The sequence below is a fragment of the Bidens hawaiensis genome, unplaced genomic scaffold (genome assembly GCF_021521415.1).
Source record: "Bidens hawaiensis isolate Kalapana, Puna unplaced genomic scaffold, B.hawaiensis_p1.1 tig00007028_1, whole genome shotgun sequence".
NCBI classification, from domain to species: Eukaryota; Viridiplantae; Streptophyta; class Magnoliopsida; order Asterales; family Asteraceae; genus Bidens; species Bidens hawaiensis.
The window spans coordinates 291301-435479 of record NW_027491480.1 but is presented as its reverse complement, the minus strand read 5'-3'; the positions used below and the strand labels follow the sequence as shown (position 1 = coordinate 435479).

The 144179-nt window shown below is 34.8% G+C and overlaps 7 protein-coding genes across 7 annotated transcripts; 4 read left to right on the top strand and 3 right to left on the bottom strand.

The window, feature by feature from the left end:
* Positions 1-36879: 36879 nt before the first annotated feature.
* LOC143634130 (uncharacterized) lies at positions 36880-44348 on the top strand. Its single transcript, XM_077102291.1, has 9 exons — positions 36880-37378; positions 39091-39231; positions 39979-40371; positions 41950-42058; positions 42133-42269; positions 42431-42634; positions 43758-43850; positions 43943-44054; positions 44155-44348. Exons 1-9 carry the CDS (start codon positions 36914-36916, stop codon positions 44196-44198), a joined length of 1698 nt encoding a protein of 565 aa, XP_076958406.1. The 5' UTR covers positions 36880-36913; the 3' UTR covers positions 44199-44348.
* Positions 44349-56561: 12213 nt separating this feature from the next.
* Positions 56562-61860, bottom strand: LOC143634188 (protein PHR1-LIKE 1-like). The gene is made up of 7 exons (XM_077102344.1): positions 61450-61860; positions 61005-61161; positions 60850-60926; positions 60715-60754; positions 56991-57045; positions 56820-56889; positions 56562-56732 (listed from the first exon to the last, which is right to left on the bottom strand). Exons 1-7 carry the CDS (start codon positions 61858-61860, stop codon positions 56562-56564), a joined length of 981 nt encoding a protein of 326 aa, XP_076958459.1.
* Positions 61861-83289: 21429 nt separating this feature from the next.
* Positions 83290-84003, top strand: LOC143634187 (uncharacterized). The gene has a single exon (XM_077102343.1). It carries the CDS (start codon positions 83290-83292, stop codon positions 84001-84003), a length of 714 nt encoding a protein of 237 aa, XP_076958458.1.
* Positions 84004-87290: 3287 nt separating this feature from the next.
* On the top strand, positions 87291-87776 carry LOC143634186 (uncharacterized). The gene has a single exon (XM_077102342.1). It carries the CDS (start codon positions 87291-87293, stop codon positions 87774-87776), a length of 486 nt encoding a protein of 161 aa, XP_076958457.1.
* A 7999-nt stretch (positions 87777-95775) lies between these two features.
* LOC143634185 (uncharacterized) lies at positions 95776-98820 on the bottom strand. Its single transcript, XM_077102340.1, has 3 exons — positions 98465-98820; positions 97880-98372; positions 95776-96744 (listed from the first exon to the last, which is right to left on the bottom strand). The coding sequence occupies exons 1-3, from the start codon at positions 98818-98820 to the stop codon at positions 96010-96012; spliced, it is 1584 nt and encodes a 527-aa protein (XP_076958455.1). The 3' UTR covers positions 95776-96009.
* Positions 98821-104816: 5996 nt separating this feature from the next.
* On the bottom strand, positions 104817-106438 carry LOC143634184 (uncharacterized). Its single transcript, XM_077102339.1, has 5 exons — positions 106249-106438; positions 106072-106147; positions 105740-105996; positions 105440-105659; positions 104817-105372 (listed from the first exon to the last, which is right to left on the bottom strand). Exons 1-5 carry the CDS (start codon positions 106436-106438, stop codon positions 104817-104819), a joined length of 1299 nt encoding a protein of 432 aa, XP_076958454.1.
* A 3874-nt stretch (positions 106439-110312) lies between these two features.
* LOC143634129 (uncharacterized) lies at positions 110313-112905 on the top strand. The gene is made up of 2 exons (XM_077102290.1): positions 110313-110750; positions 112230-112905. The coding sequence occupies exons 1-2, from the start codon at positions 110462-110464 to the stop codon at positions 112895-112897; spliced, it is 957 nt and encodes a 318-aa protein (XP_076958405.1). The 5' UTR covers positions 110313-110461; the 3' UTR covers positions 112898-112905.
* Positions 112906-144179: the final 31274 nt, after the last annotated feature.

Genomic DNA, 144179 nt, shown 5'->3' with positions numbered 1-144179 from the left:
AAGGTGTACACGTTCGGCCTAACTCAAGGTAATGAGCCAAACATAACGAGTTCAAACTGGATCTTATTGTATGACAAAACTATGTACTGGACTTAATATTCAAGGCCCAGAAAAGATAGGTTGAATTCATAAAGCCTTACCGCAGTTATTCCACAACCTTCAGTAAGTGGAATCAATAACCTAAATGACATGATTCAACTGCCAGTGAGATTGCGAGTTTTTTGAGAATAGTAAGTTGAATCATGTAAATAGCATGCTTCTATGAGCTTTATGAGAAGAGTAAGTTGAATCATGTAAATAGTATAATTCTAGGAGCTTCCTGAGAAAAGTAAGTTGAATCATGTAAATAGCATGATTCATCAACTAGTAAAGGGAGTTGTTTATCGAAAACCATTCCTCTTGGGAAAGCGAAGCTAACCGCTGTTAAGATGCTTTCGAAACATTCTTCATCGACAAGGAGCAGGCTCAGTCATTACAACTTGGGCAAAGCCGATTGCTTTCTTCCGAGGAATCTATAGCAATGTGAGAAGCTAAGTTTCTAATTTAATCACAAAAAATAGGTAGCTCAAGGCGCCAACCCTTCCTCTTAGGCACTACTGATAACATGACTTTCTTTCTTAAATAAGGTAAGGGGTACGGAAACGTTCTTTTATCACAGCTTGAACGGGATTCATTGTTGGAAAAAAGACAAAGTCAATTCAATCCAACTCCAACCGACCGACTAGAGATATATTTACTCACGAAATAAATAAGATATTAATCCCTAAGAGTGTAGGGTACCTTATTAGTATTGGTATGTTTAGATTACATACATATCATATGCCATAGCACCACACAAGAAACATCTATGTGAGTACATGAATGCGCAAACAAAAAGCTTGAAAAAAAGTTGAAAACTTGCCTTTTGATACACCAATTTGATAAAATAAAAAAAATGAAAAGAAAAAAACTACTCTTGACTGACGAGTGACTCGAGGGAATCAGTTAAGCGAGTTAAAAGATATAAATGCATTGGCTTAACCAACTTAATTTCATGGAATTAGTTGACTATGGTTACTCATATGTTTACAGGTAGGAGGAGGTAGAGGATGAAATTACGAGAACGTGGGAGAAAACGGCGAAGAAAACGAAGTTGAAACGAGAAAGATATGAAGAAAACAAGAAAATGAGCAAAAGCTCCACCGTGGCCCACGGGCAACCCAGCTCCAATCAGACAGTTTTCATCGTAACGTGGTCATTCTAAACACCGTGGATGGACCGTCGCCCACGTTCTGGACCGTGGACCACGGTCCGACTCGTAATTGCCAAGTTTGGGCCACTTTTTAGGCCGTTTTTGGTTGTCTTTTGACATACTTTTTGATTGGAAATGATTGGGGGCGATTTCTAGAGTCCAAGTCATTGTTTTTGGTGATTGTAATTATTAGATTGGGTGTTTAATTCTTATGAACAAGACAATTGAAGCAAAAAAAAAAAAATTTTAAATATTTTAAATTTAACATTCACTTAAGGAGGATTTTAAGATTTGATGTAAATTTTCGTTATTAGCATACCATGATTTGTCTCATCATTATCCATTTGATTCTTGCTTGCGCACGCTGACCAGGCCTGGCTTTGAAAATCGGAAAAAATTTTGGACCGAAGGCAAAAAAATATTTTTGGCCTTAAGTAAAAGAATTATTTTGTTAGGTTTAAACAATTTTAAATTGGTTTACTTGTTATGATTTGAGTTGTGCAAAAACTTTTATATAAAAATAGGCTAAAACATGTCTCAAATGAGGCTAGAAGCCTAGAACCTACAACCTTTTGGTTGGAAGTCATATTCTTTTGCCATTAGATCAAGCTAATTGCTATGAAATTGAGTTTAAGCATTATATATATATATATATATATATATATATATATATATATATATATATATATATATATATATATATATATATATATATATATATATCGTTTTTCATAAAAATACATATAATTTTTTAAAAAAATTCGGGCCTAACGGAGTATCCGACCTGAGGCCCCCAGCCCCCCTATAGGCCGGCCCTGACGCCGACCGAATGGGAGAGAGATGATTGATGGTTTGGGTGGTGTGCGGTGATAAGACTTGTGACTTGACAATAGGAAGTACAAATTGATATCCCATTCAAAACAATCTTCTTTAACTTGTTACCTAATTCTAACTTAGGTATATTGGTATTTGGTAGGTTGTAAACGTTGATAGTTTGCAAAGGCTCCAAACAAATAGAAAAAATAAAAGTCGTGGTTGTAATGTTCATAAAGTTAATTGAATGGTTATTTCATCCGGCATGTTGAATATAACGGATTTCCTACTAAAATTTTATAACATTTTCTTATTTTAAAGAAACATATATCTTCAAATTCAAATAAACTTTAAAAGACCACTGTATAAATAATAAATTACCTAATTATCTTAAAACATATTGATTATATTTCTTTATTTTTATTCTTAAACATCATAAAGTACACTTTGAAATAATATCCAAACACATTATACATGCTACATTATATTCTCACTTAATAGACAATTCTTGTACCTTACTACCATCTAAGACTATAATTCTATAACACGACTAAAAGTACAAATGCCTTGGAAACGAATCATGTCACAATGTAACATCATAATCACGTGATCAATAGTTGAAACAACCTCGCAAATAGCATTAGGTTTTTGAAAGTGACATTGACTCGATATTTTGAGTGCGCCTGATTTAAGTAGACGACAATGATTGTTGGATTACACTCTTGATTCATGATTCATCTTTTCTATTTTCATTTTCAAAAGTTTTCATCATCCATACTTCTAACATAGGATGCTCTTTGCCATGTGTTATATAATCAAAACAAATATTCTCACACGAGGGCAAAAAAATTTAACATGTTTGCAGAAGTTGTTAAAAGTGTTCATGGTATAATGAATCGTTATCTTATTCCATTGATGAACCCAGGAAAAAAAATTCAAGTGATGACTTTCCGTGGTAAGCTAGTTGATTTATAATCTAAAATATATTGGTAATCATTGTCTTGACTAAACATATGGACAACAGTAACAGGATGGACACACAAAAACGAATTTGTGTAAGTTCATTACGTAGTACATGTCAAACAGTTGTTCGATCCGAAACCCTTTAAAGTAACAAAAAGGATACCTTTGATGAAAGAGACATGAAGCGCAGCGAGACATTGGTAGAGGTATTGGCAGAAGACAGTAAGTTTTTAGATGTCCAAATCATAAATGTCGAAAACTGATTGCACATAGGCCTTTAGGAGGTTAGAGGATGTCTTTCACCGATTTGAATACACAAGAATTCGAATCCTCTATCATAAACTACCTTGCTAAACGAAATGCAGAACCAAGCCCTACATTACAAACCATATGTCAAAGCACCACACAAAAAGACATATGTAAGTACATAAATGCACAAACAAAAGGCTTGAGAAAGGTTGAAAACTTACTTTCTAATACATTATGCGGCATGATTGGTACACAAATCTGATAAAAAAAAACTCTTGACCCAAATGTATTACCATTGGTTCCCTCATAGCAGCCCCCATGAATTTTTAAATTTAACATTCACTTCAAGAGAATTTAAAGATTTGATGTAAATTCCCGTTATTAGCACAGCACGCCATGATTTGCCTCATCCTTATCCATTTATTCTTTGGCTTAGGTTTTTGAACAAATGGAATGTATCGGAATGTTTCTTCTGTCGTAATTGTCAAATCTTGAGAAAAGAAATCATCCATATTGCAAGCCCAATTACTGAGGATGGCATATCCCCACAAAAATATATTATGAGGGATTTTAGAATAATGTATTCATTATCATACATGTTTAGTCTTTCAATCAGATACTTTTTTTCTTCTCTCTCTTGATCTCTTTCGCAACCTTAGATTCGGCTCATATTCTATGCTACGCATACCATAACTTTTATCTTTTAGGTATTTTAAAATTAATGACATCTCTTGGCAGCCTAAATCTATCAACGGTTTCGATGATATCACTTGGTTATTTTACTCCTCAGGCTTCCATATACGGCATATAATTGTTTCTTTATGTGATGCTGCATATGACAAGGAGTGTGATGTGTCCATTTTGTTTCATACTTCATCAAATATATCTCCAAGGTCGATCATAAAAGTTAACTCTTGTAAGCATTGGTAAAGCCTTTGGGCTTGGGTTTATTTTAGATTACATGAAGGAGCTATTGGGCTGGATTATTATCAAGTTAATTAGGCCTGTATTCAAGTTTAGTGTTGGCTAATGAAACCTTAATCCTAGTCTATTTATATCATTTGTTGTAATTGTAATCTTTGCACCTTATCGATGATATAACCCAGTTACCGTCCATGGATGTAGGTCCCTCGTCGGAAGCAAACCACACAAGATTCTTGTGTCGTTTATCTTTATTACTTTATGTTTACTGCGTGTTTTATCATTTATGCTAGTGTGCTATTCTGCTACGTGCCGCTTTGTTCCTAACAAGTGTCCTGTAAGGGAAAGCCTAAGTTGTTAACAGACAGCAATGTTGTTAAGATCGAATTGGATCGGCCAGTCAAACCAGTTCAGCGGAAGTTCGGTCCACCGACTGGTCTGGTTCTATATATATAATTCGTACGGTTCCTAGAAAATCAGCCGGTCCAAACTGGTTCACCGGTCCAACCGGAAAACCGAACCAATTGAACCGGTTTAATATGAAAAAAAAAATTTTTTTTTTGGAAAAACTTATTTTCAATCCAAACCGCCATTTTTGAGAAAAAATTGCTCGTCCAGTCTGACCGGTTGAACCGGTGAACCGGTTGCTCGTCATATTCACTATCCGATCCGGTTATGAAAGTATTGCATAAACATGATGAATGCTAAAATAATAATAAAACATTAAAATTATCAAAACAAGTTTCCTAAGAGCCACATGATAAAACAATTGCTATTGTTTAGTAAACATAAATTGTACTTACAGGTTCTTTAAATCTTCTGCCTCCATAACACTACATGATAAAAAAAATGCTATTGTTTAGTGGATGCAAGATTAAACGTAGATCAATATTACAATGGCACTATATACAAATAATAACTATATCTCTCCAAGTCGTGATTTCCGTTAAAATGAATCGGGTTGGGTTGAATCGCTTTACGCCATTTTTATTATACTTTTATAAAAGATCGGTAATGCAATAACTATATCATGTTAGCAACAATATAATATAAACCTTCATTACCCGTTTGTCTCTTACACATAAAACATAGCCTCGATATAACTTTTATTGAAAATGAAATTACATTTGAATTTTGTATCATAAACTATCATAATTATATGAATAATAGTCCACAAATTAGTTTAGGATTTTCTCTAACTTTAATTCAATGTAAAGTAATCTCCGGTTTTTTGTTTTTGTTTCAACAGCCGGTTTCTTTTTTGTTCTTTTCAAACATTCGGTGTAAAGTAATCTCCGGCTTTTCTGTTTTTGTTTTAAAGTAATCTCACATTTATCCTTAACATACCATAAGAGCATGTTTGGGATTAGTTTGAAAAATACTTATTGGCTTATTGGCTTTTTCAAAAACCCATTTTGAAAAGTCAGAATTTGAGGCTTTTTAAAAACTGTTTTTAACACTTTCAAAAGGCTAAAATAAAAAAGATTTTTTTAATTGCAAACACATTTTAACTTATTAAAAAGCCCAGTAAACCAATAAACATATTTCAAACTCAATCCCAAACATGCCCGTTCAAAAATGCAAATCGACTTATTACGCTTGTTAACACTTAGATCTTCAAAGCTTACTTCTTTGTTTTGTTTGGTGTTAAGTTACCGTGTGTAATGTTAGATTTTACTACTTTGTTAGTTTCTTTTGAGCTGATTTGTAATGGACTTACTTTGTTTTAAGTTGCTTTGTTTTGAGTTAATCTACAAATTAAGATGTTGAGGTTATTTATGTTTTTGCATACATGTTATCTAAATTATTTGTTATACTTCCAAAGTTTAGAACTCAAAATTATACTGGTATTAAAATCAACTATCAACAAAATATAAACAACTCAAAATATCAACATATTCAACATATTTAGTGTTTTAACCACCATGGGTGTTGCAATCAGTTTTCTTTGATTAGAATAAGTTTACCTTTAGAACACCAAATCAACAAATCAGTGAACACTTTTTTAATTAGTTCATTGCTTATCGATATTTCAAACCATGATTTGATATATGATAGAGTTGATGAAATGGAGAAAGAAGAGAGAGACAACGGTGACAATGTTTAGAGGTTGTGACAAACCCTAACTTAGGTTGTGTTATATATATACACATGTATGCGTGTGGACTTGGTTAACTTATATTGGGCCATTAACAAAGCCCATCTAAATTCAATACTCGACCTTACCCCACCGGAAACCTCAAAAAAAAAAATTGAAAACCCCGGTCAAATCCTAACTATACCTAGCACCGGTTCATATCCGACCTGGTTTTGACTTTTGTTGATCATACTCGGAACCAGTTCCTACCCGGTTCCGGTTCTTGAAAATACCTAGTTTATGCACCTCTAATTCGGTATAAACCTTGCTTTGCTGCTCATCAGTTGACATGGCAAGCGATGCTGATGGCAAAAAGATGGTTGTAGAGATTCCACTTCTCAAAATGCCACTGTTGAATTGGTTATATTAATATTTAATTTATTTTTATTTGATTTTTAGTTTTTTTTCTTTGAACAACCAAATTATTATTTCCAATCACCTTAAGCGGGCATGGTGAGTTAGTTATATTAATATTTAATTTATTTTTATTTAATTTTTAGTTTTTTTTAAACAACCAAATTATTATTTACAACCATCTTAAGTGGTTATGGAACTCCCGACCTCCGTTTAATTTTATAGTTTTAGTTCAATATCAAATTATTAAATTGATATAATTTTAGTTTAAACAAACGCAAGTTTATTTTTATTCAATTCTTAACTTTAGTTATATTAAAGTAGGTTTGTACCTGTCTGGTTGCGACAACACATAACGTACGTTCTGTAGGTAAAAGTTTGTTATACAGTGGCGGTACATTAACATGTATTTGGTTGGTAAAAGTTCATTATGATGTTGACACTTAACTGAAAACATTAATCTGTCAATGTAGAAAACGATAGTGACAATAGTATAACTTATAATATAAAAAATAACATAGTGAAGAAAAACAAATACAACTTATGATCAAAGAGACACAAATTTGGTTGGTATCGGTTAGCTTCGTTATGTAGCCAGCACTAAGCCCAAAGTTAAATTAGCATACGTCTAGAATACTCACTTAACTTATTATACCAAAAAAAATAACTTATTTAAAACGATGTTTATTGGGCCAGTAAAACTCGGGCATTACTGCGGCAAGTAGACGCGAATTGGGTCGATTTCGGTTACGTTCGTTACAACACATGAGCTAAAAACAAAACAAACATTGGTCGGTGCCGGGGCACTACGGCGGCGAGTAGACTCGAATTTGGTTGGTTTTGGTTACACTCATTACAATACTAAACTAAAAAAATAATCAAAATATTGTATGACGCGTCACAAGTTGGTGCCGCCCACATGGACCAATGATGTTCATTACGGTTGTAGAACAAAAAAAAAACAACAGCTAGTAAAACCTGGATTACAGTGTCGATCCAAATTGGGTTGGTTTTGGTTACGTTTGTTACGATATTGGAACTGAAATTGAAAAAAAAACAAAAACAAAAAGAAATTTTGAATGATTGTCAGAAGCTGGTACCGCCACATGAACTAGTTACGGTCTTGCGAACCAAGCTTCTCTAATGTCATATATAATAATTAGATGAATGTAGTTTTGATTTATATTTAACTCTTAACTTTAGTTATATTAAATATATTTTATTATATAAATATTATTATATTATTTGGAAAAGAAAGATAGCGGTGAATAGGCGAATTGGTGACTAATTCTATGATATTATGAAAATTCGTGGAGTTAAGAAAGATGTGATGTGATGCTGATATGGCGTTGTAAATTAAAGAGCAAAACGGCATCAATATCCTTTAGTCTTATAAACTATTTATTTGCTCACAACAATTATATAATACCGCTATTGACTTATATGTTAAAATTTTATAAAAGTTATCTTGGAACTAAATAGCCTTGTCATTTTGTTATTTATGTTTTTAAAAGTTTAACTTAAAACACATTGAATGATACTTAAAAAAATTGCCTTCAATGTTATTATTGTGATATGTGATACGATGTTAGTTACCGTATTCAATTTATAATAGTACTTTCATATTTAAATGTTATAAGTTGCCCCATTATTATTATATGTATATGTGTCATATGTACACTGAAATATGTATATGTGTCATACGTATATAGGCCATACAAAATAGGAACATATGTCAATATATGTATAGGCCACTTTTGTGTAGTAGAATGCTTAAATCCTTACCTCTTCCGCTTATAATATACAATCAGGATTTATTAGTTCATTAGAGAAACCATCTAACTTGTACTAGGTGGCTTTGTAATGGAAGGTATTTTCGGAAATCAATCTACGCCAAGTGAATCTGAGATAGTCTCACCAACACCTTCTCAGATAACGTTTGCATTTGCTCGGGACGAAGGCCACACAAATAGGGGCCGTATAGGACGCCCTAGATTACTTGGTTGACCTCCTGCTTTGATTGACCACCAAAGTCAACACCGATTAGTCTCGGTACTCACTTGTACACGATGACCGAAATGGGGAATGACAGTTGATGATTTGGGGGGGGGATAGGATTTGTAACTTGTCAAAGGGATTAGAAATTGATATCCCATGCAATACAATCTTCTTTTACTTGTCGCCTAAGTAGCCTAATCTTACTCAAATATAAATTCTTCGGTTTTATTAGTTAAAATTAGTCACTAATAAGTGTTGGGTTTCAGTGGTGATCAATCAAAATTTTATTTATTAAACCCGGTTCAATAAGTGTGACAAATAATAATTAATCTCATTAATTAATAAATGCGCAGCGGAAAGTTAAACGAGTAATCAACACCAAAACTAAACCCGACAGGATCCGGTTAAAAACCATACGAGCACGGCAATAATAAACAATATATATTATTAACTACCGATGAGATAGACATACCTTTGTGGTTAATGAATAACCGTTCGAGACACCAAGGTACAACGAACTAATGCTAGGTGACGAACCGAACACAAATGGGTGAACAAGATGCGGTAGCGGCGGTGCCAATAGCAGCGGTGACAGCAGCTATTTGGTGGCAGCATGGCTGGTCCGGAATCGGTAGAGCATCAGCAGCGTCCGGTTCGAGCGGAGGCAGCATGCGATGGTGTACCGATGTCACCTTTGCAGGCTGATGGTTGCACGGTGCACTGCAGTGGCAACCGGTGGTGGTTGATTTGCATGTTGCCGTGGAACACAGAGTTGACAAGAATTGTTATGGAGGCTGGCTCCCACCTTTCTTCTCCAATATTGTTGGAGTCTTTTCTTTTGTGAACTTCATGTCTCACGAGGGCCGGCTCCAACTTTTCTTTAAAGTTGTTGCAGGGTTGATTTAATATTATGTTATATGAGATTATATATAGAGATAATCTCATAATCATTAGTATTAAATCCTAACCGGGCCTAAAGTCCAACTCTCTTTTAAAGCCCGACCAAGTTTATTTAATTAGTAAATAAACTTAATATATTTCTTATTTATATTTAGTATAAATAATAATATCAGTCTTATGTTCGTCATTACCGGTTAAGCAAGTTAAGTGGATTTAACGTTCATTGCCCAAGGTGTAACTCTTACGTCTTAAAACTTGGTCAGCCGCATTGACTTTACCGAACCGGTCCATAAAATCTAACAATAAGTACATCAATAGGTTGAAAATATTGATAGTTTGCAAATGCTATAGACAAATACGAAAATTAAGAGTAGCGGTCGGAATGCTCGTAAAGTTAGCAGTAAGGAAGGGTCAAGCAGCCGGTTAATCTACCTCACATTGACTAATTGTTAAACATACCATGAAAACATAAATAATGTGATAGAATTTGGACTTAATCACTTAATGTTATAAAGAAGAACAAATATGATTCACAACAAACTTCAAATCAAACTAGATCTTATTGTATGACAAAACCACGTATTGGGCTTAATATTCAAGGCCCAGAAAAGATGGGTTGAATGTATAAAGCCTTACCGCTCTTATTCTTTAGCCTTTAGTAAGTTGAATCAATCACATAAATGGCATGATTCAACTGCCAGTGAGATTAGGAGCTTCCAGAGAATAGTTAGTTGAATCATGTAAATAGCATGATTCATCAACTAGTAAAGAAAGTAGTTTATTAGAAACCATTCCTCTCAGGCAAGCGAAGCTAACTGCTTTTAGGCTACTTTCGAAACACTCTTCATCGAAAAGGAGCAAGCTCGATCATTACAACTTGGGCAAAACCGATTGCTTTCTTTCGTAGAATCTATGGCAACGTGAGAAACTAAGTTTCTAATTTATCACAAAAAATAGGTAGTTCAAAGCATCAACCCTTCCTCTTAGACACTACTACTAATCAGCATGACTATTGATAGCAAGTGTCATTTTCATACTTGTGGTTTGTTCAATTATGCAACTTTAGTATATTTTTTTTGAATTTATTACAACTGGATACTTTGATTAGTTTTAGATAGATTGGCAAACGAAAAGAGACATTACTACAATTAAAAGGTAACTTAAATACATGATAGAAGATGAAAAAACAACCATGAAATGTATAACATAGTTTTTAGCTTTGTTCTTGATTGTCAATTTACTTCCAGTAGCTCAAGATTCGAGTTCATCTTAGCCATTTTCTTGCATTTTCTTTATGTGCATTGATTTTTTGTCCCAAGAGTTCGGGTATGATAACAATAGCTCTTTAACACATCAGAGGATCAAGCCAAATAACAATCACACAACTTTGTACCTCTTAGTACAGCATCAATTGAACTTGTAGGTGAACAACGGTTGACAAATCACATGGGTAAAACACCATATCCTAACTCATTGAACTTGAAGATGAACAATGGTTAGGGTTTGAAGGATCAATGAAGGGGGGGGGGGGGGGTGATCTGTTATTTAGGGTTAGAGATGATCTTTTAATTGTAATATGTAATGTCTCTTTTGATTTTCCTATCCAAAACTAATCAAAATATCCAGTCGCAATAAATTAAAAAAAGGTGCTAAAGTTACGTAATTGAACAAACCATGTATATAAAAATGGCCCTTAGCTCAAAAGAGAAAATAAATAAAAAAATCAAAATTACTAATTTGCCCATGACTTAACGGACAATGTAGACGGGGTTAGAAAAAATACTGACATTGCAAGTTTTAGAAAGGTGAGGTAGCAATTTGCAATAAATTAAAAACGGTACTAAATTTACGTAATTGAACAAATCTTAGGTACCAAAATGACACTTAACTCTTTAGTATAAGTGTCTTTGTAAGATGTGGTGGTTTAAGCTCTTTAATATACCAACAAAGTGTATGAGGACAATATGACTAATCGATCCACAGTTATGTTATGCTTATAAGTTACAACTATGCTAAAGAGTGCTATGTTAAAACCTTATGTTGCCAAAGTTAATAACTAGAACTCACTTAGCTGACATGGATGGTTAAAGATGGTAGCTTGGCATGGATGGAAAGGCAACCCGGCGTGGTTCAAGATTGTTATGGTAAAGACAAATCATGTAATGACATTTATATTCTGCTATATTGGTTTCAATTGAAATTACTGTTTTAGAGCTATGTTTGTAATGTGTAAATACAACTGTTTTGGAAGAGGGCCTTGCATTGATGGAAAGAAAGATAATCTTGTTTAGAAACAATAGGAACGCAGTTTCAATTTGAATTTAGTTATGGGACGTGTAAATCAAATTCAAGCCCTTATATGAGAATGCGCGTTCATATCAATCCAAAACTTTTAAGGTAGAATTGAGTTTTGTTGCTTAAGTTAAATCCTAATGTAAGCAATTTCACAAGCTTTAAGAAGTCAGGCTGAAAACTCTCAAAAGCCTTAAGGGTGCCTGATATCAACTATATGCAACATGCAGCAGCCAAACAATAAGTTTTTCGTTAGTACCATCAATATATAAAATGCCGTTCACTTAGAAATATCATTAGTACCATGGTGAAACACTTAGAAACCAGTCGTTTCTTCACACTTTCATCAAACACACATCATCCTCCGTAGCAGCCTCTAAACGACGGTAATCAATACCAAATCAGGAACATAGTTTACAGTAGATGATATCTCATTCCAGCTCATTTTCCAAAATGTAGGCATCTTCCTTGAGTGCATAATTCCCATAACACCAACCATCTCTATTCGTGTTAGAAAGGTCCTCTGATCATTCTCATGCCTCACACGAAATATGTAAGGGGTGTAACCAGCCATAGAATATCTAGGCTTACATGTGGTGTCATAGCCGACAATAAGAAAGCTGGCCTTGCCCCAGTCGCTACAAATAAATAAATAAAGAGACATTGAGCATGAAAACTTAAAAAAATAAGGAATTTTTTTTAGAAGAAGAAAAGGCATACTGATCCCAGTCGGTTGGTAGATGAGAGGAGAAGTAGGTACAAAAAAAACGAGATTTTATCCTCAACCGTTGTCAAAGCTATCAGATCATTAGCATTGTTGTGACATTCATAACGCTTCATGATATCAACTGCTTCCTTAACCAAGAGATACAAATGATAAGAAATACGGTCAGGTGTAGTACCAGGAGAATAGGAACCGAAATCGATTGGCCCATCAAGTATCAGCCTGCAAAAACCAAGTTTCTCAGGCTGCCGGAACTATACAATCAAAGAAAAGGAAAAAATTAGTATAATAATAACATCCCTTAGCTTTGGCCGATCACCAAAGTCCAATGCCCTTCTAAATACAATAAGTGATTATCCACTTTAATATATAGCATTACCAGTCTGAATGACTCCTCCTCCTCCTCCGTCAATGGCGTTTGAGTGCACTTCATATGCTCTTCCTAAACAATCAAAGCAAATAAGTTAGAATATATAATAACTTCCTTTAGCTTGCTATCAGTCATGCAATTTTTTTTTAAAGTCAAATGGGTAATATGAAAAATAAAATGATCCAATTACAATAGAGAGGCAGGTAAGCGGGCAACAAGCTGCGCCGCTACCCCCTTTTGAATAGCAAAACCGATCCTACTGAAAACAAAGTTATCGTTCTTCGGCGTCGTTGAGTTACTGTGCACGACCTGCTAAACTTTTTTCAGAAACGTAGCAGCATCGGGGGCAAGATAACCAAATGTAACAAAAGCAAAAGGAATGAAGGTGTGTTGATTCTCGACACACGTCTTCTCATGCTTATCAATTTTTCCTATTTATGCCTTTAACACAGCCCACCTAGCAACAAACCCGGTGTTCCTAGCCCAACAAGAGGGGACACCCTGGTAAGTTCCCCTCATGCAAATGGATCAACAACTAATAGGTTTGTGTGTTTAAGAATCTTGATATACATACTTGCAGTTCTTTCAATGCGGTGGATTTGAGAGAAGAGGCTGCCTCTAAATGCTGATAATCAACACCAAAGCATGTACACATTTTAAGATAGAATGATACGGCATACTCACCCCACTTGTTATATTCCGCAGGAGTAGGCGTCCTCAATGAATCAACAATATGTATAATATCCCTAGTCGCTTCCAAAGAAAGATGAAAAGGCTCGTCGTTACAAGAAAGCTCCCTCATGTCCGTTAACTCTTTACATGATCTCGTCGTGCCCTCTAACTCAAGAGCCTAAACAAGCAAATAATAATTATTAAGTAAGTTAACATATGATCCATGTATAAAAGAAAATTAATTAATAAATACTATTAAGAGTAAACTGCGGTTTTCATCCCTGTGGTTTGTTCGAATATGCGGTTTTAGTCCAATAGTTTTAAATCTGTGATTTTCGTCCCTGTGGTTTCATTTCACTTGCAATTAAACCCAACCCCACTAACCTTGTTAAGTCTGGTCGTTAAATCCATCAGCATGCCCCTCACGTGAGGGTCAGTTTTGTCATTTTTTCTCCCCAAATAAACCCCAACCCTAATTCACAAGCCCCCTCGTGTGAGGGGCTGAGGTGTATTTGGGGAAAAAATGACAAAATTGCCCCTCCGTGAGAGGCACGATGATGGATTTGACGATCAGACTTCAGACTTAACAGGGTTAGTGGGGTCGGGTTTAATTGCAAGTGAAATGAAATCACAGGGACGAAAATCGCAGATTTGAAACTATTGGACTAAAACCGCATATTTAGACAAACCACAGGGACGAAAACCGCAGTTTACTCTAGTATTAATTATCCTTACATCGTGAGATATGATCCTCTTAGATCTCATCATCCTCTTAGATGATGATAATGCCTCCTTGTTAATGCAGATCGATAAACAATATTAACACAAATTCATTATCACAATAATAATAATAATAATAATAAATTAATAATAATAATAAGTGCAGTCAATCAATCAATCGAGAATTAACACACATATGTATACGTATATGAATTGAATTGAGTGAATAATATATAAATAATTAGTACCTCCTCCTCTTCTTCTTACTGTTCTTATTCATTGAAACTAAGAAACCCATTGGTGATGAATGGATGAATAAAACCCTAGGGCGTGCGTTCGTAAGAATTAATAAGATGAAACCAAACCCTTGGAGCCGTGTGGTGTAAGAAAGATAAAAAAAAGATGTTGAAAAATACGTGCGTGCAAGGATATTATTAGGTTTTATCCCCGTATTACGGGGAAGTTTTACATTTTTCGTTTTTTAATATTTATGTTTTGGATTTTAATTTTCTTTACTGCAAGAAAGTTAATAATATCTTTTCTATTTTAATTTTCAAAAGTTTTCATCATCGTCTATACTTCTAGCGTAGGATGCATTTTGTCATGTGTTATAATATTAGAGCGAATATTCTCATATGAGGACTAAGAGATAGAAAATGCTTGAAGAAGTTTTTCCTAAGTGTTTATGGTATAATGAATCAATGTGTTATTTCATTGATGAACCCTATATATACATATATGGTAATGAGCCTACACAATTACATTAAATACAGACTAATACAACGGCCTAAATATTCCTTAGCATGAGTGGGAGTCTTGCTAACACTCAAACCGGATATGAAATCTTAGAACAACTGTCAACAAGGCTTTTTGATGAAGATGCTTGCATATATATTACAACAACTAGGATAATAACCCGTGTGTAACACGGGTGGAAAACATATCAACAAACAATATAAAATATTAGCAACATATTCGATCAACACAAATATTTGGCATAAGTATTTTAGCTTCAAATATTACAAAAGATGTTAAACCATGTCTATAACATAAAAAGAAAATACTTTATAAATAAACAATGCAGTGAATAAGAAATAATATAACATAAATGAACCATTAGACCTGAAAAAAATAAAAAACACATATTAGTAACAAATTTTGTAAAATTAATTGAAAACTAAGCGTACAAATACATACCAGGTTCAAACTTTATCACATTAAGTTTCCGAAAATCTCCTTGTAAACAACGTTTGTAGTTTTAGTTGTAAGCTGTGATTCTTTGTCGAGTATGACTAACTTAATACCGGCTACATAAAATCTTGTAGCAGCCAATTATATTGTTAATATGTTTAATTATATAATAAAGTCCAAATTAAAAATCTTGTAGCAGCTAATTATATTGTTAATATGCTTTTGGTGAATTGAAAATTTTTAAATATCCAAATACATGAAACATCCCAATTATAGTTAAGTATATAATATTTATAGTCAATATATAACTAATTGAATAACTTAAATTGCAGTCAAACAATATGTGCTTTAATAAGTTAAATAGACTAAATGACAAGGAACGTCCAAGATCATTTGGGATTTAGAGTTTGTATGTCAAATTTGGGGACTTGATTAGAAGTTTGATATAAAATGGCTTTAAATTATATTTATACACTAACAATTATAAACAGACGACTGATTACGAATTATATTAATTTCAAACTTCGTAACTATTTTAAAATATAACGAAGCAATAAATAACTAATGATGCTGTTAATTTATGATTAACGGTTTCAAATAATTTTGACACTTAAAAGTTACACAACAACAATATTAAGTTATATGAACAGAATCAGCTTATAAACGTTTCACTTAATTTAAACGATAATTATAATAACGAGTTTTTTAAGACCTAAACGAAGGGTTTAGAATAAAGAAAAAAAATAAACAAATTTTTGGATTTTCAAACAAAACTGGATTTGTAAGTTTATCTAACATTTATTTAAGGATGATAATTGGTTTTATAATAACAACAAAGTGTTAAAATAATAATAATTATTATTATTATAATAATGTGTTAAAGTAAAAAAAAAACTAACAAACTGCTTTTTAAGAGACTCGAACCTGAGTCTAGATCGGTTTGGAACTTTGTATGTAACCCGCAAACGAATTAGACTACAATAAGATTTTTTTTTCAAGGATTGGTTTTGATTAATTATAAACACAACTTAAGTTTTATCCCCAAATCTATATAAACTCTAGAACTATAAATCACAAATTGATCAAGTAAATACCTCTGCCAATCTAAATTGACAGCGGCTTTGTACCTGCATATAAAACTGAACATGAATCACAATTAAATTACCCATGTGTTTGTTGGATTGAAGGAGATTAGCTTGGTCAGAGTACTGGAGTTAGAAGAGCTTGAGTCCGTTCGCAGAACGAAAGCTTAAAAGAAATTGAGAGGATATGCGAGTGCGAAAGGACCAAGAGATGGTTCTATGATTTTATACAGAGCTAAAAGCCACGTTACAATCAGTTTGGTCAACTCACAATTTTCGCTCCGTTAATTGGATGCTTAAAATACTGAATTGAATTTCAATTATGGTGGCGAAACGCTCGGTTTGAAGTTACGAGCCAAATGGTCTCATCAATTGGCCGTTTTAAGTCTTAAATCGGTGTTAAATACTTGTCAGAAAAGCGCCGATATGTGGCCGGACTTCTTGGTTGAGATGACAACGTAACAGGAGGTTTACTCCAAGTTTATTAAATTTTGCACAAAAGTCCTTCAACTTTATTAGCATTTAAAACTATTATTTACAAAATTGGTACTTTAACTTTCATAAAACTAAAATATAATAATAAAATATCAAACCTTTATAACTTTAATAAGTTATATGAACTAGGAAATAAAAATCCAAAATGGGCTGGGTTTCGGGTTTCGGGTTCGGATTTTGACGAATGTCACATTAGGGTTGAGAGGATGATAACAAATGGCTTCAGCTGGGTATCGGGTTATAGAAATAAAACAGGTCGTGTGGTTTTAGATTTTGTTTATTAAAATTTTATTATAATATGTGGAAATTAAATTTATAAAAGGTTGATGACATAGAAGTCTATGTAAACAACCTAGATGAAGAACATATAAACAAAATATTAATATATTAGTTAGATTTTAAGAGACTCTCTCATACACATGGCATCGGTTAGTTGACCTAAGTTGACCACTCTCTTTTAGGAGTTATTAGAGAATCTTTTAAACGAGATACTGTACAAAAACTTGTACGTACTCTCCTCATGATTCTTAGACACTAATAAATCAACAAAACTTCAACTTATTCAATTCATCCACTCATTTTCCATTCACTAAATTAGTGAACAACACACCCATGGATCCTTACCTAGGGTCAATTCTATAAAATGAGCCACATATTAGAAGCTCAGAATGTTTTATAGTCACATAAAAAAATCCTTAAAAAGTTAAAAAAATTAATATAAAAAACTATAACTTAAAATTTAATTTAAAAAAAACACAAAAATGTTTCTACAGTATTTCTTGTTCTCGAAAAAAAATAAATAATAATAATAAAATAAAATTAAGTGAAAAACTTCATTGTGTCTTTTTCACTACAAGAAAACTGCGTATTAGCGGCGACATAATAGTTACCAAAATCGCCGCTAATACGTCGCCGCTGATAATTTGTCACTAATAGTCACAAGTCGCCGCTGATAAGTGACAGTCGCCGCTGATAAGTTATAAAATCACCGCTAATAATTTATTTTCGCCGCTAATAAACAGGTTTTTAGTACATGTCGCCGCTAATAGTAGCAGGCATGCTGTCCAACACTGCTCTATTTTGGGTTCCTTTCCTGACCCGTTTTCCTGCATTTCATGATAATTTCCAGATTTCAAAACAACACAAATCCAAAAAATTTCATATGCATATATATCATAAACACAAAACATTGTCTAAGTAGTTAAGATATAAAACACAAAAACAACCGTATTAAACATAACAATCGTCTAGATAAAATATCGTCCAAAATACTCTCACTCTTCCTCATCCATGTTGTCTTGGTCGAATAGATCATCATGATTCCTTGATACCTTGTTCGATGAGGCCGAAGCATTATGCTGTGACATATGAGCTAGAAACTCCAGGTCGCTAAATATTCGATCTAGTTAAGCCTATAAGTAAAAAAGAATAATTAATTACTAACATGTATGAGTCAAAATTACCTAAACCAAATTACCAAGATATATATATATATATATATATATATATATATATATATATATATATATATATTTACCGGTGTAAAGAATGGTTGTAGTGTCGGCTCCTTATCACATTGATCCGCGACACTCAAAGATGCGGCTATAGAAGGTTTAGGCCCAATACCTCTTGTACACCCGCGTCGACGACCCAACACCTTTTCAAACATTCCGACCGCATTTGAAATAGGCTCATCAGTTTCTTCAAATTTGCCTTCGCTATTAGGCTCAGTTTGCTCCTCGATCTCTCTCTTTAATTCATTCCATATTTTACAACAACACAAAAGATGATTAATATATTTGAAAAATATACTTTAATAAATATATGTGAAAAATATACTTTAATAAATACATACGTATTGACGCTTCGCCACCTCACTATTAAAAGTGCCATCACGTCGACAATGAGCTTTCTTAAAAACTTGGAGCTCGTTCAGGCGCTGTATAACATTAAATATTAATATGCAGAAAATATATATATATATATATATATATATATATATATATATATATATATATATATATAATTTTTGTATGTGTGTGTAAAAATATAAATCATTACATTTTTGTAGCCATAGCTGCTATAGGATGCCGTCCCCGCCCCGCCCCCCCCCCCCCCCCCCCCCGGTTTGTGTATTGTTGCTTTTGTCGGTTTGCTGTGTTGACCGACGACCGGTTTTCATGTGACACGGTCTGGAAAAGGTCGACAGATTTCTTCCAGTTTTCTTCACTCATCTCCGTGGGGGGTTTGCTCTTTGTTAAGTCTATATTAGCCTTTTGACCCACAGCTTTATAATGGCCTTTTGCTTTGCTTTTTCGATCTCTATATCGCTTTGAGATCACAAAGTCAATGCCACCCTTTAACAGATTTTTTTGTGCATCTTGCTCTATCTCTTGTAAATTGAAGTATCGTTAGAAGCAATTAAAAGAAATTAGTTAATTAGGTAAAAGACAAATAATTAAATGAAGAATATTCGAATTAACAAATCACTTACACCAAGATGCTCGAACAAAGCATTTTTCTCCGCTTCAGACACATTCGCCCAACTTTCCTTGTCAAAGGAGATGTTCCTCCCTATGTATATTCCCACTTCGCGAATAAACATGTTGGCAACCTCACCAATCGGAATGAATGTAGCACTCCTGTCAAATATGAGAGACAAAGGCCCCCCATTTTTCTTGTATGCAGCTGCCAATTTCTTATTTTTGGCAGGACCTCATCCCTTACGTCGAGGAGGTAAGCTACAAATACAATTAAAATTTATTAGTCACAACATGTATAAATATAACAAAATATGTATTTATAATAAATGAATAAAATATAGTAAATAAATAAATTATAGTAACCCTTACCATCCTCCTCATGAACACCTCGCCGAAAACCACCTGTAGGCGGCGGATCCTCGGCGCCATCGCTGCCATGTCCTCGAGGCATGACGTTCGCCATGATCTGAAAAGTTATAAGATATGCAATACAAATATATAATACGATTCAAGTTTTCTATTGCTACATAAAAATACAAAGTTTTCTTATAACCACATACAAATACAAATTACAACTATTATTTTAATCAAACTCTTCCTCGGATTCTTCTGTGTCTGCCTCCGATCCCTCCATGTCGTACTCAAAATCATCCTCGTCATTATCACTCTCGTCATCAGACAATGTATTAGCGGTAAGGCGGATTAACTTCACTTGACTTCTCACCCACAGTGACATGAGAAGACGCGTTTAACAAGTATTGAGTAAAGTCAATGGAAAGTAAACAATTAGATGAAGAATTGTTATGAACAACGTCAAGATCTTCTACTAAGTCATTGTCAACATTTTGAGCATTTTCAACGCGGCCATCGTTTAATGTAAGTAGATCCCAAATTTTTCGATGATTAACATTCTTGACAACCCATCGGTGGTTATTATTTTGGTTTCCTCGACAAGGTTCTTGAATGTAAAACACTTGTTTGACTTGCGAAGCAAATATGAGTTGATCTTCTTTGTCCCATTCGTGCTCTGTGTTGATACTGGTGATATTATTATCATGTCTAACACCCCTTCGAGTATCAAACCACTTGCACCGAAATAGGACAGTTGAATACCCATTTCCATAACACAGCTTGTCACACCCCGACCAAAGGCGGCGGAACATGCTAAGGTGTAACGATTGTCCATAAGCACATGACACTAATTAAAGTGACAGTATTTAATAAACTCATTTCATTTCACAACATCGAAAATGTCACATAACAATTATCCATAAAATAACCATAAACATGATATCACAAAATATGGCAAATTTGATATTGTTCATTTTTACTAATATCCTAAGGTCTTTGATGTCGTTTTCTTCACAATCATAAATCAACCAAGATGCAAACCTGCAACATTTCATAAAATAAAGTTTGTCAACACAAAGGTCGGTGAGCAATTCATAAGTTTAATCATATTAGTATATAATAAAGATAGCCACAAAACTTGCATACGAAACGATAAATAAAAGTGGTAATTTGGATAAATAGATATCGCTAAACACATTAGCGACACCTAGCTATAAGGGGATGCCAAATAGTCTAGGATTTTATAGTTATCGTTAATTGCATTACGTTAACGACACATTGCTATAAGGGGATGCCAAATAGTCTAGGATTTTATAGTTCCACCAACCAAAAGCGATAAACACATAGGCATATAAGCATAGAACACCAAATCGAGCAATTATTTAGGTAAAGTATACAACTACGTTTGTGTTTAAGATTCAAATATAAAGCATTTTGTTGAATAAGTATGAAATGTCACCCCCCAAAATAAAAGATGGAAAATGGGGTATGAAGTACTCACCTTCAAGTAGTAAACTTGAAAGATGATAATTTGGAGATTTGTCGGAACGACGAGTTTAACGCACAATGCCTAAAAAGGAAAGAAGTCTTGAATTTAGAAAGGTTGTCTTGAAGGTCTTTAAACAAAATAAATGTTGAGAAATGTAAATAATTAAAATTCAAGGTTTAAAATGTAACTATTTAAGAATTTATAATAATAACCCTTTAAAAATGTAAGTTTGCTTGAAACCGGGTTAAAGTATCTAACCTTAATATTTACTCAACCTATGTTAGGTAATAAGGTGGGTAAAATGCAAGAATGCAAATCCCTTTGGAATAAAGATACTAAAACGGTTTTTTTTATCAAGTGTTCGGGTTGTCGGTTCGGGTCTTGATAATTGGTCAAACCCAAAGTCAACTTTCCAAAATATTGAATGTTATGAGATAACTCAATAAAATTTAATAAGACTTAACCAAGTATGTAGTTCCATTGTTTTAGAACTAACAACGCACGTTAAGCGAGTGTTCGGTTTTGTCGGTCCAAACTTTGTTATGAGATCAAGTTGGATCCAACATTTCCAAGTACTTAAGAAAATATTTAAAAATCAATTTGTAACTATTTTTAAAGAAATATGCAAGTCTTGATGGCTAAAAAAAACACACTTGTGTGTCTTAAGCGAGCAAGAATCGGTTTGGTTCAGTTTCCATCTCACAACAAGTTCATAGATGGTTTCCACATGTCCAAACACTAACGAACTTGTATAATAATGTACAAATAAAAAATACCAAAAGTTAACAATAAAGTCTTTAAACAAAAGTTCGGTTTTCGGTTCGGATCGTGTTTCGGGTTAAGACCGAGGTAAGATTCTACAAACCCATAACCATAGAATTTGTAAAAATGATTTTAGAAACTTAGATCTAACACTAAGTATGCTTAAACAAACAAAACTAGTAACAAAGTTCGGTTTACGGTTTAGAACTATTTACGGTTAAACCGAAGCATAGACTCTTAAAAACCCATAACCATGGAACTTGTAAACATGACCAATAAACTAAAATAAGCAAGATTAATATGTATGAACAAGTTATATAGATGTATATATATCAAGGACACGAAGTCCTCCATGAAGCCTTGCCTTATGGGGTCCGAAACCTCACCGACCGGAATCGGAGAAGTAACTACCAAAGGTAAACAAGGGGTGTATATTATATATATGTTGCACAACCATAAACAAGTATTAATAAGGCTACATAAACTAATTAAGATGAAAGGCCAAAAACCTTCAAGAACACTTAAGAAGATAACCTTGAATCTTTGGTGTTTAAGAGAGTTTTTTTTTTTTTTTTGGAATGGTAGCAAGGGAAAATGAAGAGGAAAGGTGGTGTATATATAGGGTAATGTTGGTGGTCAAATATGGGTGTGAGACACAAGAGTTTTCATGCAAAATGGATCAAGACAAAAACACAAAACAACAAAATAAATAAACAAATAAATAATAATTAAATAAATAAAAATAAAAATACAAATAAAAATAGGATGTTTTCAAGACCTAACAAGTGTGAAACAATATTGTAACATAAATCCATCATTTTGATTATAACATAAGCTTCGGTTTACAAATCGGGTCGGTTTACATAATAAACAAATACAAAAACGAATACAAACAAGACCCGAAATTGACGAATGTCACACAGCTCAGTGATCTCTTCTACTTGGCCATAGTATTTCTCATGGTTCACTCCTTCTGCTAGAACCCCGGAGTTTTGCGTTGTTCATTCCACGTCACGACCACGCACCATAAACCGAACACCGTTGACTATGCAAGCACTGTAAGTAAAGGCATTTATTTCCGCACCCATTGAAAGAGCATACAACTCTGGGTGGAATTCAGGAGAATTTTGTACTTTCGTCGAATATAACTAACGAATATAGAATAATGTATTACTTCATCCGGTAAATGTATAACTAAATGAAAAGGGAAATACCTAACAGATTATATGGATTGCCTTCTCGAGAAACCACTTCGGAAATTTAGTTTTAACGTCATCTTGGGGATGTTCATATTGAATTCACTAAGTCGACGACAAAAATATAGACCCAATAAGGAAAGAGAAAATACTTAACATATTATAAAAAGTTAAAGAGATGAGCACTTACTTCATATAGTCCCTAACTTCTTGGCAGCTATCGAGGACAAACCATTCGAAATTGAGCTTCTCGTTGATAGTAAGATATTTGATCTTCTTTGCGCTAGCTGGGCGACATTTAGACTCAAACACCCACAACTTAATTTTTTTGACAACGACATCTTTGTTTCTGTCGGGGCGATTGAACCGAGTTTGAACATCTCGAAGATACATCGAACAAAATGATAGAGCCTCTTCAGCAACATAACCTTCAGCTATAGAACCTTCTGGCCTTGCCTTGTTTCTGACATAATGTTTTAGTTTTTTCATATACCTTTCAAACGGATACATCTATCTCATACAGACTGGACCTCCACGAAGTGCTTCATCTGGTAAATGCAAAACTAAATGAACCATAATGTCAAAAAAAACGCTGGAGGATATATCTACTCTAACTTGCACAATATCAAAAGAATGGCTTTCTTTGCTTTCTTCATATCATCTACCAATAGTGTTCTTGAACAAAGCTGCTTAAAGAACGTGCAAAGGTCTACTATAGGCGTATAAATATCTTTAGTCAAAAACCCTCGAACACCAATCGGTAACAAGCGTTGCATGAGAATATGACAATCATGAGATTTCAACCCAGTAATATTAGAGTTGTTATATGTGACTCTCTTGCTGATATTAGATCCAAACCCATCCGGCAGTTTAACATCTTTTATAAATTGACAGAAAATCTTTCGATCACCGACCTTTAATGAGTATTTTGGGTGGGGCCTATAAAACTTGTTACCCTTTCGTTCCAACCATTGTGTTCTTCGAATATTTAGATTTTTCAAGTCGACTCGTGCATTTGCCGTGTCTTTGGTTTTGTCGTTCATTAGAAGAGTACCCAGTAAATTATCGCACACATTTTTTTCGATATGCATTACATCTAAGTTGTGCTTCAGCTGGAGAGAGGACCAATACTCAAGTTCAAAAAATATGCTTCGTTTTTTCCAGTTCAACTCGAAATCCTCTCGATTTCTCTTAACACCTCCAAAATCGGGATGCTTGCCTGGTACACGATAGAGTAGACGACTGAGTTGATCTTCTACGTCAGCAGCACTAAATTGTTTCGGAGGGAATCTTGTCTCGGGCTCGCTTCTAAAGTCCAAAATTTTTCTCCACGCATGGTTAGCATTTAAGAATAGGCGGTGACCGACATATACGATTTTATATATTACATGCATTGAAGGAGTGTCTTCATTACAAGTCGGGCATGCCTTGTAGCCCTGCCCGCTCCAACCAGATAGACTACTACGAGCTGGAAGGTCGTTTATGGTCCATAATAGCACTGCCTTCATTGTGAAGAATGTGTTTGTCGCCTCGTCTTTAGTACGCACGCCTTCTTGCCACAAATGCTTAAGCTCACACACCAAGGGCTTAAGGAAAACGTCCATGTCCTTTCCGGGTGATTTAGGGCCAGGAATTAGCAAGGATAACATGAATGAAGATTCTTTTATGCATAGCCATGGAGGAAAATTGTATGTGGTGAGTACAACTAGCCACGTGCTATGAGCCAAAGACATGTTACCAAACGGATTGAAACCGTCAGCTGTAAGCCCTAGGCGAACATTTCGGGGTTCCCTCAAGAAATTAAGGTACTTTTTTATCAAATTCTTTGCATGAAGATCCATCGATAGGATGACGCATCGTACCATCTTCTGATCGTCCGGTACTGTACCATATCATTTCTTTTGCCATATGCCTCGAACAATACAAACGTCTTAGTCTGGGGGTCAAAGGAAAGTATCGTAACACCTTGTGAGGTATTTTTTTGCCTTTTGTTTTTGTATCAACCCACCGACTCTCGTTACAAAAAGGACAATTCTGCAACGATTGGTGTTCTGCCCAGAAGAGAGCACAGTCATTTTTGCACACATCTATCGACTCATACCCCATGCCAATCTTCTTTAATGTCTTTTTCGCTTCATAATGCGAAGCGGGAATCTTGTTGCCTTCTGGATGTGAAAATTGCAACAGCTCGAAGAGCTCATCAAGCGAACTATTAGTCCATTTGTTTTTCACCTTTATATGCATAAGCTTTGCTAAAAAGTCGAGGGAAGAAAACTTGGTACAACCAGGATATAATTCTGATTGGGCTTCCTTTAACAACTCTTCAAAATCATCACGGACATCGCTACTGTCTCAACCCGAGTCCCTATCATCAACGTTGGTATCCTCTTCCCTATGCTCAATCATAACGTCTTCGATAACGTCGGCCATATTGTTAGTTGGCGTAATCTCGTCTATAATCACAACTAGAGGAATTAAACTTTCGCCATGATAGATCCACTCAGTGTACGTCCGACAAAATCCATATGCACACATATGACCTTTCATAGTTTTGTAAGGTATTACTAAAGAATTCTGATATTTTGAACACGCACATCTTACAAAGCCTCTGCTATCAACTTAGTTTTTGCACATCTCGATAAAACACTGGAATCTTTGCTGATACTCAGTTGATCTAATGCTTGGATTGGTAATCCAATATTTATCGGCGGACATGATCATACAACTGAAACATAATTTAGGGTTTCAAGCTATGGGAAAATATTAGAAGATTGTTTGGACGGCCGATTAAGTATTTACAAGGGTAGGCTGCTAAACCCACCTTTTGAATACTTTATCTCATATATGAATATGTATTACACGATTGTTTGTTTAAGAAAAATTCGACAACATTTCCCCTTACCTCCCAAGTATATATATATATATATATACCCGAGGAGCAAAAGGAAAATGACAACCGAATCTTTCTTAAATGAACAATCATGTAATACACATTCACATCCTAAATGAGATAAAGTATTCAAAAGGCAGTCCCAAAACGGGACAACCCAAAATTGATTTCTAAATCAATTTTGGGCGGGTATTCTAAGTTCGTGATGGTTAAAATGAGTCGGTTTAATCTTCTATTTTTTTTATAATAATTTCATTACACTAGTAATATTTGAATAATAAAATTATAAGTAAACTTTGAATACTTGAATAATAAGTAAACTTTAAATAATCGGCACCATTGTTTATAAAATAATATTTGAATAATAAAATAATAATATTTAAATAATAAGTAAACCGTGAACCAAACCGTTAATCACGGTTTTTTATTATAAAAACCAAAACCGAACCATTAAATTTCAAAACCGAACCAAACCAAACCAAACCAAACCAAACCATTAAATTTTAAAGCATTCTAACTAATTGTAGCTACAAAGCCATTTGGTGCACCAAAGCAAAAACCAAATATAAAACCCATTCTAAACCAAATCCATTTTGAGCAGTTACAAGCCAAAAAAAATGTATATATATAACCGACCGACCAAAAGTTAACAAAAAAAAAAACAACAGCAACCGTGAAACCAAACGGTGAACACCCTACTAATTAACACCACATATCAGTACTAATTAACGCCATTGTTCAAACACAAAAATAAGTCCTAATTAACATGTTAAAATAAACAGATCTGCTCACTTGGCTATTTATAAAATAAACAATCTCGAAAATTATAAATAAACAAAGATTAAACCATACATTTCCTGGTGTTGGAGTGGTGGCCAGAAGCGGTGGTAGCGTCGGAGTTGTGGCCGGCGGGGTGGTTGCTTTGGACTGGTGCACGGCGTGGTGGCCGACGTCCGAGGTGACCTCAATCACAAAACAAACAAGAAAAGTGAGATACAAAACATACCTAAGAGGTCGGAAAGTGAAATAAAACATACCGAAATGGAGACTACGAGTGGAGACGACGGCTAGGGTTTGGGTTTGGTGGCATTGCCGGAATGGAGACGACGGAGAGAAGAGAGGTGTGGAGGCCGGCTGCAAAAAGAGAGGGAAGAACCTTTTGTTTTCCCGCTAACACTATTAGCGGCGACGGTGGTAAAACAAAACCCCAGCCGCTAGATCAAATCATTTATCAACGGCCAAGATTAAAAAAAAACGCGGATCACCAAATGTCGCCGCTAATAGTCATTTTTCTTGTACTGTTTGGTTATCATTGTGTTTTGTGTTTATTTTCGTCATTGATTGTGTCTTTTTTTCTTGATATTGTGTTATATTTTGTTCGGAATTGTGCTATATTTTATGACTTATTGTGTCTGTTTTTAGTTATAATTGTGTCTTTTGTTCATTTTCGTCATTGTGTCTTTTTTTTTGAACAGGAATGATGGGGGAAACATTTTAGTTTTTAAAAATTTTCATTTATATTTTGAGTCATGATTTTCTTATTATTATTTTTTTGAATTTATTTTAAGGGGTTTTTGTGTGATCAAAAATCATTCTCATACTTCTCATTTTTGTTTCATTTTTGTTTATAACTTTACCCCCTTACCTAAACATCCCATTTTTTTGTTTTCACATATGCCTGTTTAAACACAGACGATATTACATGACCCAAAACAAGCATTGACAATTTATTGAATAGTCCGAATTGATCCATTTGTATAGTTGGGTCAAGATTGTGGGGGCATAATGTAACACCCCGGCTTTAAGCGGAATACGCCTGGGTGCAACGTATAGATCACTCATAAGCTCGTAACACTACTAATAGTGACAATATATTTATTTTATTCCATAATATCGCAAGTACACAAATAGTTTGATAATGAGACAAACAACACTACATCTAAATGAAACAAATATTATTCATTGAAATAATCCTAAGGTATAACCAGTTTTCTTATCCTGGCACTTCATCGTATCAACCTGCAGCACGTTAAAATAATATATTTTGTCAACAACACATGTTGGTGAGTTTTCATAAGTTTTTGCGTATATAGATATATATAAAATGCGCGATTCAACGATCGTCATGCAATAAATATTCAGACATAATGTAAATGAAATCAAATAGTGTCGTCCTCCAGTTCATTTAGCCGAAGCCGTAGAAGTCGGGGAAATGAGAACCACCTTACGTAAACAACCGAAGTCGTAACGTTAGACGGCGCAGGTACGTCCCATCGGACCCTCCCACTATATGAATGCGTTTGCGAAACTGCCACCAATAAAACAATAAACACGTTGCAAGCAAGTTCATGTATAATCATAAACAATATGCACGAATAATATTAACATGTACGATATAAGTGAATCGGTTTGTAAACAAGCGCATAACTAACGAAATAAAAACTTGTGACGTGCTACACCCCAAAACATTATAAAGCATTAAAAATGGGGTTATGAAGAACTCACATGTTAAATAAGCAAGAATGAGTAAATAAGCGAAGATGTCTTTAAGCGAGTAAACTGATAGGGTTCTGTTCAATAAGTGACCCTAAATAAATAGATAACTGTGATCAAAATAAGGTTGAAGAAAGATAAGAAATAGATGGCCGACATGTTCGGTTTATAATTCTTAAACGAAAAGTTTGTTAAAAATATATTTTTGTTCTATTTTTATAAGTTAAATGAAATAGGTTAGTTATTTGATTTTTAATCAATTTATTTTAGTTTTAGAAAAAAAAATAAAAATACAGGTTATAATAATTATTAGTTAATTTTAATGATTTCGGTTCGTTTCCGAGCCGAATATTATTTAATAAAACAAGTTTAACGAATGGTTCATGTTTTTTGGTTGGACGTGAACTCGGTTTGATTCGGGTTTGTATCTAACATACTTGAAATGATAAGATGGTGTGACATGTTGGAAATTCTTAGTCTTGTTTATTAGTTTTGCAAAAGTTACTTTTTAACTTAAAACTTATTTTTAACCGAACATTAACGTGCCGACGAGTGATAGTGAAAACACAACCACGGTTGTTAATTTAGAGTGACAACATGATGATGATTACATGATATGTTGTACATAAATTAGACAATAATTACCCGAGGATGGAATATCAAAAAGAAAGAATAACTTGAAACTTGGATTTTTGCACCATTTGAAAAGCAAGAACACAATTGAAAATGTAAAGTGTTGTGGTGAATGATTTGTAGAAGTATGAGAGCCTTTATATAGGCTTCAAATCGTTAATAACAAGGTTGAAGTGATTAATTGCATAAGCTAGTCATAAGGCTAGTCTTAAGCAATAGTAATCACCAAATTAATGAGTTTTGATCAAATTTGATGAAGGGGGAATTTAATTATCAATAAAAAAATAGTCTAGGTTCATCCAAGACTTGGAAAAACGAGTCAAATGGCGGGAATTTAGAGAGGATGAGAAGAAGGCAGTTGACCCGTCTTGAAGAATACCAATAATTATAAACAATTAAATAACACAATCAATACTCAATAAATGCGAAGATTTTATTAATAATCCGAAAAGTATCAAAATTTTAAAATGGTTCGGGTTTTCGGGTTTTTAAAAATAACGAATGTCACACATAATATGATCGATAACATGAATGCTTTGTTTTATGTTAATTAGTTCTTGATGACTTTTAAATCGTAAGGGATTTGATTAATTAACTAAAATGATACCTTAAGATGGGATTTATGGGCTACACAATTTCCATGTATCAGGACATAACATTATTGTAGCTTTGCTGGATTAATCAGGTTCGGGTCGAGTATGTTATGGGTTCAGTGAACAATTTGGGAGCTGTTGTATAATTGTGGGCCAACATATGTTAGCTTTGGAGTACCGGACCATCCTTAAATATCGGCTAAGGATCCCTTTGTTCTCGGCAGATGAGCCATGCCCAGTTTGCCGCAAGGTTGCTTGGATTCTTTTGGCAAGCATGCAGTTCATTGCAAAGAGTTACCTGGGTTTAAATACAGGCATGATTTGGTGAGGGATGTTCTATGCGACGCTCTTAAACAGGCCGGAATTTCAGTTAAAAAGGAGCCCCCGATAAACTTTCTCACGGATCCTCTTGAAAGAAAATCTACTTTATGACTGGCTGATATTCTTGTTGGGTGGGTAGGGGAAAACACGCTTGTGTGGACCTCACAGGAGTGTCCCTCTTGTTGGGCTTAGGGACAATGGGTTTGTAGCGGGTCAGGGCGGCAACGGGCAAGGTTGTTAAACATGAGAAGGCTTGTTTAGAGAATCAGCATGTGTTTTATCTCCTTTGCCTTTGACACTTTTGGTTTCTTAGCTCCGGATGCCATGGACATTTTGCACAGAGTTCAAAAACTCGTACATAGTAATTTATCGGCCATAAGAACCAAAACTTTGTTTTTAGGAGGATTGGGTTTGCTATTCAAAAGGGGTTGCGGCGCACCTTGTTGCCCATTTACATGCCACTTCATTGTAAATCGTTTGTTCTTCAATGAAGTTTAGTCTTGTCTTTTAAAACAAAAAATTTGTGGCCCTGAACCGACAAGGTTGAGGATTCATCTTTTTTAGACAAATCAAAATCAAAAACTGTTTTTTCAGACAATCAAGTGATCATAACAGTCACGTTTGATTTCATATCCAAACACCCCATTCATTATTAGTGCTTAATAGAAGACAATTTTTGGCCCATTTACAAGTAAAACATTCACACTGAAATCTCTCTTTATCTCTTATTTAACCCAACCCCCAACCCCACCCCCCAAAAGAAAAAAGATCCAGTTTTTCATTACATCAATAAATCATAGGGCAATGCCAATCACTTAGAAATACAATTAGTACCGTGGTGAAACACTTAGAAACTAGTCGTTTCTTCACACTTTCATCAAACACACATCATCCTCCGTAGCAGCCTCTAAACGACGGTAATCAATACCAAAGCAGGAACATAGTTTACAATAGAATGATATCTGTTTCCAGCTCATTTTCCAAAACTTAGGCATCTTCCTTGAGTGCATAATTCCCATAATATTAGCCATCGCTATTCGTGTTAGAAAGGTCCTCTGATCATTCTCAGGTCTCACATGAAATATGTAAGGGGTGTAACCGGCCATAGAATATCTAGGCTTACGTGTGGTGTCATAGCCGGCAATAAGAGAGCTGGCCTTGTCCCGGTCGCTGCAAAAAAAATAAAAAAACGAGACATTGAGCATGAAAACTTAGAAAAATAAGAAAAATTTTAGAGAAAAGAAAAGCCATACTAATCCCAGTCGGTTGGTAGATGAGAGGAGAAGTAGGTACAAAAAAACAAGATTTTTTCCTCAGCCGTTGTCAAAGCTATCAGATCATTCGGGTTGTTGTGACACTCATAACGCTTCATGACATCAACTGCTTCCTTTACCAGGAGATACAAATGATAAGGAATACGGTCAGGTGTAGTACCAGGAGAATAGGAACCGAATCCGATTGGCCCATCAAGTATCAGCCTGCAAAAACCAAGTTTCCCAGGCCGCCAGAACTATACAATCAAAGAAAAGGAAAAAATTAGAATAATAATAATATCCCTTAGCTTTGGCCGGTCCCTTCTAAATACAATAAGTGATTATCCACTTTATTGTTTCAAGTCTTGCGCCCCCTTAACCAACCAACTGAGCTACATGGCCGGGAAGATTATCCACTTTAATATATAACGTTACCTGTCTGAATGACTCCTCCTCCTCTGTCAATGGCGTCATTTGCTTTTCCTAAACAATCAAAGCAAATAAGTTAGAATATATAGTAACATCCTTTAGCTTGCTATCAGTCATGCAGTAAATGGATCAACAACTAATAGGTTTATGTGTTTAAAGATCTTGATGTATATACAAGAGCATGCATGCAGTACCTGCAGTTCTTTCAATGCGGTGGATTTGAGAGAAGCGGCCGCCTCTAAATGCTGATAATCAACACCAAAGCACGCACACATTTTAAGATAGAATGATATGGCATACTCATCCCACTTGTTATATTCCGTAGGAGTAGGCGTCCTCAGTGATCGAATAACATGTATAATATCCCTAGTCGCCTCCCATGAAAGATGAAAAGCCTCGTCGTTACAAGGAAGCTCCCGCATGTCCTTTAACTCTTTACATGATCTCGTGTCCTCTAACTCAAAAGGCTAAACAAGCAAATAATAATTATTTAGTAAATTAACATATGATGCATGCATGCATAAAAGTTAATCAAGAATAGTATTATCCATCCTTACATCGTGAGATATGATCCTCTTAGATCTCCTCATCCTCTTAGATGATGATGCCTCCATGTTACTACAGATCGATGAACAATAACACAAATTCATTATCACAACAACAACAACAACAACAACAACAACAACAACAACAACAACAATAATAATAACAATAATAAGTGCAGTCAATCAATCAATCGACAATTAAGAGCATTCTCAACCGATCCTCTATTCTTATGTCTATAATTACACTAAAAACATTATATTTCTCTTTTCTGTTTAATTAAATAATATTTTTGTGTATTTTAATCATTACAGTTTTCTCTTTTCATCCTATAATTTACAAAAAAAATCACCATATTTTCTTCAAATTTACAAAAAAATCATTACCTTTTTTCTCTCTACCTACACTCACAACCACTCAAAAGCCTACCCTCACAAAATTTTGGGGGATCGGATGAGAATGCTCTAACACATATGCATATGTGTATGAATTGAATTGAATTGAATTGATTGAATAATATATAAATAACTATTACCTCCTCCTCCTCTTCTTCTTCTTCTTCTTGATCATTGGAACTAAGAAACCCATTGGTGATGAATGAAACCCTAGGCAAGCGGGCGTTTGTAAGAATTAACAAGATGAAACCAAACCCTAGGAGCAGTGTGGTGTAAGAAAGATAAAAATAAGATGTTGAAAATACGTGCGTGCACGGTTTATATAAATATATATATGTGTATGGCTTTTCAAAACAAAGGTCGGTTACTCTTTCTTTCTTGGGAAATAAGTAACAAAAGTGGTAGAATATATTGAAGATTTTGGAAAGTTTGAAAAGTCACTTGTATATGAATCTATCATATCAAAATTCATGATAGAAAAATCATAAAATGTTTAGAAATAAATATCTTACAAATAGGATGAGATTGGTATCGTATCGTATTGTTTAATTTGCAAATAATTTTTTTTTGAATTCATCTATCACTCTAATTTCAAATTCTTCGCGAGTCTTGTTAGTAAATTCCTCACATGCGTAAGTTTTGATATGTTGAACCAAATATAACTAATTTTATACCCGTCTCGTGGACGGGAAGTTCAAAGTCAAAATGGCAAAACTGTTTTTCTTTGCACTATAAACAAAAAAAAAAAGGCATTTGTTTTAAACAAAAGTATAGTTTGTTTCGCTTGCACACTACAAAAATTTTAAGCATTAGCTATGACAAATGTCGCCATTAATGACCCCGTAAATCACCGCTAATACTAATAGCGGCGACATTGCTAATTCTTAGTCGCTAATGCCTTTTTGTCGCCGCTGATAGTAAGCTTGTCGCCGCTAATTCTTCGCCGGAGAGTTGGCCGGAAAGTTCACGGAGACTATTTCATTGCACACCACAAAACGAACTCGAAAATGGAATGAAACAAAATTAACAAGAAAATCAAACAAAACACATATAATTTTTCATTAATGTAAGTCTATTGTTACATGATTTCTACAAACAAACAGTACATGATTTCTACAAAAATTACACAAGATAGAAACGAGAGGCTGGAGCTATAAAACACGTTGGTGGTCTGTGGCGGAGCTTGAGTTCGACGGCGGCCGGATCTTGAAAACACGGTGGTGGTCGACGGTGCGGAGCTTGAGCTTGACGGTGGCCGGAGCTTGAAAACACGGTGGTGGTCCGACGGGGCGGAGCTTGAAGGTGGCGGAGCTTGAGCTTGACGGTTGCTGGATCTTGAAAGTAGTGACGGTGGTGGTCCGAAGATGGTGGAGCTTGAGCTTGACGGTGGCTGGATCTTGGAACCGGTGGTGGCATGAAAGTGATAGGTGTGCTTGAGAATAAAATGGTGAGGGTGTGGTTGATGGTGTGTGTGGTGGCTGGATGTGTTTGAGCATATATGATTGTAGCCCTTGGATCAATATTTAATCAACGTTCAGGAGGAGCTTTGGTAAGGAGCACACGGATCGCGCTATTAGCGGCGACACCTGCTATTAGCGACGACATGATTACGTGTCGCCGCTAATAGCAGGCGTCGCCGCCAATACGTTATTTTCTTGTAGTGTTGTGAGTTAAAAGATGGCACACTTCGTTAAAAGAAATACAAAACATTGGTCATTAAAATAATCGTAATAGTTTTAATATTATAATAATAAGAATGTACACAAAAAAAATAGTCAAAAGGGTCCGATAGGTTAGTTTGATTCTATAATAGAATGGGTCGAATGACATTTAACAACGTGATTCAACCATATCACTCTAAGTAAACACTTTATGAGAATCTCAACCTTGCAAGCGCACCAATTGATTTTGCTTCTTCTTGTCTGATGCTTGGCTGTTTTGAGCACGCACTAGCTATATATATATATATACACTCCAGCTCTTTTGACACAGATGGAGATAACTATCCACGATAATGAAATGTATACCCTAACAGCAAACAAAATGAAATTAGATACCAATAATCCTTATAATTTATGGCTACATGGTATATTTACCAAAAAAAAAAATGGAGAAATAAAAAACACCAACGAACAGAAGCTTCAAGAGGTGCAAACCCAAAATTAAGGTAGTCTTTTTGTCGGTGAACATAAACACGTCAGTGGAATTCTTCTCATATCATATATTCCCCTTTCAAACAAAATAAGATAACTAAATTAGCAATATATGAGAGATAGAAATAATGTTTTGCATGTTTACCACGTGGGATTACTTGCTTGACTCATCATCAAACACATCAATTGCACATATGCCCACATCTGCGAGAACCTATTGGATGGTATGTGCAAAAAGAGTGAGAATCAAATTGGTGTAAAAATATCACAAATTTTTTGATACTAGACTGTCGCTATCTAGTAAAAAACAATTAAATTAATGTCCTAATCACCTTAAGCTAGTCAGGGTAAGTAGGGTGTCAAACCACGAGGAGTATGTGGTCAGTGTAATGTGAAACCGGTTCCTAACATTATGAAGTAGTTCAATTAAAAGTGCTAATCACACTAGCAAATGAATTTGTTTTATGATAAACGAACAAGTAAACAATTATCAAGCAATTACTAAGAGCAAATCACACCCGGGGTTCAAGTAAGTAAATAAACAGCCCTCTCATGTTCACTTAACATATTAACTATCAATGATTAACTCAGATTGACTAACTAGATAAACCTTAGGCATCCACGCTCGCTAACACACGGCACTGGTTATCAAACGGTCCCTGCCAGTGTGACTCAACTAAGGGCAAACGTATGCTTCATCATATTCAAACTAGTCAAAACAATCCCATACTGACACACTAATCGTTCTGATCGAAATAGACCTAAACCAACTGTGTGCATAATAATACTAGACATCAATACTCATAGATTAACCAAAGATGGTTACTAATAATTCGTTCTTAATACATGAGAAAGACTGTTAAATACAATACTCTACATCCCGGGCATGACTCGAAGGATCTAGCCGCGTCTCGGCATCTCTCGGGCTCCGGTTATGATGTTATAGAACATATATGAGGCCTCGAGATGATGGAAAGTGATGGAATGCTGCTCTCCTTCTCTAAAAATGCTCTCGAAACTGAATGATAGCGTCTAGGGTCGTCAAAACAAGATATAAATGAAAACCCTAACTTTCATGACCACCCCTGGTCCATTGCGCTACGTGATGGACCAAAAGTCAACGAAATATTATAAATTAAAGAGCATCGCGTAGCGCGATGGGTGTGGAAGATGCCCAGCCTTCCACACCCGCCTTCCACACCCATCGCGCTACGCGATGGGTGGCTTCACTCAACATGTCCACAAATGTGTCTCGGTTTGCATGCTGGACATCCCAGGTCTTTATCCCGTGCTCATACAGGTCCAAATTAAGCACGTTAAGTACCTGTGACCTGAAATACAATAAATACGTATGAAGCACCAAAGTTCCTACTATAAACGAATAAAACAACTACATTAACAATCTAAAATATGTACAAATAAACCGAATATCATTTATCGCACCAGTGCTCCTCCTTCTAGACCACGCTTGACACTGGGTCCACTGCTACGGTTGCCAGTTGTATACACACCTCTAGGTGCAACATTAATTATGTGCCTTAAAAGTTGACTTTTAGCAACTCCAGAATTACCTTATTTCAATTTAATTTTATCAAAGACGGTTACTAATAATTCAATTTAGTATTATGTGCCTCAAATACCTTATTTCAATTTAATTTTATCCCATCATTTATCAATAATAACCACACAACAAAACTTTCCCATTTTAACTTCCTACATAATTGCAACAATAATAATAATCATCACACATTCACTTACAAACTCACTAATAATAATAAATAATAATCCAATTCCCCCAAATCCACCAATCCACCACCATGTCAGACTCACCTGAACCACCACCACTAATCCACCCGCGGCGCGAGCCATTCGAACACGGACTCATTCCGTTACAAAAACTAATATTCACCGACGGCTCACAAACCCTAGCTTCCGTCCGTGACAAATTACTCCAATCTGTTCAATCAGACAACGGCAATAATAACCGAATTAACTCGGCCGTTGTTTCCGAAACCCTACAGATCGCGTCTGAACACGCGCGTCTCGTGCTCGATATAATTGCGTCGGTTTTGTACTCCGATTCGGATCCGCTTGTGACTGCGAAACCGGATGAGGTGGATGCCGTTGGTGTGAATGTGTATGATCTTATTGTGTTTTTGTATATACAGTCGTTTAAGCGGTTGCTTCCGAGAGGAGGACATAAGGATTCGGCGGTGGTGGCGGATGTGTGGCCGTCCACGTCCGCGTTCGATGGATTCTTGTCCGCGCTTACGCCGTTGCAGGTGAGGTGGATTAGGTGATTGTTAATTGAGGAATTTGATTGTGCATTGTTTGGATAACCGAACGGTTTATGAATAGGTAATGGAATGAAATGACGAACGGAATAAGGAAATGAATTTGTTTGTGAACGGTTCAGCCATTGCAGGTGAGGTGGATTAGTTGATTGTAATTGAGGAATTTGATTGTTCATTGTTTGGTTAAGCGAATGACGAATAAGTAACGGAACGAAATAAGGAAATGAATTTGTTTGTGAGCGGTTCATGGACACGAATGGATAGAAATGAACACGAATGATGCTTTGTTTGATTTGGCTAACAGAAAATGGTCGGTGTCAACGCTTCGGTCCGGCTATTTTAGATATAAATTAATCGCGTAATATTTATTTATGTATATATTTTTGTTTGGTAGTTAATAATTTTGATTAAATCTATATGATAAGATTAGGAGAATTGTTAAAAAGTTTTAAAAAAACTTTTAATGAACAAACATTTATGAACATAAATGGATGTAAATGAATACATTATCAAACGTTTACGAACACAATTGAACAGACATGGCCTATGTTTGCGTGTGATCATTTAGTTAATTGAACGAAGTTCCTTGCTCATGTTCGTTGTTTTATTAAACAAACGGACATAAAGAACTTCCCACCGATCGGTTCACGAATAGTTTGCTGAACATTCGGTTGGTTTACAGCCCTAGATGTGTGTTTTGAAGGTGCTTGGTTGTAACTGATAATCAGGATAGGCAAAAACTGATTATTTAAGGAACTGATAGATGATATAGCCACAACGGCATTTGTAATGTGAAAAGGAGGGAAAAGTCTCTCAAATTGGGTGAATAGAATATCTTGGTAATCACTATTGTTTTGCTGGTATGAAACTGGAAATTTAAAGCTGGATCATGTGTTCTAAAAGTTGATTGTTTATAATTAATTTCTAAATGAGTATTGAAAGTTGAAACAATTGTTTATATCTATTGATCCTTATATCCAGTTAGCATGCTAATTAGCTGTGAAATATTGCACGAGATTGGAAAATTACAGCTATAATAACTAATTTAGTATGACGTGATATGCTTCTTTTGGACAGAATGTGATAACACACACATGAATGTGTATCTTTGTGCTTTTATCGTTATGGATTATATGCAGAATTATGACACTATCTGTAAAAGATTTAGAATTTTAACAATACTGAGTTATTTGTGTTTATTGAAGTCCATGCTTCATGCCAATTTAGAATAATAAACTGATTTGCCATTTGATTTTGTGTCCTTTGACTTTTTCCAATTCTTTTTGCTTTCCTGAAGAAGCTCTATTCACAAGGTTTTCAAAAATTGTCCAATATGCTTCAATATTATTCTCATTGCTTCAATTTTTTGAAAGTGAGTGCGTTTCCAGTTTATATCAGTTCTATTATTGATAAGGCTTGTCAAGAAAGTAAGTTACTAATACTAACTTACTACCAAGTTACTTCTAGATTATAGTTATTTCCCAATTATTAACATATCTCAGATTACTATCAAACACTGATTGGTGCCATAGTTGCTTTTCTTTTTTCTAAATTGCACGCACAAATGTATGTTGATGGTTGCTTTTCTTTTTTCTAAATTACACGCACAAATGTATGTTGATGTCATGCATGACATATACACTTTTAGCAGTTCTTTAATTGCAACAAATGCTGACATGGGCATGAATTGTAACGTGCAGCTTGTGCGAAGCAATAGCAGGAGGTCCATGCCATCACAATCTGATGAGGAAGCTCATCAATTATCATATTTACAAAAGCATATAGGCAATATAATCTCTCTGTTGGCTGACTCTGTTGAAGGTGAAGGCGAAGATTCATTGGTTTGTCTTCTTACTCTTACTAATATGCAAATTATCATATTACATATTGATTTTCTTTTTAAGAAGTGTGTGTGTGTATTTTTTTTATAACTAGGAACCTTTTTGTACTAGCTTACTGACCTGTGTGTCGTGTCATACAGGCAGTGTAAACTAAAACTTGCATTAATTTTTAAATCTGGGTGTATATGCGTGTGCAGTTGGAGTAGGAACAGATGTAATTATGCAAATGCCTAAATTAGTAACTCTTTTTATAATTATTTCACAATAATGAAACCAAATAAATAGCGATCTAATGCTATTTCCTAAAAAGCATTATATTTCAAAATTATTTGGACTTTAATATAACATGTTGCTTTCATTTTTGTGAAATCGAGAAAAGGAAATAACTGAGTTGTGGATGTTGTTTCATTTTTGAAGTTACTAAAGACAAATTTTAAATGATTTAATTTTGAAAGAGGATATTTTGTTTTATATGTGTGTGTGTGTGTATGTATTTATATATATTCATGAAATGCCCATACGTACTAAATTGAAATGGCTGGAAATGATAACTAACAATAGAAAGAGGGTAATTGGTAACTTTTTGGTAATTAATTCATAGAAGGAGGGGTAATTTTGGTAACCTTTCACTTAGTTATGTATAAAGATATATTGTTTTTTTTACTCTAATCAAGAGTTGTGTAATTGATAACCCTTTTGCGCTAGTTTTTTATAATTATTTAAAAGCTTGCACCTTTCAATATGCAGGTTTTAACAATGGAGAAGTTTGAGCATCTTTCGTTTTTGATCTACTTTGGTGAAAAAGGATCAGAGAAAATACCATTGAGCCAAAACACACCGTTTTTTGCCAATTCAGATCCCAGCATGCCAGCTGCCCCTGTCCCAGCGTCTCAGGTTCATGATTGGATCTTACAAAACATTTCTGATACACTGGATCGAATCTCTGAACGAGCTGCTGCCAAAGAAAACGGTCAAAGTCCAAGTCCAAGTCTAACCAGTCCCGACCTTGATGTTTTAATGGCTGATGCGTCCCCTAACTTTAAAGCTTCCACCAGTGGTAAGGGTCCCAGTTTTATTGAGGGGATATCTAAACAATCATATGTAAAACAAGCACACGAACTTAAGGGATCCTTTGTAAAGGTTAGTTCTATTATAAATTCATATTTTTGCTTTTTTGGTATCTCTTAAGCGCTTTAATAATGATGTTTTATTAGATAACAATTATAACCAGGTTTCTAGGGCTGTTAATGAACCAAACTTTTAGTGAACTATCCGCGGGAAGTTTGTTTATGAACATGAACACGTTTTTTGTTTGTTCATTTATGTTCGTTTCTTTAAGTTCGTTTATGCCTGTTTAAATATTAATAGAAATTTTAAGTGTAAGTGCATTTTTAGCCATTGAATTTTTAAGTATAGATGTATTAGACTTGTTCGCTTGTGTTTGTTTATATCTGTTCGTTTATGTTTGTTCAACTATGTTCATATATGTTCGTTTGTGCTCGTTTATGTTCGTCTGTGTTCGTTTACGTTCGTGAACTTTTGGTTTAGAGTTTTAACAAACGGACATGAACTGCTGCGAAGTGATGAACATTTCATTATCTTAGCAAACGAACATGGACCAAAACATATTTATTTATTGTTCGTGTTCATGTCCCATTAAAGTTAAATAAATGAACATGAACATGCTCGCATTCGTGTTCGTTCTGTTTATTTACTAGCCTACGCGTTTCTATTTTAAGAATTTTTAATAACATCAATAATTTGCTATGTATTTCTAATGATTTTTTCTTATTTTTCAAAAAAGAGTACAATTATTTGTTATTTTATAAAAATTCATTTGAGATTCAAGGATTAATCTCTTACTTAAGTTATTTTATTACATTAAACATATTTTTGTAGTGGTAAATGAAGATTTATTTGGCTATTTGTTATATATATTTAAGATGCATAGCAAAATATGTAACTTGTTCTGTCATGAGTGGATTAAATTTATTTGATAGCTCTTTCCAACTTTTTTTATCAACTACATTTCATTAAGATGTTTAAGATGCATAGCAAAATATGTAACTTGTTCCGGAAGCAGCCTCTCTATCCCTAAGGCTGTCTACATCTTACCCTCCTCAGACCCTACCATAGCATTGCTATTGGTGGGATATACTGAGTACGATGATGATGATGATGATGATGATGATGATGATGATGATGATGATGATGATGATGATGATGATGATGATGATTTCATTAAGATGTTTGATATTTAATCAGAAAGAAGAACAGCATATTTGAACAGATCATTCAATTCCTGCAAGCCAACCAAACATGATAATGGAACAGTAATGATTTATTCCATTCACGTTCCCGCTTATAACTTTGTCCATTCCATTTTATTTAGTCTTGCAAACAAACTGAACAGACGGAAGGAGCATGTTTGTGTTTGTTTATATTACTTTAACCGAACGAACGATCTAACGCAAACAATTAAACTAACGGGTTTTTTTTGTTTCTGTTTGTTCGTTAAGAAAATGAGCGTGTTCCTGTTCATTTACGCCCGTTGACAATATAAACGGACGGTTCATGAATGTAGACGCACAACTGGACATAGATGAACGAATCTGATTGAGATTAAACTAGTTACAAGAAATGTGAACTATGTGTTGGGCCTATTTGGGTCTAACCACAGGGAATCATCTTTAATTGTTTTTTTTAAATTCTCCGCAGGTTATAAATTGTCATGAATCTGTGATTTATGTCTTGGCTCCGTTGAAATATGCCACCATCTACGGATGCTCTGATGCTACTATAGTCCTTGGGGCTACTGGAAAGGCAAGTGTAAAATTTAAATCCAAATATAAATATTTTTTCTGTATGCCGACGTGGCGCTTTTTGTTAACTATCAGGCAGTAAGAGTTGAACACTGTGAACGGGTTCATGTGATATCGGCTTCAAAACGAATATGTATTGCTAATTGTCGGGTATGCTTATTCTTTTTGGGAGTTAACCAACAACCGCTTATTGTTGGTGACAATCATAAGCTCCAGGTACGTTTATACATTTCTCTTTTATCATGGTGACCAAAATAACCGTTGTAGTCCAAAAGTTTAAATCTGAGTTTCATAATCCAATGGTTTCATAAAAAGTCATCTAAAATCATATGTAACTCGTTTTTCTTTTTTAAAACTGATTGCCACTTTGGCACCAGGTGGCACCGTATAATACATTTTATCCACAACTGGAAGAGCATATGAAGCAAGTAGGAATTGATGTTACTCCAAATAGATGGGGCGAGCCTGTTGCACTAGGTTTGGTTGACCATCATGATTCGTTGTCTCATCCAGCTGGCGTGTCTGACTGTCAAGCCGAGTCAGCACACCATTTAGATCCTGATCAGTTCACAAACTTCTTGGTATGCTTCTTTATTATTAGTATCCAAATTTAACATGAACAATAAAATGTCTGTAACTAGGCTTGTAAACAAACCGAACGTTCAGTTTTATGTTCGTTTATTTAGTAAACGAACGAACATGAACACATGTGACTAGGCCTGAAAATGAACCAAATGTTCAGCAAACCGTTCGTGAACCGTTAGGTGGGAAGACGGTTTGTGTCATGAACAAAGGTCTTGTCACTGTGTTCGTGAACACTTGGTAATATGTTCCTGAACGCTCGTTCTTTTATGTTTGTTCGTTTACGTTCGTTTGGATTTATTTTTATTTAACTTGATTTATGTTTTGGCTGGTTATTTATTTTATTTTCAGTTTTTTATATGTTTATTTGTGTTCATTCATGTGATGATTGTGGTTTGCGCTCGTTTGTGTTCGCTTTTGAAATTAACGAACAAGCACGAACAAATTCATCTTTTAATGAACGAACGCGAGCAAGAAATTTCATTGGTATCTGGACGTGAACCATTCGTTTGTCCAGTTACTTCTTTGCTGGGCCCTACACACGTGCTCATTTATGTCGTTTCTTTTACGTTCTTTATGCTCACTCGTTAATATTTTAATTAAAATTTTTTTGGCCCGTTACTATTTAGTCTTGTTTTATAAACTTTTTAGGCCCATTGGCGTTACAATTAATCTTGTTTTATAAACTTTTTAGGCCCATTGGCGTTACAATTAATCTTGTTTTATTAACTTTTTAGGCCCTACACATTGTTGTTCATATTTACTTTTAATTGGTTTTAGCTCAGTTATGTACGTTTGTTTACGTTAATGAACCGTTTATTTATATTGTTAGAGAACGAACATAAACGAACACGCACGCATTCATTTTCTTATGAACCGTTTATATTGTTAACGAATGACCGTATACGAACATGCACACCTTCATTTTCTTAATGAAAAAACACGAACACGAAACCCTCGTTCGTTTAATTGTCCACGTTCGATCGTTTGTTCTGTTAAAGCTAAACGAACAAACATGAGCATGCTTCTTTCTTGCTTGTTCGGTTCGTTTACATGCCTATGGTTAGCCTATTTTTAACCCGTTTCGCCACTAACATTTTATTGTTTTTAATGTTTTTTTAGATTCCTAATTGGTTAGAAGGTCAAGCGTCGGGACCCACCAAAGATAATCCATTTCCACTGCCTGATGTGTATATGTCAAGTCAAAGAAGAAATGTAAGTTTTTTTCTTTTTTTTTTTAATTTCATTTTTATATATATGATTTTTAAATTATGTTTTTAATGATTTTTATATCACTATTTTTACAGGAAAATAATCTGGTTGAGGTTAAGCAAATACTGAAAGAAGCACCTTTGGAAGATAGCAGAAAAAAAGAATTATCGAGTGCACTTCATGCGTACTTTAAAGACTGGTTATATGGTAATTATCTCGCTTTTTTAAATTTTAATATATATATATTTACAGAGGTTGATGAAAATTTATTATTAATTGATTTCATTTTGTTAAAAACTTTTTGCAGCATCTGGGAATATTAGACAATTATATTGTCTGCAAGGTGAGTAGAATTTTTGAAAGTGTAATTGTAATCAAGCAAAAGATAATAAGATATAAAATAAAAAACCTCAACTGTACTCAGTTACCATTTTGTTCTTTATGATAAAGATGAAACCGCAATTGCTTCTTATTTCTGAGTTTGTGGTTATTTTTGCGATATTAAACAAGTAAACAGCATTTGTGGTTAACAAAGTCAAAAATAAGCAGTAATCGATTGTTCTCTTATTTGCGTAAGATTTCAGTCGAGCCTTTGCCGGGATCTGGTCCACCTTAGTGCTACCCAACTCACACGGAGGCATGTCAATGCTCGAATGATAGCTGTAATTCTATGAGAATTCTACCGACTGTAAATAAAACTCCTGCCGAAATCTATTATACATGCTTGTAGCTTATCCTCTTAATGTTTTGATAGTTCTCTAACTTGGTTGTCAGTATGGGGATGATATGTGGTACCAATTGACATTTCGATATCCATTTCCCCTTGAAACGTTTTCCAGAAGTGCGAAGTAAACTCATTATAAGCAAGCTCTAATACTCACCGTATTCTCACACATACTATGAGAAACCTGAGCTTTGGATTGACTGGAGTTTGTTTACTGGCCATATATCTATCTTTAACTTACTTTGAAACACATTTTCATTAGCCGAGTTTACCTTCAAAAAAAGTTCATTACAATTTATAGACTCAAAAACAATAGTTGGCGGTATGGTTTTTCGGGAGAACGTTCAAGCCAAACTCTGAAGACAATGTGGACCCGGTTAAGACAACATAGTCTGACCAAAATAAAGCAACGGGGACAAGAAAAGTGCGATGGTCTAACACACAAAAAAAATCGCCATTCTAAAAAAATAAACAATAGATGCAAAATCACTCCAAAATGACTCTAAAACTTCTAGAGTTGACAACAAATAAACGAATAGAATTTGTTTTTAACACATAAAATTTGTTTTCTTTTGGAAATGACAAAGAAGCCTTCTTGCATACATTGAACTTGGATTAATCTTGACTAAAAGAAATAATAAATAAAGATTTGGAAAATGTTATATTAGAGCCACTTTATTGACTAAAATTATTCAAATTCATCTCCCAAATACATCTCAAATCATACTTTTTGTTTGATTATAAGTTGATCATGACAACATAATGGTTTAGTTACCAATACTCGCCTAACTTTATCACGCGAGAGAAAAATCAAGCTTGCAGATTGCCTCACTACGCTACGCTAGTTGAGTCAAAAATAAATAAATAATAATAATAATTCATGATAATGATGTTAATGTTTTCGAAAAAGAGTATCATGTGAGAGAAAAATCAAGCTTATCGATCGCCATGCTACATTTGTTGCGCGAAAAATAAAAAATAATAGCAATAAAAGTAATTGTAATAATAAAACTCATGTTATGCCATTTCTTAAAGACAAAATGTAAGATTTCTACAGCAAGAAATAATATAATGTTACCAAAACTTGGTTAAAATTATACACCTTCTGCAAAAATTCTCTCAAAAATAAATCAAAATCTAGCAAAATTATATCTAAGAAAACTTAATAACGATGCAATATAAAACGAACCCTTAACCCGACCCAATAATCCTTAGCTTCTCAGCACCACCCAACTGCAGACTTCACAAAAACTAACCCCAACTTCAGCCGCCCTCCGTGGCTTGTTTTTCCTCCTGCTTCGGTTTTGTCTAAACCCGACAGCTTTTGTTGACCCAGGCCCGTTGGTTTCGGCCCCCACACCGTTTTCATCTTCAATCGGGCTTTCTACAGTCTCTAAAGATGATCTTTTTCTCTTGTTTCCATTGTCTGATGAAGATTCAAGTTTAGTTTCGGATTTTTCAGTTAATTTTTCGGCTTCTTCTTTTTGGGCTTTTGTGGGCCGGCCTCTACGTTTAACGGGTTGTTTTTCTTCTTCACCGCTTCCGTCCTCGGTGATAATAACCGGGCTTTTTTTCGCTTTTCCTTTGCCTCTTCCCATTGTTTAAAGAAAAATAATAATAATAAATTTTGAAAGATTTAGCGCGATATCTGAAAGAAATATAGAAATAGTCATAACTGATTAAGGCCTCAAAGTAAGTTTTTTCTTTTAACAAATATATATATATATATATATATATATATATATATATATATTATGACATATACACACACAACCTCTTTTTATGAGTGGTAATGTACTCAAAAGTTTTGAATTCTTTTAGAAAATAAATAGTTTAATTTATATACATAACCTCTTTTAATGATTGTTTTCTCATATATTTAAAGAAAATAAGAAAACTAACACTAATAATAAATGCATGAATCATGATAGCAATGGTTTTAATACACACATTGCATTTGACCCTTTGTTTATAAACAACCAACAAGTTTGCATTTGCAAATCTATATTATGCCAGCTAGAGTTATTATTGTTGGTTCAAAAGGCTAATCAATCGTCACTTAACAAAACTACTAATATGAATTAAAAATAAAATACAACTTATGTGATAAAAAATACTATGTAAATATTGGTGCTATAAACACAAAACAATAATTTAACTAGAGAACCGCAAAAGCACTTGTATGTAGTTACATAACCGCTTTATGTATCATATTTAAAAAGTGGTTTAAAAAGTGGTCATGCAGTTCTCTACATAAAGTTAGGAATATATTGACCTATCATCTCTACACATACGATTATCGTTTATTTCACTCAATGCAAATTGTTTTTAAGTGAGTTTAAACTATATCACAACAAATTTATTTCGCAAGTGCAAGTTCAACAACTAACATTCATGGTCGGTGTCACCAACATTTTATTAAATTCACCTAAAAAAAAGTACAGGTACAATATCATAAAAAGAAAAAATAAATAAATCTTATACTTTTCTTTTGATGTTGAAGTAGGACAATATCATAAACACAATATTTACTTCTTTGAATACAAAAATAGTATAGAACAATTTGTGCCAACAAGAATAGGGGACCAAGAAGAGAAGTGTTTAGAAATATAAATTATAAAAGTACAAATCTTGATGTTATTCATTTTAAACCTTTTGCCTCTATATGTTAAGTACAAGATTAAAAAATAATTTCCCTTCTTCTTTAGTTGTGAAATCGCGTTACGGATATGCTAACCAATGAGATCAGATAAACTTAATCAACAAAAAACATATAACTTAAACTATATAAAGTTTATTAGACCATCTCTAACATTTTTTTGTTCAAACCAGCCACATCACTGCCACATCAGCTATCTTAAAAACCACATTTTTACTCCAACAATACAACTTCTCAAACTATCTTTACATTTCCACATCATCACTTACTTTTACATTTATTTTAAATAAGAATTTCACAAAATAATAAAATATTTAATTTTTATAATTTTATTTAAATAAATAGCAATATAATAAAAAATTAGTAAAAAATAGATTAACTAAAATATTACAAATAGATAAAAAAAAATTATATAATTTTAAATGACAATTAGTCTAACAAAATGAAAAAGAAATAACTTGAAACTTTTGCCTAATAATAAAACCTATGAATTATTATTATTCTATACCGTCCACAAATGTTCCATTCAATCATTCTAAAGTGCATGATGAGCTTCATTGTTATGTAAATCCGTGAACCGTTTCATACACGCTTGGAAATAAGATGTTGGTCAATGAAATGACGGTTCATGTGGTTCATCTTCATCATTTGACCAATCTGTTATGGCGGCCTATGTTATGGATGTTTTTTCTAGGACTTCTTGTCATGTTTTTTCTAGCAATGCAAAATAGATAATAAAATCATTAAAAAACTAGCCGTTAAAAAATTTAATCATTAAACTAGCCGTTACGTAAAAAATACACAAACAAAAAAATACATAAATTTTGAAAGAAATAAAATATATATATATATATAATATATTTTATAAATATAAAATGGGTGTATATATATATATATGTGTGGGGTGAAAGATGTGATATTGGGACCCACAATGGATGGTTTTTGATGGTTTGAAAAACCAAACCTCAAGCATTTGTTTTTGGTTTGAACCAACCAATCCAATGGTTGGGGATTGGTTGGGGTTGGTTTGAACCAAGATAAACCAACCATTGGAGATGGTCTTAGAACAAGAACAAGAACATTTTGGAATAATAAACCTTAAATTATATAAATTTAAATCTAGTACAAGAAGTACCAATTTTGAATCGTTTCAAGTCAAACTTTGACTTTCATGTCTAATCACTCAACACCCAAAAACCCTCACAAGATTCTTGAAACTATAACATCAAAACTCACAAAAAACACAACCAGATTCAACCTAAACACTCAACTTCCAATCAACAAAAACACCCACAAATTAAATGGATTTAAAACCTAATAAATCAAATAAAGATTGAATCTTTAATCAATAAAACATAAGATATAGTCATGTAACAGTAAAAGAACAAACACTTACCAAATTAAGCTGGATTAATGCACCAAAGCCACCATTTTTAATCTTGAAAACAGATACCCATTAGCAAGATTTGATTGATTTATTGGTTAATAACACAAATCAACAAAAACCCATGAAAAAAAAATGATGGATTTATGTTAAAGATTGATGGGTTTGATCTGAAAATGAAGAATTAGTGAATCAGATCAGATGGGTATTGAAAAAGATTCAAGATTTAAAAAAATGAATAGATGGTTATGAAGGGGGGTTTATGTTTATATTTGTCTGCTGTGAAGGAGATATGAAGCAAGCAAAGAGATGGTGGAAATATTGTAGAAACAAATCAACATTATGTAGTATTACTTTTCTATCTTGTTGATATTTAATATTTAACTAGATGTATATAATATAATAATATATTATAATGATTCAAATATAAATAAAGTGAAAAGGGCTAATTGGAGGGTTTAATATTTATTATTGAAGCTTCTTGTAAAAAAAAAGTGTTTGATGTTTAATGTTATTTAAACTTTTTTGGATATTGGATTTTAATAATTCAGACTTTTGCTATTGACTGGTATTAGTTCTAGTTTAAAATTTTTTCTACATTAATCCTAACTTTCATAATATTGGCCCTCACTAAGCATTTTTTTAACGGAAACTAACCTGGTTAGTTTTAGGACAAAATATTTTATTTTTCCAAGTTGAGGGAAAAATGAAAAATGTAATCAAACTTAAAAACTCGTCCCCGCCATCGCCACCATCACGGCCTCCATGACCATCGCCATCACCACCACCACCACCACCTATTTATGAAGGAGGTTTGAACTTTTATATAATTATTATTAATTAATATATATAGTTATGAAAAAACAAATAAATAATACGTATTATATAAAGTTATAATTAAAATAATACATATTATATATAGTAAACAAGCAAAGCTCGAGCTTGAAAAAGCACTCATAAGTTGAGCTCGAGCTTTAGAAATATAGATAGAAGGGAGCCGAACTCGAGCTCAAGTTATGTGTAAGTTAAACGAGCCTTCAAGCTCGGCTTGGCTCGCTTGCGCCCCTAGTTGGAGAAGAAAAATAAACATGGGAAGTTTAGTTTTACCCTATCAACTTGAAGAAATGACATATTTTGCCCAAAATTAACTGGGTTGGTCTCTGTTAGAAAAAGGAATGGTAGAAGCCAATATGGTGAAAGTTGTGATTAACATAGGGAATTTCTTAAGTTGAGATTATTGCCGACCAAATTGCAAAAATTTTGATTATTAAAATTTAATATCCAATTTTTATATTATTTAAAAATGAAATAAGTGGTTATTACTGTATAGTTTGATTTGGATTTGAAAGAAAAATTAATATTTCGGTCTTGTCAGGTTCAAAACCTATTATACATGGTATAAACTTGAACCGGCCTATATATGTTTACATGATGTTGATTGGTGAGCTAAGAGCATTCCAATCCATCCTTTAAAATTATGTGATTAGGGTTTGTAAATTATAGGATGGGGCGGTGAGTAGTTGTAAGTGTAAATTATAGGGTGAAGAGAGAAAAGGTAGTGATTTTTTGTAAATTTGGGGAAAAGGTAGTGATTTTTTGTAAATTATAGGGTGAAGAGAGAAAATTGTAATGAAAAAGGTATAAAAAATATTATTTAATTAAACAGAAGAGAGAAACGTAGTGTTTTTTTAGTGTAATTATATGATATATATGGATATAGGGATATGAAACAAGACGAGAATGCTCTAAAGTATGTGGTTATAGTAGTGATGCATCAAAACTGGTTCAAAATAGTGGAATTTGATTTCCAGACCAAACACATATAGTCCGACCATTTTGAAGGAAAAAGTTGTATTTTGGTGTGGTTAAAATTAAACCGGATATGAAGGGCTAAAAAATTGGTCAACCGATATATGATATACCTTCATAATAATATCCATTGATGCATGAATCAGGCACATGATTTACGAGTAAGGGTGCACGAAACCTATGCATGATATTTCGCTCTTGTAAGGTTCAAAACCTACTATGTAGGGTTAAAACTTAAAAGTCGAACTGACCGCTATACGTTTATCTACATGTAGATGTAGTAATGGTGGCATGGTGCATTAAAACCGGTTCAACTTAGTCGAATGAGAGTTTAGGTCCAAGCACATACAGTCCAGACTAGGGATGAGCTCGGTATCGAAAATCATGATCCTGAAATTCACAAATTATTGGTACCGGTATCGAAATATTCGGTTCGGTACCGGGACGGTACCGGTATTGAAAGTAAAAATTTGGAAAATACCAGTACCGTACCGGTGCCATTACCGTACCGAACCAGAAACTCAAAACTTTGGTACCGGTACCAATCAATACCGATACCGAATTTGCTTATCCCTAGTAAAGATCATTAATCTTGGGTTGTAAAGAATATAAAGTCTTTTGGTCTAGTCAAGATTAACACCAGATATGAGGGGCCAAAACCTAGGCCGACTGATATATGACATGATCTACCATATGTCCATTGATGTGTGAAAGCATGTGGTTATGTGTAAGGGTGCATCAAAAGTTCAAACATTTTATTGGCCGAACATGGAACCAGAACATATGGTCAAATCCAACATTTTACAACTTCTGTTTAGTTTAATCCACTTCAAGGCATGATTGATTAAACTAGCACCAGCTCGTTACCCAACGACTATTAGCCCATTTGCTATGGGCGTTCAAAGAGGGGGGGGGGGGGGGTTAACGGGCGGTTTTGGTTCTGAACACCGCAGAGGGGCGCACGAAAGGGGAGGGGTAGGAGTGTTCATCGAATCGAATAACGAATTTTCAAGTTAAATCCAATCGAATAATCCGAATAGTTGTTTTTTTCGCCAGTATTCGTATTCGATTAAAAGTTGAACTATTCGATTCATATTATATGCCCGATTCGAAATTCGTATTTGAAACTCGAATTCGAATCGACTTCTACTAAGTTCGATTTTAATTCAAATAAATATGATCTAATTCAAGTTTACCTGTGCCAAAAATTCAAAAACCATAATCATAATTACATACATATAAATTTAAAGTAGCTATAATACTACATGATAATAAATTCAAGCGTAAAGTGCCAAAATCGTCCTTTAGGTTTGATCAATTATGCGATTTTCGTCCAAAAAGTTTTATTTTCGCAACTGGACCATCGAGGTTTCCCATTTCTTGCCAATTACGTCCAAATCGTTAACTCATATTTTTACGTTAAATTAGGGGTATATTTGTCTTTTAGTCCATTTATCTCCAACCCATGTATAAATTACTTTTTATATGTCTCTATTATTTCTATTATTAATTACTAATTTTTTTTTCCATATCATTTTTATTTTTTTTGGGAGAGGCGAGATCGGAGGTCCAAATCCAAATCACATAGGTGTTCAGGTGGTTCCATGGACGATATCGGATTGTCGGTGGCTTGGTATGGTGGTGGCTTCCGGTTACAGGTGGGTTTTCCGGTGATGTGGTGGTTGCCGGTTACAGATTGGTTGGTGGTGATATTAATCTGTTTCACTTATAGGTTCATGGTAGATGATGAGAATTATATTTATGCATATAAAGCGATTAAAAAAATAAATAAACTAAAAGACAAATTTACCCCTCATTTAACGTTAAAAACTAACGGAGTTAATGATTTGGACATAATTGGCAAGAAATGTGAAACCTCGATGGTCCAGTTGCAAAAACAAAACTTTTTGGACGAAATTCGTATAATTGACCGAACCTTAAGGACGATTTTGACACTTTACTCTAAATTCAAAACTAAAGTATAAATAGTCTAAATTCAAATATTCAAAACGATAAGTAAATAACGCCCATATTAGTATGGGCTAAGAAACAATAATATGGTCTATTGGGTTTAATTATTTTGTAATAGACATTTTTTATTTATGAATTTGACACAAATAAAAAATAATTATATATATACATATATGTATATATAATTTGAATTCGAATTTCAAATCGAATAATAAATAATAAATTCTTATTCGATTCGTATTCGATTAATATACTTGAATACGAATCAAATTCGAATTTTTTAAAACCGAATTCGAATCTTAATAATCGAATTCGAATCGAATCAAATTTCGAATGTTTCGAATGCGAATCGAAATCCGAACACCAGTACGAGGTTTACTTTCTCATACACACATACATATATGTGTGTGTGTATACTATATATAACGGGCCGTAAAGGGGCTTTAAACCAGAGTGAGACGTTATGGAAAAGGACTTTAAAACCTCATTTCCTACGTGACAATGACGTGAAGATGCTTTAAAACCCCTCCATAGTGAAAAGCCTTAGCAATCCAACTCCTAATATCTCTTTAATTTGTCTAGATTCGGATGGTCTTAACTAGGCTGAGATGATTGCAATGCTTTGTTTCTTTAAACTTCAAAATAAGAGTCAGTGGACTTGCAAATACTATTTTTTTACTTATATATATTTTGTATTTTTGTTGGTTGTTAAACGAACATACTAATTTAAATTGGTATCCATATGTTAACACAAAAGATATAGCTTATTACAATGAACCGATGAAGTACACGAATGCATGTTATTCTAAGTTAAATAAATTATTATATTATCTAAAGTTTACACAAAATTTTGAGACGTCAACAATCTACGTTATAGAGCTAAAATGCTACACATTAAGATCCTATAAGAGTTGACTGCTAGCGTTTAATAAAATGGTCGGTAGGCAAGTTATATGTATTAGTGAAGTAGCTGTGTGCATTTAGTATGCAAGGGGTGTTGTTGGAAAAAATATTTATCAATTTGGTGTAGTTTGAAAAGTATTTATCAAAATGTGTATATCCTTATAACTTGTATGTCTCTCTCTTATTATAATTGGATAAACAATTTCACTATAATTAAACTAACATAATGTTAAAACAATATTTTTTTTCATAAAAATATTATATATTAATATGAAAATAACGACTTCTGTCTTTTGAAATTTAGAACTAAATAGAAAAAAGAAAAAGATTTAAAAAAAATTGACCACGCCCACTATATTAGAAATAAGAATAAGAAAATTAACTTGAAAAATGAAAAAAAAAAAGTTTAATGGACCACTAATATTCACCTAAGCTTTTACCTGTTATAATATTAATATTATCAGGATAACACAGACTTTTATATTTAAAAAAAAAAAGAACATACTATTTTAAAAGAAAATAACTTCTTAGGATGATTAAGATGATTTTAAGAACAAATATTTACGGGGTTTTCCTGGGTTAGTTAAAATAAGTATATAATTTTTAATAAAGAATTTCCGTTTGATAATATTTAAATATATGATTAAATGACGGTAAAATTAATAATAATAAATAAATAAATAGCAGTATTCTCAATTAATAATTTTATTTTAGCATTATTTTAGTTTAATTGAATTGGGTTTATCCAATTATAAAAAGAGAGAAACAAACAAGTTTAAAAAATGTACCCATTTTAGTAAATAGTTTTCAAACTATACCAAATTAATAAATATTTTTTTTAACTACATTCATTTGATAAAAAACTCATAATATAAGCATATTAATTCATGGAATTATGGGTTGGTTTTTTAATAGGAAAATTATTAAAATAGCTCTTCCTAAAGAGATAAAGTTCAAAATAATCCCTATTAGTGAAATAGCCTCTTTTTTTAAAAAAAAGGGTTATTTTGAGTTTTCTATCTCTAAAATGGACTATTTTAAGAATTTTTTATTAAATAAAAACTAGAGTATTTACCGGTTTTGTTGTAGCGCGTGACAGTGACAACGTGTTGGTGGGACCAGCCGGTTCAAGTTTAAAAAGCCCCTTCACATTTACCAAACTACCCTTTACTTTCCAGTCACTTTGGTCTTTGGACTCGGAATGCAAGGTGTTTCAAGGGCAATTTTGTCTTTGTGTTAAAGTGGAGCCCACATACCAGTGGTGTCTAGCTGTGATCTAAAAGACATATTCGTTGCTTGTTTTCCAGGATAACTATATGTCATGCCCCTTAACTATTTATGTCTGTACAAAATACACCCTTACCTAGTTAAGTGTTTGTTCATGAGCCGAGCCAAGCTAGAGCAAGCTCGAGTTGACTCGATTTTGTTCAAAACCGGGTTAGCTTATCTTGGTTTAAAAAAAAAGGATTCGTCATGATTTGGCTCGATTTCAACTTATTTATAGGTTTGTATTAATAAAAAAATAAAATGATCAAATTACAATAGAAATTAAGGTAAAGTGACAACAAGTTGCACCCCACCACATTTTGAATGGAAAATTCGATCCTACTGAAAACAAAGTTATCGTTCAACCTGCTGTTTAGATTGTTTGAAATTAAAAACAAGAAAAATGACTTGATAAATAGTTGGTCTTAAAAAAAATCAGGCTTTATAGTACTAAAATATATGGTTAATTTAAGTCAAGCAAGCAATCAACAAACGAGTCAGCTTGGGGTCGTTTACGAACCTAACCAATTTTGAACTTTTTTTTCAAACTTTTTCTGAGCAAACTTTGAGCCACGAGCCCATTGGATAGTTTCAACTATTCAAAACAAACTTAGTCAGGTTAAAGCTTGGTTTTTCTACGATATTGATGAATGTAAGAATGTTGAAATGAATCTGTTAAGTCAGAGTGCATTCCACCCAAACTTTAGTGATGGCTTTTCAAACATGTAAGTTCATTTAAGTTACACCTCAGACATGCGTAGTACCCTCATTCATTGCTCGTAGCCTCGTACCCCGATCACCCTAGACATATATTTTACCCACATCGACTAATCGAGTTACGATCCAATGATCCATCACAAGGCTAAGGGTCATTTGTGTTGCATCCACTTTTGCACCCAAAACACAAAGATTATCGCACACTCAACACTTTGACGTCCATGCAATCGCAACACGCTACCCGTCATATTCTACTTTGTTCCCTAATTGTAAAAAAGGCATTTTTATGGGAACGCATCAAAACATGTCAAAACTAGAAATTTTTAGCGAACTAGCTAAGCTGAGTTAAGCCGAGCCAACCGAAGCCTAGCCAATATCAACTTGAGCTTGAGCTCATTGACAATAGGAGTTGCTTCGGCTTGTGATGTTCAATTCAAGCTGATATTTGAGCTCATATACAACTTGTGTATAGAGGAGCACAAATCGGATTTTCTTTTTACCCGGAACTGCGTAGGAACCGGTTCCGGGTATAGTCTTGTATTTGACCGGGTTTTGATCGAGTTTTCCAAGTTTTTAGGGTTTCCGGGTATTTCTGGTTCCGGTTCCGGTTCCCAGTACGGCTCAGGGGAGAAATCTAATACCAGGTCTTACCGCGGGGTCGGGTATGGGTAGGAACCGGTTCCGGGTCAGGTACTCTGTCAGGTCCGGAACCGGGTATTTTATGCGCCTCTACTTCTATACGACACGACTTGATCCGGGCCTGTGGCTTAATAAGTTGTTCATTTTTTCCAACTTTAGTTATTTAGTAAAATCTTATACAACTCTTAAAAATCAGATTAAAAACAAAATCAAATGGTAAGACTATTAATTTAGCAAGTTGTCAGTTTGGGCCGATCTAGTGGGCTTACGCTGATTATCAGACTAGCCCATTAACGTTTGGCCCACATTCCTCATTTCCTATAGTCCTTTTTTCCTGCTTTCACTCAAACCGATTCATATTTATACAATTATACATACGCTAGAACCCAATGTATTACACCAGTTGAATAAAAAATAATAAACATCGGCGGAACCGAGAGGGGTCCATTGACCCTCTGGCCGGCCAAGTTTGGTGTTTAATTAACAGGTGTACCGAATGAACACACATTTTTAATTCAAATCACAAAAAAAAGAAAAAAAAAACAAAAAAACAAAATCACAAAAAAAAAACAAAAAAACATGATTTTATTTATTTGTTGGACCTTATTTCTACACAAGATAATACAACATATTTAAATCCACTCACAAAAATCTCTTGTGTTGATCATCAAGATTCGTCGGATGATGATCATCGTGCAAAAATATGATTTCCGAATTTTCAGATTTATTTGTATTCTGTTGCTGACGTTGATCAAACAATTTCTTTAGTTGCTTTGCTTGTTCTTCTATCCTTATCCTTAAGTTCCCTTGGATCTGAAAACAAAAGTTAACTTTGAATTTTCGAGTGAAACATATTAATTTCATATTCAAATGAGCATAAACGAACGAACTTGAATTTACCTCTTGTTGCTCATGAAGTTGCCTCTGGATGGCAAGTTGCATTTGTAGAGCATCCTTAAATTGCATTCCACTTATTATCAAGTCAAAGATTCAGGTCAACTAACAAAAATTGCAACATGAAAAAAAAAAACTTCGTAAAAGTTTATTTATGACATAAAAAATAAACGTTACGTTATATTTTCAATCTGCGATATGGCATCCATGCCGCTTATCTTCTCAGAGTCTCCTACAAAAATCAAAAACCTGATCAAACACGCTTCAAATAATAAAAATTTAAAAGTTCTTCATACCCGTTGCAAATTCCGGTTTCGTTGATTGTTCTCCTGTTTTCAACTGAGAGTTCCTTTGAATCTGACATTAGAAGCAAAATTTGTTAACTGGTCAAACTTTGACTTTTTAGATCAAAAAAGGCTGACTTTTAAGTTTTAACTTCAAAATTAGCATATATTCTTCAGGTTTTTATAAAAAAATTTAAAATTATAATGAACTTATTCTAGTAGATTGGAAAGTAAGATTGACTTTAAAAATTAGAATCAATTAATAAACAATAATCTAATCATACCTCTAATTGTTCATGAAGTTGACTCTGAACAATTAGTTGCATTTGTAGTAGTGCATTACCACCTTGCATGTCACTGATAAAAAGTAAAAAGTTACTAATTGAAAAAAAAAAATTATGGGCTGCGGGTGGTTCGCAAAGCGGAAACATAAATAACTGAGAAAGTACTCTTGAGAGAAAATTTGATATGTTATTCAATACCGAAATAGCGAAATCATTACATCAAACTCACACTTATCGTGCAACTATAAGTTTGTCACATCGAGCCAAATTTTGAAACAGAAGTCTAAATAAAGGATTTACACATTTTTAAAAAAAAATATATAATAATAATAATAATAAAGAAAAAACAGTTGAGTTTGAAATTCAGCCTCAGGTATTGGAATTCGGGTCGGGCAGTTGAGACAAATAGGCAGTTTGCCACATGATCCTACCCGAGACATTTGGAATATTATTCAAATACCGAAATGGCAAAACCATTACATCAAACCCACTTTTATTATGTAACTATAAATTTGTCACGTCGCGGATTTATGCATTTTCACAAAAAAAAAAAAGGAAAAACAGGTGAGTTTGAAATTTAGGTGATGGAATTCGGATCGGGCAGTTGAGACAAATAGGCAGTTTGTCACATGATCCAACCCGAGACATTTGTGTCTTGTACCTATGGGTCCCGCAACTATGTAACTATGCCCAGAAGTACATAAAGACTTATAGAACAACAAACAAACATAGTTCTAAACCGTTAATAAAAGTTAACATAAAAGAACTAAAATGTGGAAAATTTATGATCAAAAAGTACAAAAAGAAGTAAGTTTTGGAAATAAAAACATACAAATTCAGTTAGAGATTGACAGGCTGACTGCTATGAGGAGGATATAATAACCACCACAATAGTTGTTCATATGCAATGTATTAAATTTGCTAACATCCTTTTTTTTTAATCATTTTGTCTTCCTTGGATTAAACGAACGAGTATTACAAGGAAGATTGTTTTAATCTACGGCCAACAACAAGAGTTCACGGTTGCCCATTTTGACATATTGTCCGCTTTGCCTATGATGATTATTCTATCCGGGAACTCACGTATTTGTCTTTGTTGCCTGTCCCAGTGGATAGTTCGGAGGTGTCACCAATGCTGATACTATTCTCACGGACTCACTTGAGCACATCTACACAACCAAGACAAAATTATTAAATTAAACACGTTGGTGATATCTGATGCACATCATTACACATGGCAATTAAAAGTTGAGTCGAGTGATGCAACTGACAAATACGAAGATGTGACCGAATCAAATGGGACGGTTTTGATGTAACCGAATCAACAATGTATGATGCATAGTATTCAAAAAGGTTTACACATGTTTGGTGCACAACAATTCACATGTTCAATTCACAGCATTTGAAAGAATCAATTCAAGGTTTCATGCATTCATCCATGATGGGTGAGTTCACTTGGAATATTGTTCCCTTAGAAAGTGACTAAAAGCACAAACTTGCAATTTACTCTTTCCACAAAAGCAAAATAAAAGTGATAGTCATTGCCCACTAGATTTGGTAAATTTTTATAAGTATTTGTATTCAACAACATGATCATTTTGGAATCTAATGTATTATCAAAACTTAATTTGTATTGCTCATTGAATGGCGTTTGAATCATATGTAACATTCGACCCCTTATAACTAACTACCAATATTGTCTGCTTTATCCACCAAGTAACATATTTGTTTTTTCCGATTCGAAACTGAAAAGAACAGAAAACACCAATATGAAAAAATGGAGAGGTTTATGTTTTTATAAAAACCGACCTTACGGTTTGGTTTTGGTTTTGAATGTAATGAAAACCAAAAAACCGAACCGAACTTTTAGATTTTCATCCTCTATTTTATATAGGTAGCTATGAGAATTTAGTGAATATGTAACTCAAATATTTTAGCTCGAATGTATAATAGATTAATATCAACTAATTATTGTTAAGAAAATGATTTACGCTCAATTTCATAATTTTGTAGGCCAAATTTTTTCTTTCAGCCCAAAAATTTAAAGCTTAAATGCCAAAACCGGAAAAAGGGAAACCAAATCAAGCCCAAACCTAAACTGAAAAACCAAAATTGAACGGTTTTTTAAAGTTTCAGAAACCGAAATTTTGGTTTATGCACAAAACTAAATCATGCACGCCCCTAGGTGCTTCCAACATAAATTGCCAAGCACATTTAGCATTAATGCATTTGTGTTATCAGAGCTTAGACATTCAAAATGTCTGTATTGCTCATATAAACGGATGTGAGATTTTCCTGAGGTATCACAGTTTACGCAAAACAGTTTCGTTTTCTTCAAAATCTATTCTAATATTTCTTGTAATGAAATGTATAATTCTTATTTATTTGTTGGATCTTATTTCTACACAAGAAACACTATACTACTATAGTGTCAAGTATAAACACACATTGTACATCCAAGTTTTTGAAGTCCATTCATGAAAAGTCTTGTCTTGATCATCTACAAACTTTCCTTTTCTTTGATCATATAACCGCGAAATCATGCATTTTCCCATAACTTTTAAACACAAATGGCCATTTAATCAGAAAGGTTGGAGCTTTTTTTAATAGACATTTGGTTTATCAATGGGGAAGGATACTTTCCGAATCATCTTCAAAATTCAAAATCTCGTCATCATCAAGATTCGTCGAATGGTGATCATCGTGCGAAAATGTGATTTCGGAATTCTCGGATTTATTTGCTTTTTGTTGATTATGTGATTCAAACATCTTCTTTAGTTGCTTTGCTTGTTCTTCTATCCTCAACTGTAAGTTCCTTTGAATCTGAAACCAAAAGTAAAGTCAACCAAGTCAAACTTTGACTTTTTGGGTCAAATAAGTCAGTTTTCAAGTTCAAACTTCAAAGTCAATCCAAAACTTACCTCTAATTGCTCATGAAGCTGCCTTTGGACTGCAAGTTGCATTTGTAGAGCATCCTTAAATTGCATACCACTGATAAAAAAAAAGTCAAACTAACTAAATTATAAGTCAACTGTCACAAAATTTCAAAATGCAAAAAAAAAAAAAAAGAAGAATTTCATATACGACCGAAAATGTAAACATTACGTTATATTTTCGATCTGTGATATGGTATCCATGTCGGTTCGCTTCTCACAATTTCCTGTAAACAACAAAAACCTGATCATAATACATTTTTTAAAAACACACACACTTTAAATTGTCATTTGTTAAAGAGTGTTTGTACTTTAATAATTATCTTGTACATTTTTTTGGGTCAAAAATAATAATAAAAAAAAAAATTTAACAATTGGATCAGTAAATGTAAATTCATACCTTTTGCAGATTCCGGTAAGTATTTTGCCATTCTGTATTTCTGCAACATCATTATACACATATATATAACTCATTTTCAAAATAATAAATCTGTAAAGATTCTTAAATACAAAAGCTATTTTTATTAACTAGAACCTGTAAATGACTTTTGACATGAAAGATTGTTAATCCTTCCGAGTCCATCAGTTTCAGTATCGCCTTTGGCGTCGCCTCTAGGAAAATAAAAAAGATTAATAACTTAAAAGAGCGTATAAAGGATAAAAAGGTAATTTTATAAAGACCGAACGTACTTTCAGCACCACCTAAGAAATTCACACACTCCACAAACCGGTCATGGAGATCTTGAGTCCATCGGATTCGTGTTTTACTTGGGACAACACTTCCATGATTTGTACAGTTGGCTAAAACTTGACCCGAAGCTTGTCTAGATTGACCAAAATGCCCTTTCTAACAAACAAAAACTTCAAGTTCAGGATTTTCATCATGACAATCAAGATTTTCATCGTGTCAAACGGTATGTGATAAAAAGGAAAAAAAAACAAAAACCCGTTGTTTGTCATGATGATAATCATGACTTTTTTTGACAAACAGTGGGTTCAAACTGTTTGTCATGATGAAAATCATGTCATCATGACAAACAGTACATGATAAAAAAACAGTAAAACCACTGTTTGTCAGGATTTTCATAAAGATCTGAAATATAAAGAAATAAAGACGAAAAACGAAAAAACTTACGACAAGATCCGGATTCCCATCACGACAAACAACTTGCGACGTTTGTCTCCAATCCGAAGCATCCGATTCATCAAGTAATTTCCTTTTTAGCTCTCTAATCTGATCTTTTTCATATTGATTACTAAACCCCATCTTGTATGATCCATCACAAGAACTAAAATGATTAAACACATCATTTTGTGAAAATCCTAAATATCGTTCAGTCGCTAAAAGCGCAGAAGCCGGTGATCCAATCTGTTCAATGATGGTTTTACTACAAGATGGAGTTTGTTGTGTGTAACTTGTCATATGTTGTTGATCTTGTTCTTGCTGGTTGACAACTTCTGAGGGCAAAATGGTAATTCCAACTTGCCATGGTTGATGTTTGTAAACCATTTCATGGTTACATTTACCGATCTTCAAAGTGTTCATTTCTTTATTCAAACACCAAAACACAGCTAGCAAATTAATAAGCCTTTTCCAGATATATCAAAACTTGCAAAAGTTTTAAGAGAAAAAAAAAACTAAAAAGCTGGAAAAGGGTATGCAAAATTAGGTTATGAACACAATGGAAGTTACTTTATATATATACATATATATATTATTCCTTGTGAGAATACAAATCAACATCCATTCATCTTTCGATGATTCCAATTCATTTAAATATTAAATAAATGGTTTTGAAAAAAACAATTTTTTTAGCTATGTTGTCTTAATAAACAAATAAAAAAAGTTATCTACATGATTTTATTTATTTTATTTGGTTCAAGTTATTCAAAAAGGAGACAAAAATAAGAAGCATGCGAAGGATTTGTAACCACAAAAAAAATCATTCAAAAAAATTAAAAATAAATAAATAAAAAATCATAACTTTGAAGTCTAAACGAACACAAATAAGGTTCGTTCATTAAGAAAATTAATGTGTTCACGAACACAAATAAAATCGGCAGGGCCTGGAGATTGAGATCGGTGTATGTCACACCACGACCAAAGGCGGCGGAACATGCCGAGGTGTAACGATTGTCCATAAGCACATGACACTAATTAAAGTGACAGTATTTAATAAACTCATTTCATTTCACAACATCGAAAATGTCACATAACAATTATCCATAAAATAACCATAAACAAGATATCACAAAATATGGCAAATTTGATATTGTTCACTTTTACTAAAATCCTAAGGTCTTTGATGTCGTTTTCTTCACAATCATAAATCAACCAAGATGTAAACCTGCAACATTTCATAAAATAAAGTTTGTCAACATAAAGGTTGGTGAGCAATTCATAAGTTTAATCATATTAGTATATAATAAAGATAGCCACAAAACTTGCATATGAAACGATAAATAAAAGTGGTAATTTGGATAAATAGATATCGCTAAACACATTAACGACACGTGAATTCCGCGCCGCGCCGTGATTCATAAAGTCACTCCCAAGTGAATTCCGCGCCGCGCCGTGATTCCCATCGAACTTTGACTAACCGAATACGGCTACGCTTGGTTCTCTTCTCGTTGCGATCCATGATCTCAACGGGTCGTTCAACCAAGACCATCGACTCATCGACATGTACTTCATCGAGAGGTATATGGAGATTACCCTCGGCTAAGCACTTTTTAAGATTTGAAACATTAAATGTCGGATGAACACCGGTAAGTTCTTCCGGTAGTTCGAGTCGATAAGCTACTTTTCCAACACGCTCAAGGATTTTAAAAGGACCAACAAAACGAGAAGCTGGTTTACCCTTCTTTCCGAAATGGGCTACCCCCTTCCAAGGAGATACTTTTAGAAGGACAAGATCGCCAACATTAAATTCGATCGGTTTTCGCCGTTTGTCGGCGTAACTATTTAGACGACTTCTAGCGGCTAGGAGGTTCTTACGGATTCGATGAATAACGTCGGTGGCTTCTTGAACCATTTTGGGTCCCGTGATTTGAGCTTCACCGACTTCGTTCCAACTAATCGGAGAATGACATTTACGACCGTAAAGAGCTTCGAAAGGAGCCATCTCAATGCTCGAATGGTAGCTATTGTTATAAGAAAACTCAATGAACGGAATGTGAGAATCCCAATTCCCACCGAAATCAAGAACACATGCTCGTAGCATATCCTCGAGAGTTTGTATTGTACGTTCGGATTGACCGTCCGTTTAAGGATAATAAGCGGTGCTAAAATCGAGACGTGTTCCCAAAACTTCTTGAAGTGAACGCCAAAAATGAGAGGTATAACGAGCATCACGGTCAGAGATAATAGTCAATGGTAAACCGTGTCGGCACACGATTTCTCGAACATAGATTTAAGCAAGCTACTCGACAGAATACTTCTCGCGGATCGGAATGAAATGAGCAGATTTGGTCAAACGATCGATGATCACCCAAATGCTATCGTTGCCCTTTTGGGTGTTGGGTAATTTAGTGATAAAGTCCATAGCAATGTCTTCCCATTTCCAAACGGGAATCGGTGGTTGCTCGAGTAGACCAAAAGGTCTTTGATGTTCGGCTTTAACTTTTGAGCAAGTAAGACATTTAGATATGAATAACGCTACGTCATTTTTCTTACCCGGCCACCAAAAGGCCGCACAGCACGAAGATCGAAATACATCTTATCCGCACCGGGATGAACGGAATACCGCGAATTGTGAGCTTCGTCGAGTATACAAGTACGAACGTCATCGCGATTTGGAACCCACAAACGATTGAGAAAGTACAAAAGACCATCGGGTTTGGTTTCGAGTTGAAGTTCGGCTCCACATGACATTTCGTCGTACATGTTACCTTCTTCAACGGAGGTACGTTGAGCTTGGAAGATTCGAATTTGAAGATCGGTTTGAACGACAACGCTTAGAAGCAGAACGGATTTAACATTAACCTTTCGACTTAGGACGTCGGCGACAACATTCGCTTTACCGGGATGGTAACGAATTTCGCAATCGTAATCACTAAGTAATTCGGCCCATCGTCGTTGTCTCATATTGAGATCTTTTTGGTCAAAAATGTGTTGAAGGCTTTTATGATCGGTAAAAACCACACATTTCGTACCATAAAGGTAATGTCTCCAGATTTTGAGAGCGAAAACAATGGCACCAAGTTCGAGATCATGAGTCGTGTAGTTCTTCTCATTGACCTTAAGTTGCCTTGATGCGTAAGCGATGACTTGACCTCGTTGCATGAGGACACAACCAAGACCTTGATGAGAGGCATCGCAAAATACCACGAAATCGTCGTTTCCATCGGGAAGGGTTAAAATGGGAGCATTGCAAAGCATGTCCTTGAGAGTACAAAAGGCTTTTTCTTGCTTCGAACCCCAATCAAATGGTTTTCCTTTATGAGCGAGGGAGGTAAGAGGCAAAGAGATCTTGGAAAAGTTTCGAATGAAACGTTGATAATATCCGGCTAAACCGAGGAAGGATCAAATTTCCGTGGGAGTCGTTGGAGTTTTCCAATCCTTAATGGCCTCAATTTTAGCGGGATCAACATGAATACCTTTGTTGTTTATGATATGTCCCAAAAATTGAACTTGCTCGAGCCAAAATTCGCATTTGGAGAACTTGGCATAAAGTCGTTCGTTTCTAAGAAGTTCAAGAATGGAACGCAAATGATGCTCATGTTCGGCTTTGGATTTGGAAAAGACGAGAATGTCATCAATAAAGACAATAACGAATTTATCGAGGAATGGTTTGCAAATGCGGTTCATGAGGTCTATAAACACCGCGGGTGCATTTGTTAACCTGGAGGGCATAACCAAAAATTCGAAATGTCCATATCGAGTACGGAAAGCGGTTTTTGGAATGTCTTCTTCGCGAACACGCAATTGATGATAACATGATCGAAGATCGATTTTGGAGAAGCAAGTTGCGCCTTGAAGTTGGTCGAATAGGTCGTCGATTCGTGGCAAGGGATAACGATTTTTTATGGTGAGTTTGTTAAGTTCCCTATAATCGATGCACATACGAAACGAACCATCCTTCTTTTTCACGAAGAGAACAGGAGCGCCCCAAGGAGAAGAGCTAGGACGAATGAAACCTTTATTGGAAAGTTCTTCGAGTTGGTTCGATAATTCTTGAGCCTTGGCCACGGGCATCGCGCCGGGCACAAGATCGATTCGAAATTCAATCGGACGAACGGGTGGAAGACCGGTGACATCGTCGGGAAAGACATCGAGGAAATCATGAACAATAGAAATATCTTGGATTTTCCTTTCCTTTTTGTCTTTTGTCGCCAAGAGAGCCAGAAGCGGAGCATACTTTTGGCGTAAGTATTTTTGCGATTGAGAGCACGACATGAGATTAAGCCTTCTCGAAGTAGCTTTTCCGAAGACCTTAAGGATTTTACCGTTGACAAGCGGAATGCGAATGAATTTATCGAAGCAAACAACTTCGGCACGGTGCAAAGATAACCAATCCATGCCTACTATGACATCGAAACTTCCCATTTGCATCGGGATGAGATCGATGGAGAATTTATGGTTAGCAAGAACGAGAGTACAATCGCGGACGACGTAATTTATGGTGATGGAGTTCCCATTGGCGACTTCAACAGAAAACGACCGGGAAAGCTTGGTTCGAGACACGATAATTTTCGACTCAAATTTCAAAGAAATGAAACTTCTATCGGCACCCGTATCAAATAAAATGGAAGCCAAATGTTGGTTCACTAAAAACATACCGTTCACAACATCGTTTGCCGCTTGAGCTTGATTAACATTCATCATGAAAGCTTGTCCTTGATTGCGTTGGTTGACTTGAGGTGCTTGCGGTGGTGGAGGAGGTGGTGCTTGTATGGCTTGGATGGGTTGGATGAGTGGTGCATTGTGTTGGGAAAGTTGAGGTTGGTAGGTTTGAACTTGGTAAGCTTGAGTTTGGTAGTAAGGTGCGGTCATGGTTTGGTTAGTAAGGATGAGGCCAGGACAATTGTTGCGGAAATGGTTAGGGTCACCGCAATTGTAGCAAGCTCGGGGTTTTTGAGGTTGGTTTGGTGGGTAGGGTGCATATCGGTGTTGAGTATTTTGGGGAAAAGTTCTTGGTTGGTTTGGTTGGTTAGGTTGGGTTCGTTGTGCGGATCGGAATGTGGTGTTGAGATGACCAAGTCGGTTAAAAATGGTACAATGGCGACAAGGCATGTTTGGTGGGTGATGGAGCTGGCAAATGTTGCATAGTGGGGCGGTACCGGTATAGGGTTTTCGGGTTTGAGGTGGAATTTGGGTTTGTTGTTGAGGTTGGGGTTGGGTAACGACATAGTTTCAGTAATTGGTTTTGGGTTTCTTCTTGTTGTTGTTATTGCTGTGACGGGAAGAGTTGGAGTAGTTAAAGGCTTGTGGTGCGGGTTCAACCTTGACTTGTGGTGCGGGCTCGGGTTTGGCCTTTTTCGTTTGGTTTCTTAAGGGTTAGGGTACCCGCTTTCACATGATTCTCCGATAGCGCACCGGCTAGAGTAATGACATCCTCAAGATTCACGGGTTTGCTACTCATGACTGAGTCCCGGATTTGCATAGGTAACCCCCAATGTATTTGTCAAGCTCACGCTCAGCCGGGTTACCAAATGAGGGACGAGAATGCTCAACTCGTGGAAACGGAGTGAGTAAGCGGCGTTATCACCACTATCTTTCTTGAGGTTCCAAAATTCCTCCTTAAGCTTTTGAAGTTCGTGTTTGGGACAAAACTTCTTCATCATGAGTGCCTTGATGTCGGACCATGGAAGAGCCATAGCCGTTTCCGACCCTTGGAGATGCATGACACTACCCCACCATGTTAGAGCGGTTTTTCTAAACATGCTTGAAGCGAAATTTGTCTTTTTCGCTTCGGGGCACTCGCTATATCTAAACACATTCTCCATCGAGTCGAACCATTGCAATAAGGTAGTCGCACAATTCGTACCCCAGAATTCGGTTGAGTTGGCACTAGTAAATTGCTTATATGGGAAGGATACGGGTTTGGGTTCAACGGGTGCAACAACGGGTGGAGGAGGTTGGGTAGCTTGGATTTGAGTTACAAGTTCGGGAATCACAGCGGCCATTTGCTTGATGATAAAATCAGCCATACGTCGGTTGGTGCTCTTGCGCGGTCTTAGTGGAGGCATGCTAAAAGATTATAAAGAAATGGAATAAGTTTTAGGTAAAAAGAAATGGATATGATAGTGTATAAAATAAGAATAAGGTGAAGTTAAATTTTCTTTTTGATTGTGAATCCTAAAGTTAGTGAGGAGTAGATGTTAGTGTTAGATAAAATATAAATCTTTGTATATAAACAACAAACCGAAAACAATCGTAAATGATTTTGAGATTTTGAGAGGTTAAAAGTTAAAAATTTGAGATTTTGAGGTTTATAGAGTCGAAAAAATCGTACATGAACCACCATGATTTGATATTCCAACTCAAAAAAAAAATTTATAAAACACAACGTTGGAGTCTAAACATGTGCACGAATCACCGCAACTTTTTGTTGTTTTCGACTTAAATAACGATAATAACACCATACATCGGGATACAACGTCATGTCAAAGCACTAGTCCACGAATCACTGTAGTTCTATTGTTTTGACACCGAAAAATTAGGATGGCGACCGGAACGCTCGCATTCGACTACTTAAAGTATTGATATGTATAACATGGTTTGTGGCCTAGAAAACGAACACTATAATCCCACCATTCCAGGTAAGTAAATCACCTTCGATTCTTGGAATCTTTTTGTCAAATGGTCATTTTATAATGTCTCGCTTCCAATGAGGGCTACGAACCCGATATAAATGCAACCTTTAAGGGATTATAAACAACGGGATCCAAGTTAATATTGTAATCCATAAAACACAATGAAAATCTACTTTTTGCGTTTTAAGGTAAGGATACCTTGGAAATACTATGAAAGTGTGTGTATGTGAACATTTGTGATATTGGTGAATTTTAAACAAGTTTATAAATAATATGCGATATGAACAATCAAAATAGAGTAAACACGTATGAGCACACGTATAGGACCCTAAGCCTAATAATTCTAGGTCGTTACGTCTAACCACCTATCCTATTGTCAGGGCTCTGATACCAATCTGTCACATCCCGACCAAAGGCGGCGGAACATGCCGAGGTGTAACGATTGTTCATAAGCACATGACACTAATTAAAGTGACAGTATTTAATAAACTCATTTCATTTCAAAACATCGAAAATGTCATATAACAATTATCCAAAAAATAACCATAAACAAGATATCACAAAATATGACAAATTTGATTTTGTTCATTTTTACTAATTTCCTAAGGTCTTTGATGTCGTTTTCTTCACAATCATAAATCAACCAAGATGCAACATTTCATAAAATAAAGTTTGTCAACACAAAGGTTGGTGAGCAATTCATAAGTTTAATCATATTAGTATATAATAAAGATAGCCACAAAACTTGCATACGAAACGATAAATAAAAGTGGTAATTTGGATAAATAGATATCGCTAAACACATTAGCGACACCTAGCTATAAGGGGATGCCAAATAGTCTAGGATTTTATAGTTATCGTTAATTGCATTACGTTAACGACACCTTGCTATAAGGGGATGCCAAATAGTCTATGATTTTATAGTTCCACCAACCAAAAGCGATAAACACATAGGCATATAAGCATAGAACACCAAATCGAGTAATTATTTAGGTAAAGTATACAACTACGTTTGTGGTTTAAGATTCAAATATAAAGCATTTTGTTGAATAAGTATGAAATGTCACCCCCAAAATAAAAGATGGAAAATGGGGTATGAAGTACTCACCTTCAAGTAGTAAACTTGAAAGATGATAATTTGGAGATTTGTCGGAACGACGAGTTTAACGCACAATGCCTAAAAAGAAAAGAAGACTTGAATTTAGAAAGGTTGTCTTGAAGGTCTTTAAACAAAATAAATGTTGAGAAATGTAAATAATTAAAGTTCAAGGTTTAAAATGTGACTATTTAAGAATTTATAATAATAACCCTTTAAATATGTAAGTTTGCTCGAAACCGGGTTAAAGTATCTAACCTTAATATTTACTCAACCTATGTTAAGTAATAAGGTGGGTAAAATGCAAGAATGCAAATCCCTTTGGAATAAAGATACTAAAACGGGTTTTTTTTATCGAGTATTCGGGTTGTCGGTTCGGGTCTTGATAATTGGTCAAACCCAAAGTCAACTTTTCAAAATATTGAATGTTATGAGATAACTCAATAAAATTTAATAAGACTTAACCAAGTATGTAGTTCCATTGTTTTAGAACTAACAACGCACGTTAAGCGAGTGTTCGGTTTTGTCGGTCCAAACTTTGTTATGAGATCAAGTTGGATCCAACATTTCCAAGTACTTAATAAAATATTTAAAAATCAATTTGTAACTATTTTTAAATAAATATACAAGTCTTGATGGCTAAAAAAAAACACACTTGTGTGTCTTAAGCGAGTAAGAATCGGTTTGGTTTCCACATGTCCAAACACTAAAGAACTTGTATAATAATGTACAAATAAAAAAAATACTTTAAGTTTTACAACCAAAAGTTAACAATAAAGTCTTTAAACAAAAGTTCGGTTTTCGGTTCGAATCGTGTTTCGGGTTAAGACCGAGGTAAGATTCTACAAACCCATAACCATAGAATTTGTAAAAATGATTTTAGAAACTTAGATCTAACAATAAGTATGTTTAAACAATTATTTAACAAAACTAGTAACAAAGTTCGGTTTACGGTTTAGAGCTATTTACGGTTAAACCGAAGCATAGACTCTTAAAAACCCATAACCATGGAACTTGTACACATGACCAACAAACTAAAATAAGCAAGATTAATATGGATGAACAAGTTATATAGATGTATATATATCAAGGACACGAAGTCCTCCATGAAGCCTTGCCTTATGAGGTCCGAAACCTCACCGGCCGGAATCGGAGAAGCAACTACAAAAGGTAAACAAGGGGTGTATATTATATATATGTTGCACAACCATAAACAAGTATTAATAAGGCTACATAAACTAATTAAGATGAAAGACTAAAAACCTTCAAAAACACTTAAGAAGATAACCTTGAATCTTTGATGTTTGAGAGAGTTTTTTTTTTGGAGTTGTAGCAAGAGAAAATGAAGAGGAAAGGTAGTGTATATATAGGGTAATGTTGGTGGTCAAATATGGGTGTGAGACATAAGAGTTTTCATGCAAAATGGATCAAGACAAAAACACAAAACAACAAAAAAAAATAATAAAATAAATAAATAAAAATAAAAATAAAGGTAGGATGTTTTCAAGACCCAACAAGTGTGAAACAATATTGTAACATAAATCCATCATTTTGATTATAACATAAGCTTCGGTTTACAAATCGGGTCGGTTTACATAATAAACAAATACAAAAACGAATACAAACAAGACCCGAAATTGACGAATGTCACAGTGTATTCATCAAAAGAACACGAACACTTAATCTAACAAATATTTATGTTCATGTTCGTTTATTTAAAAACGGGCATTTGTGTTCGTTTATGTTCGTTTTTTTTCTAAGTCTAAACGAACATAACTGAACAAAAATAAACGAACATATATGAGCAAATGCAAATGAACATAAACAAACATAAACTAACTTAAATGAACACAAATTAACAAATATAAAGACTTTAAGCAGGTGACTTATCCAAATAATATTTAATTATTTTCTATTAACACATAAACAAACATAAATAAACAGACATTAACGAACATAAATAAACAGACATAAATGAAAATAAATAAACGAACATGCATAAACGAACGTTCATGAACATAAATGAACGAACGGAACATGTGTTCATGTTCGTTCGTTTAATTAAACGAACACAGATTTTTTGTTCATATTCGTTCGTTTATTAAATAAATAAACATAAACGAATTTCCCACCGAACGGTTCACAAACAGTTCACCGAACGTTCGATTCATTTACAAGCCTGGATGTTTAAGAGCTTTTGAAGATATAACTGGGCTACCAACCCCAGGACTCTTAATAAAAGTTGAAACATATTCAAACTTGATGTAGATGCATGACTGCATAATATGATTTTATATAATTTTAATTACGAGATAATAATAGAATATAAAAAAGGCATCTGATTTATAAAAATAATGGGTAAATATTGGCATATGTTCACATTTTCCATTTTATTCCAAAGCACATATTCAATAAAGTAAATACGAATAATCAAATCTTTAAGCGTGCTAGGTTGAATTGAATCTAGTATATGTACTTCTAGTAATAGATGAATACAAAAGTACCGTGTCACCATCAAGTGGAGTGGAGTGAAGTGAATAAGAGAACCACAATTTTTTTAGAGTAACTATAACAACCGAAAGCGGTTGGGCAATGATACCCAACATTTTGATGTTATTAACATGATCTCGACGTGAAGGACTTGGATGACTCTACAAATTCACCTTAACCAACGTGTCTACCCAGAAGGGACAAGAAAATGAGTGGGAAGTTCGTCATCAAATTGACGGTGAAAAATCAGACTATCTATATATTGGTATTGAAGACCGAAAATTAAGTGAAAAAATGATGAAAGATATGAAGAAGCGGGATGAGGATGCAGTAATGCTATAAGGCCCCATAAACGGGTTCCTCACAACGGGTGGGTTTCCACATAAGACAATTCTCAAAGTGGGAATTTCATTTAAACATATGCAATGAAAACATACAAAGTGATAAACACATCTAAACGTAACACATTGTTTTAAACATAACATAACTAACCGTAAAATGCTAAATGTACTTGCAATCAACTTTATGTGCATACTAAAAGTTTGCTACGCTGCGTGAGTTCAAGTTTTACAAGTTGAAACGAACAAATTTACGATAATTATATCGTATCATACTAGGTTATAGCATGACAATCCAACGTAGTCATGACCATAACTGACATTTGTTCGTTTTGGTATATATAGTTTGGTTTCATCAGTTAATTTGGTTATAAGTAGGTTAATTAGGTTTTCTGTACAACCTTAGTTTCAAGTGTGCTCACATTATAGCTACTATTGTTGCACAAATAAATATATAGTTCGTGTTCAAACTCATAAAATTTAATCAATCCGATAAGATTATCACCATAACATTTATATCAAATGAGATTTAGAAGATTTTACACTAAAATTTAAAGTTGATGTGTCATTTCCATAGTTTGAAAGGACAAAGAGTCATAAAGTCATTCCAAAACTTAACAATCACATAAGATTTATTATTAGTATTGAATCAGTTATGTTTCGATTATTCTCATGGTTTTTCAAGAAAAGAACATCATACATGCTAATATTGCCGGTTCACCAAAGTTAAAACCATCTATTTTTTGTTTATATTATCTTATCTTCTTGTGTTTTCAAACAATAGTACTTTGTCTTTAAGCTTAATCAAATAATTACCATTCCTTTAGAAAAGTTAAACTCTCTGTTAAATATTCAAAAAATAATATATATAACACAAGTATACATTTGGTTTTTGGGTAACACGCTGTTTTGTATATTGCATGTTAAACGACAATATAAATCATTGACGAGCCACTAGCCATCCAATCACACTAGGAGCATGCATTCTACCAGATGTGAACTTAAAAAGCCTCGCCAAGGCAATGCTAACTATAAAGTATGGACATGTAAACAAATAAATGTTGAATGAACTGTTCACAGACGGGTAGTTCATATCCTTTTTAATAAACCAACTAACAAGGAACAAATTCATATATTAATTTAATTAAATGAACACACATAAAATACGTGTCATTTCGTTCATGTACATCCGTAAACATTTCTCTGTGTTTGTATATATACGCTTGCTTATGTATGTGCATTTGCACTTGTTTGTTTATTTTTGTTTATTTATTTTCATTTGGTTATATATCTTCATTTACGTATATACTTATTAGTAATAATAATTAGCTCATCATTTACATACTCGTTCGTTTATGCATCAAATAATAGAAACTTTGATTTGGATGTTGTGTACCAATTAATTAAATTATCTTTGGGTTTTGTTTGACATTATTAAATTGGTGTTTCTATTGTTAATTTGTTATCTTATTTAAACTGTGTTTAGTAATTGTGGTATGGTTATTTACTTATTTGTGTAAATTAGGTAATGAAATAATATATTAATGATTAGTTTACAGTTGTTGGCTGTATCATTGAGAGGTTGCCGAAAGAGGAATAAGCCTCATTTGGATTTAGCGAATCTGACCTCTAGGGTTTTGAATGGATGGATAACTTGTCTATTAGAATATTCATTTTAAACTTTATTATACGAAAGGTGTTGCTAAACGTTCCTTCATACGATTTTTAGTTTTTTTACTAAATTTACATCCCTTGAATTTATCAAATCAATTACTATTTTCAGTTAACATTATTTATGTTAGTCATTCCAATATTTTTTTCACTTGATATTCTCCACTAAATATATTAAATAAAAAGCTTTTTTGTTGTTATTAATTTATTATTATTATCATTGTAAATATTACTATTATATTTTCTATTTTTAATACCAATATTAATATCTATGTACGTAGTTTTATAAATAAAATAAAACATTGAAATAGATAATAATAAATATTATTATTATGATTAAGGACAATAAAAAAAATATTGAGAAGCAAAAAGAAATAAAAATAAAAGTATAACTTTATAGAAATAAAAAAATAAAACTTTTAAAGGGATACCATAAAATTTAAAAATGCTAGAAGGTAGTGATATGTCAAATAAGATTATTGAAGAAATTCAAAGTTTAAGGGAGTGGGTACATTTAGCCAAACCCTAAATATATTTTAAATTTTGTTGCACCAGATTAATAAGACTTGTTTCCCCTTGAAATTGTTTACCTTGACCTAATACTTAAATTCACATTAAAAGGTCTTAAATTATGGGTTATTTGGACGGGTAGATCCTCCAATGTGTACAATGTATGCTCAAAACATCCATGTCTTGTTTTGATCGACTAACAATCATGAAGGATTGGCTAGGAGAGTTACAAAGCAAAATCAGAGATTAAAGTTTGTGTTTGTTGTAGTTGAATCAACTTTTCAATTTGTTCTATTGTCAAATGACTGGGGATAGCAAAAAAATCCTGAGCTCAACAAGTATACCCGAAATATATGGGATGCGAAACTTGACGGGTACTTGGCTGGGTATGGGATTAGTTTTTAAAGAATTTTGTGGGTATGAGACAGACATGAGATTGGTGATGACCGACTCAATTTCCCATAACCACATACTCATTTATCCGAATTATATACCTGAAAATTTTGAATTATATTTTCTCTTAGCTCTTGTATAGTAATGCTTCATTTTAGTAGTTTTAGTATGTGAAAAATTAAACTTTCTTATTGGTTATGTGCTTATTGATATTATTGAGAGTTAAAGTTTGTGTTTGTTGTGAAGTATATACATATAATAATGTAAAATCATAATATATCGTATTTTAATTTGTAATAGTTGATATATAAATTGAAAAGTATACAATAGTTATAATGGTAAAAAAAACGTAAACCTGATACTCTTGGGTGTTTTGGTCAAAAATCAGTCTAAGGATCACGTAACCAAATTCGTATGTGAGGCTTGGTGCTTGTATGAACAAAGTAATTAAAGTAACGATTATAGGTAATGAAACACAAAGATTTATACGAAGAAAAGCCTTTGGTAACTAGTATCCAGCCGGCACAAAAACCTCGGGTAGTGAAAACTATCACTACAAATTATATTGAGCTTAAAAAGATTACAAATGGTGGAACAATAGCCGATCGTGATTACAGGGTGTTTATTCTAAGAGTTCTAAGTGTACTTGAGTGTTTTGTGTTGTCATTGATCAGCCAAGGTTCAGTATATAAATACAAAGATCATAACGTAAACTTACTAACTAACTCCTATAATTCCGGCCATGTTTGTTTACTTCTTCAACTTGACCATTCAAGAGCTTGGACGAGAGGGGAACACCAGGTAAAATACTTCGTCCGCAAGAATAGCAATTTCCAGTAAGCACGTGTTTTATCTGCAAATAATATATTAGAATATAACATAAATTGACTGTTGAAGATCCTTGAACCACTAAGGATCCTTAGTCCTGCTAACAGTTGCCAATGATACTTGAATTTCGAGGATCAAAGATCCTGGTACCAACATTGGGTATGCTCAATACCCAAACTAGTAATTATCGAAAACTACCTGACGGGTATTGGACTGTGTTTATGATATGATTTACAACTGGGTTAGGGACTACGATTACTAATACTTGACCCGTTGTCATCCTTACAAATGACCATTGAAGCGATCATTTGTGCAATCTTGTACTGCATATATATATGTTAAGTCCCCACCGCTAATCCTAGTTTGTTTTTAAAGAAAAATGATACTATGTGCCATTCATTTGAGAGTGACTTCATCACTTTCGATCAGTGCAAAATTTGAAGGTTCAATGCATAATTGAAGGGAAGAAGTCGATATTAGAAGTTTGAAAGAGTATTTTATTAAGGTTCCAAATATAAAAAATCACAATTACCCTTGGCACAAATGTTTGACTAAGTGCTCACAATTACTCCACATATCATCCGTTCTTAACTGAATGTGTCCCTCTATATGGGTGTGTTCTTTTCAGAACCAGTATTATGTTTATAACTATGAAAACAAACAATTGTCTTATGTGTTACACCTAAAAGTAAAATATACAAGAATATTATATGATTCGTAATTGTCAAAACATTCATATATAGAGAGAGCGCGAGAGACATATTGAGAAAGAGGATAAGAAGGAGAGGTAAAGAAGTTGAGAATTGTTCATCATCTAGATGACGACATCTTAGTGGCATGGAAGGAAATGATTTCAACACCAAGAGATAGACGCTTCCCCCCCACACACACACACACATATATATATATATATATATATATATATATATATATATATATATATATATAATTGTTTTAAAGGACAATTTGTACACCATATTTTGTTAGCAGCCAGGCTAAGAGTCATGTGCTACATGAATAATTAATGAAAAAATAATATTTAATAGTTAAGCGGAATATAAAAAACAATAAATTTATCGTACATTGTTAGAAAAATGCCCTACGGTAACATTTGAAACAACTTAAGTATTTATTTATTTTTGTCATCCAAATAAGTATTTAATATTTATCAATTAACAAATAAATGGTTTTGCTATTTAAAAGACTTCACATTTGAGTTGAAGTATATAAAAGACTTCACATTTGCACTTATGTTTGAAGGCGGTGCATAAAATGAAAACTTATTTGAGTTGAGAAAAATCTGTGAAAACTCTATTTAACATAGTGTTTTTTTTTACATATGTCATATATGTTGTTACCTTTAATTAAAAACATCGACAAATTAAAAAAAATTGTTTTGTTATTTTTTTACATTTTTTATTAACTTATATATATATATATTCAGGAGAGAGAAAAAACTACATTTACCTTTATATTTTTTATTAACTTTAGTTATGTATCACAAAATTCAAACTTTAATTAAAAACATGTGATTAAGAATAATTTTTTAGAGTTTCTACAACTCACGCGAGTTGTTATTTAATCCTAACATGTTGTTTGAATACTTAACTTATAATTGTTTATTACAAATTATAACTATTTTTAGGTATAGTTTAAAAATCATAATTAGCCTGCATACAAAGGTAATATTAAATAGAAGTCAAAGCATTCGTTTTAAATAATTTTGTTACATGTTTTAAACCAACCATACTAATTGGGTCCTATGCAGCAAAGCACCTTGGTGGCCTGGTGGGGCATATTGTTTGATAATTACAAGATATTTATGTTCTCGTCTTAAAAATATAATAAGAATATAATAACTTTAAATATATTTCATACATTAATGTTTTTAGTTTTTTAAATATTAATGTGTACATGATTTTTTATATATAAATAGAATCTTGTAAGTATCAAAAGAAAACATTTGTTTATATAGTTCTTGGCCAATGGTGTTTTGAAAGGGCAAATGTTGAGATAGGTCAAATAAAATAACATAATGAAAATGTCTTTTAAACAACTAGCAAGTAATTCATCGATCTTGACCTGGCTCGTTTTTAATTCTGTTTAGAAACGCAGATAAAATAAACACGTTGCAACTACAACAAAAAAAGAGGTTTTAATCAACGTAAAAATAGCCGTGATAATACTAAAACAGTAAGAGTAATAATATTAATATTTATTATAATAATAACTAACAGTAGTAACATTATTTGAAATAACCAATAATCATAAAAAAAAGTGTAAAGGTGAATGATAATTGTAATTAAAAATTCTAACGCTATATTATATACTTTTGAATCAAACTTAGTTTTGAATTTTTATATTTTGGCCACCTTATTCATTAACTTCAAAACTTTTTTTCTTTTATACTTCTGACAACAAACATTCAACTTTTGTCACAAGCTATTAAACTTACTTTTATCGTTTATAATTTGGCCGCCAACTTCACCAATAGTGAGAAGCATTCATACTTAAACATAAAAAAAAAACCTGGCTAAAGGCCACCACCAGCTGGACCAACCTAGCATACGGAGCCCTTAAGCGGTTCCAAGTTATCTCCAGTTTCGATAATAGGTATTAGGTAGGAATACTATATATGAACATAAAAATAATTAAATAAAATCGATCGAGTACAACTCTGTAAAAGTGAAACTACTAACAATCTGAAATCGAGCTTTTATATATGGGGTACGAGGGGCCCAAACCAAACCAATTTGTATGAAATAATTACTGGATTGTGGGCTTAATTGGCTATACACTTTTATAACCGATACCAAGAAGATGGGCCTTGGGGCCCCGGTAATAACATGTTGGGTTTAACACCTTTAAGTGTTAACTTACCGATTCAACTTGAAATGAGAACTGTGTAGGCATGCAGAGCAGTCCAAGCTAGAGATGCACAAAACGTGTATTTTTAGGAAATGGAATCAGAAAGAAACCAATTCCTGGTATGGTCAACAAAAGTCAAAACCGTATCGGGTAGGAACCGTTTCCGGGTATAGTTGGGTATTTGACCGAGTTTTTCGGGTTACGGGTAGGGTCGGGTTTTGACCGGGTAAGGGTGGAACCGGTCCGGCAGGTTTGGGGTCTGGTCGTGTCCAGTTCCGGGATACAGGTCTAGGAAGAAACTCAATACCAGATCGTACCCGTCGGTCGTGTACAGGTAGGAACCAGTTCCGGATCGGGTACATCAGATCAAGTCCGAAACCGGGTATTCATTAATTACTTAAACGAGCATGGGCCTAAAAACAAATACATATAAATAAATGGGCCGAGTCCCGTTTCACTTATTGAACTCAATTAGTCTCGCAAGTATGTTATTTTGTAGTATTTACTTAGGGGCTGTTTGGCAATTGTTGTATCATTAAGTGCTAAACCAATAAGAGGTCTGAATGATTAAGAGACTCTGAGTCAGTAAGAGCTGATCAGTAAGTGTTGTTTGGTTAGACATCTGAATGACTATATTACCCTATGCACTATTTTGTGAATGAAATATATCTGTTTAGTTAGGGCTCTTATTAACGGTACTGAATGACCAAACTATCATTACAACCAACCAAAATGCATCTTGAAACAAACATTCATTATAACCAACCAAAATACCTTCATTATAACCAACGAAAATACATCTTAAAACAAACTTTTATTATAACCAACCAATGTTAATTACATAAAACTTGAATTAGATAAAACAAACTCATATGTTAATTATCATTTGAAAACCTCCAAGACATAATCGTACACTAAATTTAAGTGTAACGAAAACATTAATAGATACATATACAAAAGCCTTTGAGTAGATTTTTATAAAATATTCTTCTTGATCCGATCCAAGACTTCATACCCGAGTTGCACAACGACGTAGCCTTGTCTACACATAATTATACGGTATAAGTGTTTGTGTAATGTTGTACAACATAAAAATTTAATCAAAAGTCTATAAATTTTCGACATCATTAGTTCAACTCATCAAACAACATTTATCTTTATTTCCCAAAATCGACTATTCATATATCCTACCGTTTAGTAAACCTTATCATCAAGATGTCATTCTATAAGTTTGTACAAAGCATTCGTTTCAATATTCCCATACATGTTCTAATAGGCCCGTTCGTAAAACCTTACACACGTAGTAAATGCCATTTTATAATTAGCACCATATTAGAGTGCTACTCACAGCACTTAACATCACCATATTTTAGCACTAATTATAGTATATCACAGCATTGTTTGCAGCACTTAACAAAAAGATACTCAACAATTTCAGCACCATTCTTACAGCTTATTACAACACCAACAAATCAGCAAATCTCAGCCCTATTTACAGCAATCTATAGTTCGAGATTACTAAAATTTTAGCACCAATTAACAACATATTTCAGCACTATTTAAAACAATTCACATACGCCCTGCTTGCGGTGCGCGCATATAATGTATATATGTGTGAACCCTCGGGTGGGCAAAAGTAAAATTGCACTAATTTTGACGTTATTTTACTAATCTCGTGAAAATAACGTTAAAAGTGGCGGAAGGTTAATCAGGCATCATGTGGTGGCGTTGATAGCCGAAAGACAAGGGCACATGCACCGATCAGCCGGTGTCCCGATGATTGAGTGCTATGTGCCTTATGTCCAAGGCTTGATGCAAAACTACTATCGAGCCGGGGGTCTCACCGGAAGCAGCCTCTCTATCCCTATGGGATAGAGGTAAGGCTGTCTACATCTTACCCTCCTCAGACCCTACCATAGCATTGCTATTGGTGGGATATACTGAGTACGATGATGATGATGATGATGATTTAAAACAATTCACAGCACAGTTAACAACATATTACAGCAACAAGTTACACCAAAAGTCAGAAACAATTAGCAGCAAAATTGAGCACCATATTCTTATAATTTCATATCAAATCCCCCTTTTTTATCCCAAGTAACTAGCATAGTTATTTAAGTCAACGATTTCATTGAATTAAATCTCATCTATCAACGAATCTCCTACTCCATCAAAGAAGAAAATCAATATGCTTTCATGTGCAAAGGAACTTGTTGCCAAATACACTCACGTATGTATACACACACACATGGATACACCATATAATAATTATTAGAATGATGAATTGAGAATGTAATTGACCACATACAATGGCATAGACTGAACATTGATTTTTCAAACCCCCCCCCCCCTCAACTTCTTTTAACTCCAGAATTATCAAAATAAAAGCAAGAATCAACCAATCTTAACATCAATTAGCCATTCGAACCATAAACCCTAGTTTTTAAGCCTAGCCATTTGAACCATAGCCGAACTCTAGAGGTCAAGAAATAGAAAATGTGGAAGAACGGACCTGCTTTGGAGTGGTGGGTAATTATGTCTCTTTCTCATTCAGCAAAGTTTTAGAGCTGGATGGTTAAGAGCTCTGCTGAATCATTAAGAGGTGATGATAAGCTCAACCAAACGGTTTGAAGCATGAGCGAATCAGATCTTAACTTTGAATGGCTCCATCCAAACCCAAACAAACAGACTGTTGCTATGTTTCCGAGTTCATTTATGAAAAGAAAAGCAAGGAAAAGAAAGTTTCTTTTCTTATCTTCTCTTTTGATATCTTCTCCTTTTTTTCAATTTATTTTCCTTCCAAATCTTTCCAAATTGGAAAGATACAAATTCACTTAATTTACTCATTATTTTCTCTCCCCTTCCCTTATTTTCTTTCTTTAAATGAAACTCGGGAACACCCCTTTTATATTTTTCTTCCTTTTCCTTTCTTAAATGAAACTCGAGAACACAACATATTTTTTCCATCCCTCCTTTTCCTTCCCTTTCCTTCTTTAAATGAAACTCGGGAACACAAATGTATTCGTTGTTGTTTATACTTTATGTGAAAATTATTGTCTATATTAAAAATAATGATAAAATAACTAAATAATATATATTAAGTTTTACAAATAATTTCAACTATTAACATACGCATATAAATCAACAAAACAATTAGTAATAGTGAATAAGGAGCTGTTTGTTTGTGTCTGAATGGGGCCATTCAAACACTTTTTGCTGAACCGGTCAGCTAAATACGTGTTTGGTTCGCAAAAAAGGGTTGCTGAATGGAACCATTAAGGTCTTAATGGTCAACCTTTATTTTTTAGCTGAATGAAACAGATGTTTTGTTTCCCACTTTTACCCCAAATCTCCAAACCCTAACCTCTCCTTCCAGCCACCACCACAGTTCAGTCAGCACCTCCACCACCGCTTCTCCAGCCACCACCATCGTCTCTCCCAACCCCTACCACCACCGCCTCTCCCAGCCACCACCACCGCTTCTCCCGGCTCCGACCACCGTCAAATCTCGCCTCTTCCAACCACCACCACAGTACGAGGTAAATCGATCTTGTGCTCTTGTATTTGCATCCATGTTTATAAATAACTGAACAATATGTGATTTGAAATGAAAATTTGGATGATTTGACTTAGAATTCATATGAATATTGTTGAGTTAAATATATGCACATAAGGTGTTTGATGAAATGCCTCAAAGAGAATAAAATTCATAAAATGGGTGTGTAATCGGGATTAAAGTTTCCGGTGGGTTAACATATAACAATTTTATTTGTATGTTGATTTGCTTTGAACATGCCCCTAATTTGTTGAACTATTTTACTAATTTGCTTTGAACATGCTTCTAATTTGTTGAACTAATTTGCTTTGAACATGATTTTGTGGAAACACATTTGCTTTTATTGTTTAAAGAAATGGATAGGATTAATTGGAAACAAGAAGGTGTGGAGAAAACTTTTCTTGAAGCATGTATTCACGAGTTAACCGTTAATGGGCGTGAGGGAGGTAACCTTAAAACATTGTCATGGAAGAATATTTCGGAAAAATTAAAAATGCAACATAACTTCATAATGGAACAAAAACAAATGAGGAACCATTATGACTATCTAAAAGGAAGATTTTCAGCTTGGAGAAAGCTTAAAAACAAAACAGGCAGTATTTATAATGCCGTGACAAACATGTTTAATTTGTCGGAAGAAGAGTGGCAACTAGAAATGAAGGTATTTTTTAAACAATAATATCTTTTCTCTCTGAATAGTAGTTCTTAATATATTTCAAGAATCTTATAGAATTTTATAATATTTTTTTCCAAACAGACTAACAAGTATGTAGAAGCCTTAAGAACCGTGCCACTTGCTTACCCCGAACTATGTACTCAATTGTTTGAGGGCTCTACATCTAATGGCTTTGAAAGTTGGGGTCCATCTTCTACACTTTCACATCCTTTTGAGGAAGTGTTGGAAAACACTTCAAATGGTCTTGAGGACGTTGATTTAACTGCAATATGTACTCCAACTGTAAGTGTTAATGACGACTCACCCGTTCAGCCTAAAAAAGGGGGTGAAAAGAAAGGACAGGGAATCTGTAAATTCAAGTCTAATAGAAATTAAGGACAATATTAACGAGATAGCAAAAGTGTTTATTGAGAAACATAAAGCTTCAAATGATATTGAGGCATGTATGGCGAAGTTAGAGTTAATGGGATGGGATGTACTTGATGCAAAATATCAAACGGCGATTTTACTTTTTGGTGAAAGTGCCGATCTTAGGAAGGTGTGGTTACTTCTTAATCCGCTAGCTTGTGAGCCATGGGTGAAAAACGCAGGAGCGAAATACGGATTATTTTGAATGTTTTTTGTTTAAGGTTATGTTATGAACTTTTTGGATGTTTGTTTGTTGAAGGTTATGTTATGAATTTTTTGGATGTTTGTTTGTTGAATGTTATGTTATGAATTTTATGGATGTTTTTTTTAAAGAAAATTATGTTATATGTTTTATTCATGTTTTTTATGACAGGTAACATATGGATTCGGACGATGAGATCATAGTTTTCATGGTAATTTGTTGGTATTGGCTACAATTAGCCTTAAGAGGAAATGAAAGGATAAGAGATCTTAATTCGGCATTGACCGGTCATGCATATACGCAAGAATTGTTGCATGGATCAAGTACACAATGCCATGAGATCATGCGTATTTCGCGTGATGCATTTGTACTATTGTACAATCGTCTTATACAAAATAATTGGTTGCAACATAGTCGGACAATAAGCGGTCAAGAAAAGTTAGCTATGTTTTTTACTGTTATAGGACATAACGAACGCTTTCGAGTGGTTAAGCGACGGTTTCAACATTCAACGGAAACGGTTCATAGATGTTTCCATGAGGTCCTAAATGCAATGATGAACTTTTCAAGACAAGTTATAGTCCCTACATATACCAATGAAGCCCCAAATACTTCAGAACGACACAGGAAGTTAAAAGAAATATTTCCCGGAGCAATAGGTGCATTAGATGGAACTCTTATACATGCAGTCGTTGCTGCTGATCAACAGACCCGTTACAGGGGAAGAGGAAAAGGTGAATGCTATCAAAATGTTTTAGCAATTTGTGACTTTAATATGGTATTCACCTTTGTATGGGCCGGATGGGAAGGCATTGCACATGATTCAAGGGTTTTAAAAGAAGTAGCATTTAACCAGACTTCCGGCTTTCCTTTCCCTCCAACAGGTTTTTAATCATTCGTGAACTTTTATTATAAATATATTATATGTTTTCACGTTGTTTTGACAACAGACACTAACGGTTACAGATAAATATTACCTTTGCGACGCTGCATATACCAATACTTGTGGATTTATGACTCCAACCGTAATACACGATATTGGTTAGCCGATTTTCGACGAAGACGTGCGTTAACTAAGGAAGAAAAATTCAATCATGCTCACGCACAACTCAGAAATTTTATTGAGCGCTCGTATGGTGTTTTGAAGGCCCGATTCCCAATCCTACAGCGAATGGCCCCCTTTTCTTTTCCAAAACAAAGGGACATAGTGATTGCTTGCTTCACCGTACATAATTTTATAAGGAAATCAAATATTTCTGATTAGTTATTTATGGAGTGCGACGAGGACACTACATTTTCAGAAGAACAAGGTGGAGACTACAATAGTGAGTCAGTTCATGACATAGAATGGGATTCACAAGGCATTCACTATATGAATAATTTGCGTGACGAAATAGCTAATCAACTAGTTTGATCAGTTAAAATTGAATTGTACGCAAAGTATAAATTTGTATTTGAATTTTAGTATGTGTTTTATGGATTATGAAGGATTTGTGTAATTTATATTTTCTATGTTATTTTGAATTCTCTTTATTTTAATTATCCGTCATTCAGTATAGTCATTCAGATTTTTGATCAAACAAATATATTTCATTCAATACATAATTTTGCAGAGGGGTAAAGTAGTAATTATGCACAGTCATTCAAATGTCTAACCAAACAGCTCTTATTGGTTCAGATGTCTAACTGGTTCAGATTATCTTACCCATTCAGATAGCTTAATGGTTCAGACTTACTGATTCAGATGTTGCCAAACAGCCCCGGCCTGGCACCGAATCCATGGTAATGCCTAAAATGGCTAAAGAAACTCTTTATTTATTCATAGACTTCATCTAACATAATAGTTAGAGAACAACCGAAAAGTTCAAGAACTATGTTCTTTACACTCTTTTTTATATCAAATTAAAACTATCCATTCTTGTCGACCTAAACATTCTTAAAAAAGAAAAAAGAAAACACATAAAAGCTAGCAAACATTAAATTCTAAATAAATGCATAACTTATTTTTATGTTTATATATAGCATTCCTACCTAACAATGAATTAAAGGAAAAATTCCCAGAATAGCCTTATTTTGAAAATATTTTCTAGTTTTGTCCTTCAAATTTAATAATTTCAAAAATGACCCTCTCTAACTCATCTTTGACCATGTGTTAGATTTCCTAACACATGGTTAGAGGCGCTAACATGTTGTCAAAGACGCGTTAGATTTCCTAAGACATGGTTGAAGATGAGTTAGGTCTCCAAACACGTAGTCAAAGATTTCCTAACACATGGTTGAAGATGAGTTAGGTAGTCAAAGATATGTTAGCACCAAACGTATAGTCAAAGATATGTTAGCTTTTTGTTTATTTTTTTTAATATTATATTTTTATAACTAGTTTTACTTATATTTGTTTTTATTTTATAACTTTTAATATATAAAAGTTTTATATTATTTCGAATATACCGACGAGACACGCTTACTTTTACCCACTGACCGACATAAACTTACTCAAACTCGAGTGCCAAATCAATATCGAAATGTTCAATAAAATTTGACCCCGCTCAATTTTAAATAAAATTTATGTCAGTCAGTAGGTAAAAGTAAGCATGTCTCGTCGGTATATTCGAAATAATATAAAACTTTAAGATATTAAAAGTTATAAAAGAAAAACAAATATAGATAAAACTAGTTATAAAAATATAATATTAAAAAAAACAAACAAAAAGCTAACATATCTTTGACTATACGTTTGGTGCTAACATATCTTTAACTACGTGTTTGAAGGCCTAACTCATTTTCAACCATGTGTTAGGAAATCTAACGCGTCTTTGACGACATGTTAGCGTCTTTAACCATGTGTTAGGAAATCTAACGCATTTTTGACGACGTGTTATGCTAACATGTAGTCAAAGACTTGTTAGATTTCCTAACACATGGTTAAAGATAAGTTAAAGAGAGTCATTTTTAAAATTATTAAGTTTGAGAAATAAAACTAAAATCTATTTGCTATTTTAAGAATTTTCCCATGAATTTAACCCCTAACCCAACATGATTTACAATAGAGCGGTTTGTCTTTGAATGCTTGTCAACTACTTTGTCGGTTTATAGTAATTACAACCACCATTCACGAAATATTTGACTAAAAAAAAACAGGCAACTAGGCTATTTTAAATATTTAAAAAAATAATTAAAATAAATGAAGGTTAATTATTTTATTTTGAGTTTTAAATATTATCTAAAAGCATATATCAAACAAAAGAAAATTATTTTTAGAACGACGACTTTCCTTTTTGTGTTTAGACCATCACACTCTCCAGCTTGGAGAGTCTCGTTGCCTCATTCTGGTCTGGCTATGTTGTCTTAATTGGGACACGCCGGCTTCAGAGTTTGGCTTGAGCGTTTCCCCCGGGGAAACCATACCACCGGTTGCTACTTGACAGTTGTTGTGCCGCCACAAGAGCAGAACTCTCTGGCATAACACATGGTGGGACGAAAACCCGGGTGGGCTCGGGAACCGAACTGACAACCTCGCAAAGCCCAACTGAAATCTTTTATTGCCAATATCCACACAAAATGACACAAGTGATGATCAAACTTGGGTCTCTATTAAAGAACCCAAATCTTCCTATCACTGGGCCGTAAGTAACACTGTGTTCTCGAGTTTATTTATGAAAAGAAAAGCAAGGAAAAGAAAGTTTTCTCTTCTTATTTTTTTCTTTTGCATCTCCTCATTCTCTTCAATTTATTTTCCTTCCAAATCTTTCCAAATTAGAAAGATATAAATTCACTTAATTTACTCATTATTTTCTCTCTCCTCCCATTCTTTTCTTTCTTTAAATGAAACTCGAGAACACCCTTTTTATATTTTCCTTCCTTTTTCTTTCTTAAATGAAACTCGGGAACACAACATATTTTTTCTATTTCTCCTTTTCATTTCTTTTCCTTTCCTTTTTTAAATGAAACTCTAGAACACAGCGTAAGGGATAACCTATTTTAAATAGTTAATATTTTAGATAACATTAAGCTCATAAGAAAAAATAAAGTAAAATAATCTTCATTAGAAAAATATTAAAACATATTCGATTAGAAAAGACACAAAATGGCAAAAAGAAATATATTTGGACATTAAAGATCCCCTATGAATAAATCACTTTTGCTCTCATCATTTTCTAGCTCCATGCACACTTCACCTCCATGAAAACAAAAACCCTAATCCAAAAATTCATCTTCTCTCAACTAATTCGTGTCACTCGTCTTTTCACGAAGGCTAAATCTGTTCTCATTGAGATAGTAGAAGAGGCGCGTCTTAAAAACATTCAAATCTTGGTGTCTTTGCTATTCAAGAAGAACAAAAACAAGAAGAAACTCTCTATTGGTTCGTTTAGGTTTCGTTATAACACTAGCCCCTCCCATTTTGTCCCAAAAGGTTCGATTTACGACGCTTTTATCGATTATGTATGTGATCCCAAGTGGGATTCTTTTGAAGAGGATGTCGCACAAGAGTCACAACTCTCGGGGTACCTCCATTGGCTTGAAGAGAAGAACACTGATAGCGAAATCATTGAGGTCGAGATCAATGATCTTGCAGAAAGATTTATAGTGAATTGTCATGAGAAGTTTGCATTGGAGAAGCAAGAATCTGATAGAAGATTTCAAGAAATGATGGCTAGAAGTTTGTGAATTGTAAAGGGTACCATTTGCATGGCTATGATAGGTTTGGTTTGCTTCTCAACATAGGGTTTTAGTCTATTAGATGCATTATAGTTAGCAACATATATAGAATAATATGTTTCTATCTTATAAATATAATGCAAATGTGGTTAAGAGTGTGATCCTACTATTAGAACTTAGAACATCCACGATAACAAACTTTCACAAACCGTTACATCAGTGCCACATCAAATTCTAAATTTTTCTTAAAAACTCACACGATCTTCTACAACAACAAACCTCACAAACCTCCACCTAGCTATCTACATCTTCACATACTTTTACAATTATTTAGCATATATCAAATTACTTTTACAATATTTTTTAATATCTCATTTGTATTTAATTAGATTAAAGAAATAAATAGTATTTTTATCTTCTTAACGACTAATCAAAACAATTTTTTTTATCTTCCCGTTACCAATTTTTGTGCTTCTAAAATTGTGTAGTTTGTATATATACAAATTGTTTTGTAATAAAATAAATGAAGAAAAATCATTATAGAAATTGAACGCTTTTTAAAGAAAAACCAAATTTTTTACATATATTAATTACCATCGTGGGTTCCAGCAAACATTAATTTATACAAATTATTTTGTTTTCGTTAGTGGTACATAAGAAAGCTAATAAGCAATTGCCATATTTAAATCTATATCTATCTATCTATAATATATATAAACGAAAACCCAAAAATCCTACGTGTCACGATATGGTCGCACCCCTTTTTTATGGAAGCCACCAGATTGCTTGATTTTTAAATGGAGGCCTCTCATTGATTTAACCCAAATTCATGGGTATGTGTATTACCAAAACCAGATAGTTCTTAAACGGGTTATAACATCTCATTAAATTAAAAATTAATCTTACTAATTATTTGATAGGAAAATCCTATAAAATAGGGATATACTAAAATTTAATATCCAATTTTTTTAAAAAAAGATATTATTTATAATTAATAAACAATTTATAGTAAAAAACATAAGCGGGTCATGGGTCACCAAATCCAGATAGCTTTTAAACAGATTATAACATATCATTTTTTTATGAAACCCTTTCATCATCAAACCCTAAGTATATTATTAACTTTCGTATAATAAAAAAAATTAAAATACAAAAAGTAAATATTAAAAACGAAAAATATAAAACAACCATTCTCTCAAGCCATCAGATTGCTTTATTTGTAAATGAAGGCTTCTCACGCATTTGGCTCAAATTCACGGGTAAAGGTCTCACCAAACCCATATAACTCTTAAACGGGTTATAACATCTCATCATATTAAAAATTATCTCATCAAATATTTGATATTAAAATCCTATAAAATAGGGATATATTAAAAATTAATATCCTATTTTATTTAAAAAAAAGATATTATTTATAATTAAGAAACAATTTTATAATAAAGAAATAAATGGGTAATTAGTATCACCAAACCTAGATAGCTTTTAAACCGGATTATAGCATATCATTTATCTTTGTGTAACCATTTCATCATCAAATCTCAATTATATTAATTATTAACTTTCTTACAACAAATAAAATTAAAATCCAAATATACATATATAAATATTGAAAACGAATATAGTTATTATATAAAGAAGAATGAAAACGGGCAGCCAGTGTGTTCGTTGGAAAAACCGAACATCACTAAATCTATTTCTCTTTGCGGACAATAAAACATAAAAAGAAAATTAATTGCCACGTGGAGTCCGCCTCTAATTTGTGCAAACGGGCAGACAGTGTGTTCGTTGGAAAAGCCGAACATCACTAAACCTATTTCTCTTTGCGGACAATAAAACATAAAAAGAAAATTAATTGCCACGTGGAGCCTGCCTCTAGTTTATGCATGCAAACTTTACTTTCCACATTGCATTCAAGAACCAACCCTACATCGGTAAAGTCTGGCAACCTTCAGTCCGCTCGTTTCCAGCTAGATTCGAACGGTGTCCCATTAGCACCGTTGCAGATGCTCTTAGAAGATAGAAATGTTGATAAATAAAAATAAAAGATCTTTACAAATATATGAATAGGTAGGACCCATTAACATTAATACATATACATGTGACACTTGTTTACCCTTGAATTGGTCTCTTTAGCTACTCTATCATCCATATGCTATTTTTCTAATCAACCAACAATAACATGATTAATAGTTAATACTTAATACATATGAGGCGAGTCTAGTGCACTTCAATATAACTTTTGATAGGAAATACAAGTGAAAGGGGTTTATAAATAATGAGATGTGACCATTATAATGATTACAAAATACTACATGCATTCTTCGTCAGAGTTCCGCAAACGGTTAAAATGTGTCCAACATAGAGTCAAGACTGATAAGATATCAATGTTAAAAGTTGCCTTTTAAGAAACCGGGTGAGAGCTTGTACCACATTGAATATGTAAGAAAAGACACTACCTTAAAAGAAAACTAAATGCCCAAAGCCGTCCCGGAGAATTCAAAAAAACTTAAAAAACCTAGATAAGTAAAAACTATGAGTCCCTAATGGATATGGTGTTCATGTTTGTTTCTTTGTTCAGTTAGACTTTTAAATAAACGAATATGACCAAGTCTTATAGAAAAATCGAACACTGAGTTTTTGTTATTATTATGTTCTAGAAAATGAAAATTTAATAATGTTTAGGGGTTTGGTAAACATAAATAAATAATAATGCAAGTTTCTTTCCTATTGACTCATTGTGTTAGTAGTAGTTCTTGTGTGCGTAATAATACTTGAGATAGACCATTAAGAAAATTTTATGAGGGCAATTACCTTTGGCTGTTTGGATTTTTTTGTTGATTAGGTTTAAATAAAATTTTTTATTCAGATTGGGTCACGTCACATAAATAAATAAATTATATGTCCTGGTAATTCGTGTTCTCATAACTAACAAATTGGTAAACAACTAATTAAGAGAAAATGATGTATCATGCATACTTTCTTTTATTTTTTACAACGTGTTTTCGAGTCTACCTGTAAGGCAATGACGAGTTTCCAATCGCCCCCCGAAAACTCACGTAAACAAAAAGAAGAAGTTTATGAGACTTCCAATATTTGAAATAATAATAATAATAATAAACACACACATTATGTAATGAGTGAACTACGGTTTTTGTCTCTGTGTTTTGTCTAAATATGCGCTTTTAGTCCAATCGTTTTAAATTTGCGATGTTCGTCGCTGTGATTTCATTTCACTTGCAATTAAATCCGACCCTACTAACCCCGTTAAGTCTGGTAATTAAACCCATCAGCGTACCCCTCACGTGAGGGGCAATTTTGCCCTTTTTTCCCTAAATACACCTCTCACGTGAGGGAGCTTATGAATTAGGGTCAGGGTTTATTTGGGGACAAAAAAGACAAAACTGCCCCTCATGTGAGGGGCACACTAATGGGTTTAACGACCATACTTATCGGGGCTAGTGGGACCGGGTTTAATTACAAGTGAAACGAAACCAGAGGGACGAAATCACAAATTTAAAACTACTTGATTAAACGCAGATTTAAACAAACCACAGGGTCTAAAACTGCATATTACTAATGTAATTACCAAGACTTTAATGTTGGAAAACTGAAAGCTTATAATGCTAAAGGAGCAATCAATCTCTTCTCATATTCAAATCACTTGCTTTATATCATCTTAAAATAACAAGTATTTTATATTGATTTATATATATTTTTATGTGTATTTTTATAATGCAGCCTACCAAGACTTTAATGTTGTAAAATAGGAAACTTATAAAACAAACTAAAAGGAGCAATCAAGGAAAGCACACTTCACTTTCATGTTGCAAGAAAAAAAAGGTGTTACATCATGCATGGTCCCCAAAGAGACAAGGATGATTCCAACTAAACATAACGATACTTCGTCGATAAGTATTTGATAATCGCCCGATAATAAATTAATATAAGATCGAAAGTTATGTATTTCTTGTATATAATTGACTATTGATAACATTATCAACGACTTGACGATAATTTACTCATCATTGACGAAGAATAATTGTTGGTATCGGGTTGTCGTTAAAGATAACTCAAACACAAAGCTTTCGATGTATTACGGTTATTTTTAATTCAAGAGTACACATATTTTAAAATACATAAAATTGTGTAGATGATTGAAAATAAAAAGAATTGATTCATAAACAACACTTTATAAATTACTTCAATTAATGTTCGCTTTATAAAAAAGTGATTTTTTAGATATTTCATTCGGTCATATATACGAATATGTTTTTGAGAAAAGTAAGTGAATGTTTCGAAATCCCCGGTAACCCATTACACTAAAGTCATAATAAAATGCCATTCAAAACTTAATCCATATTTCAAAGAAAAACAATACAAAAACACTTGATTTAAAGGCTCGCGATAGATTTATGTCACCGGAGTGTTATACGCATCGAGTTCGCGATCACTTAAAAGATAAAATTCACTCTCTTCGCCATCCGCGACAACAAGGGTATAAGTACTTTTATTTTAACAATAATAAATAAGAAGTTTTAGTTACATGTAAATATATAATCATAATATACAAAAATCACATTAAATAAGTAAAATATACAAAAAAAAATGGGTCTGAAACATAAAAAATATTGTGGCCTTTTAAACCGGTTTTCTCTGAAAACTGAGCGATTTGATGTTCCATAAAACCGCTCAAATATACCGGGTACAAAATACCGGGCTACTCACCGAAATCTAGTTCAACCGGTTGAACCAATCGGTTTTTAAAACACTGGCTAGAGGTGATGATAAGCATTTTAAGAAAAATAAGATTTAAAAGTTGAAGAGGTGTAGCAAGTAAAAACACACAGGATGGGTATGTTTAGCTACACTTTTATTTTACTGTTTTTAAACTTAAATAGTAAGTTAAAACCCCAACTAGTTGTACACCAAAAAATAAAGTTGAAATGTTAAAAACTAAAGGGTTAATTAAGTGCCATTTTAGTACATGTGGCTTGTCCAATTATGCAACTTTAGTATCGTATTTGAATTTATTACAAATGGCTACCTCACTTTTCTAAAACTTGCAATTTTAGTACTTTTTTCTAACACCGTTTCTTTGTCCGTTAAGTCAAGGGCAAATTAGTAATTTTGATTATTTTATTTATTTTATCTTTTAGCTAAGTGCCATTTTCATACTTGTGGTTTGTTCAATTACGCGACTTTAGTACATTTTTTTGAATTTATTGCAAGTAGATACTTTGAATAGTTTTGGATAGACAGGCAAACCAAGAAAGGCACTACGTAATACAATTAGAAGATCATCTCTAACCCTAAATGAACAAATCAACCCCCCTCTCGCGCTCATTGATCCTTCAAACCCTAACCATTGTTCATCTTGAAGTTCAATAAATTACGATATATTGTTTTGTCCATGTGATTCGTCAACCGTTATTCATCTACAAGTTCAATTGATGTTATACTAAGAAGTGCGAAGTTGTGTGATTGTAATCTGGCTTGATCCTCCGATGTGTTAAAAAGCTACTGCTATCATACCCGAACTTTAAAAAAAAAAATCAATGCACATAAAGAAAATGCAAGAAAAATGGCTAAGATGAACTCGGATCTTGAGCTACTAAATTGGCAATCAAGAACAAAAGGCTAAAAAATATGTTAATACATTTCATGTTTTTTTTTTCATCTTCTATCATGTATTTACTTATCTTTTAATTGCAATATATAATATATAATGTCTCTTTTGGTTTGTATATCTATCAAAGACTAATCAAAGTATCAAGTTGCAATAAATTCAAAAAAAAAGTACTAAAGTTGCGTCATTGAACAAACCACGGGTATGAAAATGGCAATTAGCTAAAAGTGAAAATAAAAAAATAATCAAAATTACTAATTTGCCCTTGACTTAACAGATAAAATAGACGGGGTTAGAAAAAAGTATTAAAATTGCAAGTTTTAGAAAAGTAAGGTGGGCATTTACAATAAATTCAAAGACGGTACTAAAGTTGCGTAATTGAACAAACCACGTGTATTAAAATGGCACTTAACTCAGAAACCAAACTGCTGCTACTACAACAGTCTGGCATCCGTTTGCTTCATGGTTTGGGCATATTTGGTCTTCCAATCATGTGGCAACTGGCAAGACTTGTTAAGTGTTAGTAAACCATTACTAAATGAGTTGGACTGGACTTTCCCACTTGTTCAAACCAGGCCCAACCCAGCTACAACTAAGAAAACATATTAAAAGGAAGTACTTAAAAAGTTAAAATAGAACTCAAAAGTGGGAAAATATAAATAAGATTTTAGGTTCGAATTTCTAAGATCATAACAAAAAAAATAAAAATAAAAAATAGAAGCTTTGGGTTAACAAGTTTAGCTAAAGATGGTATGCTCGTGTCGACCTAACTGGCTAACAGGTTTGTAGGTTGACCAGTTTAACCTGTTTATTTTTATAATTTTTTGAAAAAGTGTTTTAAGTTAAATATTAAATTGATCAGATATTTTATGTCAAAATATACAGATAATTGGGCATCATGTTTTAAAGTTTAAACCTATTTTTTCTATACGATGCCTAATTATCTAAAATATGTTTTAGAATCAAAATTTGAATCGATTGGATATTTTATGTCAAAATATATAAAGATAATTAAGCATCATGTTTTGAAGTTATTTACTATTATACGGTATCGTTACGTATTTTCTATTCTTAGACCATCATTGTTAAGACTATATTTACGAAACAAAGAATAGTTGCCAAATTGCATAATCCAATCCCTTTAAAGACTTTCCTTTATGTGGCATTGATCATGTCGATTGATTCCATTAAAGTGGTTTGATGTGTTTGTAAAGTTAACTTTGAGAGTTATTTGATTTTTATATGGTCAAAAAATAATATGATTGGGATTAAAGTAGGTGACTAGTTGTTGTAAGCTTACTTAACATGCAAATTGCATATAAATGATATGTATACAAAATTCAATATATTATGACCTTCATTTTTATAAGTTTTTAAGTTGATATATATGTTATTAGTTATTAACATGGTGTTGGTGTGATTAAAAGATATATAAACAAATACATATTACTAACTTACTCTGTTCCTTCAATGTAATATGTAACATGTTTAAAGGTTGCCATTTAGGAGTGACAAATTGAGAACCCATTTGGACACATTAAACTTGTTTAGTAAAAAGGTATTAAAGAGATAGGGTGCCAAACCTATCCATGCAGTAAACCGCACCTTTAGGCGCTATGATACATCCTATCAGGCATCAAATATTCTCTGACACATTGAGAAATGTAGCGTCAAATATCTTCCTAAGTATATTGCAAAAAGGAAGTATCTTACTGAAAGGAACGCCTAGCCAATAAGAAAATGACAACACACAACTAATAGTACCACATGGTACAAAACATCACCATCAGTCAACTACTTTACCCACCAACGTTCAGGGCGCACGTGGAAATGCTCTGATTGATGGAATTCCTGATATGGCGGGCGGCCTACACCTTCCCCCCTCCAATCCGGCTATAAATATCACTCAAACCTCAACGATAAAAAGATCTAAACTTTAAAGCGAGAACACTCACTAGTGCTCCGCGATAACTGGTATTCACTATTCACTCAGTCTTCTATACTGATTCTCACGCCGAAGGGTGGTTACGAGAAGACCCCTCACCTCATTCTCGTAATGAGCTCAAGATGTTCTATTTTGCAGGTGCTTACACTCATATTGGCCGGATTGCACTTAACCCCCCCTTTGGGAAATACTTGATCTCAACCAAAGGACTAAGCGATTAGACCAAGGTTGAACTAGTGTTTTTCAGGTATAATTCGTAATATTATACTTTTTCTTTAATAATTAAAATTAGAAGCATGGGGTTCATTATTTATCAACTTTGAAACATAAGCCATATAAGTAACGCTCAAATTACCAATACCACATTAAACAAGTCGTTTTTATGTTTAATGTTTGTATTAATCGCGTCGTCTCTAACCCAGTATACGATTTGCCAGCCATACGGTTTTGTCATTTATCGTGAAATGTGATTCATCATCTACCTAAACTAAGTACAGATTAAAAAACAAAAGGTTGCTAATTTCTTAAATATCAACTACCAAAACAACCAACATGTCAAATGTAACACAACATGGAAAACAAACCAACAAGGTTAAGACTAACTTTCAAATCATACCTAAAAGGCTAAAAACATATAACCTGAAAACATATATAATACTAACATCACTACATCACCTCTTTGATCTTTTCTTGGTCTGTTTCGAACCCGACTCGGAATCCAACGATTCACGGTTGCGTTTTCCCAACACGGGCATTGCTGCCGCCCTCTTCGGCGGCCGACCGACGCTTCTCTTCCCGGGACTCCCTTGCTCTTTAACTTGCTTTCCACCCGAACCCGAACTCTTCTTACCCGCTTGATCCGATGACTCATTGGACCGCTTCATACGGTTCAAAAACTTCGCGGCGCTTTGTTTCTTCTCCTCGGCTTCGGTTAGCTTCTTTTTCTTCTCGGGTTTCGTTTCAGGTTCGGGTTCGGTAACGGGCATTTTCCCTTTCTTTTTGTTATTTAGCGTAAACGAACCCGAGCCCGTTTGTTCGCTTAACTTCTCGGGGTTCGAACCCGAACCCTTCGAGGCCGTTTGTTTAGCAGTTATCGAGCTTCGTTTTCTACAAACGACGATTGGTCCGGATAATTTGGGCTTGAGAAGGGACGAATCGGGTCGTTTTAGGTCGGTTTTGTGTTTTTTCTTGGAGGACATTTCGGTTAGAATAAGTTGTCGAAGGTCAACGGCTGCAGTCGACTCTATGGATTGTTTAGGGAAGAATATGCGAGCGTTGGCGACGAGTAGAAGAAGGTCTCGATAGAATTTATCGTTGCCGTCCGAATATTGGCCTTGTTTGAGTCTGGTTTGTAGTGTCTCATAATCAATGTGTTGTTTTACTAAGTTCTTGTACCTCATCTTTTCCTGCAAACATAATGTAGTTGTTTTGTGATGTTATTTATGTTTATTTTTGCTTTACTAAGTTCTTTACTTCTTTTGTTAATAGTAGCTTTTTTCTTATACTTGTCGTGTTTATGACGTCGAGAGGATATCTGGACGGAAGCAATCTCTCTATCCACGTTAACGGAGGTTTTTGGAACTTTTAATATTTAAATAGTAATAATGTGACTCGTGGTTAACCACATGATGTACGTTTTTTTTTTGTGTTTTCAAAAGTTATAATTTTATTTGTTTTATATTTATGACGAGGTATGTTGTTATTTATGAAAGCTTAATGTACTTTAATATCATTTCAATAAAATAAAGAGTTAACATCTTAAAAAGACCAACATGAATTTACCCTTTTATTATGAAAAAATCTATAAAAATAATTTTTTTATGCATTAAATTCCGAAAACATTAAAAAAAAGGCAAAAATATTTCGATCCATCTATGTAAATATTTAAAATAATGACTCGTTATAACTTTAAGCGACCAAAATAAGATTATATGCATTATGCGTAATTTGACTAATTTTAAAAAGTAATGTATTGTTATTTATTTAGAAAAAAAATCATAAATTCAACTACTTTAAAAAAGTGTACGCATTCTAAAATAGGACTTTTACTATTTTTAACATGCTTTATTGGCATTTTCATAAACTTTAATACATCAAAAGTATTTTTAAAAACATAAAATATGTTATTTTTTATTATATTATTAACCCTATAATAGATATGTAGAAAACTTGGTTGAGTGAACTTTAATGTCTTTTTCATATTATTAAGTAATTTAATTTTACATAATTATATAATTTAATAGGTCAAAAATTTTTGTTAAGCACTTTTTTTATATATTTAAGAGAAAAAATATATATATTAGCTTTTTACTATATTAACCTAAAATAAATATAAAAAACATAATAAATCACCTACAATCATTTTTTAGATATTTCCGGAAAGCTCATTCTTTTGACGGGACATTAAAACAAACCGTACATACCATTATTCCTTTTTTTTATTTCAATTTTTTACGCTTTAAAGACTAAATGTTTCATTATACTCAACCCGTACTTTAAACCGGAAACTCTTTTAAAAACGTCCAAAACATAATACCAAACCTGTCGATCAAGCCGCCGCTCAAGCACGACCGAGCCGGCCTTCTGAACCTTATGCAAAAAATCAACCAACGGCAAGGATCGAACCGGCACACTATCCGTAGACTGATCCTCATCCTCCTTGGTGCCACGTGGCATCCTGTCATTAATCGACTTAACACTAGCCGAGCTTTGTAAATCCGACTCCGGTTCACTCTTCACCGGTTCACTTCCTTCCGGTCCATTTCCATTACCTTTTCCCTCCCGAACCGGTATTAAAACCGCCTCCACGTCATTTCTTTCGTTTTCCGTTACCCCTCCGTTACCGTTAATGTTTCCGTTTCCACTTCCGTTACCGATTTCTAGGTTTCCGTTAGATCCGTTAACCGATTGATTCTCCCGATCGGAATCATTCTCCTCGCCGGAAACCGCCGTGTCCTCCGCCGCATCCGTCGTTTTCCGGTCACCGGTTTTCTCACTCTCCTCCGTCAATCTCTTCACCTTCGTCTGCAAAGACCTAAAATCAATTCATCAAAACATTAGATATTTAGATTCATAACAGATCTGTATAATAATAGTAATAATAATAATAATAATAATAATAATTACGTGATGTACAGATCGTAATTACGGAGTTCACGCTCCAGTTCCGAGACACGTAACTTTCTCAATTCGTCCATAACGACGTCGTTTTGGTCAGTGAACCGGCGTTTAAGTTCATCGTATTTCTGTTCGCAATAAACCGGAGTGATGTTCACAACAGAGCTACGTTTACGTAACTCTAACGATATGGAGTCCCAGTTTTTGGAGCCATAGCGGTTAACGGCGTAGGCTAGTAACAGGTCCTCCCATGTGCCCCATGCCGGAACCGGAGACTGAACCGCCGGAACCGGAGATGAAACGGCCGGAACCGGTGAGTGGTGCGTGTCGTCGTCCGGTGATGGTTTGGTTATTGAAGGGTTCATGTGTTGATGTTTGTTTTTGTTATGTTTTGTTTGTTTTGTTTTGGTTTATTAGTTTTGTTTGGAATGGTTATGGGTTTGGGTTGGGTTTGATTATTATTATTATTATTATTATTATTATTATTATTATTATTATTATTATTATATAAGGTAACCGGTTTAGTGAATGAATAGCAAGGTACCGGTTGTGTGAACAGGGGTGTCACTTGTGATTACGAATTTGCCCTTTGCTTTTTGGGGTTTTTTCGGGGTTGCCAGGGTGAAGAATCGGGAATAATTAATGTTTATCTAGGATCATATTTATTATTATTATTATTATTTTTAAAACGGCAAAACTATGTTGTCTTAACCGGTTTAATATTGGCTTTTGAGTTTGGCTTGGCTGTTTCTCCAGGAAATCGTACCGCTGACTGCCACTTGACAGTCGTTGTGACACCACAAAAGCATAACTCTCTAACGTAACACACGGTGGGACGAAAACCCGGGTGAAATTAGGGTTTGAACTGACAACCTTTGCACAATGCCTAGTTCAAATCCTTTATTGGCAATATCCACCCAAAAATAGCACGAGTGAGATTCGAACTTGAGTCTACCAGTAGGCCACAAATGGGAGATTTATATTTATTATTAATAATAATTTAATACAGTTTTTAATTTATAATAAAGCTTTTAAAACATATGTAATGTGATAAAACAAAATGTGATACTTGAAGTTCTTAATTCTTCTAGAACAGAATCTCTCATTTCTTAATAAATGTAACGTGTAAATGATAACGGGTTTGTGTGAATTTATTGTTGGATCCGGTTGAAGGGAGATTTACTCTCTAGCCTGTGAATGTATTTTTGTTTGGATGAACGAGGGGAAGCACGCTTGTGTAGACATTACTGAGCCCCCCCCCCCCCCCCCTCTTCTTGTCAGACTTAATGATAACAGGTTTGTTGGTAGGCAAAGTGGCGGATTTATAAGGAAATTTTAGTGGTAGCAAAAAAGGATTTTTGAATCTAAGGGTATTCTAATATTTCATCAAATATTTCTAATATATAAAATAAAAAAAATGTGCACTCATCGGTAAATTTGAAGGGTAGCTAGCTCCTTCATATGTCTGTCCTTGGCTAGACAGATTGTGTTGAAGGCAGAAGAAGAAAAAGTTACCAAGAATAAGAAAGTCTATGATAAGGATGAATATGTTTTTATTGCTTTGCTTTTAATACATTTTGGTCTTTTGCCCTAAAAAATATTGCGTTCTTTAAAAAAGTTCAGTGGATCGTGTACTACTATTCATCAATGTCAAAAACCTTGGCTTTGTTTTCAGTGTTAACGGTTTTATCATTCAAAAAAAAAGTTTTAGCGTAAGTTGTTGTCCCTTGTCTTTACCGGACCTATTTTGAAATATCATAATGAACTTCCCATTTGTTCTTCTATTTTGCTACGGTATTTTAGACTCAAACGTTATATATATAGTATTTCATATGTCAACGAAAGATGCTAGATGCCCATTCTAAAGTCACAAACCAAATAACTTCTAATAAAAAGTTTACATGGAAAAAGGATCGTCACGCACTTTTCAACTTTTAGCGGTTTAATATTTATTTTTGTATTTAATTGTTACGAGTTCATTTAACTTAAACATATCTGTCTATTACAATTCAGGTGTTCGATCCTCCGTTTCTAGTTGAGGTTTGTGGTTTCGGTTTGCATCTCGGACGAGAGATGATGGTTATGGGTGGAACTAGAATGGGTCTGTCGATCATTTTTCCAATTAATAAAATTAATCGTTTTCTGTAATTTAACCATTAAATTTTCATTGAAGTATAGTTGAGCCGAATAGATATATTACAGCCCATTGTTAAAAAGATTACTACTGTTCATATGTTCATTGATGGTGACAACTAAATTATTAGATGTAAAGGATATAGATTAATGGCAATTAAGTATAAAAGCCACATAAATACTTATATTTTTGAATATAATGTAATCTTATATTATTGAATTGAATGTAACCCAGTAATAAATAAAGTTTGATTATCAACATAATTTTTAGTTTTAAATCATATACATTATGTGCGCAACAGCTCATCTAAAATGTTATGAGATAAATCTTTAAATTTTTTAGAGATTTTTAAGTGAAGGAGAGAGAAAATTTTAAAGAGATAAGTAAATTTGGATGAACAATATATTTGAAAATGGTTGTGAATGATTAAAAAAGAAAATGTAATGATAAATATGTAAAAGTATTATTTATCAGTATATGAAAGAGAAAATCCAGTGATTTTTAGTGAAACTGTTGTGAATAAACAATGTTTTGTACTTAACTATGTATTTAAAGGTGATTTTTTTGTGTTTTTTTTCTCTTTTTTTTTGAAGGTATATTGGTTTTTAATGATCTCAGCTATTGCCTTTTGGTCACTGCTGGTCCCAACTAATGAATTGGCTAATAATGGTCCCAACTTTTAAAGTATTTGTTTCTAACGGTCCGCGACTAACAGAATCCTAACGTCGTTAGTTTCACGTCGCTGGAAAAACGGTTTTGGCCGGAAAACTCAATTTTTTTTCCCGAAAACTCAACATTTTAAAAACTTTTAATTTGCCATCCAACCCACACAATTACACTTATACCCCCAAAATATCATAAAACATCTTCTATAACAATACAAATCCAACTATGTTTATAGTCAATAAACATTTCATATAAACATATAATATAATGACAAAATATAGAATATATTTTCCCAATGGACCAAATATACAATTTCATTCATCAAATATTTAAATATAAACCTGCCAAAACGTTAACAAAATTCAAAAATTTTTAAAAAAATTAATTTGCCACCTCAACCCACACAATTACACTTATACCCCCAAAATATCATATCACGTCTTCCATACCAATACAAATCCAAAGGTGTTTATAACCGATAAACATCTACCTATTCTAATAAAGTGAAATAAATGTTTACATTTGTCATATTTTGGTTAATTCTTATAATTTTTTCCCTCCAAAACTAATATACCCTAATATATATAATAAATCAATAATTATTAATTTTTCTTTTGCACTATATTTATATAATATCTATATACTTTTAAAAGACAGAATTACAAATTTTGTCCTTTAAAATAAGACGAATTACGGTTCGTGTCCTTTTCTAAGTTTCCTTGCAGCCGGTGTACTTTAAACTTTTTTTTCCTACAAGTTTTGTCCTTTACGCTAACTGGGTTAGAAAAAGTCAGTTAAATCCCATCACGTGAGGCGCATGTGAGGGTACTTTTGTCCTTTCATATATCTCTGCAACTAAACCCTGTATCACTCTTCCCCCTCTTTTTAACCCAACCCCACCTTCAATCGATTCAATTCCCCGGCGATTAAAAACCCGACAGTTAAACCCTAAACCCTCGTATCCGACTCGACTCAATTAGGGCTTCAATCAATTAGGGCTCGATGCGAAATTCAAATACCAGCGCTCAATTGATGATGGCTTACTGTGTTTGTGGCAAGGTAGCAGTTGTTCGAACTTCATGGACTGATAGAAATCCAGGTCGTCGGTTTTTCTCTTGTCCGGACATGGTAAGTGTGTAATTCGATTTAAGTTCCAGTCAATTGTTTATACTTCATGTTTCTCCTATTTTCCAGACATCGGGTTGCCCCTTTCTTGGATGGCGTGACCCACCAATGTGTGAACGGGCATTGGAGATTATCCCGGGCTTATTGAAATCGAAAAACATGGTTGAACAAAGTTTAGAGAGTTATAAAGAACAAGCAAGGAAGATGAAGAACAGATTGGTCATTAGTTGGATCATTTTCATTGCAATTGTAATTGCAATGAAAATGTAACTAGTTGACTGAATTTGAAGTTGTTGACTATTTGTATTTTGACTTTATTAGTTAATTTAGGACTTTATGCAGTTTAAGTATTATGTATTTTGACTTTATTTTGGATGTAATTTTGGATCCCTTTTAAGCAATGTATCATCAGTTTATTTTAGATTTAATTTGGATATTTGGTTAGTTTATTTTGGACTTTTGGATGGATTCTATACACAATCTGCACATTGTGCACTATCTACACATGATGCACAATCTGCACATTGTGCACTATCTACACATTGTGCACAATCTACACATTATGCAAAATCTGCACATCATGCACAATCTGCACATTGTGCACTATCTACACATCCATATACAACATTCATAAACCATAAACCAATAGATCCATCTGCCAAAGCTCTAAGCCCCCAATCCAATTGCCAAAGCTCTAAGCCCCCATTATGAGTCATCTGCACAAACCAAGAGAATGAGTAAAATCATCCATCTGCCATTCTGCACAAACCAAGAGAATGAGTAAAACCAAGAGAATGAGTAAAGTCATCTACCATTATGAGTCATCTGCACAAACATCCATCTGCCAAGCCATTAAATTAAGTAAAATCTGATCCAAGGGCAAATATGTCCAAACCCTTAAAATAAGTAACATCTGATCCATCCATCTGCAGATCCATATGCACAAAAAGATGAATGAGTCATCTGCACAAACATCCATCTGCCAAACCATTAAATTAAGTAAAATTTGATCCAAGGGCAAATATGTCCAAACCCTTAAAATAAGTAACATCTGATCCATCCATCTGCAGATCCATATGCACAAAAAGATGAATGAGTCATCTGCACAAACATCCATCTGCCAAACCATTAAATTAAGTAAAATCTGATCCAAGGGCAAATATGTCCAAACCCTTAAAATAAGTAACATCTGATCCATACATCTGCAGATCCATATGCACAAAAAGATGAATGAGTCATCTGCACAAACATCCATCTGCCAAACCATTAAATTATGTAAAATCCGATCCAAGGGCAAATATGTCCAAACCCTTAAAATAAGTAACATCTGATCCATCCATCTGCAGATCCATATGCACAAAAAGATGAATGAGTCATCTGCACAAACATCCATCTGCCAAACCATTAAATTATGTAAAATCTGATCCAAGGGCAAATATGTCCAAACCCTTAAAATAAGTAACATCTGATCCATCCATCTGCAGATCCATATGCACAAAAAGATGAATGAATCATCTGCACAAACATCCTTCTGCCAAACCATTAAATTATGTAAAATCTGATCCAATGGCAAATATGTCCAAACCCTTAAAATAAGTAACATCTGATCCATCCATCTGCAGATCCATATGCACAAAAAGATGAATGAGTCATCTGCACAAACATCCATCTGCCAAACCATTAAATTATGTAAAATCTGATCCAAGGGCAAATATGTCCAAACCCTTAAAATAAGTAACATCTGATCCATCCATCTGCAGATCCATATGCACAAAAAGATGAATGAGTCATCTGCACAAACATCCATCTGCCAAACAATTAAATTATGTAAAATCTGATCCGAGGGCAAATATGTCCAAACCCTTAAAATAAGTAACATCTGATCCATCAATCTGCAGATCCATATGCAAAAAAAGATGAATGAGTCATCTGCACAAACATCCATCTGCCAAACCATTAAATTAAGTAAAATCTGATCCAAGGGCAAATATGTCCAAACCCTTAAAATAAGTAACATCTGATCCATACATCTGCAGATCCATATGCAAAAAAAGATGAATGAGTCATCTGCACAAACATCCATCTGCCAAACCATTAAATTATGTAAAATCTGATCCAAGGGCAAATATGTCCAAACCCTTAAAATAAGTAACATCCGATCCATCTGCAGATCCATATGCACAACCATTACCAACAACCATAAATGCAAACAACAACCAAGTTAAATAATGAACAACCATATTAAAAGCTACTTGTCATTTAACAACTACTAAACATTAATCAACCATATTAAAGTCAACAAATTAAAGTAACATTAGTCCAGACAACAACTTAATACATCCATACCATGAAAAACTTCAAAAAAAGTCTAACAACTTAAAAATATCCATACCATAAAGTCATAAAAACTACAAAAACAGTCAAACAGTAGGCACATTAATCAGCAAGATTTTTCATGCATGATCTCTTGTTGTGACCCTTTTGACCACATGTCCCACAAGTGTTTGATCCTTTTGGCTTTGTCTTTCTCACTGCCTTCACTTTCTGGCCTTCACCCTCCACAGCCTTTCCCTTGCCCTTTGCATCAACCTTTGACTTTTTCCTTGAACCACCATCTTCCCTTTCCACTGCTGACTTTTTCCTTGATTTCTTTGGCCTTCCAGTTTGCTTTTTTAATTTAGGAGCTGTGATCTGGATTGGGACTTGTGATGTGGGCCACATACTCATACCATTGATGGGATACACCTTGTAGCTATACACTGCCTTCCACCTATCCATTGTGTAAATTGGTTTGACAAATGTTTCTGGCCTGCCAACAGATCTGTCATGTGCACCCTTCACCCAAATACATGCCACCACATGTCTACAAGGTATCCCAGTTATCTCCCATCTCCTACATGCACATGTACTTGTGCTCATGTTCACTACACACTGATCACCATATGGACCTGTTACCTGATAATGATCCTCACCATTCCAATGCACATAGTACCTATCATCCAAATATGTAAACCATTCACATCATTTACAAGACAAGTAAATATTCACATACAACTCACCTGCTTGCTTCCTTATTCACTGACTCCATAATTTGTGTAGCATATGGTGTTAGTAACCCTGATGACCTATCAATTACCTTCAACACAGTAACAATCTTCCTCATCACATATTCTCTGATGTATTCCAGCAATGTGATAATAGGCTTGTCCCTTCCATCTACCAGCTTTGAATTGAAACATTCACACATGTTGTTGGTCAACACATCAAACATTGCTCTACCTATTATAACAAAACACAACAGATAAAGGACAAAACTTGAAAGTTATGAGAGAATAAATGATACAAAATTAAAAACTTACCAGAGAAGTGTGACCTTGACCATGTTTCTGGTGGGATCTTAGATACCCAAAGATGACACCTTTTGTTCAAGTTTTTTAGGTTGTTCATCTCTCTCTCATATTGTGTAGGTGATGTACATCTAGCCAGCTTCCAAAGAGCATCCCTTAAAAGCTTTCCTTTGAAGAGTGATCTTAGGTTATCTTCAATGTGCCTCACACAAAACCTATGCTCTGCAGAATGAAACAACTTATCTACAGCCTGTATAATACCCTTTTGCCTGTCACTCATAAAGGTAAACTTGGATCTGTTGTTTATATCCAAGTCATCACCAAGGCATTCCAAGAACCATTACCAAGAGTTCAATGTTTCAGCTTCAACTACAGCATATGCAACAGGGTAGTATCCATTGTTTGGATCTAGAGCAACTGCTGTTAAAAGTTGACCAGGCCAAGCACTTTTAAGGAAAGCCCCATCCAGTCCCAACAGATCCCTACCTATTGCTTTGAACCCCTTTTCAAAGACCCCAAACAGATGTATATCCTCTTGAATTGTCTTGTCTCAGATGTTGGATCTGAGCATTCTTCTAAATCAAGCTTCACTGTTGTATCTGGATTAGTCCTCTTCAACTCTTCAATATAATCCCTCAATAACCCATATTGGCCTCTGAAATTTCCAATTATATGTTCCCTGGCCAACATCTTTGCCCTATAAGCTTTCATCTCAGACACACCAACTTCAAACCTCCTTTGAAACCTTTATTTGATGGATTTAACTTTCAGCTTTGGGTCATCTTGAAGATCAGTAACCAAATGGTTTGAGAGGAACCCGGCTGTGCAAGCATAAATTTCCCTAGATTGAAGGCATTTATGTTCATTTATCAACCTTGTAATTTTCCATGAAGCTATTCTCTTTTGGTATGACAACAACAGTACCCAAGGGCATCTAATAGCAAGTGGGTCTTTCCTTTTTCCCCTACCCCCAATACTTTTCTGGACTGGTCCCTCATCTTTATTAGCACTGATAGATCCAACCCCCTGCATGTGGGACCCATCTTCCATATCTCCTTCACACACAGCCCTGACCCTTACCAAATCATCTTTTCTTATCCTAATTTGTCTTCTTGTTTCAACTGCATGTGCCTTGATCATATCCTTCACCTCTGCTTTTGTACCAAAAACTTGTCCCACATGGAAAAGATAATCCATGTCCCCCTCATTTCTTTGTTTCTCATTATACATCCTATCATTATCCAACATCACATCATCCATTTCTATGTCCAAAACCTCTAAACTACAATTTGCATCCTGCTGTTCAACTTCAAAATCAGTATGCAGTCTGAAATCCCTCATATCTACATCTACATCATGTGTTTCACCATCTTCATAGTTGAAGTCACTAGAATCACTTTCTGAATCTTCATCACCATCCCTAGTTTTCTTAACATTTTTAGATTTCTTTTTGTTCTTAGATTTCTTCACATTCTTTGGTTTCTTAACTGGACAACCCTCCAGATGTTCATCATCATCAGAACTCTCATATCTCATTTCATAGTTAGAATCCCTACTATCATCAGTTCCACTTTCATCTGAACTTGAAGACTCATCTCCACTTTCTTCATCTGAAATTGAAGAATCTTCACTATCTTCATCCCCACCTCCATCCCCACCTCCATTGTAATCCATATCCACCTCATTTGTAGGCTGCACACCATATCCACCTCCATCCCCACCTCCATTGTAATCCATATCCACCTCATTTGTAGGCTGCACACCATATCCACCTCCATCTACATCACCATTGTAATCAATCTCCAACTCATTTGTAGGTTGCACACCAAAAGCATCCTCTCCAAACATAGGGTCAAATTCTGGATTTTCATGACATATATCAATCTGGTCTTGTTGTTCAACAACACCAACATTATTCTCTTCTTGAACATTCACATTTGCATCCTGTTTGTCTTGTTCCACAACTATCTTTTGAACAACAACCTCATTTGTGCTATCTTGCCATTCCAACAACAACCTTTTCTTAACTGAGTTTGCTTTATCTAGTACGACCTCACTTGCAAGAAACTCCTCATCTGTTATCTCTTCAATGGTAAACTTTGAGGGTGAGCAGAAGTATGTGTGTACAGAGGTGAACTCATGCTCAACATACACATTCATTAACTGATTAAAAGCTCCAATATACTTAGCAAATCCCCTAACATCATCATCACTTCCCAAAGCTCTAAGCCCCCAATCCAATTATGAACCCGGTACTGCATAATGGTAGAATCTAACCTTATTTGTATGATAGGATAATTCAAGCAAGATTCGATCAAGCTCGTGAACTGAAAACTTGTCAATATCTAGCATGTCAACAAAATGGACAACGGCTCTTTTATAAACCCGTCCAGGAAATTTAGTGAAACTGCCACCATGGTGCATCTTGATCGTGAAAAAATATGGATTATTTACTACACAAACATGATTAAACAGCTGTTAGTTAAATAAACCCAATTATAAACCCTAAAGTTTTAACTTACCATAAAACGCATCAGCATTTGATTGTTCATCAGCTTCACGAATGTAGAATCGAGGAGGAGGAGGATCATCCATCTTACGTTTTTAAGTTTTGAGAATGATGTGCAATTTAAGGTATTAACTGTCGGGTTGTTGAGTCGAGTCGGATACGAGGGTTTAGGGTTTAACTGTCGGGTTTTTAATCGCCGGGAATTGATTCGATTGAGAGGGAGGGGGAAGAGTGATACAAGGTTTAGTTGCAGAGATATATGAAAGGACAAAAGTACCCTCACATGCGCCTCACGTGATGGGATTTAACTGACTTTTTCTAACCCAGTTAGCGTAAAGGACAAAACTTGTAGGAAAAAAAAGTTTAAAGTACACCGCCTGCAAGGAAACTTAGAAAAGGATACGAACCGTAATTCGTCTTATTTTAAAGGACAAAATTTGTAATTATGTCCTTTTAAAAATATAATTATTAGCATATTATTTTACTATATATTCAAAATACTAGGTGAATTCCAAAAGTTAACAACAAATCATGTTTCTCAAATAAAAATTGTTTCGGGTTTTTTTGTGGAATTTAAATTTGATTTTATGGGTCAAAAGTTGGTAAATATATTGTTTGGTACAAGTTAACTACATTTTGGTCAAAATTTGTTAAGGTCAAAAATGAAAATTTTGAGAATGCAAAATAGATTTATCGTGAAATTTGTTATGGGTTCAAAATGTTGACTTTAAAATGTCAAAAATATGAAAGTTGAAATTTTAAACATGATTCGGGTTTCAAATTTATTTTTAAGGGCGTTTTTTAAAATAATCAAAATGTTCGGGATTTGGCAAACTGACTATTTTCCCCTCAACTATTAAAGTTTAAGAAAACATTGCGAAAACTTTTGACATGCCACCCCCATGCCTATCAATGCTTAACTTTTTTCAAATTTGAAAAATATTTATGTTAACATTAATTTTTCTTTCAATGGTGATCAGAACATTGTATGGGAAGCATGACATGCTAAACTATGCTCAAATGAAACAAAATAATCACAAAATTGAATGGGTTAACATTTGTTTTTTATGTTGTCATTATGACAAAGTCGAGAAGCCCTCTGAAACTTATCAAAATATTTTTCATGGTGTAGCTCAGAAAAACATAATTCTTGAAGAATATCCATTGTTACAATTTAAATATATCAATAAAGGTAACGTTCATTTTGTATTTATGTTGAATGGTTTGAACTACTATCGTATGAAAAATCTTATTTCCGAAATTAGCTCATAACCAAAATTCTTTCAGTTATACATATATGACACCGAGAATGAATTTTTCAATAGAAAGAAGCATTCTCGGATACGTTTTTGCACGGACATTTTTTATTAAGTTCGTTAAAAAAAATCATTTTGTGATAAATAAAATCAATTTATGTACACATTGTATAGATATAAGCATAGATGTAATACATTTTTTTTTCATATACGCTATGTAATTATTTGTTTTACTTATAACTTTATAATTTCAATTATCCTGTGTGTGATATGGGCTCTAAAACTAGTGATGTAATATAATGACAAAACATAGAGTAAATTCTCCTCAATGTTTTCGTATCCGGATCGGACAGTGAATCGGATAGACAACTGGTTCAACCGGTCGAACCGATAAACTGGGCCGAGCAACTTTTGTCTAAAAAATGATGTTAATGGTAAAAAACAAGAATTTTCTAATTTTTTTTCTTAATAAATCAGTTCAACAGGTCCGGTTGCACGGTTGGACCGTTGAACCGGTTCAAACCGGCAGTTTTTCTAAAAACCGAACGAGCTACATTGAAACGAATCGATCGACGGACCGAATCCCGATCAAACCGGTCCCATCCGGTCTCAACAACATTGATTTTCCCACACCTTCCAAATCTACAGTTTCATTAACCAAATATTTAAATTTAAACCTACCAAAACGTAAACAAAATTCAAAATTTTAAAAATTTTAATTTGCCACCTCATCACACAATTACAATTATATCCCCAAAATATCATAACACATCTTCCACACCAATACAAATCCAAGGGTGCTTATAGTCAATAAACATTTACAATAATGACAAAATATACAACATATTTCCCCCAAATGTGTGTATAAATTATAACAATAAACCCCAAACTCTCGCCGGAAAACCAACAGAAACCCTAACCACCGTCAAAACCCTAAACTTTGGTCAAATTAAATACACCACGGCAGCCATGAAAGCTTCAATGAAGTTTCGAGAGGATCAAAAGCCTCTGTTCAGAGCCAAAGTGCCGGTCAACATTCTCGGCTTGCCGTTCCAATCCGGCATCGTTGCCGGAGAATCAAAAGAGCTGTCGTTGAACCTCGCCACGTTCTTCGAATCCGGTCCGTCCGTGAAGCTCGCGTATCGTCCAAATGATGCGTCCAATCCGTTTAGTCTCGTGTTCAAAACCGGAATCGGAAGCTTTGGGTCTCCGGTTTCGAGTGCTTTAAATATGAGTGCCGAGTTTAGTTATATCGGAGGTATTAGTCTATATTATTATTATGTATTATTAGTAGGACGCAAAACGAGTCGAGCTGCTCGCGAGCTGCTCGAGGGCTACCTGAGATCGGTTCGTGAAGAAAACTCAATCAGGCCAAGCTTAAATGAGCTCGGGTCTAAAAGTAAGCTTGTTTAATAAACGAGCCTGAGCTTAACTTACCGAGCTCGAGTTGGCTCGTGAGTCGCGAGCCTATAAAATGAAAACCCACTTAGTTTCTGAAAACTCTAGAAACTCATTATCAACCATATGTTTTTAATTAATGTTTAAATTTTATTGTCCACAATTAAACTGAATAAAAAATGTAAATATAAATATAACTTTTTCTCCCTTCTTAAAACATATATAAAAATTAGTAAAAAAATGTTAAAAAATAGCAAAACATTTTTTTTTTTATGTTTTGATGTTTTGTATTAAATGTTACAACATATATTACACGTAACATAAAAAAAAAAAACAATGTTACATAGGGTTTCGCGGGTTTTCACAACTCAAATGGATTTTCATTTTAACCTTACCCTATATATCATCACACAAATGCACACACACATATACATATTCATGTGTATATATGTATATAATAATTAATAAGTTAACAAAATAACTAAAAAATATATATTATGTTGTATATTAAATTTTAATTGAATAAAATATAAAAATTAATTAATTAACAGTAAACGAGCCAAGCTCAAGCCTGGTCAAGCTCGGGCTCGACTCGGCTTGTTTGCACCGTTAATTATTAGTATGCCGTATGGATGGTAAAATCAAGTAAAAGATGGATTTGTTGGTAAAAGTTTGGATATTTGAGACGGTCAAAGCACGCTTATCTTAATTATTATTTTGTGTTTTTTTCCTAGTTTGAGCTTTTAGTTTCCTTTTGCTGTAACCGTTGATTGGTCCGTAAACGAATTGAACGAACACGGACACTTAGTCGAACACATATTTTGTGTTCGTTTATTTAAAACATTAACATGTTCGCTTTCGTTTGTTTAAAATCTAAACGAACAGTTTACTAACATAAATGAACATATACGAACAAACGTAAATGAACATATATGAACACACTTAAACGAACACGAATAAACAAATATAAAACTATTAAGTATATAACTTTCCAAATAATGTTTAGTTATTTGCCATTAAGATGAAAACGAACATAAACAAATGGACATAAACGAACGAAACATGTGTTCATGTTTGTTCGTTTAATTAAACAAACACAATTTTTTGTTCGTATTTGTTCGTTTATTAAATAAATGAGCATAAACGAATTTCCCATCGAACAGTTCACCAAACGTTCGGTTTGTTTACAGTGAGAGGAGGTATTAGACAATATTATTTATGCATTATGTGTGAGCCCACATGCCTATCTTAAGTTTTTAGGTTTGTATTGCATCTCTATATATTGTAATTACTACTGAATGAAATAATCAACCGAGTATTTTCCATTATCTTACAGGAGGAAGTCAAAACCCTAGCTTCTTTGTACACTTCAAACCGCGGTTTGGTGACTTCTCGTTGAAGAAAACTCAATCGTCGGTGTTTCGAAAGCAAGTTAATGTCACCGGAGGCGGTTCCGACGACGACGCACCGGTCGTGGTGGATATGTTTGATTCCGGTAAGAAGTTTACACACTCGCCGTTGACTTCTCCGGCCGCCGGAGTTGTTAAAAGTGTGTTATCCGACGTGGAATTGGCTGCCACGACGGCCGTACAGTTGCGGAAAAACGCTCGGTTGAGTCTCCGGTGGGGAGTTAGACTTCCGACGGCGACGGAGGAAACAACGACGTTTTCGATGAAAAAGAGTAATAGTAGTAGTAATAGTAATAAATCGATTGTTGACATTTCGTTCCTGAAACTTCCGGTTTTGCTGATTAACAAGATCGGGATCGAACACGTGGCGCATGGGGATTGTAGGGATGTTGGTAAAGTGGGCCAGTTGGATGGTGACGTGGCGGAGGCGTTTTTAGGGGTTAAGAAACAGTTGGAGATTATACGAGCGGAGAATGGGATGTTAAGGAAAAGTTTGGATAATTTGAAGGGTGAATTTACTGCCGTTAAGTGTGGGACTAACGCCGTTAAGGTTAATAGTAATAATAATAAAGAGGATGAGATGGTGAAGGATGAATAGTTGAATGGTTTGAATGTGTCTTATTATATGTTTTGATTAAATTAATCAAAATGTTAGGTTTTGGTTAATTAATATTAAAAGTTTTGAATTGTTGATGTGGTTATAGTAAGGTCGCTTTTGAATGTCTTTTTCAAATTATTTAGTAAATTATGAATTTGTTTTGTTATTTTTCTTGTTTAGTGTTTTGAAAGCTCGGATGATGGTTCGAAACTTCGAATGGTGTCATTATTTTTTTTATTAAATTAATCAGAATTTGAGGTTTTGATTCATTAAGATATAAACGCCCTGCTTGAGGTGCGTGCATATTATGTATATATGTGTAAACCCTCGGGTGAGCAAAAGTGAAATTGCACTAATTTTGACTTTATTTTACTAATCTCGTGAAAATAACGTTAAAAGTGGCGGAAGGTTAATCAGGCATCATGTGGTGGCATTGATAGCCGAAAGACGAGGGTATATGCACCAATCAGCCGGTATCCCGATGATTGAGTGCTATGTGCTTTATGTCCAAGGCTTGATGCAAAACTACTATCGAGCCGGGGGTCTCACCGGAAGCAGCCTCTCTATCCCTATGGGGTAGAGGTAAGGCTGTCTACATCTTACCCTCCTCAGACCCTAACATAGCTTTGCTATTGGTGGGATATACTGAGTACGATGATGATGATGATTCATTAAGATATAAGTTAAAAATTTGGCATTGTTGAAATTGATTATGATAGTGTCACTATAATTTTCTTTTTAAAATTTATAGTAAATTTAGTTTTGTTTGTTTTTATTTAGTGTTTTGAAATTGGACCGATTGAAAAAGAGTCATGTATTTTGGTTTGATTATGAACTAAAGTACTAGTAGAGAACAAATAAAACCCATGAAAATCAAAATTATAGTTGTCATTGCTATGCTCGTATTCAACCTTTGTTGGACAAAATGTTTTTGACTATACAAAACAACTAGATTGAAGAACCACAACCTACTTTTAAAACATTAGCTTTTTGTGTTATTGGTTAGTCTTTAAGATCATTAAGATACGGTGTGATAACTACATATAAATCATAACTAGTAATTTATCTTTTCCTATTATTGAGATGCATTAAACATTGATTGTCTATATCAATCCTATAAAAATCATAAAATACGTCTATTTAACGGGATTATGCTACTTGGTTAACAATGTGGAAGAGATTAAGGCAAAAGTGACATAACTTGACTAAGAAATGGAAAATGATATTTTTTTTTTATTAAAAGCAGTAATATGATTAAATCACTCAAACTAAAACCAAATGTAACTCATTTGTTAATGATAAGGAATTATTTTGTTAGCTTTTAAATACACGATAACATTTTGTATCTTATTTTGATTTGAATTTATTTTATAGGATATTTACAATTTTTCTGAGAGCATTTTAGGATTTTTTTTATTTGAGGTAACAATAATAATGCAATTTGTGCATGTCACTAGAGTTTGGATACCAACACATAAATATTGGTAATAAAATTTTATAGAGTTTACTTTATAGAATAGTAATCAAGTTTTAAAATTGTTCAAATCAGGTCACTGATAAAATCTTTTGTACCAATCAGGTTATTAAACTTTTATTTTTGTTCCAATCTTAGATATTTTATCCGGATAGCATGTAATATAGGTTTTTTTTTTAAATAATAAAATAAAATTATTTTTAAAAAACGGGGATTCACAATCACGAATCTCCAAATCTATCAACCCTAACTTCTTCTTCTTCTTCTTCTTCTTCAATCAACCATCTGCTGCTAATCAAGAACATATCGTTATCCTATCTTCTTTTCAATCAACCCTCTACTTCGAATAAAATAAATATCGTAATCAAGATTGATGTCGAATCAAGAACCCGATCCAGCAAACAGTGTTGAGCAAGAACTCGGCGAATCGAACGATGACGACAACATGGCTTCAATACCAATCGAGCAACAACAGGTGTGTTTAACTTATCTTTTCTTTTTAATATGTGCACGCCAACTGCTCGATAAAATGCCAGGAAAGTTTCCCGGTTGTCTTTGATTTACAGAACCGGAACCCGGATATATATGCTACTACCGGTTCGGTTTCGCGTGTTACTTGAACCGGGTTCACGGGTTTGGCGGGTCTAACCCGTTTTCTGCACACCCCTATTTACAACCGTGGCTTTATCTTGAATATGCATGTTGTTATGCCCATTACATGGCTTTACAACCATGTTTGAATATTAAATAGTCTTTATACTAGTGATTACAAATGAGCGTGTAAACAATATAATTGTCGAAGCATGAAATGAATCTGACCTGATCCATGACGATGTTTCCACGGATTTTCGAGATGAACGAACCACGTCTTGATCTTCTTCTCCAGCTGCTTGAGACCTGCAATGGTTTTTCGGGGGTGTGGAGGTGACTGCTAAGAAATCCTAAGATCTCTTGTTTACAGACACAAAAAAGTGGTGGTGGCTCTTATTGAGCATGACCCTATAATAAGGAGGTGGAGACCTCCTTATATAGAGAGTCTCATGGCCACCATCATGATACCCTAATGGGCCTAGCCCAGTTAGGGTTACCTCCACAAAACCCTCTCAGCCCAATAACATTGTATTAGTCCATATAATAAAATAAGCCAAACATAATAAATTTAGGGTCGTAAAACCGGGTTTAGTACCATACCCCTACAAGCCCCCCCCAAGTCCAGTGTTGCTCCTGGACGCGCAAGCGTCTAGGTGGAGCGCTGGACTTTATGAGGTGTGTTAGGCCATGAGGCGGTTTTTTCCCTTTTCTTTGGCCTTGTCTTTATTGTCTGAGTTTTGGGAGATTTTTTTCATGATGGTGACGTGTTGAGGTCTTGCGCATAGGCTCTGGCTTGCGCGAGTTGCGGCTTACGAGCTATAATAATAATGAAGCTTGCGCGCGTGGCGTCTTACGAGCTGTGAGAATAATAACAGCTCGCGCGTGAGGCGTCTTATGAGCTGTATGAATAATAAAGCTTGCGCGCGTGGCGTCTTACGAGCTATAAGAATAATAAAAGCTTGCGCGCGAGGCGTCTTATGAGCTATAAAAATAATGAAGCCTGCGCGCATGGCGGCTTACGAGCTATAAGAATAATAAAGCTGGCGCGCGAGGCGACTTATGAGCTATAATAATAATGGAGCCTGCGCGAGTTGCGGCTTACGAGCTATAATAATAATGAAGCTTGCGCGTGAGTCGTCTTACGAGCTATAAGAATAATAACAGCTTGCGCGCGAGGCGTCTTATGAGCTGTGAATAATGAAGCTTGCGCGTGAGGCGTCTTACGAGCTATAAGAATAAAAACAGCTTGCGCGCGAGGCGTCTTATGAGCTGTGTGAATAATAAAGCTTGCGCGTGAGGCGTCTTACGAGCTATAAGAATAATAACAGCTTGCGCGCGAGGCGTCTTATGAGCTGTGTGAATAATAAAGCTTGCGCGTGAGGCGTCTTACGAGCTATAAGAATAATAGCAGCTTGCGCGCGAGGCGTCTTATGAGCTGTGTGAATAATAAAGCTTGCGCGTGAGGCGTCTTACGAGCTATAAGAATAATAACAGCTTGCGCGCGAGGCGTCTTACGAGCTGTGTGAATAATAAAGCTTGCGCGTGAGGCGTCTTACGAGCTATAAGAATAATAACAGCTTGCGCGCGAGGCGTCTTATGAGCTGTGTGAATAATAAAGCTTGCGCGTGAGGCGTCTTACGAGCTATAAGAATAATAACAGCTTGCGCGCGAGGCGTCTTACGAGCTGTATGAATAATAAAAGCTTGCGCGCGAGGCGTCTTACGAGCTGTATGAACAATAGAGCCTGCGCGTGAGGCGACTTACGAGCTATAAGAATAATAACAGCTTGCGCGCGAGGCGTCTTACGAGCTAAAAGAATAATAACAGCTTGCGCGCGAGGCGTCTTATGAGCTGTAATAATAGTGGAGCTGGCGCGTGAGGCGGCTTACGAGCTACTTTATGTCCCGCGCCACGTGCAGATGTTGCATGCGCGTGCGCGTAGACTTTGGTTTTGTGTGAGCATGTGATGCGTAAGCACGTGTAATATGCGTGAGCATATGTGATGCGTGAGCATATGTGGTGCATGAGCATGTGGTATGAGGATTCCCAACCCTTGAGTTTGGCGTGTGTCCATATGGGATATTATGAGGATTCCCAACCCTTGAGTTTGGCGTGTGTCCATATGGGATATTATGAGGATTCCCAACCTTGAAGTTTGGCGCGTAGCCATATGGGATATTATGAGGATTCTCAACCTTTAAGTTTGGCGCGTAGCCATATGGGATATTATGAGGATTCCCAACCTTGAAGGTTGGCGCGTAGCCATATGGGATATTAGGAGGATTCCCAACCTTGAAGCTTGGCGCGTAGCCATATGGGATATTATGAGGATTCCCAACCTTGAAGTTTGGCGCGTAGCCATATGGGATATTATGAGGATTCCCAACCTTTAAAGTTTGGCGCGTAGCCATATGGGATATTATGAGGATTCCCAACCTTTAAGTTTGGCGCGTAGCCATATGGGATATTATAAGGATTCCCAACCTTTAAATTTGGCGCGTAGCCATATGGGATATTATGAGGATTCCCAACCTTTAAAGTTTGGCGCGTAGCCATATGGGATATTATGAGGATTCCCAACCTTTAAGTTTGGCGCGTAGCCATATGGGATATTATGAGGATTCCCAACCTTTAAGTTTGGCGCGTAGCCATATGGGATATTATGAGGATTCCCAACCTTTAAAGTTTGGCGCGTAGCCATATGGGATATTATGAGGATTCCCAACCTTTAAGTTTGGCGCGTAGCCATATGGGATATTATGAGGATTCCCAACCTTTAAAGTTTGGCGCGTAGCCATGTGGGATATTATGAGGATTCCCAACCTTTAAGTTTGGCGCGTAGCCATGTGGGATATTATGAGGATTCCCAACCTTTGAAGTTTGGCGCGTAGCCATGTGGGATATTATGAGGATTCCCAACCTTTAAGTTTGGCGCGTAGCCATGTGGGATATTATGAGGATTCCCAACCTTTGAAGTTTGGCGCGTGGCCTGATTCGCGCATGCACGGCGATGGAGTGGTGACTCGTGAGTGCGCGTGCATGGCGGAGGTCTCTTGCGCAAAACCCAGATGGTGGTTTCCGCGGCGGCACATGCACGGCTGCGGAGTGAGAATCCGCGGCGCGCGTACATGGCGGCGGAAGTCTGGTAATTTCTGGATCTGCAATTTTAGAGTCAGATCTGCAACTTTAGACCTAAAATCCAGGTCTGTAATCTAGACCTAGATCTGTAAATCAGACCTAGATAGATCTGAAGCTCGGAGCAGATTTAAAACCATCACAGATCCGGAGACCTGTCATTTGAATCAGGCCGTTTCTTCTTGCCCAGATCTGGAAGCCTCTTTTTAGATCTATGGATCTTTTTGAGCTTTAATAGAACAAGCCTTGAAGCCTTTTTTTGTAAACTTCCAGATCTGGGTTTTTCCTGGGAGAGATCCGACAGCCGAGATGAAGATCGAAGGGTAGTTCGTTGCCGTCCCACGGATGGCGCCAATGTCGAAGCATGAAATTAATCTGACCTGATCCATGACGATGTTTCCACGGATTTTCGAGATGAACGAACCACGTCTTGATCTTCTTCTCCAGCTGCTTGAGACCTGCAATGGTTTTTCGGGGGTGTGGAGGTGACTGCTAAGAAATCCTAAGATCTCTTGTTTACAGACACAAAAAAGTGGTGGTGGCTCTTATTGAGCATGACCCTATAATAAGGAGGTGGAGACCTCCTTATATAGAGAGTCTCATGGCCACCATCATGATACCCTAATGGGCCTAGCCCAGTTAGGGTTACCTCCACAAAACCCTCTCAGCCCAATAACATTGTATTAGTCCATATAATAAAATAAGCCAAACATAATAAATTTAGGGTCGTAAAACCGGGTTTAGTACCATACCCCTACAATAATGTTATTTTTTCGGAAGTAAAATCGACTTTAAATATATCTTGTGGCACCATGACTATAGAACTGCCTTGTTTTTCTAAATCTACTCAATATACAATTAGATTATGTAGTCTGCTAATGCAAACTACATAATTAAACTCAACAAACCACATCAGTGCCATTCTTTTGATCTTCTCATCAAAGTAAAATGCATAGTCAATATGTAAGCTCTTTTGTTATGCAAAGATATTATGCAGCTAATCTGTTTTGCTTACATAATCCTTTGCAAGTTAGATTTATTGTTGTTTCTCTTTCTGTAAACAATAGTGTTTAATTGACGGGCCTCTTTTATTCTTGCAACTGTATTTTCTATATGTTCGTGGTTGGTAGTACTAGTGGAATATCAACATAATATAAAATGGTATAAATATCTGTGATAAATATAGCCCATGTAAATCACTTCTGATTCCTATCTCTCAACTTTAAGAGCTAATTTGTTGTTTCAAATATGTAAAGCACTAGAAAGTTTTTGCTCTCACATTTTTTGGATAAAATAAATCATAGGTGAATTTCTTTTCAGTAACTGAAAGTGCTGCAGGAGCAGATGATGCCCCGGGGTACTGGTTCCGATGACCTGATACTTGACAGTGAAGAATCGGAAAGATTTGAACATGAAGTATGCCCTATAATCAGAAAAAAAACTAGAAGATATTAAAAAGAAACAAAGGTAATGGTTATATTTTTATCTTTTGTTATCTTGTTATGAATTTTAATAGACTTTTGGGTTGATAAGGTAGGCGCTATGAAGTTATTCCAAGCGGGTAACGACATATTTGAAGTAAGGAGTGAAAAATATGCATATGTAGTGAAGATTCGTGAACAAACTTGCACATGTAGATCATGGCAATTGTCAGGCATCCCTTGTGTTCATACGGTAGCAGCTTTAGGGTTCATCAACATAAACCCAGAAACTTATGTTAGCAACTGGTTTACAAAAGACATGTTTAAGGAAGCATATAGACATCGTATCAAACCGTTGAAGGGAAGTATGAATTGGCCTAAAACAAATGATATTAAACCCTTACCTTCAAAAGAAAGACGAATGCCCGGTAGACCGACGGTGAAAACGAAAAGAGACCTTTTAGAGAAAGAAAAGAACAAAAAAGAAAAGAAGAACAAAAAGGTTGGAATTGCAAGAAAAATGACTTGTCAAAATTGCAAAGAAACTGGACACAACATCAGGTCGTGCACGAAAGAGAAAAAAGATCCACAACCAAAGATGGCAAGAGCAAAAGGTAGAAATAAAAAGGCAGAGTCAAGAAGTGTGACCCGCGAGGGGGTAGAGTAGGTGAGTATACCCGATTTGGCGCATTTTTGGTGTATTTCGTCCATGTTTGTGGGGTATTTTAGTATATTTTGACCCATTTGGGCGTATCAGAATCGTTTGGATTTATTTTGGTTTATTTTGACATCTTAAGGTTTTGGTGTATTTTGATCGTTTGAGCATTCTAGATGTTTTTGTATACTTTAGTTTATTTTGACATGGTAAAGTTTAAATTTTATCATTATTTAGTCATATTCTTGTATAACAATATAATTAAAAGGATCGTAAGTTTTTAATCTTTCGTTAAAAACCTGGTATTGTTTATAAAAGGCTATAATATTTATAAAGAAAGTGGTGGTTTTTTGCAATTTTCAAAAAAAAATTCAGAATTTTATATTATATTTCGCAAATTTTTTTGCAATTTTTCGAGATTTTAAAAGGCTGTAATATTTAAATTTTCGCAATTTATTACAATTTTTCAAACTTTTTTTTTTTTGCAATTTTTCGGAATTTTAAAATTATATTTCACAATTTTTTTTTGCAATTTTTTGGAATTTTAAAAGCTGTAGTATTTAAATTTTCGCAATTTATTGCAATTTTTCTAACTTTTTTTTGCAATTTTTCGGAGTTTAAAAATTATATTTCGCAATTTTTAATAATTTTCACAACCTTTAAAAGATATTATGCAAAGTCAAAATATTTATAAAAAAAAAAAAAACCTAGATTACCTGCTATCCAGGTAAAATATCTAGGATTGGAACAAAAATGAAAGTTCAATAAACTGATTAAACAAAAGATTTTATCAGTGACCTAATTGGAACAATTTTAAAACTTGGCTACTATTCTATGGAGTAAACCCAATTTTATATTTGATTGTAAAATCGTATCTTATACTTCATGGCCTGTCCAATAGCCGTTAAATATTAGATTTACCCGTAAATTTGCTGAAAACTGCACATTACAATTATTAAACAATATTCCGTATTGTTATTATATATATATATAGGGGGCGGTTAACATACACTAATACATTATCGTACATTACGTACGCGAATGTCCTGAACGTCTGATTATACGCGATTAAATTTTTTAAATACAACTGAACCCCGCTATACGCCAGTTATCAGAAGGGTATTTTCGTCCAGAGATTTTCCGTCCAGCTATGCTCCCCAATTCTATTCTTCAATTTCGCCAAATCCCTGTTCTTCAAAATTCCTCGAAATCAGTTAACCGCATTCCAAACGGCAATCAAACCACAAATTGCTTACAAATGGAGAAATGGATTAAACGGGTCTTGTTTGGGTCAGCCTGCTTATTTAAATGGGTCAGGCTTGTGTTGACCTGTTTAGTTAAACAAGTTGGCCCACTAACCTGTTTTTTTTACTACCACTAAGCTGATTAACATGTTTATAATTTGATTACTACCCTCAACTCGTTTGACACGTTTAAATAAATGAGTTTTGTTTGGGTTACACGATTTTAAGTTTGTGCAAGTTAGGGATAATATTTTTGACGCAAATAAAAATCGTTTGGGTCGAACAATTCAACCTATCAGCCCGGCATGATTGACACCATTAATCCATAACACTAACTTAATATTTTAGCTAATTCAATCACATTGACTTTTGCAGCTTGCTGCTGGCTCTACAGAAGAAAAAACAGACACTGATAAAAACATGGCAACCATGTTCAATGTTTTGAGAAAGAACAGAAATGCCAAGCTAGAAAACTTAGTATTGAACCGTAGCTCGTTTGCACAAACCGTTGAAATCTGTTTGCATTGTCATTTCTTGTTAAAGATGGCCGAGCTGAAGTCAAAGTCAACGAAGAAGGACATCATTTAGTTTGTAAGTCTTTCAAATTAACTTTTGTTTTTAATAAAAAATCATTACTGTATTAGTAACTCTTCTGTTTTTATACTTTTTAGCACCAAGAATGCTCCGGATGCAAATGCATTAGCTTCAAAGGAGGTGGCATACACACATTTTATCTTCCGATTTGATTTTCGAGATTGGAAGGTATTTTATAAAATATATTTTGAAATAATATGTTAGTTATTTTTGTTTATTACTGGTTGTTTGGAATGTGAATGATTTAACTGCTTATTTGCTTCTTGGATATGCAAACTTCAAATTGCTTATATAAAGCAGCTAGGCATGTAAACGAACTGGTCAAACACGAATGGAGCATGTTTGTGTTTGTTTGTTTAACTTTAACAGAACACACAATCGAACACTGAACAATTAAACGAACTAGGTTTTCTTGTTTGTTGTTAAGTATATTAACGAACGAACTTAAACACAAGCAAACTAACATAAGTGAGATAAACTATTAGAATAAGAGCTCAATCATATCATTGATTGGCATCATAATATTGTAAACCGCTCAATCATATCATTGATTGGCATCATAATATTGTAAACCATTTACTATAGCATAATTATAGGAGGATTCTAGGATGACCATTGACTTGTAACCTTATATATTGATTGTAAATAATGAGATGAGATCAGAGAAAGAGTTACAAACTCTAACATGGTATCACACCTCTAAAACTCCTTTCTTCGATCCTGATAACCTTTCTTCTTGAAATCGCCGGCCACCATCTTCTGTTTTCTTTTCTTTACCCTAAACATGGACCCGAAAACACATCCCGCCATTACCGTGTCCAATATCAAAACATTCATACCTATCACCCTCGAAATGGACAACAGCCAATACTCCTCTTGGCTGAACTTTTCAAAATCCATTGCCGGGCGTTTCAAGTTCTCCACCACCTCTCCCACGCATCACAGCCACCTCTTCCACTGAAGCCACCTCTACAACACTACTGATGATGATGTCTGGGATCGGCTTGACGCCATAGTTCTTCAATGGATCTATGGCACCATCTCTAACGATCTTTTAAGCACCATCATACGACCCGACTCCACCGCTTGCTATGCGTGGGTCGCCTTACAACGCATTTTTCATGATAACCAAGCCACTCGTGCCGTCCTTCTAAAACAACAATTCGCCATTCTGAAGCTTGCTTCCTTTCCCAACATGTCCGCATATTGCAAACAGGTAAAAATAACTTCTGACCAATTGGCGAATTATCGGGTCCCCTGTAACCGAATGTGACTTGGTCATTCAACTCATCACCGGATTATCCGAAGCCTATAGTACCATCGGTGCAATCATTCAAAATACCAAACCATTCCCATCTTTTTATGAGGCCCGGTCCAAACTTATCCTTGAAGAAACAACTAAAGCAAACCGAGTCGTCACCGAAACAGCCCTACACACAGCAGACACTCCACCCGGAGAACCCTCCTCCACAAACTAATACCACTCCTTCTTACACCCGAAACACTAGAGGACGAGGCCGCGGACGCGGTCGCGGTCGTGGCAGACACCAATCTTCACACAATGGACTCATTACCCATGGTTTTCCCAGCCGACAACTACCCATAACCGCCCTCCAACTTGGTCGCAACCCACTGGTTATTTTTGGACCTCTCCACCTTGCCCCTATCCCACCATTACACAGTCTCGACCACCAACATCACAGCAAGGAATCCTTGGCCCTCGCCCACAACAGGCTTTCACGGCTTCAGAGACTCCATACATGCCTACAGCTCTTGACCAGGCCTTCAATACTTTCACTTTAAATCCACCGGATCAAACTTGGTACATGGACTCCGGTGCAACAGGTATAATGACTCACAACTCTACTAATCTCACTCTTGTTTAAATAATGCGTATCAACGAAACATTACAGTCGGTGATGGCAAAACTATACCCGTTCATGCATTGGTAACCATACATTACCACCACCCTTTCCAACTTCAAACTAAATAACGTCCTTTTGCACCAAAACTCATTAAAAATTAATTTCGGTTCGCCGTTTCACCACCGACAACAATGTTTCAATCGAATTTGACCCGTTTGGTTTTGATGTGAAGGACTCCACACTCGGAAACACCTCCTTCGATGTGATAGCACCGTGATCTATATCCGTTAACTCCACCATCAAGTTCCAAAGTTCAACCTTCTAATGCTCAAGTTTCTTCCTTTCTAGCCGTGACCCAAGACATTTGCATCGACGTCTTGGCCATCCCGGAAATAATATTCTACGTTGTTTAAAGTCTACTTTAAATTTGTCTCGTAATATTCAACTTTCTTCTATATGTGAACCTTGTGTGTTTGGCAAACAAATAAAATTTACTTTCCATGACTCACATTCACATACACATTTACCATTTGACATTGTTCATAGCGACTTATGGACCTCACCTATTCTTTCCTCAACCGGATGTCGATACTATGTCCTATTTTTAGATGACAAAACAAATTCAAATCTCACGAGATGTCATTTTTGATGAAACAGTGTTTCCTTTTGCAACTCAAACACCACCCACCTCCTCTTATGACTTTCTAACCTCCACTCCATATCCCTTTCACTGGTCTACTTCTACAACCCCAACTCCATTTCCTCCAAATACCTCGTCTGTCCCAGCCAACCCTCCTCACATCCAACACCAAACCAGCCCAACACCCACACCAAACAGCCCAACAACCAGCCCATTAACCACCCCTACGGCTCAACACCAACCCACACCATCGCCTTCACCTTCACCACCTCCACCCCCACCGACTCGCACCATGAACACCCGCTCCATGTCGGGTATCTTCAAACCTAAAACTCACTTTAATCTAAACATGTCAACCACACCTCTCCTCTCTCCTCTACCAAAATCAACCACCGAAGCCCTTTCCAATACGAACTGGAAAAATGCCATGACCGACGAGTTTCGTGCACTTATTGATAACAAGACTTGGGAATTAGTACCCAAACAACCTGGTATGAATATTGTTCGTAGCATGTGGATTTTTAAACATAAAAAGAAAGCAGATGGCACACTAGAACGATATAAGGCCCGGTTAGTGTGTGATGGTCGTTCCCAACAAGTTGGTGTTGATTGTGGAGAAACATTTAGCCCCGTCGTTAAACCGGCAACAATTAGAACAGTGTTATCTTTAGCTTTATCAAAGTCGTGGCCTATACATCAACTCGATGTCAAAAATGCTTTTCTACATGGGAACTTAAATGAAACGGTTTTTATGCATCAACCAATGGGCTTTCGTGATCCAACTTATCCTAATCATGTTTGTCTACTCAAAAAGTCTCTTTATGGCCTCAAACAAGCACCGAGAGCATGGTACCAACGTTTGCGGATTTTGTTTCACAAATGGGTTTTCAACATAGCCAATGTGATCATTCATTATTCATCTTTAACCAAGGTCCTCAAATGGCATTCATATTATTATATGTTGATGACATTCTGCTGATAACATCTTCCGATGACTTAAGAAACAAATTCATGACTCGGCTTTCTAAAGAATTTGCAATGAAGGATCTCGGACCCCTTAGCTACTTCCTTGGAATCTCGGTTACACGGAACTCAAACTTTCTATTTCTTTCGCAAGAAAAGTATGCTCGAGAAATCCTTGAACGAGCCGGCCTCTCGGATTGCAACCCAGCAGCCACCCCGGTTGACACACAGAACAAATTGAGCAGTAATAATGGGACACCGGTTGACAATATTACACAATACCGAAGCCTCGCCGGCGCGTTACAATACCTCACCTTTACCCGACCGGACATCTCATACGCAGTTCAACAAGTATGTCTTCATATGCACGCCCCTAAGACCACTCATTTAAATGCTCTTCGAAGAATTCTAAGATACATTAAAGGCACAATCTCATATGGTCTTCACATTCAACCATCCTCGACATCCTCTCTCACTGCTTATACCGATGCCGATTGGGGAGGGTGTCCCGACACACGGCGTTCAACATCCGGTTATTGTGTATATATGGGTGACAATCTTCTCTCATGGTCCTCCAAACGTCAACCCACTTTGTCCCGCTCAAGTGCCGAGGCTGAGTACCGTGGCGTCGCTAATGTGGTTTCCGAAATTTGCTGGCTTCGCAATTTACTACTAGAACTCCATCACCCTCTACAACGCGCCACCTTAGTCTACTGTGACAACGTGAGTGCTATCTACCTATCCGGTAACCCAGTTCAACATCAACGCACAAAACACGTTGAAATGGATATTCATTTCGTTCGTGAAAAGGTCGCCAAGGGTGAAGTTCGAGTTCTACATGTCCCATCACGGTACCAAATAGCCGATATTTTTACAAAAGGGTTGCCAAAGGTTCTATTCGACGATTTTCGAACCAGCCTCAACATCCGTGATCCTCCCGTTTCGACTGCGGGGGAATATTAGAATAAGAGCTCAATCATATCATTGATTGGCATCATAATATTGTAAACCGCTCAATCATATCATTGATTGGCATCATAATATTGTAAACCATTTACTATAGCATAATTATAGGAGGATTCCTAGGATGACCATTGACTTGTAACCATTATATATTGATTGTAAATAATGAGATGAGATCAGAGAAAGAGTTACAAACTCTAACAGTATGGATAATATGCTGCTTTAGTTTTCCCATTGTAGATTTTCTTTACTTTTTTATTTTCTTTGTGTTTTCTTAGATACCTAAAACCCGATTAAACCAACCCGAGAAAACCTGAACCCAAATAACCCAAACCTGGAAAAATCGTGAGAGATTTGGGTTGGGTTTTGGGTCTAAAATTAAAACTTTAAAACTCGAAGAACCCGATCCGCGAAACCCGAAAAACGAACACCCTATATGGAACCATGTAACCGATACACATCAAGAGTTGTAAAACTTCATGATACTTGTGCTTAACGGCCTTCCAAACATCCGTTCTTGTTTGTGCATTACCTAATAACATATAAATAAAATGTAAAACGTAAAACGTAAACAAATTTAAACTATTGAGATCGTTAAAGAAATTATAGAATGAAAAACAATACTCTTCGACGCATTCTCGTTTTCGCTAACCCAAGCTCTTACCAAAGTGACTTCTTCGACCGAATTCCACATAACAACCTTTTCTCTAAGTGGCGGTTCAGCCCTTCAGGTTGGGCTACATTAGTGGCCCGCCTTTTCAACTTCTTCATTGGTTCGGGTTCGGCTTTGGCATCTGGTACCAACTCTTGAACATCTTTGTCGGTTTTAAGGGTTGACTTGAAGCACCTTACTGTTTGAGGTATGTGCTATACTTGAGCCATTCGTCGAAAGCTAAAACCGAACCTTGCGTTACCTCCGGGATCGGTCAAAGTTGGGATCCATTTTTGGCTATATAGAAAGTTTGTAGAAGAGAATGGTTGAAATTGGTTTGTTTTTTGTTGAAGTGGGTTACATGTATGTATTTATAATATAAATAAATTAATTTAAATGAAACAACAATGGTTGACAACGGTCAAAAAGGAGAGAGATAGGGTGAATGATCTGATGAGGGCGGGACGGTGTTCCGAGGTCTCACGCGAGGGACATGATAGCCACGTAAGATCTTTGGGCAACCCCCGGCCACTGGTGTATAACGGTGAGCCTTCATGTGGATTGTGGACTACTCGTCCAATTGTGTATATTGTGCTAATTTTAGTATGGTACCCAAATATGTGAGTAACTGGACTTATTAAAGATATTGGGTTTGAAAAATCTGTTACATTTAATGGACTTGGGGGCTTGAAGTGGGTTTTGTTAAGATACTGGGCTTGAAAATTATTAGCGTTGAAATCTGAATTAGCAACATAAGTCATACCCTACCATCTACTTGCCTTGGGTTTACACTTAAAAAGAGAGAAACATCGGCCCTAGGCCTGTAAACGAACTGAACGTTCGGTGAACTATCGTGAACCGTTCGGCGGAAAGTTCATTTATGTTCGTTTATTTAATAAACGAACGAACATGAACAAAAAATTTGTGTTCGTTTAATTAAACGAACGAACATGAACACATGTTCCGTTCGTTCATTTATGTTCATGAACGTTTGTTTATGTCTGTTTATTTTTGTTCATTTAAGTATTAATATTAATAGAAAATAATTAAATATTATCTGGATAGGTCATCTACTTAAAAGCTTTATATTTGTTAATTTGTGTTCATTTAAGTGTTTTCATTTAAGTTCGTTTATATATGTGTTCATTTACGTTTGTTCATACATGTTCATTTATCTTTGTTCAGTTATGTTAGTTTAAATTTTAAACAAACAAACACAAATGTCCATTTTTAAATAAACGAACATGAACATAACTATTTGGTTGATTAAGTGTCCGTGTTCTCTTAAAGTTATGAACGAACACGAGCATGCCCTTGTTTGTATTCATTCGATTCTTTTACAGACTTTCATTATTCACATTGATGAATACATCAGTCTCAATCTCTAGGCTCTACCAATTTTATTTGTGTTCGTGTGTGTTCGTGAACCGTTTGTGAACACATTAATTTCCTTAATGAACGAACACAAACATAAAATCTCTTTTGGTAAGAGTTCGTGAACCGTTCGTGAACACATTATTTACTTAACGAATGAACATGAACAAGGCCTTGTTCGTGTTCGTTCGGTTCGTTTACAGCCCTAATCGGCCCATATTTGTTGGCTTGATGTCAATTGTCAAATTGGAGTATGGCACGACCGTCCGACTTAAAATTCCATCGCATTATTGCATACGATATGACTTTCTATCCATGAAAGAAACCTTCATAACTAACCCGATGGTAATTATGTACACTCATTGGTAACTATGGATAAAAGTAAAATTCCACAGTAAAAAAATTTTAGGGGAGGGATATAATCTAAAAATGGATGTCCATATATTTTAAGAATTGTGAGCTCTTGATAGGCAAAGCTTGCAACACTTATCAGTGACACTCTGTTCCCGAGTTCTACTTAACAGAGGAAAGGAAAGGAAATAGATTGAAAGAATGTGGTGGTTGTGTTCCTAAGTTTCATTTAAGGAGAGAAAGGAAAGAAACAAAAAATATTTGTGTTTTAAAGTTTCATTAAAAGAAAGAAAGAAAAGGAAAAGAAAGAGTAGGGAAATAAAGAGTAAAATGGTGGGGGTTAGTTTCTTTTCAAATTGGAAAGAATAGGAAGGAAAGAGAGTTGAGGAGAAAGGAAAGAAAAAACATGCACTTTCTTTTCCTTTCTCTCCTTAAGTAAACTCGGGAACACAGTGTGAATATCCAGATATATAAATCAAAATGAGTTTTGGTGAACTTATCAAGTTACTAGCTGCCTAATAACTTGTCATTATGGTCTATAAAACACATTATTGTCATCAGGTAAATTTAAATTGTATTATTCTCTTGTCAACTTTGTTGAATGACTACAACTATTAAACAATTTCAAACAGCTCTACTGTAATAATCAATTACACCTAGAAACATACATATAAAATTTACTAATCTCAATTGCACATCTCATCTCTACTATTATTGTCACCTAAGTGTTTAATGGTTCCTTCTACTTGCTCATTCATTGTTCTTTGGGTGACGTAGAAAAATTAATGTAACAATCCTGAATAAGACATCAATGCATGTAATTTTTGTCATTAGTATATATCATGTGTTACATAAATAATTCACATATTCTTTATTTGACAAGTAACTAGAGATCCATTAATAAAATACTCTCACACAATGTTGAGTGTTGACTAGTTTGAGATCCGTGTACTACACGAGTAACTCATGAAAATACAATATTTAATGAATAATTGATATACAATAAACAATATTAAGCGGTGTTAATACGCATCGTTATACAATCAATTTTAAAATAAGGCAATACACTTTTATTTATTTTTTAAAGGGTTTTCAGTTTTTAGTAAAATTTAAATAAATACTTTTTTTAAAAAAATTTCATTAATATACCTCAACTATCACATCTTAGAACATTTCCAATGGATTCCCTAAATTATGTGAGGGAGTTCTCTATTTTTTAGATATGGTTAAAAATAGTTGTGAGAGGAGGAGAGAGAAAATATTACTGTTCATGGTTAAATTTGGAGAAGCGCACTGTTCATCTCTATAATTTTTTAATGTTTTTTAATTTTTTAATATTAATAAAAGTATAAAAAAGTATTATTTAATTGAAAACGAGAGAGAAAAGATAGTGTTTTTAGTGTAATTATAGAGATGAAGAGGGAGAATTGATTGGGAATGCTCTTAGAGCATTCCCGGTGGGTTCTCCAAATTATTTGAGGGAGTTCTCCATTTTTTAGAGATAGTTAAAAGTGGTTGTGAGAGGAGGAGAGAGAAAAAGTTACTGTTCATGGTTAAATTTGAAGAAATATACTGTTCACCTCTATAATTTTTTAATATTTTTCAAAGTAGTTGTGAGTAAAGTAGAAAGAAAAGGTAGTGATAAAAGTATAAAAAGTTATTATTTAATTGAAAATGAAAGAGAAAAGATAGTGTTTTTAAGTTCACCTATGGATGAAAAAGAAAGGAAAAGGAATGTAAGTAACAGAGTTGTGTTCCTAAGATTTTTTTATGAAGGAGAGGAAAGGAAATAAGATTAAGTTGTGTCCCTGGTTTCATTAAAGGAGGGAAATGAAATAAAAGGAAAGTAAAATGTAGTGTAAATTAGGTGGTATCTCTTTCCTTCCAAATTGGAAGGAATTGGTGGAAAGAAAGGAAAGGAAAAAGAAAGGAAAGGAAAATCTTTCTATTCCTTTCCTTTCTCTCGTTAAGTATTCTCGGGAGTACAGCATTAGTGTAATTATAGAGATGGAGATGGAGAATGAACTGGGAATGCTCTTACATTTTAAAACATTACAATATAACTATACCAGCACTTGCACTAAAATTTAGGACATGATCGTCAAAAGTTAACACCATGTTAATGAAATAGAATTGTTGTAAAGGATGTAAAAGGAAGCATAAGTAATTGTAAAGAGAACTTTCTCTAGCTTGTTTGCTTAGATCTTTAGATCTATAATGATGAAAGTGGAAATTATAAAACATATGAAATATGGCATGCAATGTGTGAAACACTCTCAACTCAGTCCCTATGGTATCTTAGAGGTTGGGTTTACACATTTAACATAGTTTTTAAATTTTAAACATTAACATAGAACTAAATACAATAGCATTGTCTTGAATAAGAAACTGAGCGAATACAGGTTTAACTAAAATTATGCCAGTCATCTGCCCAGATAAACTGTTCTAAATATCAGCCAATCCTTATTCTTGTCTTAGCTAACCTGTCAACCTGATGTTCATAGAAAAAGTCATCCTCGCTGAATGAGTGAGAGCTTTAATACTCCTACTCTTTCACTTCAATTATCATAAAATAATAGCATATGTGCCCGAAGCATGAAACATAAGTATAAAAGAAAACTATACACTACATAAATTGGCTTGCCTATAGAAAATAATTTCATTTATGAGTTTAAATTGAATGGCAAGTCTACCCTGCTGCTACTAATAGGCCGTGACACACCTAACTGCCAAGTGACCATCGTCACTCTCTACTAATTGATCAATTTCTAACAATGCCTCAAAGACAATGACCTACTATTGTCACTACTATTGTCACATAATAATACGCTTCTATTCCATGGGTAAGTTTGCATGAAGGATGGATATGTTAGACTACCCTTTAAACTCATTACAAATGCACTTTCAAAACTTCTTTAATGGCCATTTGTATTTCGCTTAAAAAGGGGATCTAGAACTCACATGATTTGCCAACACTTTACTATCAAAGATACTCTGCGTGAGTTGAACCATTGAACGAATGTAAAAGGTCTATACATCATTACTAATCATCTAAAGCGAAAGCTGCAAGTGCTCACATCATCATAGTTCTCGCTTTTCTAAGTTTTTGCGTAACTACGTAGTTTTCGCTTTCGCTTTTGCTATGTGGTCACATGCTAATGGTTTTTGCTTGGTCATGTGAAAACTTATAATTTATGCAGAAACTAGTTAAGCTAGACCACTATTTTTGCAAAAACTATACTATAAGCGAAATCTACACTCTAGGAAAAAACATAATCAGAGTGAAAACTAAGATGATGCGAGAACTATACTAAAACAAAACTAAGATAGAATTTTACTGTCAAAAGTGAAAACTCGCCCATGTTCTTCAAAAATAAACCAATTTAGATTTGATTAAATTGAGATCTCATGTTCCAATACGTGTAACGTACCCTTGAAGTCCCCATGCAAAGATCTTAACGAAAAAGTAAGATTAAAGCGAGTTTCTTCCCTTTAGACGGCCGCAAACAAGTCAGGAATGTTTTGACGATGATTCCGACTGTTGTAGGTGATTTCCACCGGCCAAACTTCATGAAATATGATTCCCTACATGTGGCATGCTCAAATCTCAATTCCAAACATGAAACACAAACTAGGTGCAGTGACGGACCTACTATGGTGGCACAGGGGTCGGCCGACCCCTGTGAAAAAAAATATGTAGTGCTATATATGTGTTAAAATCGTGTCCGACCCCTGTGAAATTTTGACACCAAACCCTGTAAACTACTGAGATTGTAAGATGAAAAGAAAATATTGTATCTGGAATTGCCGGAAAATTTCCGGTGACTGTGATTTAATCCGGCGAAGTGGGTTATAAGTGGAAGAAGATAGTTTTTAAAAGTGTGAATTAAAAAGTATAATAAGGTACGTGAAAAGTAGGTTCTACACAGTAAATGTCATGTCAGAGTAATATCATCACTATTAGATTTTTTTTATTTCTTTTTAACTGCGATCACTATTAGTAGTTATTTATTATTATTATTATTTTTTTGTTTTGTTTTTTTTTAAAACCTCAAAACTTGTATGATTGTTTATTGGATTACATCGAAACAGAAGGCAAGCGGGCAACAAGCTGCGCCGCTACTCCTTTTTAGATAACTAATTTAGATAAACAAACTTTCCATTAATTCCTTTGATGTATTCAATATATTTCTTTAACTGTTTATTTTTTTACTTTTTCTTTAACAGCATCCAATCCAAAACGAGAAATTTATTATACATGCATACCGTAGTAAATTATAGACTACATGAAAAATTTTGGGTCATGAAATTTAAAAAACTGAAAATTGAGACTTTTCAAGTTAAGTTATTGAATATATAGTCACGTCAAAAACCAATATCATCGTAATTGCTAAATATCATGTTTCACGTACTTTTTTTAGTTATATGATATTTATTTGATTATCTTACTTTATATGTGACCTGATCAAAACAACCGAATTAGACCGAAAAAAATTTATGTACCAAATTAACCCGACCCGAATGGCCGGACAAGACCCAGACAAAATAGATAACGATAGCCAACTTGGTACCGACTCAAAAAATTTCTGACCCCTGTGAGTAAATTTTCTGGATCCGCCACTAACCAGGTGCACTTTCTCTCTCTAGCTTTTTCACTTTACGTTATCTTGTGAGCAAGTGAATGAAAATGAGAGTGTCGTTGCTGGATATTTAGTATGTTTTTATCCTACGTTTAGATGTTTTCAAAACATGCCCTCTTATTTCCTTAACTTAGTTTAGTCCACAATCCTTTGTTAACCTACTTAACAACTAGCAAAATAATATAGACAATTCATAATAATAATAATAATAATAATAATAATAATAATAATAAAATTCCCTTTTATTAATAGCAACTTTGAGACGTTACAATGTATGGATAAACAAACACAAAAATCAATACAAAAATGTAGGTAAATGGATGTCACAATATGGTTAATGAATTAAATAACAAACACCTATATGTTTAAGGATTAATCTACATGGGAAATGCATTATTGATTGCATGACGCATAAACTTAATGTTTAAAAATCTAAATCGTAAAATGATATATCAATTATCCTTAGAGAATATCTTAATGCATGTCAATAATACAAATTATTGACGTGTTTTTCATTTGCGCGGATGATAATGATCCATTAATAACAAATCTGGCATATTGTCGTTATGCGGCATGGATAACTTACCTAAATATGACATACATATACATATCAATGTTTTTAGTTAAGACTAGGATATGTTAAAAATGTACACACTCATATTTTGTTCCAACATCTATATTTGTAACCAAAGATAAGTTCAGTTTGAAATAGATTATGGTCATTTACGACACATGGTATCATACTTAATCATTAGTGATACAATCATGTATCCTTGTTTAAAGTGTGATTCTTTGTCATGGGATACACTATGAATAATGACATTCGCATGATTTTTTTAGGAGCATAGTTATATCGTTGCTATATATGAGCTCTGTCATTCATTCTGGTGAAAATAGCTAGTTACCCAGCAACCACAAACTCATTAAGTCCAACTTTATTTCCTTCTCATGACCTTCACTGACTGTCACACCTAGGGATGAGATTAGTACCGTACTCGTACGACCGGTACCGGTCCCGAAAATCATAAATTCTTGGTACCATGCTAGTACCTAAATATTCATCAGTTTGGTACCGCTACGGCGGTACCGAGATGGTACCGGTATTAAAGGTAAAAATTTGGAAAATACCGGTACCGTACCGGTCCCGAAACTCAAAGTTTTGGTACCGATTTGGTACCGACGTTACCAAATCGGTAACTATTTCGGTACCGGTACCGAATTTGCTCATTCCTAGTCACACCCCAACTTATGGTGCAATGCCAGAATGTAAACTGTTGGTTCACAACTCACAAAATACTATCATACAATATTTGATGACAATATCTAGCATTACTTTATTAAAATTCAAATAAAATAAACGTATCATCCAAAAAACTACAGTACAAGAATATAAAGAAAATTAAACAATACAATTATCTTTTTTTATTTAATATCCTAAATTCTGATAATTAAATGTCTTCGTCAACTATCAATCATCCAATATAGCACCTGCAATATGCGTAAAAATAATATAGTTTGTCAACAATATGTTGAGTGAGATAACCACCATTTTAATATATACTAATAATAAAACAAACAAACCATATGCGTTAATGTGAGTTGTATAATTGGTGTAACAAGTAGGTGTCGTTTGACCATTGTCATGCGAATTGGGCTTTGGCTATTAAAACGGTGTATGATCATACTTAATGAGATAAACCCTGTGGAGCTCTACGTATGTGATAAAATAAACAATTAATATACATTGCACATAACAATCAATTTGCATACAACACAATAAGCATTACATGATTTGCGATTTAAATTGAGATTTGATGTAAATAAATGAGTTTTGGTGTGCATACTGCCCCAAAAGCAAAAGATGGAAAAAGGGGGTAGTGATTAACTCACCTTAGCAATTAAAGCGAACAAGAGATAATAAAATAGCTGCTGAACCAAACTCAATCAAAAATCCTAACAAAATTTATAGTAAATAACATTAATAAAATCGAACATTTAGCAGCTGGCATCGCGTCAAACGGCCATACGGTTCGAAAGATACGATTAAATCAAGTTAAACAAGTGTTTTAAAGGAGCTGAGTCGGATTAGAACTGAAAAGTAGGGTCTGACACCCTTAGATGTGAAATTTAATAACATTCACAAAGCTCTTCTGGAGCAAAAGTTAAGTTTTACCGGAAGAGGGTTTAATTGAGACTCATCTAGTGATATCGCTCCTATAAATACACCCCCAACTCGTCCTTAGCATTCAAACACACATCAGATTTCATTTACCAAACACTTTAGTCAAGTATATGGCATGTTCTTGGTGTTCAAGTGTATAAACAAGTCAGCAAGGAGGTTCTAAACGAGTTGGGGTACTAAGTATTTCAGTAGTGCCAAGGGTCTTACAAATCATTCTTAAGTTATATTATAGCTTGGAAGTAAGGTATACTAGTTCTAACCCTCGTTTAAGTTAGTTTTTGTACGTTAAGCGAGTATCCAAGCTATTATCATTCAAACTTCGAATATAACTAGTTACAGAAGTTATAGTAAATGTTTCAAGCATGTATAAAGTCTTAGAACATATAAACGGGCGTTGGAATGATGTTAAAATAATTTTTAGCCTTAACGGGCCAAACAGTAGGATTACACGGCCAGTCTAATCATGTGACGGCCCATCTCATCCCAAAACTTGATACGGGTCAAGAAATCATTTGTGACGGACTGCCACACATATATGGACCGTCTCATTTTGATACGGTCCATCTTAAGCTAAATTTTATTATTTTAAAGGAAATTAAGTTAGAACCTATAAATCGAACCAGTATTTATAACGATGTTTGAAACGATAAAGCCAGACCAGTATTGTCTGCAGCTGGATCAAAGCATAAGTTTTCGAATTTGTATTCGTTTATATTTACCCGATTCAACAATGTAATTCGGATTTTTTGTATTAATAAAATCTCACATTTATTAGTATTTATTTTTTGTTTGATTCGTTTTATATCTTCACGTTATTCAAACTCGTCAAACAACTTTTAGATACCCATAAAATCGCTTAATTTGGCTAAGAATCGCAATTCTAGAAGTCCATGGGTCATATTTGCCAAAAAAACCAAAGTTTTAGGAAAACCCAACTCACCGCGCCGCGCGGGGTACTCATTTCTAGTTCTCTTTTCAAGAGAAGTTCTCTCTTGATCTCACCCCTACGGTATATATCCCCAGTTATATTCTTAATTTCTACCAACCTGATTTACTTTAAATATATACGGTATATAATATGTCCTATTTTTTAAGTACGGTGTATAATATACCCAAAACCCATGTGAATGGCCGGTACCTGAAAAGTAATTACCTGATAGATACTAGACAAGTTTTAAATCTAATATGAAACAAACTTTTATAATCAGCTATAGAGTTAAGATTATCTAAATCTGTCTAGATTCCGGCTCTTTCTCAATTTCTCATACCTAGATGAGTAGTTTCATTATTAAAAAAACTTCTTAGAAGGGTTTTATATGTAATAAGGTGAAACCAAAGGGGATAAAGTGAGCTAACTTAAGGGTCAAAAATGTCAAACATTGTTGACCATTTGACGGGCGATTTTGAATTTACTGAATGGGTCCTGCTGTGTAACATCCCGAAATTTTTATATTGATAAATAAAAGAAAGTTATGTTTAGTAATTTCACGTTTTAGTTATTTAATGTCGAGTAAGGAACGGGTCTTGGGCTTAGTTATTTTATGAACTCGGCCTGTCTCGACCCGTAGGAAGCCAACCCGAGCCTAACCAAACCCGTAGTATATAAACGAAAGTTCTTGACACTTCCACCATTTTCACCATCTTCCTTCACTTACACCCACACAAACACTCTCATTTCTAGAGAGAGAAGCTAGAGAGAGAAAGTTCTCAAATCACAAATCCGAGTCCACAATCTGGTTCCTAATCGTTTTTGGTAAGTCCCTCTTGAAAATCATCCGTTTTCATAACCATTTTCGAGCTCAAATCGAGCAAAAACTCCCTATTTTCGTAACTTGAGTTTTCGGGTCAAAAACCGCCTTGTTTTGATGTCAAAATGCAAGCTTTTGTGTTTAAAAGTACAAGGAATCGATAGCCCTTTCAATCCCGAGCATTTCCATGTCAAAAACTTCGATTTTGGGTCAAAAATCTGGAAAATCTGGAAAACCCGTGGGTTTCTCCGTCGCCCAGCTTGAAGGAGTCGAATCAGACTCATTCGATCGAACCAGTCGATCGAATCAGTCCATTCGATCGAATGCGTAGATCGAACAAGTCCAGTCGACCGAATAGGGAAGCAACCGAATAGTCTCCAACTCATTCGATCGAATGAGTTTTGTATTCGATCGAATGAGTGTTGTATTCGATCGAACGTGTTCCTATTCGATCGAACGTGTTCCTGTTTGATCGAACGTGTTTCTATTCGATCGAACGTGTTCCTATTCGATCGAACGTGTTCCTATTCGATCGAACGTGTTCCTATTCGATCGAATTAAGCCAGAACCAAGCTGTTTCCGAGTTCGCCTAAGGTTTAACTTCGCCTGAAGCGAAGTTCGTTTATAAAATGAATTAAAAACCTAATGGAAAATGTGTTAAGGCAGTTATCGAAAACGAGTAGTAGTAGTTAATTGATATGTGTAAATATTATACAGTTAGCCGAGCCCAGTTAAAGAAAGGAATTTCAATCAACGGAGAACGTAACCGTATTCAGGTGAGTTTCTAGCCCCATTTCCTTGTTATGTTTTCGGGGCTGTGTGCATACTCGATGTGAAGTGTGAATCCACTTACTTTAAGTGGTAAGTGTATGCTATAGATGTTATATGAGGTATATATTTATAATGCTTGTCGGTACGTGAACGATCTTCGGATATTGCACGTATCGCCAAGGATAGCGATTGCCAAGTGGTTGATAGTGTGTATGAATGATGTGATGTGACTTGTTCACTACGTAAATACTAAACTAATATGAGTGTGACCAAGGCAGGTTGAGGTAGAGTGTGTTAGAGGTAGCAGGAGTCTAGTAAGGGTGTTAGTGGCATAGCGTGGGTGCGTGATAGGGAAAGCCTATACGTGCCTTCGTTATTAAGTGGCATAGCGTGAGTGCGTGATAGGGAAAGCCTATACGTGCCTTCGTTATTAAGTGGCATAGCGTGAGTGCGTGATAGGGAAAGCCTATACGTGCCTTCGCTATTAAGTGGCATAGCGTGAGTGCGTGATAGGGAAAGCCTATACGTGCCTTCGTTATTAAGTGGCATAGCGTGAGTGCGTGATAGGGAAAGCCTATACGTGCCGTTGTAATTAAGTGGCTAAGCTGTAGGGGTAATTAAGTGGTTAAACAGTGGCATGTTAGACAGTGGACTATGTGTCTTCGGATACGTATATATATATTGTATGAAGTGGTTGTATGATAAGTTGCTTGATTAACTAGAACTCACTCAGCGTAGCTGACTTTTAGTATGCACGCAGGTGAGCTGATTATAGAGTTAGCATGAGGATGACACACGGCATGGATTGAACGGCTGGCATCTGAAGAAAGAAGTAAAGATGTTTTAAATATAAAGTTTTGTGTTATGGTATCAAAGAAAAGATTGAATGACTTGTAACAAATGATTGATGTTTTATATTCCGCGAAAAGTTTTAATAAACTCTGATTTGAAGAACTGTGTTTATGAGTAAATCCGACGCGAAAGTAGGGCTTCCGGTAACGGGGCCTTACAAGTTGGTATCAGAGCATAAGTTCGAGAGATTTAAGCATCCTATATGCTTAGACTCGAACAGAAAATGGGATTTAAGTAAGAAAGGAAAGAAGATGCCAGTTCAAGAATGCCATGTGTCGCTCAAGCAAGATCAGTAAAGGTAAGGTGTATGATTAAATGATATATGTTAATGAGAAAAGAAAGATATGTGAACGTTAGGGATAGGAATAATTGATTGTTTGATTTGACAAACTGCTTATGTAGAACCAGCACAAATGGACTCATAAAGGGAAGTGTATAGGACACGGAAAGTAACGTGATCAGCTAATCACAACTGGCCACTGTTATTACCTGTTAGCCTTACTATCCTTGTACTAGATAGATCCTTGAGTGATGATGTTTGTGTTTTCCCTTTTAGATTACGATGGCTGGAGCTGGAGAATTTGTTGAAACTGGGGGTCGCACTGGGCGTCGTGGCAGGCCTCGTCTTGTCCGGCAACCCTCGGTGGAAGAAGCTTCCCACACCGAAGATGAAGGAAGCGCAGCTGGAGGAGACCAGAACAACAACGAAGAAGTTCAACTTAGCCCTGCAGTTCAAGCAGCCATTGTTCAAGCTGTAGTTGCTGCTGTGAAGAACCTGAATCCCGAAGGGTCTGCTGGAAGCCGTGAACGAACCGTTGAAGGGGCAGGTGGTAATAATAGAAAGAATGACGAGAGGGAAAGGGATAACTCGAGTGAGGTAAAGTCTGTGAAAGATGATGAAAGGAAGAGGGGCCGAGGCGGTTGCAACTATAAGTCCTTCAAAGGTTGTGACCCGCCTAAGTTGACTGGTTTGGGAGACGCAATCGCTACTCTTCAGTGGATAACCGCCATGGATAAGGTTATCCGCATTAGCGAGTGTCGTCCTGACCAAGCAGTGGGTTATGCCACTCAGTCATTTGAAGATGAGGCCATGTACTGGTGGGAAACGGTCGAACAAAGGAAGACCCGAGAGGAGATTAAGGCCATGAGGTGGGATGACCTTAAGGAGTTAGTGATGAAAAGGTTCTGTGCTGATGCTGAGGTTGAGAGGGCCGAGATGAAGTTTCTGAATCTAAAGGCGGACAAGATGACACATCGTGAGTACACCACTGAATTCAACCGCATGTCTAGGTTGGTACCTGACATGGTGAACACTGAGGCGAAACGGATCAAGTGCTACGTTAGAGGACTTCCCCAGAAGGTCCGCATGTTGGTCAGGGCCAACAAACCTGTTACCTTTGAGTCTGCGGTCGAGTTGGCGGAGATAGTCTATGATGATCTGGCGGCGGATGATGTGGGAGTGGAAGATGAGGGAAAAGGGAAAGGAACTAAAAGAGCTGGGGATATCGTGGAACATGCAGGGAGAAGGACACAGAAGATGGCAGGGAGTGGAGCATGTAAGGTGTGTGGAAAGATGCACTTGGGGGAATGCAAGGCTGGTCCAAACCAGTGCTACCGATGTGGGAGGGAGGGGCACCTCTCCCGTGAATGCACCGAGGACCAGAAGTGTTATAGGTGTGGTAAGTCAGGTCACATAGCTAGGGAGTGTAGAGAAGCCGTGGCAGTGAGGGAAGGAAGAGGAAACGCGTGAAGGGATGGTCTATTAGCTGCTGAGGAGGTTGCAGGAGAATAAGTGGCATGTCACAGTTGTTTTATGTTTAGTAGTTAAAGAGTGTTTTATGTTACAGTTGAACCTATGTTGTTTAGCAAGCTTGAATGATTTCCTTTTATGTTATGAAGTACTTGTGACTTCTTGTGCTTTAGTATGAACGATCTATGAATTTAACTTGAATGCATGTTGGTTATAATAAATAGTTGTGTGATGGTAAAGCGTGTAAATATAAGAAGTTTTCCGTTTATAGGGAATAAGTTAGGTTTCGGGGGCGAAACCTCTTTAAGGAGGGAAGACTTGTAACATCCCGAAATTTTTATATTGATAAATAAAAGAAAGTTATGTTTAGTAATTTCACGTTTTAGTTATTTAATGTCGAGTAAGGAACGGGTCTTGGGCTTAGTTATTTTATGAACTCGGCCTGTCTCGACCCGTAGGAAGCCAACCCGAGCCTAACCAAACCCGTAGTATATAAACGAAAGTTCTTGACACTTCCACCATTTTCACCATCTTCCTTCACTTACACCCACACAAACACTCTCATTTCTAGAGAGAGAAGCTAGAGAGAGAAAGTTCTCAAATCACAAATCCGAGTCCACAATCTGGTTCCTAATCGTTTTTGGTAAGTCCCTCTTGAAAATCATCCGTTTTCATAACCATTTTCGAGCTCAAATCGAGCAAAAACTCCCTATTTTCGTAACTTGAGTTTTCGGGTCAAAAACCGCCTTGTTTTGATGTCAAAATGCAAGCTTTTGTGTTTAAAAGTACAAGGAATCGATAGCCCTTTCAATCCCGAGCATTTCCATGTCAAAAACTTCGATTTTGGGTCAAAAATCTGGAAAATCTGGAAAACCCGTGGGTTTCTCCGTCGCCCAGCTTGAAGGAGTCGAATCAGACTCATTCGATCGAACCAGTCGATCGAATCAGTCCATTCGATCGAATGCGTAGATCGAACAAGTCCAGTCGACCGAATAGGGAAGCAACCGAATAGTCTCCAACTCATTCGATCGAATGAGTTTTGTATTCGATCGAATGAGTGTTGTATTCGATCGAACGTGTTCCTATTCGATCGAACGTGTTCCTGTTTGATCGAACGTGTTTCTATTCGATCGAACGTGTTCCTATTCGATCGAACGTGTTCCTATTCGATCGAACGTGTTCCTATTCGATCGAATTAAGCCAGAACCAAGCTGTTTCCGAGTTCGCCTAAGGTTTAACTTCGCCTGAAGCGAAGTTCGTTTATAAAATGAATTAAAAACCTAATGGAAAATGTGTTAAGGCAGTTATCGAAAACGAGTAGTAGTAGTTAATTGATATGTGTAAATATTATACAGTTAGCCGAGCCCAGTTAAAGAAAGGAATTTCAATCAACGGAGAACGTAACCGTATTCAGGTGAGTTTCTAGCCCCATTTCCTTGTTATGTTTTCGGGGCTGTGTGCATACTCGATGTGAAGTGTGAATCCACTTACTTTAAGTGGTAAGTGTATGCTATAGATGTTATATGAGGTATATATTTATAATGCTTGTCGGTACGTGAACGATCTTCGGATATTGCACGTATCGCCAAGGATAGCGATTGCCAAGTGGTTGATAGTGTGTATGAATGATGTGATGTGACTTGTTCACTACGTAAATACTAAACTAATATGAGTGTGACCAAGGCAGGTTGAGGTAGAGTGTGTTAGAGGTAGCAGGAGTCTAGTAAGGGTGTTAGTGGCATAGCGTGGGTGCGTGATAGGGAAAGCCTATACGTGCCTTCGTTATTAAGTGGCATAGCGTGAGTGCGTGATAGGGAAAGCCTATACGTGCCTTCGTTATTAAGTGGCATAGCGTGAGTGCGTGATAGGGAAAGCCTATACGTGCCTTCGCTATTAAGTGGCATAGCGTGAGTGCGTGATAGGGAAAGCCTATACGTGCCTTCGTTATTAAGTGGCATAGCGTGAGTGCGTGATAGGGAAAGCCTATACGTGCCGTTGTAATTAAGTGGCTAAGCTGTAGGGGTAATTAAGTGGTTAAACAGTGGCATGTTAGACAGTGGACTATGTGTCTTCGGATACGTATATATATATTGTATGAAGTGGTTGTATGATAAGTTGCTTGATTAACTAGAACTCACTCAGCGTAGCTGACTTTTAGTATGCACGCAGGTGAGCTGATTATAGAGTTAGCATGAGGATGACACACGGCATGGATTGAACGGCTGGCATCTGAAGAAAGAAGTAAAGATGTTTTAAATATAAAGTTTTGTGTTATGGTATCAAAGAAAAGATTGAATGACTTGTAACAAATGATTGATGTTTTATATTCCGCGAAAAGTTTTAATAAACTCTGATTTGAAGAACTGTGTTTATGAGTAAATCCGACGCGAAAGTAGGGCTTCCGGTAACGGGGCCTTACATGCTGGGGACACTCAGACACGATGTATATAGTACAATCAACCTAGGACTGATTATGAAGTCCTATGTTGTCAAGTCGTACCTTATACGCCGTGTATAGCACTATACGCGGCGTATTGTGCCCAACTGAATTATTGAACCGGGCTCTGCCTTTGTTCTCTTATTATTATATATACGCACGTATCTTACAAACAATATCAACATACACACGCATATTTTATAACTTACACCCGAGAAGCGAGAAGCCAAAAAAATGTTGTGGTTGAACCATTTATTTTCAAACTCGAATGAGGTGGAGTCGGGTTACGCGCTTAACGATCAGCCTAGCACGCCGTGGTTACCGGATTTGAACCAAGTTTCGTTTTATATTTATTTAGTATGAAGTCGTTAGTTGTTTTTTTAACTAAGGCGTGTTACATTACGTTTTGTTAGGAGTATTTCGGTTATGATATCCAGCCTGAACAGTCTTACGGTCAGCCTAGTTTGTCGGGGTTACCAAATTTGAACCGAGTTTCATTGTATATTTATTTAATATAAAGTCGTTAGTTTGAGTTTTAACTAATATATGCTATCATTACTATTATCATTATCGCTATTGTTATTGTTATTATTGTTGTTGTTATTATTATTATTATTTTATAGTTATTATTATTTTATTATGTTATTATTATTATTACTGTTAATGTTATTATTATTATTATTACTAGTGTTAATATATTGTTATTATTATTTGATTTTTAACTAATATATGCTACCATTACGTTTGTTAGGAGTATTTCGCTTACGATAGTTAGCCGTCGTAACAGTTACATGTTGTCAGGTCGGATTATGGAAGTCACTCATCTTCGTACCATTTACCAGTAGTTTAGGCACCATTTTACAAAACCCAGTCTTCATACCACAAGGGAAACGAACATGATGTTGGTAATTATGATGTTGGGGGAAACTTACATAATGAAGATTTTATGATGATTTACACGCGCGAGCCGACAGTTTCGT

Coding starts and splice junctions, on each gene's coding strand:
- LOC143634129 (XM_077102290.1), top strand. CDS start 110,462: ATGAAAGCTTCAATGAAGTTTCGAGAGGATCAAAAGCCTCTGTTCAGA. Junction 110,751..112,229: donor CGAGTTTAGTTATATCGGAG/GTATTAGTCTAT, acceptor ATCTTACAGGAG/GAAGTCAAAACCCTAGCTTC.
- LOC143634187 (XM_077102343.1), top strand. CDS start 83,290: ATGGATTCGGACGATGAGATCATAGTTTTCATGGTAATTTGTTGGTAT.
- LOC143634184 (XM_077102339.1), bottom strand. CDS start 106,438: ATGAAAGCTTATAGGGCAAAGATGTTGGCCAGGGAACATATAATTGGA. Junction 106,148..106,248: donor ATTCAAGAGGATATACATCT/GTTTGGGGTCTT, acceptor AACTTTTAACAG/CAGTTGCTCTAGATCCAAAC. Junction 105,997..106,071: donor GCTGAAACATTGAACTCTTG/GTAATGGTTCTT, acceptor TATGAGTGACAG/GCAAAAGGGTATTATACAGG.
- LOC143634130 (XM_077102291.1), top strand. CDS start 36,914: ATGTCAGACTCACCTGAACCACCACCACTAATCCACCCGCGGCGCGAG. Junction 42,270..42,430: donor GTGACAATCATAAGCTCCAG/GTACGTTTATAC, acceptor CTTTGGCACCAG/GTGGCACCGTATAATACATT. Junction 44,055..44,154: donor CTTTAAAGACTGGTTATATG/GTAATTATCTCG, acceptor AACTTTTTGCAG/CATCTGGGAATATTAGACAA.
- LOC143634186 (XM_077102342.1), top strand. CDS start 87,291: ATGAAAACAAAAACCCTAATCCAAAAATTCATCTTCTCTCAACTAATT.
- LOC143634185 (XM_077102340.1), bottom strand. CDS start 98,820: ATGAACCCTTCAATAACCAAACCATCACCGGACGACGACACGCACCAC. Junction 98,373..98,464: donor AATTACGATCTGTACATCAC/GTAATTATTATT, acceptor AATTGATTTTAG/GTCTTTGCAGACGAAGGTGA. Junction 96,745..97,879: donor AGCGGCGGCTTGATCGACAG/GTTTGGTATTAT, acceptor TTATGTTTGCAG/GAAAAGATGAGGTACAAGAA.
- LOC143634188 (XM_077102344.1), bottom strand. CDS start 61,860: ATGAACACTTTGAAGATCGGTAAATGTAACCATGAAATGGTTTACAAA. Junction 60,927..61,004: donor TTTCTTAGGTGGTGCTGAAA/GTACGTTCGGTC, acceptor TTATTTTCCTAG/AGGCGACGCCAAAGGCGATA. Junction 56,733..56,819: donor AACTTCATGAGCAACAAGAG/GTAAATTCAAGT, acceptor TTTTGTTTTCAG/ATCCAAGGGAACTTAAGGAT.